Here is a 144,179-nt window from a genome sequence, read left to right as displayed (position 1 = left end):
AGATCTCACTAGCGACATCGCTGGGTACGGCGATCGCTACTTACCTGTCAGACGCGGAAATCCTGACGTCCTCCCGCCCGGCTCCACGCGTCGCTCATCGTCACAGCAGGAAGCGCCGCAGGAAGTGACCGACGAGGAATGGTCCTGGAGCTTCTCGCGCGCCCAGCGATAACCAGCGGGGGAGCCGGTCGGAGGTAAGTATCACATGCAGCGATATCGCTAGCAATATCGCTGCTACGTCACAAAATCGGTGACTTTACAGCAATATTGCTAGCGATATCGCAGTGTGTAACGGGGGCTTTACTGCTGGGGTTCCTCAAGGATCAGTCCTAGGCCCCCTCCTCTTCTCTTTGTACACTGCCCCCATTGGTCAAACAATCAGTAGATTTGGTTTCCAGTACCATCTCTATTCTGACAACACCCAATTATACGCTTCTTTTGATCCAATCTTATTTATTGGTGTTTAAACATGACAAACAAAAACTGACATAAAAAATATCAGTGCTACAACATTAGCACATAACATGACAGAAGAAGACATAAGCATTAACATACAGTAAATGTCTTGCATTAAAATTAAAACAGGAAAAAAAAACAAAAAAAAAACTCAGGCTCATCTCCCGGAATGATAGTGTAATAAGTCTCTTACAGCCATCGGATGTATTTCAAAGGTAGGACCCCAAGCCCCACACACTAAAACAGTAGAACCAGTTTTCAAACGTATGTTATACATCACATGACCTCCACACCTTTGAATACTGGCTTTGCAGCCAGGGATCCCATATACGCTGAGTCTTCTTTTTTGCAGAGGCTGTTTGTGTAAGGGCTATTTCATGCTCACAGTGAAAGTTAATTTTTTCAAGTATTTCTGTAATGGTCGGAACTGTAGCACATTTCCATTTAGCCGCCACTAGCAATCTAACTGCTATCAGTATGTGAGATAAGGCCCCCCTAATCATATGCGGAAACTCCTCTGTTCCAATATGTAAAATTACCAGGCAGCGTCAGGCCTACCCCAAGGACTTCTAGTATTAATCTGGCAATGTCCTTCCATAGATTATTCAGAGCTGGACAGTCCCACCACATGTGTTCTATTGTCCCCCGAAGCCCACATCTCCTCCAACATAATGGGGATTGGTCCGGGCCAACGAAGGTGAATTTTTTTCAATTGTTCAAGATGGTTAAGACATGATGAGACCCGTAACACCTCTCCCAGAGCATCTCTCCAAGCCCCCGGCTCTAGGGATATACCCAGTTAACGATCCCAGAGAGACATATAAAGAAGTTTTATATCCACATCAGGATCATTCAGAGCCTTGTATAGGATGGACACTCCTTTGGGGCCGGATTCTGGTATTAAGAAATATCCATTAGCTCTGCGATCTATTTTGAGGTTAAAAAAGGGTGATTCCGGTGAAGTTGACAAACGATGGCGTATCTGTAAGTATTGATAGAAATATCTGCGTATACCTGGGTGTTTGGATGCTAAATAATCAAAGGGCAGAATCCCCGAGCTCCCCATGAAGTTCTGAAGGTTCCTAATCCCCGCCGTTATCCAGACTTGTAAGTCTATATATGGAATATGTGCCTCAAGAGCTCTCAGAGACACAATACTTAGGGGGAATTTAATTAGGGACGGGGCTAATTTCCTCCAATATTGTAATGCAGCTACCATTGTTGGCAAACCTGGTGTATACTGGCTAATCTTAATAGCTTCAGCTTCCAAAACTAGGTGAGGAGAGTTCCTTTTAGCATAAAATATTTCAATTTGAAGCCATCTGTGGTCCCTGTCCATATGCCACCAGTCCCTGTGTCCAGTTAGAACAGATGCTCTGTGATATGCCAAGAGGTTCGGCATGCCCATCCCTCCAAGATCAATTATACGCTTCTCCTGACATCACACCAGCCTTTCTAGAAAACACCAGCGATTGTCTAAATGCTGTGTCTATCATCATGTCCTCACTATATCTGAAACTGAACCTGTCAAAGACTGAACACCTTGTGTTTCCTCCCGCTACTAATGTACCTATACCTGACATTGCCATTTTTGTGTGTGGTTCCACTATTACTCCCCAGCAACATGCCCGCTGTCTTGGGGTCATACTTGACTCCGAGCTTTCCTTTGCCCCCCACATACGATCACTGGCTCGCTCGTTATCTGCACCTCAAAAACATTTCTAGAATTCGACCTTTTCTTACTTTTGCCTCCGCAAAAACTCTTACTGTTTCTCTTATTCATTCTCGTCTCGACTATAGTAACTCTTTTCTAATCGGTCTCCCTCTTACCAAACTCTCCCCCCTCCAATCTGTCTTGAATGCTGCAGCCAGGATCATATTCCTCATCAATCGTTACACCAACGCCTCTACCTTGTGCCAGTCATTACACTGGCTACCTATCCACTCCAGAATCCATTACAAACTTATTACCCTCACCCACAAAGCTTTCCATGGCTCAGCACCACCCTACATCTCCTCCCTTGTTTCAGTATACCACCCTACCCGCGCCCTCCATTCTGCTGATGACCTGAGGTTAGCATCCTCAATAATCAGAACCTCCCACTCCCGTCTCCAAGACTATACACGTGCTGCGCCAATTCTTTGGAATGCACTTCCCAGGTCAATACGATTAGTCCCCAATCCCCACAATTTTAAGTGTGCCCTGAAAACGCATTTATTCAGACTGGCCTACCGCCTCAGCACATTAACCTAATCTATCCCTGTGTGACACAGTCAAAAGTTTTACCATAACCAGGTTCCCCGCATCATGTTCCCACATGCTTTATGCATCCATTAGCCCTCTGTGTCTGTACTGTTACACACTTAACATTATGGCTGGTCCATACAATCAGGGCAACTGTTACCACCCACCTTTCATGTCTCCCTTTTTCCTCATAGATTGTAAGCTTGCGAGCAGGGCCCTCATTCCTCTTGGTGTTTGTTATGATCTATGTGATTATTGTTATGCTGTAATGTCTATTGTCTGTACAAGTCCCCTCTGAAATGTAAAGTGCTGCGGAATATGTCGGCGCTATAGAAATAAAATGTATTATTATTATCTTGAATGCTGCACTATGCATAGGCAGCAACTGAGTAGACAATGACTGCACTGTGCATTCCCACAGCTCTCTCTTCCCATCTCACTTGTAATTTTGTGAGAGGAAAGACAAACACCTTCAGGGGGATCTGTTTAAAATGTCAAATAGTGTCCCCTGTGAAAAACAAACAAATGTAATAAGAAACTTTAACCCCATTCCCGCAAACCGCCCTACATGTACGGCGTGACTGTCGTGCTGGCTCACTCTGAGCATAGGTGCAATCAAAAGCGGGTAAAAGTGCTATGAGAGCTGACACCTTGCGTCAACACCCACGATCAGTGCTAGCGCTGATCGTGGGCGTTTAACCTCTCGGTTGCCACTGTCAATAGTGATAGCATCATCGATCGGCATTGCAGAGGGAGGGAACTCCTTCTCTGCTCTGATCAGCACAACACCATTGCGATCATGTTGTGCCAATGGTCTCCATGCTGGGCCTAAAGATGGCAGCGGGGGTCACCCAGGTATGGTGGCCTGTAAGCTCCCGCTCAGACAAGGAGATGACATGCCTCCTTCCTGTGTGCCAGAGACTAATCTAATACCCTGCAATGCAAAAGCATTACAGTGTATTAGATCAGCAATCAATCAGGGCAGTGAAAGTTGATGTGCCCTACTGGTACAAGGTAAAAAAAAAAAAAAAGAAAATAATTGGTCTTTTTAAGAGTGCATAAAAGCGCAGTTGACCCATGTTCCCTATAAAAACTTCAACTAAATCCATAAAAAAACCATGTCATCCGTCAATGAAAATATAGGGGGCTTCCACGTTATCAGTAGCACAAAGGCTCTAGAAAAGCGCTTTGCTTCCTTGTGTTCCCCACCCATCCACCAGAAAAAAAGAAAACCAGCGAATTCTGTGCTCCTAAATCCAAAGCCCCCCCTCCTTTCTGAGCCCCACAGTGTGCCTAAACTACATTTAGCATCCACATGGTTGTCATCTCTGTAGTGATGAGAACCCGCTTAAGTTGCGGGGTCCATGTCTTCAAAAGCACGTGCTAGGCACAATGTACTGGGCACTACAGTGGCAGATTTGCAATTTTTACTCAGCAACATTCACTGTTATTTGTTTATGGCAAACACCCATGGATTCAAAATTGTCTCTATATACCTGTATATACATTCCCAGGGAGATGTAATTTCCTAAATGGTATCACTTGCGGGGGGATTTTGCTCTTCTAGCACTTAGGAGCTCTTTATATAGAGTCCGCAAACTATTCTACAATAATTTGTTCTCCAAGCGTCAAATAGCGCTTCTTCCCTCCCGAGTCTCACCGTATGGCTACGCAATACTGTACATCCAAATATAGGATATTGTCACATTCAGCAGAAATTGTATGACAGATTTTGGTGCCATTTTTACCCATTTACCTGTGTGAAAATGTAAAATCTGGAGATAAAACAAAATTTTTGTGAAAAAAAATTACATTTTTTTTCTTCACCCAATGGTATAAAATTCTGTGACCCACCTATGGTGTCAATATGATCACTGCACCCCCAGATGAATTAATTGAGGGGTGCAGTTTGTAAAATAAGGTCACTTATGGGGGTGTTCTACTGTTCTGGCAACACTTATGCGAGGGCTCTGCCAATGTGACATGGCACTCGCAAACCACTCCAGCTAAATCTTCACTACAATATGGTGCTCCTTTTCCTCTGAAGCTTGCACTGTGCATCAAAAGTAGTTTTTGACTACATATGGAGTATCGGTGTACTCAGGAGAAATTGTGCAAACAAATTATGCCATTAATTTTATCCTATTATCTCTTTTGAAAATTAAAAACTTGGTGCCAAAGCAACATTTTAGTGAAAAAAATTGTAATTTTTCCACTGACTACGTCCTATGTTATACAATTCTGTGAGGGTTAAAAATGCTCACTACACTCCTACATAAATTATCCTTTAGTTTCCAAAATGAGGTCATTTGTGGGGTGGTTTCCATTGGTTAGGCACATAGAGGGCTCTGCAAATGCTACATGGTGTCCGCTATCTATTACATACAATTTTGAGCTCCAAAAGTCAAATGGCGCTCCTTTTTTTCCAAGCCTTGTGCGCCCAAGCAGTAGGGGGTATTGGGTATCGGCTTACTCAGGAAAAATTGCACAACAAATTGTATGGTCCATTTTCTCCTGTTGCCCTTGAAAATCTGCAAAATTTGGTGCTAAATAAACATTTTGTGGGAAACTAAATTAAAATGTTTATTTTTTCCTTCCACATTGCTTTAATTTGAGCACTTTGAGGGGTGGAGTTTTTAAAATGGTGTTGCAGTACTTTTGGGTATTTTTTGTCACATAAGCCCTTCAAAGTCACTTCAAATGTGATGTGGTCCCTAAATAAAAATGGTTTTGTGGAAAAAATTAGAAATTTCTTTATAAATTTTTAACCTTCTAACTCCTAACAAAAAAATATGTTAAAAACATGCTGATGTAAAGTAGACCTATGGGAAGTGTTATGTATAAATTATTTTGTACACCACGACAAACTGGTTCAAGAATATAAAAATTGAAAGTTTGAAAATTGTGACCTTTTCGAAAAAATTCTGATATTTGCACAAATAAAAGGAAAAAAAATCGACCTACATTTACCACTGACACAAAGTACAATGTGTTAGGAAAAAACAACCTCAGAATCACTGGGATTTGTCAAAGCTTTCCAGTGTTATTACGATATAAAATGACACTGGTTAGAATTGTAAAATGTGGCCTCGTCGGGAAAGGTGAAAACAGACTTCGGGGGGGAGGGGTTAAGATCTTGATTCATCAAGCAGTTTTCTGGCATAAAACTGCTGAAATGTATAAAAAAATTTGTGTAACTCATATTTGTGCAAAATTTGGGAAACTTTTGATGTCTTTACGCCAGTCCTGGCCAGGCCCGCCGACTATTTGAAAATTGGATGGAGTTTAGCCGAGAGCTTAGGCTAGCTGATAAATTTTAGCCTAGCCCTAGGGGGGGCAACCATATAGAACTTTTGATACCTTAGTTGTGTTTTTTAAATGTACGCGTGAATAAAGCTCATATTAGCAAAACAATTAAGAAACCAAACAATTAATTTTCCAGGTCAATACGAGTACGCATTGTAGAGGTTTGTACTCAGCTGCTCTTGAGGTAGGCACAGGAGGCGGTTTTCCCGAGACCCGTAGCGTTTCCATTTTTTCAAGATCTGTGGCTGTGTGAGGGCTTATTAGCACACTGAGCTGATGTTTTTATTTATACCATTTTGGGGTAGATACAATGTTTTGATTGCCTCTTATTGCCATGTTGCAGCAGATCTGATTTATTTTATAATTTGACAGATCGAACATTTCTGAATGCAGCGATACCACATATGTACATTTTTTTATTTTCAATGGGGCAACAGGGGTAATTTGAACTTGTTCTTTTTTCATATTTTTTAAAATCTTTTTTTTAAATTTTTACTTTAATTTATTTCATTTGATCACCTGTGCTTACATAGTACGTCTTTAGTTCTGCTATGTATCGCAAAAATCACAATCTCCGTTCACAGGAGTTGGACTGGGGTGTCTGGGGCCGACAGGAAGAATTGATCCTAGGGGCCCACCCTACAGCAACATGCAAGTACCTGTTAGCCATTCCTGTCATAGTGGAGCATCCACTGTAATACACAGGCGGCTCCTGCACATCTACTGTGTGTCACCATAAATGGGATGTACAATTACGGTAGTTTGCATTAAAGGGGTTCTTTGGTCAAAACAAGTTATCACCAATCCGTGGGCTCCAGAGGATAGATGATAACTTAGTGATCATTGGGGTACGACCTTTGGAAACCGCACGGATTGAAAGAATTGGGAAGTTTTATCCCTGACAGGGCACTTTTATGCCCATTTGAAAATGGAGCTGCAGGTGGTATGTCTGACTGTAGCTTAATTCATTCTCTTTAGGGCTTCCAGAATCAGTGGTTGAGTCGTACATGCCGCTCCATTCTAATGGGGATAAAAGTTCCACCTTCTGCCACTTGGTGAGGGTCTCAGCAGTCAGTCCCTCACCAATTAATAGGATCACTTATCCTGTGCAGAGGTGATTAATTGCTTTCACCGGAGAACCCCTGTAAGTGCATCTCTGCTGCTGTGTTCCAAGTATTTAATCTCTAATGGAAATAAAGAATCTTCTAATTAATATAAGATAAAACAAATTACCGCCATGCACAACACAATCCACTATACCAAGACCAATAATCCCACAGACAAGGGGAAATACCACCACACCATGAGTGGACTACATATTCCACCAAATATAGTACCTGAATAATACCACATACAAGGGACAAATACTGCAACACCATGACCAGACCACATATTACCACCACATAGTGACCAAATAATTCTACATACCCTTATAATACCCTTGTTCTGGCCCATATGCCCCTTGTACTGGCCCTTATCCCCTTGTACTGGACCAATGTCCATTGTTCTGACCCACATGTCCATTGTACAGTACTGGTCCCTTGTACTGGCCCATATGTACCTTGTACAATACTAGCCCCCAATTCCTTGTTCTGGCCCATATGTACCTTGTACAGTACTGAGCCCCATGTCCCTTGTCCGGGCCCATATGCCATTTGTACTGGCTCATATGTACCTTGACTTGGCCCATATTTCCCTTGTTCTGGCCCATATGTCCCTTGTACAGTACTGTCTCATATGCCTCTTGTACTCACCCATAGGCCTTTTGTACTGGCCCCCGTGTCATTTGTTCTGGCTCATATGTCCATTGTATTGGCCCATATATCCAAAGTTATGGCCCATATGCCCCTTGTACTGGCCCATATGTCCCTTATATAGTACTGGACCATATGCCCCTTGTACTAGCCCAGTGTCTCTTGTTTTGGCTCGTATGTCCCTTGTTCTGCCCCCCATGTCCCCTTTTCTGGCCCATATGTCCCATGTACAGTACTGACCCCCATTTCCCTTGTTCTGGCCCCCATGTCCCTTGTACAGTACTGCTCCCCATATGACTTATTCAGCCCCCATGTCCCTTATTTTGGCCCATATGTACTCTGTACAATACTGACCCCCAACTCCCTTGTCCTAGGCCAGATGCCTCTTATTCTGGTCCACATGCACCTTCTGGCCCATATACCCCTTGTACTGGCCCATATGTCCCTTGTATAGTACTGGCCCGTATGCCTCTTGTATTTGCCCATTTGCCTTTTGTGCCAGCCACTTGTTATAACCCATAGTCCCCTTGTTCTGGCCCATATGGCCCTTTTCCTGGCCCCCGCAGCATGCTGCATCCACAGAAGAAAAAAAGATTCCTCTTAGCTGCCTCCAGCATCCTCTTTTTGCAGCTTCTGTTTGAACACTTCCATTGAAGGAGAACTCACCACTTCTCATGGTAGCCTGTTCCACTCATTGATTACCCTCCCTGTCAAAGTTTTTTCTAATATCTATTCTGTATCTTCTCTCTTTCAGTTTCATTCCATTGCTTATGTTTCCATGTGAAAATGAGAATAAGGATGATCCATCTACACTGTGACATCCCTTCAGATATTTGTAGACAGCTATTACGTCTCCTCTTAGCCTTCTTTTTTGCAAGCTAAACATTTCCATATCCTTTTATCGTTTCTTGTAGGACATACTGTACTTTCCTGTTCCCTCACCATCCTGGTAGCTCTTCTCTGAACTTGGTCCAGTTTTTCAACTTTTTTTTTAAAATGTGGTGCTCAGAACTGGACACAGTATTCCAGATGAGGCCTGACCAAGGAGGAATAGAGGGGGATAATTACTTCACGTGATCTAGAATCTATGCTTCTCTTAATACATCCTAGAACTTTGTTTACCTTTCTTGCCACTGCATCACACTGTTGACTCTTGTGCATTCTGTGATCCATTAGTATACCGAAGTCTGTTTAACACATGCTGTTGCTTAGTTCTATTTCTCCCATTCTGTAGATGAAATTTTCGTTTTTCTTGCCCACATGTAGAACTTTGCAGTTCTTCTTGTTAAATACCATTCTATTAGTCGCTGCCCATTGTTCAAGCTCATCTAGATCCTTCTGAATCCTTTTTCTGTCTTCTCTAGTGTTAGCTATGCCTTCTAGCTTTGCATTGTCTGCAAATTTGATTAGTTCACCTTCAGTTCACTTATCTAGATCATTTATAAAAATTAAGATCAACACTGGGGCCAGGACAGAGCTTTGTGGTACATCCACAACACTCTTCCAGTTGGATGTGCAGCCATTTATAACCACTCTTTCAGTACGATCACTGAGCCAGTTATGAATCCACCTAATCTTAGCCTTGTCAATCCCATACTTGGTCATTTTTTCAATAAGGATAGTATGAGATACTTTATCAAATGCTTTACTGAAGTTGAGATATACTATATCTGCAGCATTTCCCTAATCCACCCAGTCAGTAATTCCATCATAGAAGGAAATTAGATTAGTCTGGCATGACTTGCTTGCTACAAACCCATACTGGCTCTGGTTAATTGCTGTTTTCTGATCCAAGTACTTGCATACATGTTGTTTAATAATTTGTTCAAAGACATTTCCAGGTATAGAAGTAAGGCTCTCTGGCCTGTAATTTCCTGGCTCCATCTTCTTTCCTTTTTTTGAAGATAAGGACATTTGCCCTCCTCCAATCTTCTGGGACTTCTGTTCTCCAGGATTTTTCAAAGATTCCGGCTAGTGGTTCAGTAATTTCCTCTAAGGCCGGGGTCACACTAACCGACGCAAAATATGGTCAGTATTTTACATGCGTAATACGGATGAATGGCCCCTAAACAGTGCTCCGTATGTCATCCCTAATCAAGGTGTGGTCGCGTATTTTGCGCATGTAAGCATCCGTATGTAATCCGTATGGCGAGATTTTCTCGCAGGCTTGCAAAATGGACATATAATGGAGCCCTATGACAGGGTTTCTAACAGAAACCAAAGAATACACATAGAATGCATATATATATATATATGTATTCTATGTGTATATATCTATTCTTTCGTTTCTTTATTAAACCTGTCAGTGTGAGTTTACTGTATAGCGCACTGAATTGCCGGCTTTGCTAAAAGACACCTGGTGCGTATTTCTCGCAAGTCACATGTGTGGTCCGTGTGTAATCCGTATTTTTTGCACACCCATAGACTTGCATTGGCGTACTACGGCCGTAGTACGCTGACAATCGCAGCATGCTGCGATTGGCACGGAGCGTAGAATACAGATGAGAAATATACGGCTGGTGCGAGGGACCCCATAGAGAATCATTGGTCCGAGTCTAATGCGTGCTTTTAGCGCCTCTCACTCGGCCGTATTCCTCGCCAGTGTGACCCCGGCCTTACTCTCTCAGTACCCTAGGATCTAATTCATCTGGACCAGGAGATTTAAATTCATTTAAATTAGCTAAGTGTTCTCCCATTGTCTCTCTGTTTATAGTGTTGATTATTTTATTCCTTCGATCGCACCGTGAAGATCAGTTGATGTTACAATTGCTTTCTTAGAGAACATAGATACAAAATAAGAATTTAAAAGTTCGGCCTTCTCAATATCATTTTTTACCACTTCAACCTCTTCATTCTGTAAAAATCCTATAGCATCTTTTGACTTTTCTTTTGTCATACACCCAAAAACCTTTTTTTATTGCGTTTGGTCTCCCTTGCAAGTCTCACTTAATTGCTGGCTTTAGCTCATCTAAGGCTAGTTTCACACTTGCTTTTTTTTGCAGCGCGTTTTTCCCGCAAAAAAACACATTGAAAAAACGCATACAAAAGCATACAACTGCTGCGTTTTTTTCAAGCATTTTTATGAGCATGCATGAAAAAAACGCAGCGTTTTTAAGCGTTTGTATGCGTTTTTAGTGCGTTTTTACCGCGTTTGCGTTTTTTTCCAACATTGGATGTCCCCTCACACTAACCCAAACCATGACTTTACTAACCCTAACCCTGACCCTAACCCTAACCCTGACCCTGACCCTAACCCTAACCCTGACCCTAACCCTTAACCAAACCATACTTAACCCTAACCCTAACCCTGACCCTAACCCTTAACCAAACCATACTTAACCCTAATCCTGACCCTAACCCTGACCCTAACCCTTAACAAAACCATACTTAACCCTAACCCTGACCCTAACCCTAACCCTAACCCTGACCCTAACCCTGACCCTAACCCTTAACCAAACCATACTTAACCCTAATCCTGACCCTAACCCTGACCCTAACCCTTAACAAAACCATACTTAACCCTGACCCTAACCCTAACCCTAACCCTGACCCTAACCCTAACCCTGACCCTAACCCTTAACCAAACCATACTTAACCCTAATCCTGACCCTAACCCTGACCCTAACCCTTAACCAAACCATACTTAACCCTAACCCTGACCCCAACCCTAACCCTGACCCTGACCCTAACCCTAACCCTAAACCCCCTTAACTAACCCTATCTCTAACCCAAACCCCTAAATTCCATGGTTAAAAAAAAAAAACGCATATGCAAAAAAACGCATACATGAGCATGCCAGTGCGCACATATGCGCATCGATAGGCTATAATGGCCATTTTTAGCGCAAAACGTGCGCATATGTGCGCATGCGCTTTTTTGCAGGGCCAAAAAATGCAACATGCTGCGTCTGGAAAATACCAACGCACACCCCAAAAAAACGCAGCGCATGAAAATCGCATACATGCGCTTACAAGCGCGCAGGTATGCGCACCCATGTTAAATATAGGGGAAAAAACGCATGCGCACATATGCGTTTTTTTCCAGCGATAAAAAACGCAAATGTGAAACCAGCCTAACCCTCTTATAATTCAGTCAGAATGACAGGCTGACATCAGCTGCCTTGTCTTCTTTAAAACTTTCTCTTGAGCTAATGAGAAGATCACTAAAATTATGGAATCAGGTCATTTTCTGTCAGGACTGAAATTCAGGGAAATTAATTTTTTTGTGATTAAGTTAATTTTCATGGCAAGCAAGGACTGCAATTTTTGGCAATGTGATCCCTCTTCGTGTCAATCTAGAGGTAGTGCCAATTGCCACTGTATAATCTGAAACAGTAAATTTTATGCTAACCAAAATTTGTTTCAGTCTCAAAACTTTTGGCCACGACTGTATATCAGAGCAATTTTACATGGGTTTCTATGTATAGTGATTTAATAGATGTGGAGAAACAATTCAGCATGTTCACCATTGGAGATATAGTACCACAAATCCCCTACCTGTACGTCAAACTAAGGGTAGTAGATGTCACCCATGTGATCATGCCATGAAGCCAAGGGTCATAGGCCGCTCTTGCTGCTACATCACGGGGTTTCTTTTCTGACGCCCTGACTTTAGGATACACATTTTCCCCAATAATATGATCCAAGAATGCAGCTGACCACACTGGTGAAAGGGACTGGAATATGGAGAGAGCCTGGAGCTATGAAAGCCAATATACTCCAACGTCTACTCTGCAATCTGGAAATCAGAATTGTTTGACTTGGCTAATTCAGTAGAAACCAAAGTCCACTGCTGATATCTTGCTTTTTACTTGACAAACAACTAATAGCTACTGCCAAAAGTAGGAGCGACTGTTGTGCTATTTATGCTATATTGTATTTTTGGCACTGTAGCGGTTTTTGAGTCCCTTTAAAAAAAAAAAAAAAAAACGTAAGGTAATATGCATTCGCAACCCTAACTGGAGCCCTAACATAAAAGCCATCAACATGACATGGAAATATTTGGCCAAAATAAATCAGGGGGATTGCTAACAAATTTTAGCCAGATTTGTTGAATGAGATTTTTTTCTTTAATAAATGAGTTACACTAGCCTTTTTTTTTATCTCAATCATGATGTAAGAATATTATTATGGTATTATTTTGTATTATGGAAAATTAATTTAAAGATAAGGAAACATGCTATGTAGATTTTGCTTAATGTTTAGGAACTAGCATTCACAATAATTGCAGCGTTCTCTCTGATTATACAGACACATAATAGACTGGGTTGTGTGATGGTCCATTGTGTTGGAATGGTCCTATATCTCCACCTGCTGGTCACAAATGGCATAGGTGACAGGAGATGCACGAATGCTTCTTTTTTTGTGTCTCCTTCCACGACTGCTGAGTGTTTGAACCAGTCACCATACATATCTGACAGCTTGCATCTCACAGAGAGACAGGAACTGAAAAGGACGTCTGTGATTAGCTGTGAAATATTAATGGCACTACAAGATGCGAGTAAAATAAATGAAAATACAGCTCTGGCAAAAAATATGAGACCACCACATCAAAACCCTGTCACGGGCAACCCATTCTCCACACCTGAACCCCATTAAAAACCTCTGGAATGTAAGGGTGTGAGCACACACTACGGATTCTGCTGCGGATCCTCAGCGGTTTTGGCCCTGTGGAACTGCAGCAGTGTACAGTAACATTACAACCTATGGAAAATGAAAACCGCAGTGCAGACGCAGAAAGAAATGACATGTCAATTCTTTCTGCGGATTCCGCTGCGGTTTGCCATCTGCTCCATTGTAGAGATGATAAACCGCAGGGTAAACCCCAGATTTGCCTGCGGATTTTAGTAAATCCACGCGGACAAATCTGCAGAGCATTCCGCAGCGTGTGCACACACCCTAATCAAGAGGATGATGGATAGTCACAAGTCATCAAACAAAGATGAACTGCTTGCATTTTTGTGCCAGAAGCAGTGTGAAAGACTGGTGGCAAGCATGCCAAGACGGATGAAAGCTGTGATTAAAAATCATGGTTATTCCACAAAATATTGATTTCTGAACTCTTCCTGAGTTAAAACATTAGTATTGTTGTTTCTAAATGATTATGGACTTGTTTTCTTTGCATTATTTGAGGTCTGAAAGCTCTTTTTTTTTTTTATTTTGACCATTTTTCTTTGTCAGAAAAAAAAATACAAAATGTATTGCTTGGAAATTCGGAGACGTTGTCAGAAGTTTGTAGACTAAAAGAACAATTTACATTTTACTCAAAAATATGCCTATAAAGAGAAAAATCAGACAAACTGAACAATTGAAAGTGGTCTCTTAATTTTTGCCAGAGCTGTAAATACTTTATTGTCTTCTACTTATTATTACTGGAGATGGATGGTTAGTGTCTTAGGAGATTCTGCAACGTTTACAAAGACCTTATTATGGGCAGGAAAAGAGGAATTTCAGGCTATTGGAAGGTGAAGACTTTACCTTCTCATACATAAATGGAGACAAAGCGGTAGGAGGTGGAATAGTGAGCAAATCCTTTGCAGGGCTGTGGGGTAAACGGGGGGACAGGGTTGCTTATAACACCAAGACCCCATATATATTAGAAGAACGTTGGCTAAACCTGACGATTTTGGTGGGACGTGCCGACAATCTAATGTGTGGGGGCCTCCCGACTCTCCCCGTCTAGTGATGTCAGGGGGGAGAGGGATCGCGCATTTGAAATCTTAACAGCCAATCTTTTTGTTTTTAGGGGAGAAAAGCTGTAGCAAGAGGAGTTGGCAGCGGCTTTATTCTTTCTCCTTAACGAAAACGTGAAAGCTCAGCCAAACCAAACACTCGTGGAGGAGATAGGAGACAAAGCTAAAGGAATGTTCCACTTTTAGAAAAGTGAGTCCCAAACATTACCTGTCATGTAAAAAAATCAAAATCAGATAGTATCCCCCTCCCCCCAGGTCCATCTCTCTGCTGCTGCTCCTGTCTCAGTGCTGTGCCTGCAGTGTCGACAGTTCACATCACCGCTGCAGGCAGTCACTAAGCTCAGCCTGTGATGGACCCAGGGAGGGTGAGCATTATCTAATTTTGTTAGTTTACATGACAAGAAACATTTGCAGTTCTCTTTTCTAGGATTGAAAAACCACTTTAATGCCAGATTGCCAATATACTGTAGATATATATAAGTTCACCATTTTTCCGTAACGTACCAAATTTTGTAAGTTTGTTATTAAACAGGATATCCCATGAATAATTTTCATATCAAATGTCCAGAAAGGGGTTAGTAGCCATTTTAAGACAATTGAGTCTACCATAAAAAATCCATCTTTTATTTTTGGCTTCTATGTTGCCAATCAGGGATATAATTAGTCTTCTTTCATCTCTAGCAGCTGACAACACCGTATCATCCCTTTATTCTTTAGCCATTAGGCCTGAGACAGATGGCCGTAGATTGTCTCAATCGAGAGAATCGAGTTGATTAAACTAATGAGATTCAGATGAAACCCTAATCAGAGTTTGATCCGAGTGTCAGCATAGATCCGATTCCCTCAGATGCCAGAATAGGAGCACACTGTCAGGAGGAGAGGGAGAACAAGATTTCTGGATAACTAGGAGTTGGGAGAGTAAGGGTACCGTTACACCTAGCGACTCACCAGCGATCCCGACCAGCGATATGACGCGGTCAGGATCGCTGGTGCATCGCTAGGTGGTCGCTAGTGAGCTGCCACACAGGCAGATCTCACTAGCGACATCGCTGGGGACGGGGATCGCTACTTACCTGTCACACCAGGCGATCCTGCGTCCTCCCGCCCGGCTCCACGCGTCGCTCATCGTCACATGTTGTGAGTTCATTTTCCCCTTCGTCACTGAGGTCTGGTGAACTCCCTATTCTGGTGAAGGAAGGTAATGGGCCTGATTATCAGGCACCTGAACCTGATGAGGATGACTGGCTGAGTGGAGTCACGGACTGGATATAAGGCTGCCGACGCCCTTCTGCCCTGCGGGTGATTTCTCTGTGGACTTCTAGGACACCAGTCTGATTCCTGCTCCTCTAAGCTAAGTTTTTCTGCTTTACCTGTTTGCATTATTGTTTTGTTTTTGTTTTCCTTGCTTTTCTGGATTCTGCCATTCCCTGCTGGGGTGAGCTGAATCTCCTTTTGCCTGTAGCTCTGTCTTCAGAATATTCCTGAGTACTGACATAGCTTTTTGAAGCCTAGCGTCTTCAGGGCCTTTTTCACTGTCAGTCTGTTGGCTCTTATTTTCATAGGGTTTTTCACGGATTGCAGACAGCAGCCTTCCTGTCCTTTTCTATCTAGCTAGATTGGGCCCCGTCTTTGCTCAGTCTATCTTTCTGCCTGTGTTAGTGTTTTCATCTTGCTTCACCGTCATTATATGTTGGGGGCTGCCTATTGCTTTGGGGTCTGCTCTGGGGCAATTTAGTTTTCACCTTTCTTTCTTTAGGCCTAGCTATTTCTCCGGCTGTGATCGAGGGGTCTAGGGCATCGTAGGTACCCCCCACGGCTACTGCTAGTTGTGTTGATAGGTTCAAGGGTCTGCAATTCGATAGCTGCCAACTTCTCTGGTTTTCTGGACTTAGCTAGCATTTCTGTTTTTGCCTCCTACGGTGACTCAATCATAACAGAATCACCCTCCATACCGCAGATCCTAGGGTACTCAATAGCAGGAAAGAATTGTGTTTAAAAAAAAAAAAAAGGTGTGCGTATATTCTTTCCTCTATATCTCTGAGGCCGTAGGTGGAATTTTTTTTTTTCTCTCAATGGAGATAACGCAATTGTCTGATCGTGTGGAGCAGCTCGCTGCGGAAGTGCGGGGAATTTCCGCCTACCTTGCTCGTTCGCATGCTGTTGAACCAAAGATCCCTACACCTGATGTATTTTTTTGGGATCGATCTAAATTTTTGAGTTTCAAAAATAATTGTAAATTATTTTTTGCCTTGAAGCCTAACTCGTCAGGGAGCTCCGCGCAGCAGGTTAAAATTGTCATCTCTTTGCTGCGTGGCGATCCCCAGGATTGGGCGTTTTCTTTGAAACCAGATGATCCTATTCTGACTAATGTGAACGCATTCTTTCAAGCTTTGGGGTTGTTGTATGATGAACCTAATGCTATTGATCAGGCTGAAAAGACCCTGTTGGCATTGAACCAGGGTCGAGATTCTGCAGAGTTGTACTGTCAAAAGTTCCGAAAGTGGGCGGTCCTTACTACCTGGAATGATAATGCCTTGGCTGCTCTCTTTCGGAAGGGTTTGTCAGAAGCCGTAAAAGATACTATGGTGGGATTTCCTGTTCCCTCTGGTCTGGACGATTCTATGTCATTAGCCATTCAGGTTGATCGGCGTTTACGTGAACGCAGGATTGCACGAGAGGTGTTGCCACCGGTTGAACAGACGTCTGAACCTATGCAATGTGATAGAGTTTTGCCTAAGGCGCAACGTCAGGAGTTCAGAAGGCGTAATAAGCTGTTTTTTTTCTGTGGAGATGCCTCGCATATTATTTCTGTTTGTCCTAAACGAGAGAAACGCTTTGCACACACGTTTTCTGTTGGTGGTGTTCAACCTAAGTTTCTTCTGGCAATTACTCTGATCTGCTCCCTGTCCACATTTTCCGCCAAGGCTTTTGTGGATTCGGGAGCAGCGCTAAACCTAATGGACTTGGATTTTGCTAAACGTTGTGGATTTCCGATGACACCTCTGCAGACGCCTATCCCTTTGAGGGGGATTGATGCTACTCCTTTGGCTAAAAATAAACCTCAGTTTTGGACCCAGGTGGTCATGCGGGTCGCCCCAGACCATCAAGAAAATTGCAGATTTTTGGTGTTGCATGGTCTGCATGATGCCGTTGCTCTGGGGTTTCCCTGGTTGCAAATTCATAATCCAGTTTTGGATTGGAAATCTGTGTCTGTGGTGAGTTGGGGTTGTCGGTGTACCTTTAGTGAGGCTCCGGTTTTTTCCACCTCTCCTCAGTCGCATGATGTTCCTGACTATTTGGCGGACTTTTATGATGTATTTAGTGAGAATGAGTCTACGTCCTTGCCTCCTCATAGGAGTTATGACTGTGCAATTGAACTAAGCCCGGGGTGTAAATTTCACAAGGGTCGGCTCTTCAATTTATCTGTACCCGAGCACGAGGCTATGCGGTCCTATATTAAGGAGGCGTTGGAGAAGGGTCATATTAGACCATCCTCTTCACCCTTAGGTGCCGTTTTTTTTTTTTGTGGCCAAAAAGGATGGTTCTTTAAGGCCTTGTATTGATTATCGTGCCCTCAATAAAATTACTATTAAATATCAGTATCCGTTACCCCTGATTTAGGATCTATTCTCTAGAGTTAGAGGTGCTTGCTGGTTTACCAAGCTTGACCTCAGGGGGGCGTATAATCTTATCCGCATTAAGCAGGGGGATGAATGGAAGACGGCGTTTAATACTCCGGAGGGACATTTTGAGTACCTGGTGATGCCTTTTGGGCTCACTAATGCCCCTTCTGTCTTCCAGTGCTTCATGAACGATATTTTCCGAGACTTTGTCGATAAATTTTTGATTATCTATCTGGATGATATTTTGATCTTCTCCAAGGATTGGGATTCTCATGTGGAACATATTCGGACTGTGTTCCGGATCTTGAGGGAGAATTCCCTGTATGTCAAAGGATCAAAATGCCTTTTTGGAGTACAGAGGATTTCATTTTTGGGATTTATTTTGTCTCCGTCAACTATTGAAATGGACCCGGCCAAGGTACAGGCCATTTATGATTGGGTTCAGCCCACTTCTTTGAACGCCCTCCAGAAGTTTTTGGGTTTTGCTAATTTTTATCGGAAATTTATAGCAAAATTTTCTAGTATTGCCAAGCCATTGACTGATCTGACTAAGAAGGGTGCTGATGTGTTGAATTGGTCTCCGGAGGCTGTTGCTTCCTTTCAGGAGCTGAAGCGAAGATTTACCTTCGCCCCGGTTTTGCAGCAACCTGATGACTCACTCCCGTTCCAGGTAGAGGTGGATGCTTCTGAGATTGGTGCAGGAGCTGTTTTGTCCCAAAAGGATCCTGTAACAGCTAAAATGAATCCCTGTGCTTTCTTTTCCCGAAAGTTCTCTCCATCTGAACGTAACTATGATGTGGGGAATCGGGAACTGTTGGCCATGAAATGGGCATTTGAGGAGTGGAGACATTGGTTGGAGGGAGCTAAACATCAAGTTGTGGTCCTCACTGACCACAAGAATTTGATTTATCTAGAGTCGGCTAAACGCTTGAACCCTAGACAAGCTAGGTGGGCCTTGTTTTTTACACGTTTTGATTTTGTGGTCTCTTTTCTTCCTGGAATTAAGAATGTCAAGGCAGACGCCCTCTCTAGGAGTTTCTTTGCTGATTCTCCTGTGGTGACCAAGCCTGCTACCATCTTAGGCGAAGGGGTAGTTCTTTCTGCCATCTCGCCCGATTTGAGACTTGCTCTGCAAGAGTTCCAGGAGGACAAACCTGAGCGTTGTCCCAGTGGAAAGTTGTATGTTCCTGACCAGTGGAAGAAGAGAGTGATGTCTGAAGTTCATTGCTCTGCATTGGCTGGTCATCCAGGTATTTTTGGTACTAGAGATCTGGTGAGTCGCTCTTTTTGGTGGCCCACCTTGTCTCATGATGTCAGGAATTTTGTGCAGTCCTGTGGGACTTGCTCCCGGTCTAAATCTTGTTCTCGTTCTAGTGGGTTGTTGATGCCTTTGCCTGTCCCCAGGAGGCCATGGACCCATATTTCAATGGATTTCATCTCTGATATGCCGGTCTCTCAAAGAATGACTGTTATTTGGGTGATTTGTGATAGGTTCTCTAAGATGGTTCATCTTGTACCACTCCCTAAGTTTTCATCTTCCTCTGAGTTGGTGCCCCTGTTTTTGCAACAGGTGGTTCGCTTACACGGGATTCCTGAGAACATTGTATCTGACAGAGGAGTTCAGTTTGTGTCTAGATTTTGGAGGACTTTCTGTTCCAAGCTGGGAATTCAGTTGTCCTTCTCCTCTGCTTTTCACCCTCAGACCAATGGGCAGACGGAGAGAACAAACCAGACCTTGGAGTCGTATTTGAGATGTTTTATTTCCGCTGATCAGGTTGATTGGTTTTCATTTTTGCCCTTGGCCGAATTTGCTTTAAATAATAGAGCTAGTTCTGCCACTTTGATGTCACCTTTTTTTTGTAACTTTGGGTTTCATCCTCGATTTTCTTCAGGGCAGGTGGAGCCTTCTGCCTGCCCAGGTGTTGACACTGTGGTGGAGAGAATGCACCAGATCTGGGACCAAGTAATGGATAAGTTATCTCTCTCCCAGGAAAAGGCCCAGCGGTTTTCCAATCGACATAGGACCATTGGTCCCCAGTTTAAGATTGGTGATATGGTGTGGTTATCATCAAAATATATTGCTATGAAGGTGGCTTCTCCTAAGTTTAAGCCGAAATTTATTGGACCTTACAAGATTTTGGAGATTATTAATCCGGTCTCTTTCCGTTTGGCTCTTCCTGTCACATTTAAAATCCATAATGTGTTCCATAAGTCCTTGTTGAAGAGGTTTGTTGAACCAGTTGTTCATGGGGTGGCACCTCCGGACCCTGTATTGGTTGAAGGCAACATGGAATATGAGGTAGAGAAAATACTGGATTCCCGTCTGGCTAGACGGAGACTCCAGTATTTGGTTAAGTGGAAGGGTTATGGTCAGGAGGATAATTCCTGGGTCTCTGCCTCTGATATTCATGCCAAAAGATTGGTGCGTGCTTTTCATCGGGCTCACCTTGATCGCCCTGGTGGCGTGGTTGAGGGTTCGGTGACCCCTCCTCAAGGGGGAGGTACTGTTGTGAGTTCATTTTCCCCTTCGTCACTGAGGTCTGGTGAACTCCCTATTCTGGTGAAGGAAGGTAATGAGCCTGATTATCAGGCACCTGAACCTGATGAGGATGACTGGCTGAGTGGAGTCACGGACTGGATATAAGGCTGCCGACGCCCTTCTGCCCTGTGGGTGATTTCTCTGTGGACTTCTAGGACACCAGTCTGATTCCTGCTCCTCTAAGCTAAGTTTTTCTGCTTTACCTGTTTGCATTAGTGTTTTGTTTTTGTTTTCCTTGCTTTTCTGGATTCTGCCATTCCCTGCTGGGGTGAGCTGAATCTCCTTTTGCCTGTAGCACTGTCTTCAGAATATTCCTGAGTACTGACATAGCTTTTTGAAGCCTAGCGTCTTCAGGGCCTTTTTCACTGTCAGTCTGTTGGCTCTTATTTTCATAGGGTTTTTCACGGATTGCAGACAGCAGCCTTCCTGTCCTTTTCTACCTAGCTAGATTGGGCCCCGTCTTTGCTCAGTCTATCTTTCTGCCTGTGTTAGTGTTTTCATCTTGCTTCACCGTCATTATATGTTGGGGGCTGCCTATTGCTTTGGGGTTTGCTCTGGGGCAGTTTAGTTTTCACCTTTCTTTCTTTAGGCCTAGCTATTTCTCCGGCTGTGATCGAGGGGTCTAGGGCATCGTAGGAACCCCCCACGGCTACTGCTAGTTGTGTTGATAGGTTCAGGGGTCTGCAATCCGATAGCTGCCAACTTCTCTGGTTTTCTGGACTTAGCTAGCATTTCTGTTTTTGCCTCCTACGGTGACTCAATCATAACAGTCACAGCAGGAAGCGCCGCAGGAAGTGACCGACGAGGAATGATCCAGGAGCTTCTCGCGCGACCAGCGATAACCAGCGGGGGAGCCTGTCGGAGGTAAGTATCACATGCAGCGATATCGCTAGCAATATCGCTGCAACGTCACAAAATCGGTGACTTTACAGCGATATTGCTAGCGATATCGCAGTGTGTAACGGGGGCTTAACGGAGTATGAGTTGCCCATCAGCACTCAGCTAATTAGGTGGACATGCATATGAACTGCTTTCTACCAGCATGTACATGGCAAACACTGTTATTTGTGAGAATATGTATTTAATAATTGTACGATCTCGTCAATGTTATACATGACACTTTCTTTTCTCAAAAACGTCATATTTATTGTAAAGAGCTTATTACATCTAATATGAGCATATTACAGTACATGTCCTCAACAAATACAATGTACAGAGGAACGACACATTGCCATCTTTATAGTTTTATAGGTAATTTGACATATTTTATACATTACAAACCAGTAAGCATGATTATTACAATACTCTGCAAATGTACAACATCCACTAGGGAAAATAACTACCGTATATGACTTGCGCAGTAGATAGAATTTGGTGTACGCCTGAGATGGAGCAAGCCTGAATCCCTATCATTACGTGGCTGACCTACTTTTCATTATGTAACAGATGACTTTCATATTAACTAGTTTGTAACATTTATCTTCAGCAAATGCATTCCAAGTACATTACCATCTAATGACAGCTAACATCAATGGCAAGTCATTCCTGCGCCACAGCTTACTCTCATTAAGATACCTTCGTTATTACAATTTAATCATATTGCAGAATTATGCATTTTCTCTGGGATTATTAACACACAGTGGGGATGATTTACTAATCCTGCCTAACTTTTAGGCTGAATTCCCACGATCTGGAACTAGCAACGCTTTGGACGCAGCATGTTCGCTGTGTCCAAAGCACTGCCACCTATTGAACGCAGGTGATTCCGCAGGTGATCACAGAACCGTGCGGATTTACCACGCTCAGTAGAATCTATTGGTGAAATTTTTCTTGCAGAGGCTAGCATCTCAGCAAGATAAATAGACGTGCAGCTGTGTGGAGAGACGCACCGCATGTCCGTCTCTGCGGGTGAGCCGCAGGCGTCTGTAGACGCACAGAGGGCATGGGATTTCTAGAAATCCCATCCACTATGCTGTAACATCTGGTACGCAGTGTCAAACTCCGGATCGTGTGCACATACCCTAAAGGGGGCTAAAGAGTCACCGATTTTGTGACGCAGCAGCGATATTGCTAACGATATCACTATGTGTGATACTAACCTCCGACCGGCTCCCCCGCTGTCTATCGCTGATCGCGTGAGATCGTGCAGCTCCATTTCTCATTGGGGCTTCCTGCTGGCGCCGACGAGCGACGCATGGACGCGGGCGGGAGGACGTCAGGATCGCCGCGTCTGAAAGGTAAGTAACGACCGCTGCTGCGTCGCTACATCGCTGTGAGATCTGCCTGTATGGCAGCTCACTAGCGACCGTTTAGCGATGCACCAGCGATCCTGACCGTGTCATATCGTGGTCGGGATCGCTGGTGCATCGCTAAATGTAAAGGGACCTTAAGACAGAGTAAATTTGTGGTGTGTATATACAACGTCTTTTTAAGGCGGATACGACATTGCTGTTGGCATGTTTTGTCTAATGTTACTTACTTTAACCTCTTCATGGTTTAGCTTAGGCCTCATTTAAATGTCTCTTTTTTAATTTTTGTGTACAAGAAAAAAAATTGATCATTTTTCATCACTGTGCACGATTCAGTTTTTCATCTGCTTTTGGTCTATGTGTGTGTTTTTACCATCTGTGGGGTTTCCAATTTTCTCATATACAAAAATTTTTTGTCAAGCGTCTCCTACACATTAAGCAGTAAAAACACACCACATTTACATGACACAGCTGACATCTGAGTGCCATCCTTTTTTTTCTTCTTTACCAAAATGAATGAATTTGATCCAAAAATCATAATCCCATTTTTTTTTTTTTTTGGTTCGTGGCCAGATGGTCCACAAAAGAACAGGCACGTGAATATGTCTAAAGAATTCACACATCCGAGTTCTGGAAAACCTCAGCTGCATGAATGGGACCTTACATGGACACACTGTCGACAGTCACATTTTGCTACATTTTGCTTGTTCACTGGTGATTGCTGGCCTGTTAAAGTTGTCCCATCGTCCATGTAAATGGGACTTAAAACACATACGAAATGTGGAGCAGGTCATGTAGAACTATATTTTGGTGCAAATGTAACTAGAATTATCACACTTAGTAAATCTCCTCTAGTTTTATTATAACTACAATGGCATACTATAGTTTAGGACGATAGTGAGGGAAGATAGTACCTGTATGGAAGAGCATAACACGAAAATATAAAACATGTGCAGAATATAAAAAGGCACAAATAGCACTTCTGTATTGTGACCTGCCACCTTTGCATTGTACTCACACGAACTGTAATGCTGTTGGGTATTTTAGTGCTAGTGAATCTCACAACTGATACATCATGGGGCGATTCATTAATAGCATTGCACATGCCATGAAGGGCTCGCTGGAGTACGACGCACCAAATTCATTAAGAGGCGCACATCACCTAATGAATTTGGTGCATCTTCTCAGTCAAGTACTAAAAAAGCATTTAGCACTTTTGCTGAATTTGACATGCGGGCATAGCCACAACCCATCCTGCCCTGGAGACAACCCGGCATCGGCCATTTTGGCACAACTGCTTCAAACTGGCATGAGACTGCTAGAGTTACTAAATTATAGCATAACTCCACATTATAGAAACATTTTGAGACGTTTCAAGCAGTTTAGCACCAGGTTTCTGACAAAAAATCCCAACACTTTGATATGTAGCCCTCTCTGTGTTTATCATTGTCTTCTGTCCTCCATAGAGACGTGAATGATGACCCAGCCACAATTCTTTTAGCCTTTTTTCAGCATTTTTTTACTTGACTTTTCCAGTGGTGTTTTTTTCCACATTCAGCAATGAAGGAACCACTAGCAGTTTCTAAAGCGGAGATGCTGGATATACACTCAGCGATGTCTGGGCATCTTTTAACCTTCCAACTGTAAAGTATAGAGCGTCTTCAGAGCAGAAAATATCAGAAGAATATCTTAACTTCTTTAAGTCTGCTTTCACATCGTGTGTTTGCACCATTTTGTTGGTCCCATTGAGGCTTATGTCCGAATCCCCCGCAAAACGGGATTCGTGTGTATGCGCTGATGGGGTCATAGACTATAATGGTGCAAACACAGCACACGTGTTCTCTACCGTGCATTCATTTCGGGCATGTACGACTGGAGGCAGACACTCTTGTAAGTGTTTTTAATTAGCTTAAGGTTTCAAAAAATGCCAAGCGTTTAGAAGTGACAAGTCAGTACACCAGACATTTCCTGCTATGAAGCAGATTCATAATTTAAAATAAAGTCAATGGCAGGGCTACAAAACTGTCACAGAGACGCTTGGACGTCTTTCAGAGTGTTTTGTCAATGTTTTTTGAGGCGATTTTACCTCATAAAATGGTAGTGTTTTACTCACTGGTTAATGGAATTCAAAAAATGTGAGAAAATAGCTCACAAAACATACTAAAAAAACGCTCAAAAACCATTTACAAAACAAAAGCAGAAAAAGACTTCAGGAAACGTTAACAAAGCGCTAACAAAAAGTAACATAGGCCAAAAAAAGCCTAGAAATTGCAACATTTCCAGAAGTGGATTCCAATTGGAAAACTTGTCGTTTTTGACTGCCTCAATGAAACTCTGTGTGTACATACCAATAGAGTACATGTGCAGCAAGTCCTGACATTGCTGTGCACAGCTTCATCCTTTCTGGCATTTTTTAGTGCTTTTTCACATTTATAACCCCAGAGGTTACCAGTTGCTTGCAGTTTTGGGATTAAAGGGGTTGTCCGGGCTTTTCACATAATCTCAGTACATATCTGGGCTGCAGAATTATTGCAATAAGTAATTTACTTTCTGTCACTGGTTTGCACGGTTTTCTAGATATTCTGAACAGAACGTCCAAGGGGGGGGTGTTATGGCATTGAAATGAGAGCTAGTCATAACCTCCTACTCTACTCCAAACATGCCCTCTATAGCAACAACCCCACCGTCCATAGCTACAGGCCCTCCCCATCCACATGAAGAAGCCCTCATCACACAGTAACAAATCCTCCCCCTCTAGCAGCCTCACTGCAGAGAGCAGACCACCCAGCTGCTCCTCCCCCAGACACAAGCTGAACAGTGATCTATGGAAAGTGAAACTAGTGAGGGAAAATCGTCCTGTATTCTGGGACAGGCTGCTCCCATCAGTATTTGTGTCATTAGAGACACAGTGCTCACACATACACTGCACCAAATCTGCTGCTGTGTGAAGACATCAGTGACACAGAGCTGTCTCATTCACACAGCAGAGGTTTTGTCACACAACAGAATACATCAGTGACTGCCATCCCCTGTGCAGATTAGAAGCTGCAGACCCCCATCACTGGCCATAACACAGTCTGTTCTCACTGCTGCCAGCAGCCTGGGACAGTGAGGGAAGGAATTACTGATAATGAGTTATGTATTGTAATCATGGAGTGGAACAGAATACAGGACGATTTTCCCTCCTCACTAGTTTCACTTTCCATAGATCACTGTTCAGCGTGTGTCTGGGGGAGGAGCAGCTGGGTGGTCTGCTCTCTGCAGTGAGGCTGCTAGAGGGGGAGGATTTGTTACTGTGTGATGAGGGCTGCTTCATGTGGACGGGGAGGGCCTGTAGCTATGGAGGGTGGGGTTGTTGCTATAGAGGGCATGTTTGTAGTAGAGTAGGAGGTTACGACCAGTTCTAATTTCAATGCCATAACACCCCCCTTGGACGTTCTGTTCAGAATATCTAGAAAACCGTGCAAACTAGTGACAGAAAGTAAATTACTTATTGTCATAATTCTGCAGCCCAGATATGTACTGAGATTATGTGAAAAGCCCGGACAACCCCTTTAAGGACGCAGTTATGCCATATGCAAGCCAGTGTGAATAGGAGTCATGAAGTTGCAGTTTGGTCGGCTGTGACAGGTTACATCACATCATGGCTATTTCTACCATGGAATTTATGAGCTGTATATATTCTTTTACAATAAGATATAAATTAATAGCACCATGTTCCCATACAAAGATATAGACAGTTCAACAGGGTGCTCATAATATCCAACACTGATATTCCATTTAGTGCAGTATACAATGTCATTCACAACAAAGCATATAGGTTTGTCATTTCCCATGCAAAATGGCTAGCAGTGTAAACATATCCATTAGTGTTTGAACATAGTGTAGTAGATTCTCACATTTTATAACATCAGACACTGTACCATATAATGCACGATACGACAGAAAAAGCTGCACAAAATTATACATCTTTATATAATTTGGGCTATTTTGTATGAGAGAGGGTTTTAAAAGTGCAAACAGACGAGGGCTATGAAAGTTTAAGCTACCTGGTCCAATTAGTTCCAACAATATAGCTGTAAGGACCAAGTGATAGGAGCTGTCGGCTATGTCTGACATCCAGCTGAAAACGCATCTGAAAGGGACCCTGTCAGCAGTGACTCAGAGAAAACATCTGCGGCTGGGGGCAAGATGACTACATGACACTCCCAACAGGCAGGGTCACCGCAGCTTCTCCCCACCCACCGACATCGACAAGCTCTCCCTTGGTGGGTGCATATGGAGAGTCCTGTAAGTCAGGCAGGGAGAGAGCCTCTGTGACTAGTCACACTAGTCGCATTATCACTATGGTGTTTAAGAGTAAAATATGCAAGGCTTCCATTGCAAGGCCAATGTCAGATTCATGCTGCTCGTGGTTCGGTCAGCACGGTGACAGAAGAGTAGTTTGACAGAAATTGTTTTTGTAAAAATGACATCATTTTTGTTGCGGTTTTACAAGCTAAATCCAGAAGATGGTCTAGCAGGAAGTATTAGACCATGTTCACACGACACAATGCCGGTGTCTTTTTTTGGTTACAGTTTTCCAAATCGTGGCAAAAGAACATAGCAATAGCACAATTGCATTGTGTGAACATGGCCTAAGTGTTTCTAATAATTGTAAAAAAAATAGGGATCCAACGCTGCTTCCATTCACACTGTGTGTGTTAAGGCCAGTTTCACACGTCCAGGTAATTCCGGTACCGGAGCGATCCGACTGGGAAATGAATGGAAGTAGCCGGCGCATGCTCAGTAACTAGCGGTGATGTCACCGCTCATCACTGAGTGTGCTCTGTTCCATTCATTCCCCAGTTGTTTACAGTCGGCAGCGGCTGTATTAGCAGTGTTCTGGGTGTAAACGTATTAACCCCCGAGATGGATTTACGCCGTGGGACATGACTGAGCGTCGGACAGGTAATGTATATAGTTGCTTTATTATTTTCACTTTTTTGCAGAAGAACGAGGGCTTCGCTAAGAAATTACCTGTGTAATAAAGATTATAAAAATGTGTGTGTTTTATTCTTTCATTAAAATACTTTATTCTTATTGTGTGTGTTTATTTAACCCTTTATTTACAGTAGGATTAGTAATGGATAGGTGTCTTATTGACACCTCTCCATTACTAATCCGGGCTTAATGTCACCTTAGAATAGAAAGGTGGCATTAACCCCTTATTACCCCACTTGCCACCGCTACAGGGCAAGTGGGAAGAACCGGGCAAAGCTGGGCAGCTGGAGGCTGCTGTTTTTAGGCTGGGGGCAGGCCAAGATCAATTCCGGTACCGGAGCTATCTGACTGGGAAATGAATGGAAGTAGCCGGCGCATGCTCATTAACTAGCGGTGATGTCACCGCTCATCACTGAGTCTGCGCTCTGCTCAATTCATTCCCCAGTTGTTTACAGTCGGCAGAGTGTGACCTGTGAGAGGCCTAAAACAGCAATGATGAAACTAATTACATTCAGCAGCTGATAAACCATCTCCATGGTGCTCACCAGGAAACAGTCCAATACTAATGTAGGGAGAAAATGGGGCACCCACCACTGTGCGTTAAAATTACCTTTATTTGCGGTTCCAAACAGCGACTGTGAAGACAATGTGGCTAACCGCAGTTTCGCGTCTAAGTCACACTTCTCCTAAGCCATGATGACTCAGAGAAAGCATGGCTTACATGCGAAACGGCTGTTAGTCACATTGTCTCCACAATCTATGGTGAGTGCTCCATTTTCTCATTACATTACTAATGGTATGTGCACACGTTGCGGAATGTTCCGTGCGGAATGTGCTATTTTTTCAGAATCCGCAGGTCAAAATCTGTGCGTTTTACCTGCTGATTTAGTGCGGATTTTGTGCAGATTTCCCCTTCGTTTTTACACCTGCGGATTCCTATAATGGAATGGGTGTAAAATGCTGCGGAATCCGTACAAAGAATTGACATGCTGCGGAAAATAAACCGCTGCGTTTCCACGTGAATTTTTCCGCAGCATGTGCACAGCGGTTTTTATTTCCCATAGATTTACACTGAATTGTAAATCACTAGAAAATCTGCAGCGGATCCACAGCAAATCCGCAAGGTGTGCACATACCCCAAGTGTTTCTATTCTTCACATTCCTATTGAATCCCTCCATAGTTTTGGCTAAGAAACTGAGGCAATTAAAGAAACAAAACTCTTTGTGTGAAACTTTTAAGCAGATCATATGTTCCCCATTTCCTATACAGGTCCTAGAACAAATGGGTAGGTGGTCATGCATAACTTTGGCCTTCTCCATTGAAAATTATACAAGTTATTGAAATAGCCAAGCACTAACCAGCTATGAGACGCTTACAACATATTCTGCGGATAAGAGAAAAATGTCTAAAGTGAAAAAAAAAAATCATTTCAATATGTGGCAGAGCTCAGAAAGCTAACCTTGCCCACAACACAGCTTTCTATATCATTGCCTATTGGCAGTGAGCTGCTTATCAGAGGGGGAGGCGGAGTTGGACCAGGATGTATGCAGGCAACTAGTCCGGCAGTAATAATCTCCTGGTATTGAAACAACAGCACACAGCCTAATAAATGACACATCACTGAAATCAGCATCTCAGCCTCAGATTACATAGAAAAATACTGTTGACAGATTCCTTTTGAGATCACAACTGTCCATCTTTTAGTACTAAATGCTATATATCCTGCAGTTATGGTGGAACTGTAAACTGCGTTGTCAGCACAGACAGCAGACATGGCAGAGCTGCAGATGTTTACTCAGTGTATGATTAGACATCTTGTCTTCAGAAAATTAGGCATTGCTACAAAAATAAGCATAAGACGTCATTCACACCTCAGTATTTTTTCATCAGTATTTCATATTTTATGCTAAAACCAGGAGTGTCTCCAAAACGCAGAAGCTAGTTATAGTTTTACTCTGTAAATCCACTCCTGGCTTTGGCTTATAAACACTGATGCAATATGCTGACGTGCGAATGAGGCCTAAGACATAGAGCCCTGTGCACATTAAATAAATACAGAAGTTAAACCGACCTCTCGCCATCAGCTTGGAGGAAGTCAGCAGGAAGTAGGATTTTTCGGCATTACAATTGTATTATACTGTACCATTCCTCAGTTTGACTCGTGAATAGCCGGCAAAAATGCAGGACAGTATTGGCGAAAGTAATAGAAATGATATAAGAAGGTAAGCTTATGTCTGGCCGCTGTGGACATTCCAGAGGATCCCAGCAACAATTTAGTCACTGCTTTAATGTATAAAAAATACATAAAACATGCCAACTGATGTAAAATTAAATCATACACAAAAATTATTGAAAGATGGCAATGCATTGTCGTGTGCCCCCTTATAAAAAAGTGAGGTCACACGGCAGCACCACAGGGTTGGCAACGCCAGCACTTCACTGACCGTCATGGGTTGTAGGTCACATTTAACCTGTTCTGAAGGAACATATGCAAAGTACAAGTGCAGGTTCTAAAAAAAAAAAAACATATGTATTAAAGTCTTCGTATGTCAGCAATATAAAGTAGTCCAATCGGACTGTATCACATTAGTGCAGCTATCTGTTCCACAGGTTGGCTTCTCCTTCTTCCAAAAGAAGACAGCATATGTATTTTCAGCATTCCCCCATTTACTGATGCTCCCTTTCTACTCTTTTTTGGCGGACTGCAAAGATAAAGAAAAAAAGAATTCAGTTTATTCAAATCTGCATATTTTTCTTACACTTATTCAAGTGTACAGAATATTGGAATTAATCATGTAAAGTAATTGGTAATTTGGAAAACTGTTTGCACTTATTTCAGTGAAAACATTAGAAGTGTCAGAACCGTCCAGGTTTAAAATTCCTGACATTTGACTACAAGCAATTCCAGTAAATGCCACCAGGTTGCGATAGCGTCAATTAAAGTGTATATTGAAGTCCGCTGCAGCTCGTCCATATGGCCGATGCAAAAATATGCGGTTTGGGAGGAAATGTAACAAAGCACACCACCAAAATAACATTTTTGCTTCAGCTATTTGTTATTCCAAAATCCTACCCTTTCTACCACGAAACTCAAGCACTTTATTTAACGGCAGAAATATAGATTTGGCAATTTGCAGAAATTACTTAACATACTCATTTACACGACCGCTGCAGTCAATCACTGGCCTCAGCGGTCACATAAATGATGTATAGCTGGTGATTGCTGCAGGACTGTTATGGACCACTCAAGGGAAAGGATTAAATACGTACATAATGCTTATATTATAATTTTAATCCATTTTTAAAACTCATAGACTCCCCCTTTTAAGTTTCCAGGTGGCAGATCTGTTGTGTGACAAAAATCCTAAATCTCTTTATTCTGAATGTACTCGCATACATCTTAAATAACTGTGGGCTGGGAATGTATCTCTCCCGATTCCCCCAAGAACGTGTTTCCTATGGGGGCAGAGGAATGAAGCTGTTGGTTACATTCGGCCGCATCTACCCGGAGAACACAAGGATCAGATGTTTGAACTTGGAACATAAACTCCTAAGGCAGATCTGTAGCTTCTCTAAACAATGTCCTTCTACATTTGTTTGTAAAAAAATAATTAAAGACCCTCCATTGTTATCATTATTATTAATGACCCGCTCTGTGCGGTTCAGCAGTTATTATTCTCAGCTCTGCCATTCCTATCATAAAAGAAACTAGAAATACATAGAAGGAATGATTCTGTTTCGCCACTAAAATTAGTATGAGAAGGGATCACAGAGGGGAACTTGCCCTTCTCTCACTGACATAATCTGGAAATAAATGTAGATGACTCACAGAGTTGGAAGGAACGCTTGCTACAAGAGGATGAGGATGCCACCAGGCTTTACTATCAAACTTTTGATTCAGAGTAGGAAATAAGGTACTGTAGTTTCCAACCTTTTAGCATTAGTGTTTGCAGTTCTAGATAATAAATTCTATTTTACGTTAATAATGCCAATCTCATGTCCTGTTTTTTTTCTACAACGCTAGGTTAAATTTGTGAATCTGAAGAATAATATGCAATTTGCCTCTTCAGAGAGGACTAAGACCTAGAGCCACCTATTGGAAGCAATCCTAAAAGTCAATATCGACTCTTTAATGAGCCTTGCAATATGACTTAGGGTAAACACCAAACCTGAATCTCAATGTTTCAGGGTTATTGCCCCTTGTCAGTGCAAAGTATGAGATCTGATTTGGCTAGATGATAGGTTCTGGACTGGGTTTATGGAGTAACATTTGTCCTTGTGGAGAGTGACATGTTACCCCCTAGACCCCAGTCCAGCTAAATCAGATCTCATACTTTGCACTGACAAGGGGTAAACACCCCGAATCACAGTGTCTGCAAACTGAGATTCTGATTTGGCTTATATCCTAAGTTATATTGTAAGACTTGTTGAAGAGTCGATATTGAATTTTAGGATCTCTGCTTCCGATATGGAGCAATAGAGTTCCAGTGCCTTTTCTTTCTGAAGAGGCAATTTGCATATTTAATTTCCCAAAGGAGCATCCATAGTGTATAAGTCTCTTCACTCTCACATGCCAAGCTTGAAATGTCACTCTCCACAAGAAGAAATTTTACCCCTTAGAAATGAATCTGAAGACTAACATTTGATAATCTCTCTAGCTTTAAAGGTGTTTTCTGATCGACATTTAGGTTACGTGCACACATTGCAGATTTGTTGCGTTTCTGCAACTGTTTTTCCGCGCAGAAATGCTCCAAAAACGCAAGTGATTACTTAAGCAATGTTAATCAATGGTATTCTTGTGCACATGCTGCGGAAATTTCTATCCTTATTTGCAGCGTTTTATTTTCTCCGGAACTGCAGCGTTTCTGCACCCATTGACTTCCATTGAGTCAGTCAAATCTGCAGCAAAACCGCAGGTGTAAAAAGGTTTGCGGAGTTGCTGCAGATTTACTGCCAAAAACGCTGCAGAAAAGGAAATGATGTCAGAAGGAGGAAGAGTGTGGGCGGAGAATATGTGTGAGCGGAGAATATGTGCGTGTCTGTCTGTGGGTGTGTTTGGGTGTCTGTGTGTGTGCTGGTGTCTTCGGGTGTGTGCGGCTACACTACCGCCAGTACTGTCAGTCACAGCGCTGCGGGATCATGCTGGCAGATGTCAGCGTGATTCCGCAGCTGACTGTGACCTGCAGTAAAAAAGCAGGCGTGGGCCGATGAGACTACTGCTGACATTGGGCTATGTCTGCTGTCACTGATAACAGTGACAGCAGGTGCCGCTGATGGGAGAGTAGTACCATCTGCCGGTGCCTGTGTTCACAGTTAAAAAAAAAAAGTAAAATTGCATACATATTCACATAAAAATAACCCATTATAGTCACCTCACACCAAATCAGTGACACCTTCGTCTCCTAGAAATAATGTAAAATAATAAACCAACATATACTCATCTGTCCGCCATAGTCCAGGTAATCCGAGTGTCCCATGGCGATCTCACGTGTACAACAGTCACATCGGGGATGTGACCGCTCTATCTGGCCTCTGGCGATACATTGACAGGAGGTAATCACTCCCGCAGTGTATCACAGCGCTGCCGTGAGAGTTCACCAGAGTTCATCAGCTCCGGTGCTCTCACGGCACCGCTGCCTGGGCAAGTTCTCACGCAGAGGTGCCATAAATGAGAGCACCGGAGCTGATGAACTCCTGTGAACTCTCGCGGCAGCGCAGTGATACACTGACAGGAGGTAATCACTCCCGCAGTGTAGCGCCGGATGCCAGGTAGAGTGGTCACATCTCTTGATGTGACTGTTCTACACGTGAGATCGTCGTAGGACACTCGGTAAATGGACTACAACGGACAGGGAGTATTATATGTTGGTTTATTATTTTATTTTTGTTGCAGAAGATGAGGTTGTCGGGGATTAGGCGTTCAATAAGTATAGTAAATTAAGATTCAATAAAGGAGTCTAGGTAATTATTTCAAATAAAGGACTTTATTCTGGCTGTGTTTATTTACCATACAACTATAGGATAGATAGGTGTCCTATAGACGCTTCTCCATTACTAAGCCGTGGGCTTGATGTCACTTGACAATACAAGGGTGACATCAACCCCACTTGCCACTGCTACAGGACAAGTGGGAAGAGTGAGGCTAAGTGCCAGAATTGGTGCATCTATAAGACGCACCATTTCTGGGGCAGCTGAGAGCTGATGTTTTTAGCCTGGGGTGCGCCAATATCTATGGCCCCTTTCCCAGGCTATTAATATCAGCCTGCAGCTGTCTGCCTAGCCTTTGCTGGTTTGATTTTATAGGAGGACCCCATGTCAATTTTTTCTGAGGTTCCCCTGTAAACTAGCCAATAAAGGCTAAGCAAACATCTGTGAGCTGATATTAATAGCCTGGGAACCTTTATGGCTATTGGCTCCTTCCCAGAATATTAACATCAGCCCTCATTCGTCAGCTTTTCCTCTGCTGGTTATGAAAATTATGCGGGAGCCCACGCAAATTTTTTTTAAATACTTTGAAAAATTAACAGCTATTACATTTCACACAGATTTCGTGTATGTGTGTGTGTCTTTACTTAACTCTTTATGTACCATTTTATTAATGAGGGTATCTGGCTGATACCTGTTCATTACTAAACCTTGGGCTTGGTATTACATACATATATATATATAACATATTCACTTATATTTGTTTTGTGTGTGTAAACATTATATTTGAACATGGAATGTAATGATATTATGGTCTTCAATGGAGAATGAAAAACAAGAGGTTGAACAAGGAAATTACATCACAATTCTTTTTTTTAATACTAATATATGTTTATTTAGCTTACAAAAACGCATACATATCCGCATGAAAATCCGTATCAAAACTACACGGAATTTCAACTGCGTTTTTTGCCAAGAGAGGCAGAAACCGCGCAGAAATTTCCACAAGCAAGTCCGCAACGTGCGCACATAGCGTTATAGAGTATCCATAGACTCTATGCCATACATGTGTGGTACAAGTACTTGCCACCTTTGGAACATGTACCTACTCCAAAATAGGGGGTCACCTGCCCAATTTAGTGAGGAGGATGCTAGATGCTGTATCCAGATGGAGAACCCATAAAGCGGTGGGTCTCTCCATTCTCTTCTATGAGAGTCCCAGACACAGCTGAGAACGCTTACCTGGCTAATTCCCATAGAAATGATACACCATAAATACCTAAGATCAGATTACTGCTTTAAACCTCTCTGGCACTGTTAAATTAACTTTCTCATGTGTTTTCTGGAAGCATTACATGACCACTACGATTATCCAGATGAATCCAGAATGATAAGGCAGGCAGAACATCTACAGAAGTGCAATGTTGACATTGGGAGCCGCTTTCCCTTATGTCGGTTCTGCCTGGTTGGAGAAGACTCCCTCATCTGTGATGTCTGACATCTGCTGATCACATTAGTATGGCAATTGATATCTCGTATCCCTTACGGCCACATTACTGCTCCATGCTGGTAATAACATCACATCAGAACTCACCTAAGTCATTATTCTTTGTCATGGCTGCAGCTACGCGGGTCCTTGGACCTTGCTGTGTAAACTGATATCCAAACTTAAGAATAGCCGAATTCTCCTCAAGCATCTGAGCGATTTCCATCTCCACGGCGGTCCCCAGCTGCTGTCTCTGCAGACGAGGAGCTAGATGTAAGATGGGTCTGAGCTGTAGCAGGCTCTCCACGACTAAATAAATGATTATTCCATTACCTGATTAGCAATCTTAATCTCGGTGAGGGTTCTGTTTTGCTTCAGAGCTTCTACAAGGGCCAAAATCCCAGCTCCCGTCATGAAGTTCGTTTCAACGTTGAGACTTCTCAATGTTTTATTAACTTTTAACATGTCTGCAAAAGCCTTTAAAATGACAGTCTGGTAAGGGATGGGTATGCCACAGACATTAACAAACACTTTAGTAGAGTGGCAAACTATTGGTGCAGCCACATAGGGGCCCGAGAGGTAAGGGGCCACTCCTACCTCTAAGGCAGGTGTAAGTGGGCTGCTAAAGGGCCCATATATTGTTCTTGTGTCTGTTCCGCCCCTGCCTCTTATTCTACGTGTAACGCATAGTCCCCGAGCAAAAGCAAAGTACTGAAAACTATTTCATAGTGGAAAGCTAAAGCAACGTTCTCAACCATTCTGCTTTAATAGTGCACAGCCTATAAGATACTGTATATATGCCTAAATGTTAGCGGCTTTGCACAACCCAACACCAATGTATCACCGATCTGCAGAAAGACTTGTGATCTAACAATGCAGCTCTCCCACAAGGAGTAGTGATGGTACAAGTAAGGGCAGTGGGGTGGCCTGCCATATTAGTTCAGCTAAATCTAAATTCCCCATGAGTATATGGTGTAAACCAACGCAAACACGTGGAGAAGATACCAATCCATCATGCTGATTGATCACAGGATCAGTGCTAACCACTGCCCATCTGGTGGGTACTTTGGCTGCCTCGCACTCTAAAGACAAACCAAAAGGGAATTTATATTGTGAGAGCCCGATGGGCATAGTGATAAAGAGGTCTGTAAAATGCTGTGTGGAATATGATGGCGATATATAAGCAAGTAAAATAAAAAAAAGGTACAGGACGGCCCAATAGGATCGCTGCTCTGTAAAACTCATCTACAATTGTTCATGTCTACCTATTAGTCCAGGACTCACAGCTGTCAGGTAGCTGTGATGGGTGGGCTCAATGTCACTGCCTTGGGGACAAAATGAGTATACGGCAACAATGTATATATGGTAACATCACAAATGTAGTGAAGTCATAAATGTTATCAGGTGGACTCATAGTGGGCAGTCTGCATATCTGCTAGATAGCTGCTGTGGCTGCACCACTGGCATGGACGCGAGCTGTGTCCCCTTTATAGTCCCTTTATGGCAGGTGACTATATGATCGATATGATGTGACATCAGTTGAGGGCGTTAACATGTGTGTTGGAGGTGGTCTGGGGTCATAGGCTAGTGGATCTCCTGTAGGGCACCGTGGTGTGTGATGACATCAGAATCAGACATTGCCTGATGTGTTCCTCCAGGAATAGCAGGTGATAACAGCCTAACAGCAGGTGATAACAGCTTAAGGCCAGGGTCACACTAGCGTATAACACGGCCAAGTGCTATGCGATAAAATATACTGAATAGCACTCAGCCCAGTGTTAGTTTGTGGGGCAGATCACATCGGCCATTATGTTCTCATACCGATTGCCGAGGGTCATTAGCATATCATATCCTTTGCTCTCGCATCGGATGCCATACACTAGTGTTTTTCCAGCCTAATAATCAGTGTGACCCACTGATGATGTCACTTGGTGGTTGTCAGAGACATGCACAGGTAGGTTCCCAGTAAAACCTAAGACTAGAATAAAGTCACAGTGAGGATTTCATCATAAGGGTGCATGAGCTTATAGTCGGCCATGTCCGTGACATTGCTACAATCACCATGGGAGTGACGGCACTGGAGTCTTAGGACTTCATGGCTATTGTCAGTAGCTGTGCTGTGTCCAGATGTACAGGGAGTTGGGATGGCTCACTTCTGGAACTCTTCCCTTTATATTCTGTAGTGGGTAATGAAACCTCGTGGGTTAACATCAGTGTCCTGGTGACACCTGGCAGGTTTGACAAGGACACTCTTATGGTTCAGCCTGTATGGATATTGAATAGTGCCCTGAAATACAGAGCTGCGCCCAGCTAATTCCTGCAGTCCCATAGAGAATGAATGGAGATGCGCATGCTCAACCTCTGCTCCATTCAGACAGGGCTTTCCACAGCCCTATTCTTAGGATTTGTGGGGACCCCAGCAGTTGGACCCCCAGCAGTCAAAAAGTTATCCCCTATCCTAAGCAAAACCGGACTCATTCGCAGGAAATCCGCATTTTTTTCGCGTTCTTTTGTGCGGATTTTTCGCGTTCTTTTCCGGAGCATCCTAATACAGTGAACATGGTGGCAAATCCGCAGATTTTCTGCAAAATTAATGAGCATGCTGTGTTTTTTATGTGGAAAAAAACACAGCATGGGCACAAAAATTGAGGAATGCATTCTAATAATGGGATGCTTAATGTGTGCGTTTTTTGAGTGTTTTTGCAGGGGAAAAACGCTAAAAAAATGCGAAAAATCCTGAACGTGTGCACACAGCCTTATACTACACACAATTACCAAAGCAATTACAGCCCCCCATCCCATTATATAGCCCCCTAAACTATCCTACATCTTATCATAGCCACATTGTACGAGATTCTGCTAAATGTTACGCTCCTTCATAATTACACATTTACATAATATTTGTAGCCACAATTCTATCAATCAATGGTTTATGCTTCATATATACTTACAATAGCTACGGGATCATTGCTTCGTGTTGCAGCAAGGCTGAAACATTTCACATGGGTATTCGATTCTAAAGACTTTGCAAATTCCTTCAGGGTCGGTATTGGGATATTCTACAATTCATTACAAAAAAATAACAATGGTGTCAGCCAGAAAACAAAAATCAGGCATTACCTGTTATAATGTGTGCATCTACATCTCGTCTCATGAGTTTTAGGTTTTATATGGGCCTCAGTGTCAAAGACAAAATAAATAAGTTACTAAAAAGCCTCGCTCACACTAGCGCATAACATGGCTGTGTGCTATCCGATGTTTTATTGGATAGCGTTTGGCCCAATGGGCCAGTGGAGATCTGCAATTTTTTTCTCATGCCGATTCGGCACGATGCGAGTGTATCTGATAATCGGATCACGTCCAACCATACAAGTCTATGGGTGTGTGTGAAGCATTGGACTGCACTCGGATGTCATCTGAGTGCAAGACGACATTCGAGGACCGAGACAATGGAGAAGATGGAGAAATTAAGGTCTCCATCTTCTCCACAGCTTTGCTGCGATTATCTCAGAGAAGCGGATCACAATAAGACAGGCCCTCTTAAAAAAAAAAGGAGATATTGTCATCTTCAAGAGGAATGTCTTGCTGCTGGTTACTGAACCTCCCATTCACTGGTGGCTCCGAAATGTCACCATGTTCTCATTATATGGCCCTCGGTCCTCTGTCTGTCCAGTCTAGTGGGAAGACAGGCTGCAAACAGCGCTACACAACTAAGCTCCCAAAGTGTGCAAGAACAAGGGCTGGAGTGCTTTACAACAGAACACGTCCCTCAATACAGTGCTGCGTAATTCTGCGTTATTAGCGTGGGATCCCTACTTTGCAGCCTCATTTATTAGAGTGGAGCAGTTACAAAGACAATCTCTCTCAAAGGAATTTGTGGTAGTGCTGTAGAAAAGTCACTAAACTCTCGCTGAAGATTTCAGGGCCAGCTTTCAGAAAATCCGCTTTCACAAGCAGGAATCTTACAGCACTTATGGCTCAGTTCACACTGACGCTGTAACTGCTAGAAAAGTGGACATTTAGGATGGATCCAAAAGGGTCTCTTTTGTAAGAGATCCTGACAAACACCATTAACCATAAATGATCCATTTTTTAACTTCTGTTCAACACACTGGACATTACTAATCAGCGTGTGACAGAGTGCCAAGGGCCCCCCAGTAACATGGACTCTGGGGGCCCACTGCTCACATCTATGCAAATGGCACATTACCCCTAATCTTCTATATAATCACAAAATGGCAGTTTGTAAAAGGAATGATGAGATGTTCACTTTGTCTGAGCAGAGTGTGTATTGTGTCAAATAGGAGATGGGGGGCTACCGGGGGATTCCCTGGTTCTCCTTTGGGCTTCGTAATAAGCAATAGACAAGAAGATCGCACGTATGAACAGAGCCTTAGGTGAGGCCTGCAGTAATCACAGAAAAGGAGATCATTCTCGTACATCAGACTTTATAAGGGTACAGGAATCCACAAAGCGCAGCACAATCAGCGGAAGAATACAGGAGAAATCAGACGAGCTGCAGTTCTAAGAATCTCTTCTGCTCAGCTTAAAGTGAGACATATTTTTTTAAAATCGTAACCTCTCTTCTAAATGTCTTTCTACCAACATAATTTCAGTATAGCAGCCGGCGATGGGAAAAGAATATTTTAATTGTTGCCCCTCGTTCGCCCTCACTGAAGCCGCAGTTCTCTCGGGCTGACGGCTGAGTAAACAGCTCCTCGCTGTATGCGGCCATTAATAAAGCTGTAGCCATTGTGCAGTGAGTCCTTAGAGACCAGACGTGTCTCTGCTGATCATCTCAGGTGGATGGCATCGCGCTGACAGCTTGCCAACCCTCTAAAAAAGAGGTGCAGAACCTTTCTAAACCCTTAATAACCAGGTCTAAAGGGGCCCTGATGACCACATTTTTCTTCTTTTCTCTGCATCTCCATAATTCAGCAGAAATTGTTTTTTTTTACTGATGTGGTTCTGTTTTATGCGGCAGACAATGTCATTTTTTCGGGGATGTTTTGGTGCACATATAAATTACTGGTGGTAATTAAAATAATTATGGAGGCAAATTCTCAGAGAGATCTATGGCTAGCCCATAGCCCTGAACAGCTCATTTACATATAAGAAAACCATGGATCTCTCTGGAATAAGACATCGGATACACGATATCAAGGAATCAGTTTATTCAGATTTCTATGACCTACATGCCCATATAGACGGCTTAGGAGGGCTGACCCTACTGATAGATTCGCTTTAAAGAGTTGGACTTTGACTATTAGGCCGGGGTCACACTAACCGACGCAAAATACGGTCCATAGTTTACAGGCGTAATACGGATGAATGACCCCTAAATAGTGCTCCGTAGGTCATCCGTAATCAAGGTGTGGTCGCGTATTTTGCGCATGTAAGCATCCGCATGTAATCCGTATGCTGAGATTTTCTCGCCGGCTTGCAAAATGGACATTCAATGGAGTCCTATGACAGGGTTTATAACACAAACGAAAGAATAGATATAGACACATAGAATACACACACATATATATATATATATATATATATATATATATATATATATATATATATACAGTGCCTACAAGTAGTATTCAACCCCCTGCAGATTTAGCAGGTTTACACATTCGGAATTAACTTGGCATTGTGACATTTGGACTATAGATCAGCCTGGAAGTGTGAAATGCACTGCAGCGAAAAAGAATGTTATTTCTTTGTTTAATTTTTTTTTTAAATTGTGAAAAGTTTATTCAGAAGGTCATTTATTATTCAACCCCTCAAACCACCAGAATTCTGTTTGGTTCCCCTAAAGTATTAAGAAGTATTTCAGGCACAAAGAACAATGAGCTTCACATGTTTGGATTAATTATCTCTTTTTCCAGCCTTTTCTGACTATTTAAGACCCTCCCCAAACTTGTGAACAGCACTCATACATGGTCAACATGGGAAAGACAAAGGAGCATTCCAAGGCCATCAGAGACAAGATCGTGGAGGGTCACAAGGCTGGCAAGGGGTACAAAACCCTTTAGAAGGAGTTGGGCCTACCTGTCTCCACTGTTGGGAGCATCATCCAGAAGTGGAAGGCTTATGGAACTACTGTTAGCCTTCCACGGCCTGGACAGCCTTTGAAAGTTTCCTCCCGTGCCGAGGCCAGGCTTGTCCGAAGAGTCAAGGCTAACCCAAGGACAACAAGGAAGGAGCTCCAGGAAGATCTCATGGCAGTGGGGACATTGGTTTCAGTCAATACCATAAGTAACGTACTCCACCGCAATGGTCTCCGTTCCAGACGAGCCCGTAAGGTACCTTTACTTTCAAAGCGTCATGTCAAGGCTCATCTACAGTTTGCTCATGATCACTTGGAGGACTCTGAGACAGACTGGTTCAAGGTTCTCTGGTCTGATGAGACCAAGATCGAGATCTTTGGTGCCAACCACACACGTGACGTTTGGAGACTGGATGGCACTGCATACGACCCCAAGAATACCATCCCTACAGTCAAGCATGGTGGTGGCAGCATCATGCTGTGGGGCTGTTTCTCAGCCAAGGGGCCTGGCCATCTGGTCATTTCATATCGGGTTGGGGAATGATTTGACAAAAGCCGGCAATTGAATTAGCGGCTATTCTGCTATGAAGAACTCTGTGACATATAAATAAATATATATATATTTGTGTGTCTCAATGACATGTGTGTATGTATATATATATATGTATTCTATGTGTATATATATATTCTTTCGTTTCTTTATTAAACCTGTCTGTGTGAGTTTACTGTATAGCGCACTGAATTGCCGGGTTTTCTAAAAGACACCGGGTGCGTATTTCTCGCAAGTCAAATGTGTGGTCCATGTGTAATGCGTATTTTTAGCGCACCCATAGACTTGCATTGGCGTATTACGGGCGTAGTACGCTGACAATCGCAGCATGCTGCGATTGGCACGGACCATGGTATACAGACGAGAAATATACGGCTAATGGGAGCTGCCCCATAGAGGATCATTGGTCCGTGTGTAATGCGTGCTTTTAGCGCCTCTCACTCGTCCGTATTCCTCGCCAGTGTGACCCCGGCCTTATAGTATCTATCTCCAGTAGATGGAACTACAGATTATATACCTTTTATTCCCTATGTGGTCAAAAGAAAATATGGTTTTGGCACCATAATAGCCGCTTGAAACAAGATTATTGCTCTGAGTGAAAGAAATGAAAGATATATTGCATATCGTATTGTAGATGTACATTTCTGTTAGCCATGAATGGTGCCATATCTAAAAGATTATTCATTTTTTTCTTACTTCTTCACATGGAGCATTATCTGGTTTGCAAGGCTACTTCCATCACATGGTGTTTTCCGAGAGGAGAAACAGCACTAACCAAAACATCACCATGAGACGGATGGTGTGGGTCTTCTGACTGTAACTAACATCAAGACCTGGTATAAGGCTCTTCGGGTGACCCCGTTAAAGGGAATCTATCAGCAGGTATTTGCTATTTAATCGTAGAGCAGCAGGATGTATGGGGCAGAGAGCCTGATTTATTAGGCTGTGTGCGGTGGTTTCAATGGGAATGTTATAATCTTATATTACATTTCTAAAATTCACACATTGATCTTAGCTTATGAAGACAAACCTTAATGTTGTTCAGGTTGACATCAACAAGGAAAGGATCATTAGCCTTTATCCTCTGTAAAGCATCTTCCACATTAGTCGAGTTTGGGGGATCTTCAAACGTAGGTTTTACCTTTTCAGCTTTCACCACATCTTCAATGGATAGTCATTAAGGGAAACAGATGGGCAGGTTAGCTTATGTCCCGACTGGAACCATTCACATCACCTGATATATGAGATTTAGCGGTTGGGCACTTGTAGGAAGCGATGAACGTTAAGACTAAAGCCACACAGTGTGGTTTTGCCACCGTTACAACCAATATGTAATTAACTGTATGTGGTTTTTGCATACATCTAATCATGCTATGGCACAGTCTTTGCCCAAACTTAATAAGCCAATTTGATCAACAAGGAAAATGTGTCCTGTCTGTAACATCAGTAATGGAAAAGACAGTGATTCTCCAGCTTCGTGTGTGATAATAGGAGGCTTGTACACGACATTACATATTCTTACTTCTAAGTTCGGGTCTGTCTGATCCATCTTCATTTCTCTGTGGTCTGCTGGAAAAATGCTGCACTCCTAAGACAGCTGAAAAATGGAGAGCAGAATACAGATATGAGATAAGACCACGGCCTTGTAATTGAACAAGCTAGCACAAGAAGAAGCCTGCATGCATAGGTGCATTATGTCTGATTAGCGTAACCCACATGTTGTTGTTTAGAATGAAGGAATTTCTTCTTCAACATGTTCCACCAGTAATACATAATAGATTTTTTGTTTTGCTTCATATTTGTCATAACTTGCTTCTTTAAGAAATCATTACTAAGAGATTGCTGAATAACAATTTCCTATATCTTAGGCTAGTTTCACACTAGCGTATTTTCCATGCAGCGCACGGCGCCGCTAAGCCCCGTCCCCTGCCGGCTCCCTGCCCGCCCCATCCGGTCATTGCCGCCTACTATCACACACGGCTGCATGCGATCTGCGCACCCTATCTTTAGCATAGGGTGCGCAGACCGTGCGCTAGTAGGATTTTAGCGTGCACTGCGCACTTTTGAAGGTGCGCCGGTGTGCGCCGAACGCACCATGTTGCATTTTGGCACGCTCGGCGCACCTTCAAAAGTGCGCGGCGCACGCTAAAATCCTACTAGCGCACGGCCAGCGCACGGTCTGCGCAGCCTATGCTAAAGATAGGGTGCGCAAATTGCATGCAGCCGTGTGCGATAGTAGGCGGCGATGACCAGATGGGGAGGGCAGGGAGCCGGCAGGGGACGGGGCTTAGCGGCGCCAAGCGCTGCATGGAAAATAAGCTAGTGTGAAACTAGCCTTAATTGTGCAGTGCAAGTTAAAGGGAATCTGTTAGGATCAGCCCTCCTAAGCTGCCTGCATGGGCATGTAGGTCATAGGAAGCTGAACAACAATGATACCTTGACATCTGTGATCCAATGTTTTATTCCAGAGAAATCTATGTTTGTCTTATATGTAAATGAGCTGTTCAGGACAAAGGGCCGGACACTGATCTGTACGAGATTCTGCCTCCAGAGCTTGTTTTAAATGAAAGGGGGAGTTACCAGTGTGAGACATGTAATGGCTGACAGTCTGCTCTCCTGATCTACACATCTCACATTAGTAACTCCCCCTTTCATGTAAAATATACTCTGGAGGCAGACTCTCAAGAAGATCAGTGTCTGCTCTATAGATCGTAAAGAAAATTTGTGACCTTCATGCCCATATAGACGACTTAGAAGGGTTGATCCTACTGACAGATTCCCTTTATCTATATGAGCATCTCTGTATGAACAGCTGGATATGTCCAAAATTACATTACTGACCAGAAAACATCAGATTGGATAATATTAGCTCTCAATTACACCTTCTTTGATTTGGACGCTGGTCACTAGACTACATTTGATCACTATTTCTCAATTCTTTAGTCACCAAGACATAATGACGTTGCACACGTTCTGCATGACACATGAGGCTTTTGCAGCTGACATCCTCAGCGCCTCTAACACGTTCTAAGCCCCCTGATGTCATGATGCATGAAGCTTAATGAATAGGCCTCACATGACTCCATGATTGCAAACACCAGAGGTGCCCAGGATGCCAGCTGCATAGGTGATCACTGTCCTGGTTTAGCTGCCATGTAGGACCAGACTGTATGCTGGACCCGGGCAGCATAAATCTCTTTGCTCAACTCTATTACATCGTTTTGCCTTATCCTGCCTCTATGCTACACTACGTTGCTATTTCTGTTGATCCCTTTCTCAGTCTCAGACCACACATGCCCAATCTTCTGTAACATTGCAGCTCCCAGGCTGATCTTCATAACAGACAGGACATGCACTATTGACAGCCTTTCTCCAGTCCTGATAATAGTTAGAGAGAAAAGTTTCATACTATAAAGCTATGTGCACACGCTGCGGTTTTTGCTGCGGATCCGCTGCGGATTTAGCCACTGCGGATCTGCAGCAGTTCTGCAGACAGAGTACAGTACAATGTAAGTCTATGGGATTTACATTCCGCTGTGCACCTGCTGCGGATTTTCAACTGCGGAAAAGCTGCGGTTTTGAATCCGCAGAAAGAATTGACATGTCAATTCTTTCTGCGGATTCCTCTGCGGTTTGCCACCTATTCCATTGTCCAGGTGTCAAACCGCAGGCCAATCCGCAGGTAAAATCGCAGGTCATTTTAGCTGCGGTTTTACCTGCAGATCCGCAGATACAAATCTGCGGGTGAATCCGCAGCGTGTGCACATAGCCTTATAGAGAGTATATCGGGTACAGACATTAGTTTATATGCAGTTATTTCTGCCACTTACTGGCAAGGTCACTCAGTTCTGTGTCTGTGGCACTTGCAAGAGCTTCTTCCAGTTCAGGCTCCAAGGTCACCTGCTCCTCTGGCTCCCGCTCCAGGGGCATATGCTTGGGAACAAATACCTTACCTGCAGGAAAACAAAAGAACATAGAAATCAGTTTTGCACTTCCTAGCAGCTACTGTGCATTCACTATATAGAACCATACAGTACTGCACTAACACATGCAACCGGTCTACATATATAAGGTGAATTAAGTTTTGAACGCGTCACCAATTCTCTAAGTAAATATATTTCTAAAGGTGCTATTGACATGAAATTCTCACCAGATGTCAGTAACAACCCATCCAATTGCTCTGGAGGAATGTTTAGTTTATTACTACTATTTACTAATATCCAGTTGGGAGTATGTGATCAGGACAGCTGAAGCAAATTGCATCGTCTTGCAATAAATTAAAACCATAGTATACAGAGTACATAGATAGAAAGACAATTGTAAGTTTTATAAATAAAAGGTACTCTGTGGAGTATGTGTACAGTGGTCTCCACTTGGAACCGTTGGTTGCATTTTTCATAATTGACATCCTAATATTCCCTTATGTATCACTGTATTTGTCTCATTCATGATACTTTCTTCATAATTACTAACATGTTGAACAGTCAATAAAGCTTCAATAAACATATACAGTGGGGAAAAAAAGTATTTAGTCAGTCAGCAATAGTGCAAGTTCCACCACTTAAAAAGATGAGAGGCGTCTGTAATTTACATCATAGGTAGACCTCAACTATGGGAGACAAACTGAGAAAAAAAAATCCAGAAAATCACATTGTCTGTTTTGTTTTCATTTTATTTGCATATTATGGTGGAAAATAAGTATTTGGTCAGAAACAAGCAATCAAGATTTCTGGCTCTCACAGACCTGTAACTTCTTCTTTAAGAGTCTCCTCTTTCCTCCACTCATTACCTGTAGTAATGGCACCTGTTTAAACTTGTTATCGGTATAAAAAGACACCTGTGCACACCCTCAAACAGTCTGACTCCAAACTCCACTATGGTGAAGACCAAAGAGCTGTCAAAGGACACCAGAAACAAAATTGTAGCCCTGCACCAGGCTGGGAAGACTGAATCTACAATAGCCAACCAGCTTGGAGTGAAGAAATCAACTGTGGGAGCAATAATTAGAAAATGGAAGACATACAAGACCACTGATAATCTCCCTCGATCTAGTGCTCCACGCAAAATCCCACCCCGTGGGGTCAGAATGATCACAAGAACGGTGAGCAAAAATCCCAGAACCACGCGGGGGGACCTAGTGAATGAACTGCAGAGAGCTGGGACCAATGTAACAAGGCCTACCATAAGTAACACACTACGCCACCATGGACTCAGATCCTGCAGTGCCAGACGTGTCCCACTGCTTAAGCCTGTACATGTCCGGGCCCGTCTGAAGTTTGCTAGAGAGCATTTGGATGATCCAGAGGAGTTTTGGGAGAATGTCCTATGGTCTGATGAAACCAAGCTGGAACTGTTTGGTAGAAACACAACTTGTCGTGTTTGGAGGAAAAAGAATACTGAGTTGCATCCATCAAACACCATACCGACTGTAAAGCATGGTGGTGGAAACATCATGCTTTGGGGCTGTTTCTCTGCAAAGGGGCCAGGACGACTGATCCGGGTACATGAAAGAATGAATGGGGCCATGTATCGTGAGATTTTGAGTGCAAACCTCCTTCCATCAGCAAGGGCATTGAAGATGAAACGTGGCTGGGTCTTTCAACATGACAATGATCCAAAGCACACCGCCAGGGCAACGAAGGAGTGGCTTCGTAAGAAGCATTTCAAGGTCCTGGAGTGGCCTAGCCAGTCTCCAGATCTCAACCCTATAGAAAACCTTTGGAGGGAGTTGAAAGTCCGTGTTGCCAAGCGAAAAGCCAAAAACATCACTGCTCTAGAGGAGATCTGCATGGAGGAATGGGCCAACATACCAACAACAGTGTGTGGCAACCTTGTGAAGACTTACAGAAAACGTTTGACCTCTGTCATTGCCAGCAAAGGATATATCACAAAGTATTGAGATGAAATTTTGTTCTGACCAAATACTTATTTTCCACCATAATATGCAAATAAAATGAAAACAAAACAGACAATGTGATTTTCTGGATTTTTTTTCTCAGTTTGTCTCCCATAGTTGAGGTCTACCTATGATGTAAATTACAGACGCCTCTCATCTTTTTAAGTGGTGGAACTTGCACTATTGCTGACTGACTAAATACTTTTTTTCCCCACTGTACAAGGGCAGGTATATCTGTAATACGGTACTCTGTAACAATACATTCCCATAAAAACTTTAGAGAGAATGAGGTGGGATTGTGGGTTTACTTAGGTCTTTTCCCTGGTCACACATGTTCACAGGGAATTTAAATGTTTTCTAACTACAGACCAAATACAGGGACCTTAGCTACAATTATAACCATACATTTAGTTTCCACCTGTTGTGCAGAAAAAGCTCAAATATTCAAATAGTCGGGCATAGTCTCAGTGCAATGTTCCACCCCCTGATTTTTGCATGCTTTGCCGCCTTCCTCACTGAACTGTTCCGCCCCCTGATTTCTGCATGCCTTGTTGCCTTCCTCAGTGCACTGTTCCGCCCCCTGATTTCTGCGTGCCTTGTTGCCTTCCTCAGTGCACTGTTCCGCCCCCTGATTTTTGCATGCCTTGTCGCCTTCCTCAGTGCACTCTTCCGCCCTCTGGTTTTTGTATGCCTTGCCGCCTTCCTCAGTGCACTCTTCCGCCCTCTGGTTTTTGTATGCCTTGCCGCCTTCCTCAGTGCACTGTTCCGCCCCCTGATTTCTGCATGCCTTGCCGCCTTCCTCAGTGCACTGTTCCGGCCCCTGATTTCTGCCTGCCTTGCCACCTTCCTCAGTGCACTGTTCCGCCCCCTGATTTCTGCATGTCTTGCCGCCTTCCTCAGTGCACTGTTCCGGCCCCTGATTTCTGCATGCCTTGAAGCCTTCCTCAGTGCACTGTTCCGGCCCCTGATTTCTGCATGCCTTGCCACCTTCCTCACTGCACTGTTCCGCCCCCTGATTTCTGCATGCCTTGTTGCCTTCCTCAGTGCACTGTTCCGCCCCCTGATTTCTGCATGCCTTGTTGCCTTCCTCAGTGCACTGTTCCGCCCCCTGATTTTTGCATGCCTTGTCGCCTTCCTCAGTGCACTCTTCCGCCCTCTGGTTTTTGTATGCCTTGCCGCCTTCCTCAGTGCACTCTTCCGCCCTCTGGTTTTTGTATGCCTTGCCGCCTTCCTCAGTGCACTGTTCCGCCCCCTGATTTCTGCATGCCTTGCCGCCTTCCTCAGTGCACTGTTCCGGCCCCTGATTTCTGCCTGCCTTGCCACCTTCCTCAGTGCACTGTTCCGCCCCCTGATTTCTGCATGTCTTGCCGCCTTCCTCAGTGCACTGTTCCGGCCCCTGATTTCTGCATGCCTTGAAGCCTTCCTCAGTGCACTGTTCCGGCCCCTGATTTCTGCATGGCTTGCCACCTTCCTCAGTGCACTGTTCCGCCCCCTGATTTCTGCATGCCTTGCCACCTTCCTCAGTGCACTGTTCCGCCCCCTGATTTCTGCATGCCTTGCCACCTTCCTCAGTGCACTGTTCCGCCCCCTGATTTCTGCATGCCTTGCCACCTTCCTCAGTGCACTGTTCCGGACCCTGATTTCTGCATGCCTTGCCTCCTTCCTCAGTGCACTGTTCCGGACCCTGATTTCTGCATGCCTTGCCTCCTTCCTCAGTGCACTGTTCCGCCCCCTGATTTCTGCATGCCTTGCCACCTTCCTCAGTGCACTGTTCTGGCCCCTGATTTCTGCATGCCTTGCCACTTTCCTCAGTGCACTGTTCCGCCCCCTGATTTCTGCATGCCTTGACTCCTTCCTCAGCACACTGTTCTGCCCCGATTTCTGCATGCCTTGAAGCCTTCCTCAGTGCACTGTTCCGCCCCCTGATTTCTGCATGCCTTGCCACCTTCCTCAGTGCACTGTTCCGGCCCCTGATTTCTGCATGCCTTGCTGCCTCCCTCAGTGCACTGTTCCCCTCCCCTGAGCAAGCGCACATCCATTGCCAGGCTTTACTTCAGATAACAATGTAGCCATCCCAGCACAAGGAAATGTGACTGCTACAGTTAATCACTGGTAATCAAGCACAACCAAGAAGTGGAGGCTAACGAAGACTTAGGGAGTATTGGAGCAAGAGCAGCAGGTGTTGGAATTTTTTTATGCTGTTCTAAGCTTATTTTTGTTCTAAACTCTAGAGGTAAACAACGTCTTTAAGGCAGGGGTTACACTTGCAACTGCAATGCGAGAAACTCACATCAATACCTGGCACTGCCACCGGCACTCGGGACCGGAGTGTGCGGCTGCTTGTATTTCTATGCTGCTGAGCACTCCGGTCCCGAGTGCTGGCGGCAGTGCCGGGTATTGAGGCGAGTTTCTCGCATTGCAGCTGGAAGTGTGACTGTGGCCTAAGATATAAAAATCTCATTAAATTACAAAATAACATACCCTCTGCATGAACTCCATGTTAAATACACAAGGTTACACCCTTGTCCGAGATGGTTTTTTGGCCAAATACATTTGTCCACTTTTCATCATACAGAAATTTGGCCTGTGCCCTGCTAAACACAGTCACGGGAGAATATTTCATCTGCCAACAGTCATGTGTGATCAGTCTCTGGTCAGTATGACTTTCCTCTGTGCCCTGTTATGTAATTCTAACAAATAAACTCTATGGTACTGAGAAATGCAGCCGCGATGTTTACAGACACTGGGGATTGGATTTCAATGTCAAGTAGGGAATTTGTTAAAACTCAAGAACTTAATAAATAAAATGGAACATTTTTGTCTTGGGCGATAACTGCACACACCCTTTGTGTTAGCAGGATAGAACAGAAAATACTATGACAAGAAAAAAGTTCCAGAATGTCTAGAGCCTAGGCGAGCTGTAGGGCTGGGGTCAGCTTATAGCACGTGCTACTCAAGATGAAACCGGCATTGTGTTCTGTCACTTGCGTATAACTCAGATATGTAACTTCGTAGCAACTCACAATCAGGTTACTCTTTTCTGTTCTAGTCTGACACAGACTTTATCGCTATAGTCTTCTAGCACGACCACGTACATGGAGCACTCAGTTGGCACTATCATGTACGTGCATCACTCACATGGCATTATTGTGCATGTGGATCATTCATCTGGCACTATCAAGTACATGCAGTACTAAACAGGCACTACTGTGTATGTGCAGCACTCAGCAGACACTTTTGCGTACTATTTAGCTGGCACTATCGAGAACGTGGAGCACTCAGCTGGCACTATCATGTACGTGGAGCACACAGCATGGTATTATCATGTACGTGGAGCACTCAGCTAGCACCATTGTTTACATGGAGCACTCAGCTGGCATTATCGTTTACGTGGAGCACTCAGTCTGGTATTATCGTGTACATGCAGCACTCGGCTATCACTATTGTGAACATGCAGCCCTCAGCAGGCACTATTATGTACTTGAACTATTTATCTGGCACTATCGTGTATGTGGAGCACTCAACTGGCACTATTGTATACATGGATCACTCAGCTTGGTACTATTGTGTACATGCAGCATTCAGCAGGCACTACTGTATCTGTGCAGCACTCAGAAGACACTATCACGTACTTGAACTATTCAGCTGGCACTATCGTGAACGTGGAGCACTCAACTGGCACTATTGTGTATGTGGAGCACTCAGCTAGCACTATCGTGAATGTGGAGCACTCAGCTGGCACTATATCGTGAACGTGGAGCACTCAGCTGGCACTATTGTGTATGTGGAGCACTCAACTGGCTGTCATGTTGGACGCTATTCACACCACAGCGTCCGGCAGGCAGAGGTAGTTCCACCTCCGTCCACTATAGCCTCAGTGGCGCCGGCTTGATTTTCTCAGGCTATCGGGGGTTAATCTAGCTGGAGATCAGGTTGGATGTTTGGTCACGCCCACGGTCTTTAAATAGTCGTGCTGGCCTATGGGCGTCGCCGATTATAGCTTGTGTTTCATACCAAGTGGTTCCGGTCTGGAGTGGAGGTGTTGGAGAGAGATTCGTATCTGGTGGCGTATGATCCGTTGTTACCTTTTCACCTTCCCATATTTGTGTTTTGTTGTGCCCTGTTCACATTACTGTATAGTTCTGTGTGTATGCGGCGCGATGCAGTTTAAGTTCTCCCTGTCTGTCATTATTGTGTGGGGCTTTGGTGGTTTGTCTCCTCACTGGGTGGAGGGTTAAGCTTAGGGTACCGTTACACCTAGCGACTCACCAGCGATATGACGTGGTCAGGATCGCTGGTGAATCGCTAGGTGGTCGCTAGTGAGCTGCCACTCAGGCAGATCTCACCAGCGACATCGCTAGGGACAGGGATCGCTACTTACCTGTCAGACACGGCGATCCTGCGTCCTCCCGCCCGGCTCCACGCGCCGCTCGTCGTCACAGCAGGAAGCGCCGCAGGAAGCTGACGACGAGGAATGGTCCAGCAGCTTCTCGCGCGATCAGCGATAACCAGCGGGGGAGCCGGTCGGAGGTAAGTAACATATGCAGCGATATCGCTAGCAATATCGCTGTAATGTCACAAAATCGGTGACTTTACAGCGATATTGCTAGCAATATCGCAGTGTGTAACGGGGGCTTTAGGGTTGAGCAGGAGATAAGGAAAGGTTGGAGGCTCAGGCATTTGCACCATCAGCAAAAACCCTGGGTTGAGGGTCAGACAGGGTTTCCCCTAGTTAAAGGGACACCACAGGGGCCCCGGGTTTTTCAGCCTTAGTTGACCTAAGCCCCGCGTGACACTGGCACTATCGTGAATGTGGAGCACTCAACTGGCGCTATTGTGTATGTGAAGCACTCAGCTGGCACTAATGTGTACGTGGAGCACTCAATTGGTGTTATCGTGAACGTGGAGCACTCAGCTTGGTATTATCATCTACGTGGAGCACTCAGTTGGCACTATCGATTACGTGGAGCACTCAGCTTGGTATTATCGTGTACGTGGAGTACTCAGTCTGGTACTATTGTGTACATGCAGCACTCAGTCTGGTACTATCGTGTACATGCAGCACTCAGCTATCACTATTGTGAACATGCAGCCCTCAGCAGGCACTATTATGTACTTGAACTATTTATCTGGCACTATCGTGTATGTGGAGCACTCAACTGGCACTATTGTACACATGGATCACTCAGCTTGGTAATATCGTGTACATTCAGCACTCAGCAGGCACTACTGTGTATGTGCAGCACTCAGAAGACACGTACTTGAACTATTCAGCTGGCACTATCGTGAACGTGGAGCACTCAACTGGCACTATTGTGTATGTGGAGCACTCAGCTGGCACTATCGTGAATGTGGAGCACTCAACTGGCACTATTGTGTATGTGGAGCACTCAGCTGGCACTAATGTGTACGTGGAGCACTCAATTGGCGTTATCGTAAACGTGGAGCACTCAGCTTGGCATTATCATCTATGTGGAGCACTCAGCTGGCACTATCGTTTACGTGGAGCACTCAGCTGGCACTATCGTTTACATGGAGCACTCAGCTTGGTATTATCGTGTACGTGGAGCACTCAGCTGGAACCATCATGTACATGCTATCACTATTGTGAACATGCAGCCCTCAGCAGGCACTATTATGTACTTTAATTATTTATCTGGCATTATCTTGTATTTGGAACACTCCGCTGGCACTATTGTATACATGGATCACTCAGCTTGGTATTATCGGATACATGCAGCACTCAGCAGGCACTATTGTGTATGTGCAGCACTCAGAAAACACTGTCACGTACTTGAACTATTCAGCTGGCACTATTGTGTACATGGAGCACTCAGCTGGCACTATTGTGTATGTGGAGCACTCAGCTGGCATTAACATTTATGTGAAGCACTCAACTGGCATAATCGTGAATGTGGAGCTGGAGCCCTCAGCTTGCGTTATCGTGAACGTGGATGACTCAGCTGACACTATCGTGAATGTGGAGCACTCAACTGGCGCTATTTTGTATGTGGAGCACTCAGCTGGCACTAATGTGTACGTGGAGCACTCAGTTGCCGTAAACGTGGAACACTCAGCTTGGTATTATCTACGTGGAGCACTCAGCTGGCACTATCGTTTGCGTGGAGCACTCAGCTGGCACTATCGTTTACGTGGAGCACTCAGCTTGGTATTATCGTGTACGTGGAGTACTCAGTCTGGTACTGTTGTGTACATGCAGCACTCAGCTGGAACCATCATGTACATGCAGCACTCAGCTATCACTATTGTGAATATGCAGCCCTTTGCAGGCACTATTATGTACTTTATTTATCTGGCACTATCTTGTATTTGGAAAACTCAGCTGGCACTATTGTATACATGGATCACTCAGCTTGGTATTATCGTGTACATGCAGCACTCAGCAGGCACTACTCTGTATGTGCAGCACTCAGAAGACACTATCACGTACTTGAACTATTCAGCTGGCACTATTGTGTACATGGAGCACTCAGCTGGCACTATTGTGTATGTGGAGCACTCAGCAGGCGCTATCGGGTACGTGGAGCATTCAGCTGGCACTATTGTGTATGTGGAGTACTCAGCTGGCATTAACATTTACGTGGAGCGCTCAACTAGCAGAATAGTGAACGTGGAGCTGGAGCACTCAGCTGGCGTTATCGTGAACGTGGAGCACTCAGCTGGCACTATCGTGAACGTGGAGCACTCAGCTGGCGTTAACGTGAACGTGGAGCACTCAGCTGGCGTTATCGTGAACGTGGAGCACTCAGCTGGCGTTATCGTGAACGTGGAGCACTCAGCTGGCGTTATCGTGAAAGTGGAGCACTTAGCTGGCGTTATCGTGAACGTGGAGCACTCAGCTGGCGTTATCGTGAACGTGGAGCACTCAGCTGGCGTTATCGTGAACGTGGAGCACTCAGCTGGCGTTATCGTGAACGTGGAGCACTCAGCTGGCGTTATCGTGAACGTGGAGCACTCAGCTGGCGTTATCGTGAACGTGGAGCACTCAGCTGGCGTTATCGTGAACGTGGAGCACTCAGCTGGCGTTATCGTGAACGTGGAGCACTCAGCTGGCGTTATCGTGAACGTGGAGCACTCAGCTGGCGTTATCGTGAACGTGGAGCACTCAGCTGGCGTTATCGTGAACGTGGAGCACTCAGCTGGCACTATCGTGAACGTGGAGCACTCAGCTGGCACTATCGTGAATGTGGAGCACTCAGCTGGCACTATCATGTACGTGGAGCACTCAACTGGCATTATTGTTTGCGTGGAGCACTCAGCTGGCGTTATTGTTTACGTAAAGCACTCAGCTGACGTTATTGTTTACATGAAGCATTCAATTGGCGTTATTGTTTACGTGAACAACTCAGCTGGCGTTATTGTTTACGTGAAGCACTCAGCTGGCATTGTTTACGTGAAGCACTCAGCTGGCGTTGTTTTATGTAGAGCACTCAGTTGACGTTATTGCTTACGTGAAGCACTCAGCTGGCGATATTGTTTACATGAAGCACTCAGCTGGCGATATTGTTTACTTGGAGCACTCAGCTGGCACTATCGTTTACGTGGAGCACTCAGCTTGGTATTATAGTGGACGTGGAGTACTCAGTCTGGTACTGTTGTGTACATGCAGCACTCAGCTGGAACCATCATGTACATGCAGCACTCAGCTATCACTATTGTGAATATGCAGCCCTTTGCAGGCACTATTATGTACTTTATTTATCTGGCACTATCTTGTATTTGGAAAACTCAGCTGGCACTATTGTATACATGGATCACTCAGCTTGGTATTATCGTGTACATGCAGCACTCAGCAGGCACTACTGTGTATGTGCAGCACTCAGAAGACACTATCACGTACTTGAACTATTCAGCTGGCACTATTGTGTACATGGAGCACTCAGCTGGCACTATTGTGTATGTGGAGCACTCAGCAGGCGCTATCGGGTACGTGGAGCATTCAGCTGGCACTATTGTGTATGTGGAGTACTCAGCTGGCATTAACATTTACGTGGAGCGCTCAGCTGGCACTATCGTGAACGTGGAGCACTCAGCTGGCACTATCGTGAACGTGGAGCACTCAGCTGGCACTATCGTGAACGTGGCGCACTCAGCTGGCACTATCGTGAATGTGGAGCACTCAGCTGGCACTATCGTGAATGTGGAGCACTCAGCTGGCACTATCGTGAACGTGGAGCACTCAGCTAGCACTATCGTGAACGTGGAGCACTCAGCTGGCACTATCATGTACGTGGAGCACTCAACTGGCATTATTGTTTGCGTGGAGCACTCAGCTGGCGTTATTGTTTACGTAAAGCACTCAGCTGATGTTATTGTTTACATGAAGCACTCAATTGGCGTTATTGTTTACGTGAACAACTCAGCTGGCGTTATTGTTTACGTGAAGCACTCAGCTGGCATTATTGTTTACGTGGAGCACTCAACTGGCATTGTTTACGTGAAGCACTCAGCTGGCGTTGTTTTATGTAGAGCACTCAGTTGACGTTATTGCTTACGTGAAGCACTCAGCTGGCGATATAGTTTACATGAAGCACTCAGCTGGCGATATTGTTTACTTGGAGCACTCAGCTGGCGTTATCGTTTACGTGAAGCACTCAGCTGGCGTTATTGCTTACGTGAAGCACTCAGATGGCGTTATTGTTTACCTGGAGCACTCAGATGGCGTTATTGTTTACCTGGAGCACTCAGATGGCGTTATTGTTTACGTGAGGCACTCAGCTGGTGTTATTGTTTACGTGGAACACTCAGCTGGCGTTATTGTTTACATGGAGCACTCAGCTGGCATTATCATTTATGTGAAGAACTTAGCTGGCGTTATCGTTTATGTGGAGCACTCAGCTGACGTTATCGTTTAAGTGGAGCACTCAGCTGACGTTATCATTTAAGTGGAGCACTCAGCTGGCGTGATAGTTTATGTGGAGCACTCAGCTGGCATTATGGTTTATGTGGGGCACTGTTTATGAAGTCACTGTGTTAGTTTGTGTATATACTGTGTTTGTATGAGTCACATATGTATAACCAAATCTGGTATTTAGCCTGATGGCCAGATGCGATTAACAGATCCGGACTACTTTTACACAGATATAAAGAAATCAGATGTTAGGTTTTAGCACGTGTAATGTATAAAGTAGAAATGACCTCACCCTGTGGCCGCTTGTCATGAATCATAGACCAGTAAAGAGTCAGCAATTAAACTAATTAAAGTAACATAGTAACATAGTTATTAAGGTTGAAGGGAGACTTTAAGTCCATCTAGGTCAACCCATATCCTATCCTAACTTGCCCTAACATGTTGATCCAGAGGAAGGCAAAAAATATCCCCATGTGGCAAACAGTAAGCTTCACATTGGGGAAAAAAATTCCTTCCCGACTCCACATACGGCAATCAGACTAGCTCCCTGGATCAACGCAATATTAAGGAAACTAGTGTATATACCCTGTAATATTATAGTTTTCAAGAAAGGCATCCAGTCCCTTCTTAAATTTTATTAGGGAATCACTCATTACAACATCATATGGCAGAAAGTTCCATAGTCTCACTGCTCTTACAGTAAAGAATCCGCGTCTGTGAGTATGCTTAAACCTTCTTTCCTCCAGACGTGAAGGATGCCCCCTTGTCCCCGTCACAGGTCTAAGTGTAAAAAGATCATTAGAAAGGTCTTTGTATTGTCCCCGCATATATTTATACATTGTAATAATTATTTAGTTAGGGAGTAATGTGTAATTACAATGAAAGGGCATAGGGAAAATGACCTCTACTTTCAGGCACTTCAGGAATGTGCCCATTGTTTTCATAAGGTCACAACTTACAGAACATTGTAGTTTATTCCCATTGCAGGTTATAGGGGTTTTATCACTATAGTAAGTGGGGACGTTGTTAGAATCGGTGATCAGAGTGAGTCAGTTGTCAGGATCTCTGCTGATAGTAATAATAAACTCTGCGCTGTTCCTCTTTTGTTCCCCCTGGAAATGTCTGAACAATTTGACATTGACTGGGTATTATCATGTCTGTAGTTAATACAGTAGGCCCTACACAGAATAAATATCCAGCCCTGGTAGGACATCACCAGAATACACACTGCTGATAAGGAAATATTACCACCCTGATGGCAATTTATCTCAGTAGGTCCAACCTCAAACCCTTACAGTAGGCGCCATTAATTCCATTGGAATAATTAAGAAAAAAAGGATTCCCGAGAACATCCCGACAGACCCATTCACAATAAAGAGGCGACCGGGTCAGCAAAAGTTTTATACATTAAAAAAAGGAAAGGGTCAGTATAAATATGGACACTTTGGTTTCCATTTGTGCAAATTGTAATGGATAAGTTTTTACTGCAAAACGGATCTGTTAATGGATGACATAACAGTTATTACTTGTTTTCCCATAGACTTCAATGCCCCGGACAAAAAAACGCAGACTACAGTTTTTGTTGTAATGACAAAACTGAATGGCACCTGCAAGCTAGTGTGAATAGGTGCATACCAGGAGGCGCTACCTCCATACACAGTATACAAAAAAAAGGTTGCACTCTATCATGCTAAAGCATGTCAATGTGGAATATGTGACATTTGAATAGTAATATGGCTTTGAGACTCTTAGCATAAAATTTGGCCTATTTATGTCTGCCCATTAACCATTGTCAAGGTGGTCTATTCAAATTTCACATATTCCACATTGATATGCTTTAGCATGATAGAGTGCAACCTTTTTATTGTATACAGTTTTTGTTCTGACTTAAACACAAAGAGCAACTGGAAAAGAAACAAGCGGAAGACATGTTCCCATGCATGAGCCCAAAACGGTTCTAAAAGCAGAAAGGACTACTGCCCATGTGAACAAAGCCTTATTACATGTGTAGGGATTCGACTCGCTCAGGTGCAGCGGGAGACAATCATGAGACAGGTTCTTCCAAAGTTCATGAGGTTTATTTACTTCATAAACCCACAAAGCAGCGAATCACCAAAAATAGCCTTTAGTTTAGGCAAAAAGAACACAAACGTCTGTGTCTTCAGACTCGGACCAGGAGTCTCAGCACACATGGGAGGCTTAGTCCTCCCCACCTACAAATTGCCTGGTTCAGGAGCAGGCTACATTATAAGGGTTCAACCCGTCTGTCCCACCGGTAGAGTGAATTACCCCGAAACAGCACTATACAAACTCATAATAAAATATATATTTTATTGAAACATATTAAAACAATGTACTGATGAAACCTCTGTTGTATGATACAAAAGGCTAAATACATCCTAGAGCATGGACTAATGTGAGGATAGAGTGACCCAGTAATGCTTAACAATGATCAACTAAATAGAGCAAGACGTTAAATTGCTAAGAGGTAAACCAAAATACAATACATATGATTGGAATACAAGACTAGAAGGGTACAACTTATTTGCAAGAAACAGACTTGATAAACGAGGAGGAGGTGTCGCAATGTATGTTAGAAACACGTATATCTGCACAGAGATTGAAGCTTCAGAGACTGGGAGTTCTGTGGAAACTGTTTGGGTAAGAATACAAGGACAGAACAATGGAAAGGACACCATTGTAGGCATTTAAGAATCATAGAATCATAGAATCGTAGAGTTGGAAGGGACCTCCTGGGCCATCTGGTCCAACCCCCTGCTCAAAGCAGGATTCGCTAAATCATCCCAGTTAGATGTCTGTCCAGCCTCTGTTTGAAGACTTCCATTGAAAGAGAACTCACCACGTCTCGTGGCAGCCTGTTCCACTCATTGATCACTCTAACTGTCAAAAAGTTTTTTCTAATATCTAATCTGTGTCTCCTCCCACTCAGCTTCATCCCATTGCTTCTAGTCTTTCCTTGTGCAAATGAGAATAAAGTTGATCCTTCTACAATGTGACAGCCCTTTAGATATTTGTAGACAGCTATTAAGTCTCCTCCCAGTCTTCTCTTTTGCAAACTAAACATTCCCAAATCCTGCAACCTTTCCTCATAAGACAGGGTTTACAGACCGGTCACCTTTCTGGTCGCTCTTTTCTGAACTTGCTCCAGTTTGTTGATGTCTTTTTTAAAATGTGGTGCCCAAAATTGGACACAATATTCCAGATGAGGTCTGACCAAAGAGGAGTAGAGGGAAATAATTACTTCACGTGATCTAGACTGTATGCTTCTGTTAATACATCCTAGAATTGCATTTGCCTTTTTTGCTGCTGCATCACACTGTTGACTCATATTCAGTCTGTGATCTATTAGTATACCCAAGTCTTTTTCACATGTGCTGTCACTTAGCCCTATTCCTCCCATTCTATATATGCTTTTTTCATTTTTATTGCCCAGATGTAGTACTTTGCATTTCTCCCTGTTAAAAACCATTCTGTTAGTTGCTGCCCACTTCTCCAGTTTATTTATATCTTTTTGAATCCTCTCTCTCTCTTCTCTAGTATTAGCTATCCCTCCTAGCTTTGTGTCATCAGCAAATTTAATCAGTTTACCCTCAATTCCTTCATCTAAATCGTTGATAAAGATGTTGAACAATACAGGGCCCAGGACAGAGCCCTGTGGTACCCCACTTGAGACATTCTTCCAACTGGATGTGCAGCCATTTACGACCACTCTTTGGGTCCGATCACTAAGCCAGTTATGAATCCACCTAACAGTTGCCTTGTCCATTCCATACTTAGTCATTTTTTCAATAAGGATTGTATGAGAGACTTTGTCAAATGCTTTGCTGAAGTCAAGATATACTATATCTACAGCATTTCCTTGATCCACCCAATCAGTAATACCTTCATAGAAGGAAATTAAATTAGTCTGACATGACTTATTAGTTACAAACCCATGCTGACTCTGTTTAATCACTTCATTCTTATCCAGGTATTGACATACATGTTGTTTAATAATTTGTTCAAAGATCTTTCCTGGTATAGAAGTCAGACTCACCGGCCTATAGTTGCCTGGGTCCACCTTCTTCCCCTTTTTGAAGATAGGAACAATATTTGCTCTTCTCCAGTCTTCTGGCTGTTCTCCAAGAATTTTCAAAGATTATGGAGAGGGGTTCAAAAATTTCTTCTGCTATCTCCTTCAGTACTCTGGGGTGTAATTCATCTGGACCTGGAGACTTGAATTCATTTAGGTTAGCTAAGTGTTTCCTCACTGTCTTTCTGTTTATAGATATCCTGGATTCTTCTATTCCCTTAATAGGACAGTGAATAACAGTTGATGTTACATTTCCTTTCTGAGAGAAAACAGATGCAAAATAGGAATTTAAAAGTTCAGCCTTCTCAACATCCTGTCTTACCATTTCATCATTTTCATCCTGTAAAATCCTATAGCATCTTTGACTTTTCTTTTACTTTTGACATATCCCCAAAATCCTTTATTATTGCTTTTGACATCTCTTGCAAGCCTCAATTCATTTTCAGCTTTAGCTAATCTGATTTGTGCCCTGCAGGTTCTGCAGACAGCATTATATTCTTCTTTAGATATGCCTCCCTCTTTCCATTTTATAAACATTTTTTTCTTCCTTTTTAGCATGTGCTTAAGTTCTGTGTTCATCCATCCTGGTTTCCTTAAATGCTTCCTATTCTTCCCTCTTTTCGGAATTGTTAACAACTGTGCTTTGAGAATTTCATTTTTCAAGATTTCCCATCCTTCCTGGACATTTTGTCTTTAAGGATATCCAGCCATTGGATCCCTCCAATTCTCTTTCTGAATCCCTTAAAATCTGCCTTTCTGAAATCTAACCTTGACGTCTGAGTCTTCACAGGTCTTCCGCCTCTAGTTATCCAAAATTCTAAAATAGCATGGTCGCTACCTCCTAGGGTGCCAGCCACTTTTACTCCTCAACCATTTCCTCCCTGTTTATAAGGATTAGATCCAAGGTAGCAGTTCCCCTTGTTTTCTCCTTTACCTTTTGGAAGATAAAGTTGTCAGCAAGAGAGGATAAGAATTTCCTTGACCTGTTAGTTTTGCCTGAGAGAGATTCCCAACAAATGTCTGGATAGTTGAAATCTCCCATGACAACTATGTCATATTTTTTGGAGAACTTGGCCATTTGATGCATAAAGAGTTCATCCATATCTTCAGCTTGCACAGGCGGCCTGTAGTAAATGCCTACAATGGTGTCCTTTCCATTGTTCTGTCCTTGTATTCTTACCCAAACAGTTTCCACAGAACTCCCAGTCTCTGAAGCTTCAATCTCTGTGTAGATATACGCATTTCTAACATACAATGCGACACCCCCTCCTCGTTTATCAAGTCTGTTTCTTGCAAATAAGTTGTATCCTTCTAGTCTTGTATTCCAATCATGTGTATTGTCCCACCAAGTTTCAGTGATTCCAATGACATCATATTTCTTTTCCTGTGTTAGTAGTTCCAATTCTCCTTGTTTGTTGCCCATGCTTTGTGCATTAGTATAGAAACATTTCAGTTTGTGATTGGTTTCTCTTTCTCCAATATTTTTATTAATTAGATTCTTTCGTCTTTGTTCTTCCTTTCCACTTCTAATAGCAGAGTTCTCAATAGCATTTGTCAGGTGTATGGCTTTTTCTGGTCTTTTGCTTCCCTTCCCATGTTGTTCTAGTTTAAAGCTCTCCTTACAAGTGTAGCAAGGCGACTTCCAAATACCTGCTTTCCAGTCTTCGTAAGGTGCACCCCATCTCTAGCAAGTAGTCCATCGTATAAGTAGTTCACTCCGTGATCCAGAAATCCATTTACTGTAGCATTTACTACAGGCTGCCTGTGCAAGCTGAAGATATGGATGAACTCTTTATGCATCAAATGGCCAAGTTCTCCAAAAAATATGACATAGTTGTCATGGGAGATTTCAACTATCCAGACATTTGTTGGGAATCTCTCTCAGGCAAAACTAACAGGTCAAGGAAATTCTTATCCTCTCTTGCTGACAACTTTATCTTCCAAAAGGTAGGGGAGAAAACAAGGGGAACTGCTACCTTGGATCTAATCCTTATAAACAGAGAGGAAATGGTTGAGGAGGTAAAAGTGGCTGGGACCCTAGGAGGTAGCGACCATGCTATTTTAGAATTTTGGATAACTAGAGGAGGAAGACCTGTGAAGACTCAGACATCAAGGTTAGATTTCAGAAAGGCAGATTTTAAGGGATTCAGAAAGAGAATTGGAGGGATCCAATGGCTGGATATCCTTAAAGACAAAAATGTTCAGGAAGGATGGGAAATTTTGAAAAATGAAATTCTCAAAGCACAATTCTTAACAATTCCGAAAAGAGGGAAGAATAGGAAGCATTTAAGGAAACCAGGATGGATGAACACAGAACTTAAGCACATGCTAAAAAGAAAAAAATGTTTATAAAATAGAAAGAGGGAGGCATATCTAAAGAAGAATATAATGCTGTCTGCAGAACCTGCAGGGCACAAATCAGATTATTAAAGCTGACAATGAATTGAGGCTTGCAAGAGATGTCAAAAGCAATAATAAAGGATTTTGGGGATATGTCAAAAGTAAAAGAAAAGTCAAAGATGCTATAGGATTTTTACAGGATGAAAATGATGAAATGGTAAGACAGGATGTTGAGAAGGCCGAACTTTTAAATTCCTATTTTGCATCTGTTTTCTCTCAGAAAGGAAATGTAACATCTACTGTTCTTCACTGTCCTATTAAGGGAATAGAAGAATCCAGGATATCTATAATCAGAAAGATAGTGAGGAAACACTTAGCTAACCTAAATGAATTCAAGTCTCCAGGTCCAGATGAATTACACCCCAGAGTACTGAAGGAGATAGCAGAAGAAATTTTTGAACCCCTCTCCATAATCTTTGAAAATTCTTGGAGAACAGGAGAAGTCCCAGAAGACTGGAGAAGAGCAAATGTTGTTCCTATCTTCAAAAAGGGGAAGAAGGTGGACCCAGGCAACTATAGGCCGGTGAGTCTGACTTCTATACCAGGAAAGATCTTTGAACAAATTATTAAACAACATGTATGTCAGTACCTGGATAAGAATGAAGTGATTAAACAGAGTCAGCATGGGTTTGTAACTAATAAGTCATGTCAGACTAACTTAATTTCCTTCTATGACGGAATCACTGATTGGGTGGATCAAGGAAATGCTGTAGATATAGTATATCTTGACTTCAGCAAAGCATTTGACAAAGTATCTCATACAATCCTTATTGAAAAAATGACTAAGTATGGAATGGACAAGGCAACTGTTAGGTGGATTCATAACTGGCTTAGTGGTCGGACCTAAAGAGTGGTCATAAATGGCTGCACATCCAGTTGGAAGAATGTCTCAAGTGGGGTACCACAGGGCTCTGTCCTGGGCCCTGTATTGTTCAACATCTTTATCAACGATTTAGATGAAGGAATTGAGGGTAAACTGATTAAATTTGCTGATGACACTAAGCTAGGAGGGATAGCTAATACTAGAGAAGAGAGAGGATTCAAAAAGATATAAATAAACCGGAGAAGTGGGCAGCAACTAACAGTATGGTTTTTAACAGGGAAAAATGCAAAGTAGTACATCTGGGCAATAAAAATGAAAAAAGCATATACAGAATGGGAGGAATATGGCTAAGCAACAGCACATGTGAAAAAGACTTGGGTATACTAATAGATCACAAACTGAATATGAGTCAACAGTGTGATGCAGCAGCAAAAAAGGCAAATGCAATTCTAGGATGTATTAACAGAAGCATACAGTCTAGATCACGTGAAGTCATTATTTCCTCTACTCCTCTTTGGTCAGACCTCATCTGGAATATTGTGTCCAGTTTTGGGCACCACATTTTAAAAAAAGACATCAACAAACTGGAGCAAGTTCAGAAAAGAGCAACCAGAATGGTGACCGGTCTGCAAACCCTGTCTTATGAGGAAAGGTTGCAGGATTTGGGAATGTTTAGTTTGAAAAAGAGAAGACTGAGAGGAGACTTAATAGCTGTCTACAAATATCTAAAGGGCTGTCACATTGTAGAAGGATCAACTTTATTCTCATTTGCACAAGGAAAGACTAGAAGCAATGGGATGAAACTGAATGGGAGGAGACACAGATTAGATATTAGAAAAAACATTTTGACAGTTAGAGTGATCAATGAGTGGAACAAGCTGCCACGAGAAGTGGTGAGTTCTCCTTCAATGGAAGAGGCTGGACAGACATCTGACTGGGATGATTTAGCGAATCCTGATTTGAGCAGGGGGTTGGACCAGATGGCCCAGGAGGTCACTTCCAACTCTACAATTCTATGATTCTATCTATGATTCTATGATTCTCTACGACTGAGTAATTCTTTTCGCATGAAGATAGCTTCCTACTCAGGTAGAGGACAGGATGCTTCTCCCCATGTATCTCCTGGGAGAGGACTGCACCTACCCCGACATCTGAGGCGTCTGTCTGAAGGATGAACTCTTTTTTTAAAGTCTGGGGCCACCAGAACGGGTTGCTTACATAGAGCCCCTTTCATTTCTTGGAAGGCTGACTCTGCCTCTTCGGACCATCTGACGATCAAGGACTTTGTCCCCTTTAGCAGATCAGTTAGAGGTGCAGCCATCATGGCGAAGTTTGGGATAAACCTTCTGTAGTATCCCACGATCCCCAGAAAGGATCTAACTTGCTTTTTGGAGAGAGGTCTCGGCCATGTTTGAATTGCCTCCACTTTATTGATTTGGGGTTTGATCTCGCCACGCCCCACTATATATCCGAGGTACTTGGCTTCTTCTTTACCCAAGGCACACTTCTTTGGGTTTATTGTAAACCCCGCTGTTGTGAGTTCATTTTCCCCTTCGTCACTGGGGTCTGGTGAACTCCCTATTCTGGTAAAGGAAGGTAATGAGCCTGATTATCAGGCACCTGAGTCTAATGAGGATGACTGGCTGAGTGGAGTCACGGACTGGATATAAGGCTGCCGACGCCCTTCTGCCCTGCGGGTGATTTCTCTGTGGACTTCTAGGACACCAGTCTGATTCCTGCTCCTCTAAAGCTAAGTTTCTGTTTTGCCTGTTAGCTTTTTGTTTTGTTTTTTGTTTTCCTTGCTTTTCAGTATTCTGCCATTCCCTGCTGGGGTGAGCCGAATCTCCTTTTGCCTGTAGCTCTGTATTCAGTATATTCCTGAGTACTGACATAGCTTTTTTGAAGCCTAGCGTCTTCAGGACCTTTTTCACTGTCAGTCTGTTGGCTCTTATTTTCATAGGGTTTTTCACGGATTGCAGACAGCAGCCTTCCTGTCCTTTTCTATTTAGTTAGCTTGGGCCCCTCTTTGCTCAGTCTATCTTTCTGTCTGTGTTAGTATTTTCATCTTGCTTCACCGTCATTATATGTTGGGGGCTGCCTATTGCTTTGGGGTCTGCTCTGGGGCAGTTTAGATTTCCCCTTTCTTTCTTTAGGCCTATTTAATTCTCTGGCTGTGATCGAGGGGTCTAGGGCATCGTAGGAACCCCCCACGGCTACTGTTAGTTGTGTTGATAGGTTCAGGGGTCTGCAATCCGATAGCTGCCAACTTCTCTGGTTTTCTGGACTTACAGTCATATGTTAAAGTTTGGGCACCCCTATTAATGTTAACCTTTTTTCTTTATAACAATTATGGTTTTTGCAACAGCTATTTCAGTTTCATATATCTAATAACTGATGGACTCAGTTATATTTCTGGATTCAAATCAGGTTTATTGTACTAACAGAAAATGTGCAATCTGCATTTAACCCCTTCATGACCCAGCCTATTTTGACCTTAATGACCTGGCCATTTTTTGCAATTCTGACCAGTGTCCCTTTATGAGGTAATAACTCTGGAACACTTCAACACATCTTAGCGATTCTGAGATTGTTTTTTCATGACATATTGGGCTTCATGTTAGTGGTAAACTTAGGTCGATAATTTTTGCTTTTATTTGTGAAAAAACAGAAATTTGGCGAAAATTTTGAAAATTTCGCAATTTTCAAATTTTGAATTTTTATTCTGTTAAACCAGAGAGTGATGTGACACAAAATAGTTACTAAATAACATTTCCCACATGTCTACTTTACATCAGCACAATTTTGGAAACAATTTTTTTTTTGTTAGGAAGTTATAAGGGTTAAAAGTTGACCAGCGATTTCTAATTTTTACAACAATATTTACAAAACCATTTTTTTTAGGGACCACCTCACATTTGAAGTCACTTTGAGGGGTCTATATGGCAGAAAATACCCAAAAGTGACACCATTCTAAAAACTGCACCCCTCAAGCTACTCAAAACTACATTCTAGGAGATTATTAACCCTTCAGGTGCTTCACAGGAACTAAAGCAACGTGGAAGGAAAAAATGGACATTTTATTTTTTGCACCACAAATTTTCTTTTATCATTAATTTTTTTCATTTTCACATGGGCTACAGGATAAAATGGATCCTAAAATTTGTTGGGCAATTTCTCCTGAGTACACTGATACCTCATATGTGGTCATAAACCACTGTTTGGGCGCACGGCAGGGCTCGGAAGGGAAGGAGCACATTTGACTTTTTGAATGGAAAATATGCTGGAATATTTAGCGCTTTTCATGTTGCGTTTGGAGAGTCGCTGTGCGCCTAAGCACTGGAGCTTCCCCACAAGTGACCCCATTTTGGAAACTAGACCCCCCAAGGAACTTATCTACATGCATAGTGATCACTTTGAACCCCCCAGGTGCTTCACAAATTGATCGGTAAAAAAAAAAAGTACTTTTTTTTCACAAAAATTTTCTTTTGGTCTCAGTTTTTTTATTTTCACATGGGCAACAGGATAAAATGGATCCTAAAATGTGTTGGGCAATTTCTCCTGAGTGCACAGATACCTTATATGTGGTCATAAACCACTCTTTGGGCGCACGGCAGGGTCCGTAAGTGAAGGAGCGCTATTTGACTTTTTGAATGGAAAATTCGCTCCAATCGTTATCGGACACCATGTCGCGTTTGGAGAGCCCCTGTGTACCTAAACATTGGAACTCCCCCACAAGTGACACCATTTTGGAAACTAGACCCCTTAAGGAACTTATCTAGATGTGTAGGGAGCACTTTGAACCCCCAAGTGCTTCACAAAAGTTTATAACGTAGAGCAGTGAAAATAAAAAATCATTTTTTTTCCTCAAAAAAGATTTTTTAGCACGCTATTTTTTATTTTCACAAGGGTAACAGGTGAAATTGGACCACAAAAGTTGTTGTCCAGTTTGTCCTGAGTACGCTGGTACCCCATATGTGGGGGGGAACCACTGTTTGGGCGCACGGCAGGGCTCAGAAGGGAAGGAGTGCCATTTGACTTTTTGAAATGAAAATTAGCTCCAATCGTTAGCGGACACCATGTCGTGTTTGGAGAGCCCCTGTGTGCCTAAACTTTGGAGCTCCCCCACAAATGACCCCAGTATGGAAACTAGACCCCCTAAGGAACTTATCTAGATGCATAGTGAGCACTTTGAACCCCCAGGTGCTTCACAGAAGTTTATAAGCAGAGCCGTGAAAATAAAAAATATATTTTTTTTTCTTAAAACAATATTTTTAGTCCGCAATTTTTTATTTTCACAGGGGTACCAGGATAAATTGGACCCCAAAAGTTGTTGTACAGTTAGTCCTGAGTACACTGGTACCCCATATGTGGGGGGGGACAACTGTTTCGGCACACGTCAGGGCTCGGAAGGGAAGTAGTGACATTTTGAAATGCTGACTTTGATGGCATGGTCTGCGGGCATCATGTTACATTTGCAGAGCCCTTGATGTACCTAAACTGTGGAAACCCCCCACAAGTGACCCCATTTTGGAAACTAGACCACATAAGGAAGTTGCCTAAATGTGTGGTGAGCACACTGAACCCCCAAGTGCTTCACAGAAGATTATAACGCAGAGCCATGAAAATAAAAAATAATTTTTTTTTCCTCAAAAAATGATTTTTTAGCTCTCAATTTTTTATTTTCACAAGGGTAACAGGAGAAATTGGACCCCGAAAGTTGTTGTACAGTTTGTCCTGAGTACGCTGATACCCCATATGTGGGGGGAAAACCACTGTATGGGTATATGTCAGGGCTCGGAAGGGAAGTAGTGACATTTTGAAATGCTGACTTTGATGGCATGGTCTGCGGGCGTCATGTTACATTTGCAGAGCCCTTGATGTACCTAAACTGTTGAAATCCCCCACAAGTGACCCCATTTTGGAAACTATACCCCATAAGGAAGTTGCCTAGATGTGTAGTGAGCACACCGAACTCCCAAGTGCTTCACAGAAGATTATAACGCAGAGCCATGAAAATAAAAAATAATTTTTTTTTCCTCAAAAAATGATTTTTTAGCTCTCAATTTTTTATTTTCACAAGGGTAACAGGAGAAATTGGACCCCAAAAGTTGTTGTCCAGTTTGTCCTGAGTACGCTGGTACCCCATATGTGGGGGGAACCATTGTTTGGGCACACGTCAGGGCTCGGAATGGAAGTAGTGACGTTTTGAAATGCAGACTTTGATGGAATAGTCTGCGGTCGTAATTACGTTTGCAGAGCCCCTGATGTGCCTAAACAGTGGAAACCCCCCACAAGTGACCCCATTTTGGAAACTAGACCTTCCAAGGAACGTATGTAAGATGTGTTGTGAGCACTTTGAACCCCCAAGTGCTTCACAGAAGTTTATAATGCAGAGACGTGAAAATGAAAAAATCATTTTTTTCCACAAAAATAATTTTTTAGCCCCCAATTTTTTATTTTCCCAAGGGTAACACGGGAAATTAGTCCCCAAAAGTTGTTGTGCAATTTTTCCTGAGTACGCTGATACCCCATATGTTGGGGTAAACCACTGTTTGAGCACATGTCAGGGCTTGGAAGGGAGGGTGCACCGTTTGACTTTTTGAACGCAAAATTGGCTGGAATCAATGGTTGCACCATGTCGCGTTTGGAGACCCCCTGATGTGCCTAAACAGTGGAAACCCCTCAATTCTAACTCCAACCCTAACCAAAAGTATGGGCACCTCAACATAAAAGTGACTTTAATATTTCGTAGATCCTCCTTTTTAGCAAAAATAACAGCCTCTAGTCGCTTCCTGTAGCTATTAATGAGTTCCTGGATCCTGGATGAAGGTATTTGTGACCATTCCTGTTTACAAAACAGTTCCAGTTCAGTTAAGTTTGATGGTGGCCGAGCATGGACAGCCCGCTTCAAATCATCCCACAGATGTTCAATGATATTCAGGTCTGGGGACTGGGATGGCCATTCCAGAACATTGTAATTGTTCCTCTGCATGAATGCCTGAGTAGATTTGGAGTGGTGTTTTAGATCATTGTCTTGCTGAAATATCCATCCCCTGCGTAACTTCAACTTCGTCACTGATTCTTGCACATTATTGTCAAGAATCTGCTGATACTGAGTTGAATCCATGCGATCCTCAACTTTAACAAGATTCCCGGTGCCAGCATTGGCCACACAGCCCCAAAGCATGATGGAACCTCCACCAAATTTTACTGTGGGTAGCAAGTGTTTTTCTTGGAATGCTGTGTTTTTTAGCCTCCATGCATAACGCCTTTTTGTATGACCAAACAACTCAATCTTTGTTTCATCAGTCCACAGGACCTTCTTCCAAAATGTAACTGGCTTGTCCAAATGTGCTTTTGCATACCTCAGGTGACTCTGTTTGTGGCGTGTTTGCAGAAACGGCTTCTTCTGCATCACTCTCCCATACAGCTTCTCCTTGTGCAAAGTGCGCTGTATTGTTGACCGATGCACAGTGACACCATCTGCAGCAAGATGATGCTGCAGGTCTTTGGAGGTGGTCTGTGGATTGTCCTTGACTGTTCTCACCATTCTTCTTCTCTGCATTTCTGATATTTTTCTTGGCCTGCCACTTCTGGGCTTAACAAGAACTGTACCTGTGTTCTTCCATTTCCTTACTATGTTCCTCACAGTGGAAACTGACAGGTTAAATCTCTGAGACAACTTTTTATATCCTTCCCCTGAAAAGCTATGTTGAATAATCTTTGTTTTCAGATCATTTGAGAGTTGTTTTGAGGAGCCCATGAAGCCACTCTTCATAGGAGAATCAAATTGGAGAACTACTTGCAAGTGGCCACCTTAAATACCTTTTCTCATGATTTGATACACCTGGCTATGAAATTCAAAGCTCAGTGAGGTTACAAAACCAATTTAGTGCTTCAGGAAGTCAGTAAAAAGTAGTTAGGAGTGTTCAAATCAAGAAAATTATAAGGGTGCCCATACTTTTGCACCGGTCAAATTTTGTTTAAATGCAGATTGCACATTTTCTGTTAGTACAATAAACCTCATTTGAATCCACAAATATAACTGAGTCCATCAGTTATTAGATATATGAAACTGAAATAGCTGTTGCAAAAACCAAAATTGTTATAAAGAAAAAAGGTTAACATTAATAGGGGTGCCCAAACTTTAACATATGACTGTAGCTAGCATTTCTGTTTTTGCCTCCTACGGTGACTCAATCATAACACCCCGCCTCCCTTAGAGCATCAAACACTGCTTGGACCTTTTCCAGGTGAGTCTCCCAGTCCAGGGTAAAGATAGAATCATAGAATCATAGAATCATAGAGTTGGAAGGGACCTCCTGGGCCATCTGGTCCAACCCCCTGCTCAAAGCAGGATTCGCTAAATCATCCCAGTCAGATGTCTGTCCAGCCTCTGTTTGAAGACTTCCATTGAAGGAGAACTCACCACTTCTCGTGGCAGCCTGTTCCACTCATTGATCACTCTAACTGTCAAAAAGTTTTTTCTAATATCTATTCTGTGTCTCCTCCCATTCAGTTTCATCCCATTGCTTCTAGTCTTTCCTTGTGCAAATGAGAATAAAGTTGATCCTTCTACAATGTGACAGCCCTTTAGATATTTGTAGACAGCTATTAAGTCTCCTCTCAGTCTTCTCTTTTGCAAACTAAACATTCCCAAATCCTGCAACCTTTCCTCATAAGACAGGGTTTGCAGACCGGTCACCATTCTGGTCGCTCTTTTCTGAACTTGCTCCAGTTTGTTGATGTCTTTTTTAAAATGTGGTGCCCAAAACTGGACACAACATTCCAGATGAGGTCTGACCAAAGAGGAGTAGAGGGAAATAATTACTTCACGTGATCTAGACTGTATGCTTCTGTTAATACATCCTAGAATTGCATTTGCCTTTTTTGCTGCTGCATCACACTGTTGACTCATATTCAGTCTGTGATCTATTAGTATACCCAAGTCTTTTTCACATGTGCTGTCACTTAGCCAGATTCCTCCCATTCTGTATATGCTTTTTTCATTTTTATTGCCCAGATGTACTACTTTGCATTTCTCCCTGTTAAAAACCATTCTGTTAGTTGCTGCCCACTTCTCCAGTTTATTTAAATCTTTTTGAATCCTCTCTCTCTTCTCTAGTATTAGCTATCCCTCCTAGCTTAGTGTCATCAGCAAATTTAATCAGTTTACCCTCAATTCCTTCATCTAAATCGTTGATAAAGATGTTGAACAATACAGGGCCCAGGACAGAGCCCTGTGGTACCCCACTTGAGACATTCTTCCAACTGGATGTGCAGCCATTTACGACCACTCTTTGGGTCCGATCACTAAGCCAGTTATGAATCCACCTAACAGTCGCCTTGTCCATTCCATACTTAGTCATTTTTTCAATAAGGATTGTATGAGAGACTTTGTCAAATGCTTTGCTGAAGTCAAGATATACTATATCTACAGCATTTCCTTGATCCACCCAATCAGTGATACCGTCATAGAAGGAAATTAAGTTAGTCTGACAAGACTTATTAGTTACAAACCCATGCTGACTCTGTTTAATCACTTCATTCTTATCCAGGTATTGACATACATGTTGTTTAATAATTTGTTCAAAGATATTTCCTGGTATAGAAGTCAGACTCACCGGCCTATAGTTGCCTGGGTCCACCTTCTTCCCCTTTTTGAAGATAGGAACAACATTTGCTCTTCTCCAGTCTTCTGGCACTTCTCCTGTTCTCCAAGAATTTTCAAAGATTATGGAGAGGGGTTCAAAAATTTCTTCTGCTATCTCCTTCAGTACTTTGGGGTGTAATTCATCTGGACCTGGAGACTTGAATTCATTTAGGTCAGCTAAGTGTTTCCTCACTATCTTTCTGTTTATAGATATCCTGGATTCTTCTATTCCCTTAATAGGACAGTGAAGAACAGTTGATGTTACATTTTCTTTCTGAGAGAAAACAGATGCAAAATAGGAATTTAAAAGTTCAGCTTTCTCAACATCCTGTCTTACCATTTCATCATTTTCATCCTGTAAAAATCCTATAGCATCTTTGACTTTTCTTTTACTTTTGACATATCCCCAAAATCCTTTATTATTGCTTTTGACATCTCTTGCAAGCCTCAATTCATTTTCAGCTTTAGCTAATCTGATTTGTGCCCTGCAGGTTCTGCAGACAGCATTATATTCTTCTTTAGATATGCCTCCCTCGCTCCATTTTATAAACATTTTTTTCTTCCTTTTTAGCATGTGCTTAAGTTCTGTGTTCATCCATCCTGGTTTCCTTAAATGCTTCCCATTTCCCATCCTTCCTGGACATTTTTGTCTTTAAGGATATCCGGCCATTGGATCCCTCCAATTCTCTTTCTGAATCCCTTAAAATCTGCCTTTCTGAAATCTAACCTTGACGTCTGAGTCTTCACAGGTCTTCCTCCTCTAGTTATCTAAAATTCTAAAATAGCATGGTCGCTACCTCCTAAGGTCCCAGCCACTTTTACCTCCTCAACCATTTCCTCCCTGTTTATAAGGATTAGATCCAAGGTAGCAGTTCCCCTTGTTTTCTCCCCTACCTTTTGGAAGATAAAGTTGTCAGCAAGAGAGGATAAGAATTTCCTTGACCTGTTAGTTTTGCCTGAGAGAGATTCCCAACAAATGTCTGGATAGTTGAAATCTCCCATGACAACTATGTCATATATTTTGGAGAACTTGGCCATTTGATGCATAAAGAGTTCATCCATATCTTCAGCTTGCACAGGCGGCCTGTAGTAAATGCCTACAATGGTGTCCTTTCCATTGTTCTGTCCTTGTATTCTTACCCAAACAGTTTCCACAGAACTCCCAGTCACTGAAGCTTCAATCTCTGTGCAGATATACGCGTTTCTAACATACAATGCGACACCCCCTCCTCGTTTATCAAGTCTGTTTCTTGCAAATAAGTTGTATCCTTCTAGTCTTGTATTCCATTCATGTGTATTGTCCCACCAAGTTTCAGTGATTCCAATGACATCATATTTCTTTTCCTGTGTTAGTAGTTCCAATTCTCCTTGTTTGTTGCCCATGACGATATCATCCAGATACGCGGCTGCGTATAGCTTATGAGGTGCAAGGAGTCTATCCATAGCCCTCTGGAAGGTTGCCGGAGCCCCCTGCAGGCCAAACGGCATCCGGACATACTGGAAGCACCCGTCTGGTGTAGAAAATGCCGTCTTCTCCCTGGCTTCCTGTGCCATGGGGATCTGCCAATATCCCTTTGTCAGATCCAAGGTGGTTATGTACCTGGTAGGCCAAGGCTCTCAATGAGCTCATCAACACGTGGCATGGGATAAGCGTCGAACTTGGAGACCTCATTCAGCTTCCGGTAATCGTTGCAGAACCTCCATTCACCATCAGGTTTTGGGACCAGGACAATCGGTCTCGACCAGTTGCTCTTGGATTCCTCAATGACCCCGAGCTTCAACATACGCTGCACCTCCTTGGAGATTACCTCTCGACGGGCCTCTGGAATTCGATATGGCTTCACGTTCACCCGCACATGTGGATCGGTCAGAACTTCTTGCTCCACAACCTTCGTGCACCCCGGTAACTCTGAAAACAGGTCCCTGTTTTTCTGGAGTAACTCCCGGCACTGCTGTTTCTGGGCCTTCGATAGCATCTCTGCTATGGTAACAGCTCCTACCTCCCCTTCTAGGTTGCCCAGCAAGCACGGAGTTACCACTGGCTCTCTATCTTGCCACGGCTTGATGAGGTTGACATGGTAAACCTGGTATGGCTTCCGTCTTCTGGGTTGGTGGATCTTGTAGTTTACGTCTCCCGGAACTCGGTCTCCCGGATTGAACTGCCTCACTTTTGCTGACCGGTTGTAGACCCTGGCCTGAGCCTCTTGTGCCTGGCGGAGATGTTCTTTAACAATGGGCATGACCTTCGCAACCCTCTGCTGCATCAGTGCCACATGCTCAATGACGCTTCTGTGGGGCGTGACTTCGGCTTCCCAGGTTTTCTTGGCTATATCTAGGAGACCTCGTGGATGTCGGCTGTACAGAAGCTCGAAGGGCGAGAACCCTGTGGAGACCTGGGGGACTTCATGGATAGAAAACAGCAGATACGGTAAGTGACAATCCCAGTCTCTACCATCTTTCTCTGACTTTTCTTAGCATGCTCTTCAGTGTCTTGTTAAACCTCTCAACAAGGCCATCTGACTGCGGATGGTACACTGAAATTCTCAACTAGGAGATTTGCAGGACTCTGCACAATTCCCTCATCAGCCTGCTCATAAAAGGTGTCCCCTGGTCGGTCAGGATCTCCTTCGGCAAACCCGTCAGGGAAAACACATGGACCAGCTCACGGGCTATACTCTTCGCGGAGGTATTTCTCAGGGGAACTGCTTCAGGATAGCGGGTGGCATAGTCCAGGATGACTAATATATACTGATGGCCCCGGGCAGGGACCGACCAAGTCCATGGCAATTCTCTCAAATGGCACCTCAATAATGGGCAGTGGCACAAGGGGGTTCTGAAAATGAGATGTGGGGGCAGTTAACTGACATGTCGGGCAGGACCTGCAATAGTTTGCTATTTCCCGGTGACACCCAGGCCAATAGAACCACTGTACAATCCGTTCCCGCGTTTTTTCCACCCCCAGGTGTCCCCCCCAAGATGTGTGAATGGGCCATGTCCAACACTTTCCATCTATAGGGACCTGGTACTATTAACTGCTCTACCACCTCCTCCCTTATTTTCGTGACCCTATATAACAACTCCCCACTCATCATAAAATAGGGAAACCTTGTGTCCGCTCCCGGGTCTTGTGCAACCCCATTAATGACGGTGACATTGTTAAAGACTTCTCTCAGTGTTGGGTCCCTATGTTGAGCAGTCCCAAAATTCTCTCCGGCCACCCCTAATTCCGGAATGTCAGATACAGGAGACCCTTCCTCCTCATCCCCAACAAGGACACATAAAGGAAACCCGTCTACCTCTGATGGGGGCAATACCTTATTAGGGTTCATTGGTTCCCTGCTCTTGCTAGCAATCTCAGAACCCTTACCCCACAGATCCTAAAACAGACAAAAATCCTGGCCTATAATTGTAGGATGCAACAAGTCCCGAACGACGCCAACTTCATGGGACTCGGTGCCATGCGCCATTTCAATGTTCACCCTGGCCATAGGGTAGTCTTTTGCATCGCCATGTATATACTGAACGCCGACCTTTTTACCCGGGAGTAGGCTGAGAGGAAAGGTTGCCCGTACATGAGTCACCAAGCTCCCGGAGTCTAGCAGCGCCATTACTGCTCGACCGTTCACCTTCACAGGACACGCTTGCGGCCCCTCATTAGGTGGAGTTCACACTGCAAACTGGACATGCATAGTATGAACTACGGCGTCCCATGCTGCAGTCCATTTGCTCGGTGGTCTGGGGACAATGGGCAGCTATATGTCCTGGCCCGTGGCACTTCCAGCAAATAATATCACCCGTGGGGACATTGAGCACCGCCTCCCCCGCCCCTTTTGACCTTGGACACCCCACCCCTTTTTGGGACTCCGCCCCCTGCTGGAACCCCCAATACGGAACGGGTTGCTTCCCCAAGGAGCCTTCCATCCCCTCGCATCTCTCGACCAGTCCGACCAGTTCATCGGCATTCTGGGGATCCCCCTGGGCAACCCAAGTCTGTAGGGGTCTCGGCAGGTAATGCACAAACCGATCCATTACCACTCGCTCTATCATCTGTGCAGGGGAAGATGACTCTGGCTGCAGCCATTTCTGGACCAGGTGCAATAGGTCGAACATTTGGGAGCGCGGCGGTTTGTCCCGGTGATAGGCCCAGCGGTGAACTCGCTGTGCCCTGATAGTCATTGTCACCCCCAAAAGTGCAAGAATTTCCACTTTTAGTTTGGGAGACTCCTTGGCGTCTTGTACAGTCAAGTCATAGTACGCCTTCTGGGGCTCCCCCGTCAGGTATGGGGCCAGTACCTCTGCCCACTGCTCTGGCTGAAGTTTTTCCCTCTCAGCCACCCTCTCAAACACCGTCAGAAAGGCCTCAACATCATCCTCAGGGGTCATTTTTTGTAATGCGCGTCTTACCGCGTTCCTGACTTGGGTGGCATCAGCCAAACCTGGGGTTGGGGCACTCGTCCTGCCCTACTGGATGGCGGTTGCCAGATGCTGCATCTGCTGCCGTTGCTCCTGCAGGCTCTGCTGGAACTGCTGCCGTTGCTCCTGCTGGATCTGTTGGATCTGCTGTAACAACAGCCTGTTGGTCTCCTGTTGCTGTGCCTGTGCCTGGACCAGGTGTTTCAGCAGGTCTTCCATTATTTCAGGTAGTGCTTTCTGCCTTGCTGAAAACTTTACCCAGGACATGCAGCAACTGTCTCAAGTCTCTGGTGGGATCGCTGCCTGCATTCTCCACCATTTGTAGGGATTCGACTCGCTCAGGTGCAGCGGGAGACAATCATGAGACAGGTTCTTCCAAAGTTCATGAGGTTTATTTACGTCAAAAACCCACAGAGCAGCGTATCACCTAAAATAGCCTTTAGCTTAGGCAAAAAGAACACAAACCTCCGTGGCTTCAGACTCGGACCGGGAGTCTCAGCACACATGGAAGGTTTAGTCCTCCCCACCTACAACTGCCAGGTTCAGGAGCAGGCTACATTATAAGGGTGTAGCCACCCAGCAGCTGACCTGTCACGTGACTGTGACCTCACCACAGATCCTTGCAAAACATTAGTAATATAGCAATAACTATTATGCCTTACATTACGGAGACAAGACCTCTCTGAGACACATATCTCCCATCGATTATACAACCCTTAGCCACGCCACACATGATAAATACAATGCAGTAATAGGAATGTATCATCTTGCTAATATCCCCGTTTCCCAAAAATACCCTGACTTTCCATGTCAGTCTTGTGACAGTTTTGCTAACAAATGTCAAACATCTGAAATTAGGCAACTTGTAAGAGAACAGATTTGTAGTGCGTGTCATGTATTTTACCAACACGATCAAAGTAAACAGGATGAAAAAGGAGAATCCGTTCCTGTGTTTGAAGAACGCTCCTGCGAGCTTTGTGGATATAATTTGTATCTGGAAGTAATCAAAGTGGAGATCCTGTTTTTGCAAATCTCCATTACGTTATTGCCAGCTATAGGATTGTAGCAGGATACAGCGCCAAGAGACACATATTTATTTAGCTGTGCAAGCTGAATCCCGCTAGATGGGACCACCAAAGGATTCAATCCCCGTGCACGAAGGCAGCTATAGCTATATCACCAAAATCTTAACGATATTTGTAAAGGGCTTATTAACCATATAAAGCCAGGAGACACAACTGACCAGGGTTCCTGTGGTCCATGTTAGTTCCCTCCTATCTCTGCAATCCTCCTCTTCTCAAACTATAAAAATACAATATAGTCTACTGAGAGTCTACTATCCTTCTGCAACATCTTAATATTATACACTAAAAGGTTACAAAATACCGAGGACCCCTACATATATACCGCCAATGCCTTGTTACATGGTTTACCTTACAAGTGATGTCATGCATTTTGTACAGGTATTGCTCAAGAAAGGACATTGTGTGTCCAACATCTGTCCTGCCATATATCCAATATGTCTTAGGCCAGCAGGAGCTTCACAAGTGCAGCTTGGTAGCCTATTGGTTGAAAAGGTACATGGATGGGGCGTGGCCTAGGCGCAGGTGATGTAAGTCGCACTGCGTGCGTGCGCCTGAGGTAACCCTCTACAGCTACTGACTATGCAACTACAGTATATTTCTAAATTTTCGCTCTCATTCATACTTACCAGTATTTACCAGATGTTTCCTGTCAAAATCGGATATACCTAGGACATTTTATCCTGAGGCGAAGACTGCGGCCTGCTAAAATGGCGTCGGTTGATGCCATGTCACTGTGAGAGATCCTGTCTGAGGTAAAAAAAACTCAAAGACTGCCTCTTTTTTCTTTATATTTTATTTTTCACCTTTCATCACATTGGTGTGAATTTATATTCATTTTCCCACAATTTTTTTGACTTTTGGAGCTTTTATCAATTTTCAGTGACATTTTCGTTATTTTGATATTGCGCCAATTTATTGGAAGATTTCCTCTTGGACCCTCTCTGGATGTACCCCTGTTCAACCAGGCGGTTTTAGCCCCCTTTTGACTGTGTTATACCCTGGCACAGCGGGGGTGAAGATCCTGTCAGAAATTTCTCTGGGCGCCATCTCCTGCCTTCCAGTGACGTCACCGCTAATCGGTGGGCATCATAAAACATATCAAAACACCTTCTGGGACCTTCTGTGTGTGTGCCCCTACCTAACCGGGGGGTTTTCGCCCTTTTAATTTTGTTTGGCCTGGGCAGATCGCTGGTGAAGACTTGGACTGAGACTGCTGCAGGCGCCATCTCCCTCCCTCTCAGTGACGTCACCGCAATAAGCGTTTTTTTTCCTGTGATCAAATTTGAACTAGACTGGTTTTAACCCTCATTTTGGGGCTGCCCCTTGTGGAGCGGGGGGTCGGGGATCTCTTTTGTGTGTATTTTCATTGGACACACTGCTGTGGAAGTTCCCCCCACAGACCGCTGGGCTCTGCTGCGCTGCGGTTCCTCCTCCTCTGCCAGTGACGTCACCGCTATTCGGGTGGCGTCACAAAATACATTGGAACCCCCCCGTGACCTTCTATAGGTCAGCCCGTCTAACCGGGGGGTTTGCGTCCCCTTTTAACTTTATTTTGCCTGGGCACATCGCAGGTGAAGATTTGGATTGGGACTGCTGCAGGTGCCGCATCCCTCCCTCCCAGTGATGTCACCGCTATATGCAGTTTTCTTCTGCGCTCAAAATTGAATAAAAATTTATCTATCCCCATCTATGGGGTTGCCCCTGATGGACCGGGGGGCTTTGGATCTTTTTTGAATTTGTTTTACCAGGACACATTGCCCGAGAAGTTCCTTTGTCAGCTCGCCCTATTCCTCTATACTCCGGCTGCTCCTCCTCCTGTGACATCATCGCTGAATCAGGGCCTTCTTCTGACTGGAGTGGAGATCCCCAGCTGCATTGTCCTGACGTGTCTGGCTGTGACAGGCACGGATCGCTGTATACTCCTGCTCCACAGGTTTCCTCACCTCTGCCTGTGACATCGCCGTTGATTGCAGCCTGTCTGGAAGCTGTGGGGGACTGCAGTCGCCGCCTATGGTAGCGGCCATTTTATTGGTGGGTCTAGTGTCGCAGCTGCTGGGGGCGGCCATTTTCTTGGTGGGTTTGAACTCAATATTTGATGTTGCTTTATTTACTGTTCTTGCATTCAAAAGTGTATACACATACTTCATCATACTGATTGGTATAGGGGATTGTTGCTCATTTAATATATAAATAACAAATATACTATATAATTAGTATTAATTATTTAAAACTAAATAATAAGTTTATAAAGTATAATTATAATATTTAATATATAAATTGGAGGGAGAGGGGAGAGAGGAAACAGAAGAAACAATAATATTGGAAATAATAAATAAAACATAATAAAATCCAAAAAAACAAAAAAATAAATAAAACAAATAAATAAAAAATTTTAGTAAAAATTGACATTGGGTAGCGGTGGTCCCTAGCCGGTCACCTGAAAATAACACAACCCTATACACTTCTGTGTCATTATCTCCCGGGTTAATTTATTTAATATAAAGTTACTATTCTACTCTTTCTCAGTTCTTGGTTATATCACTTGGCAAAATGAGTCATTTCAACTCAAAATTACTTAAGGCTAAAACTACAGGTGTCTCTAGAGGACAAAAGCAAAATAAAGAACCCAAGTCTCCTCGTGGTTCTTCCAGGGACACGGTTAATCTATTGAGTCCGCTTAAGTCCCGTTCTCCCATTGACAGAGACTGTTCGCAGCTTTCTACCGACAATGTGTCTCTCTCGTTGTCCACACATGGTGCTTGTTTGACAACGTTAAGTGGAGATCTTCCTTCCTCAAATTCTCATACTGAGACAATGGATCTTTCTTCCTCTTCAAAGAGGAAGGGTCCCTCGGGTGGGGGGAGTACGCGGTCTTCCAATGCCAATTCCTCGGGGGAGGATTGTATTTCTTCTTCCCCCAACCCTACTCCAAAAAAATCCAGGCCGAAACCTAAGGAGTTGTCTGGGGCCTTCCCTGGTGCTACAACCCTTGAGGCATATATGAACACATTAGTTGAAAAACTTAGTGCCAGGATGTGTATCGACATGGCTAACCAAACAAAGCTTTTTCAAGGCACTCTTGAACACTTTACTGCTCGGTTGGATAACCATGAGTCTAGATTGGGAGAATTGGAAAAATCACAAACGGTATCTCTAAAACACCATTCGGAGTCCAAGTCTGAGATACACCAGTTGCGACTTAAATTGGCAGATCTGGAGGACCGCTCCCGCCTCAACAATATTAAAATCAGGGGTATATCGGAAGATATTTCACCTGTCAAGCTTTCTGACTATGTTAAGGGAGTTTTTAGGAGGATGATTCCCAATCTTTCGGATACGGATCTTATCATTGATCGTATCCATCGTCTTCCTAAGCCTCCTTCCATCCCTAAAGACCTACCCAGGGATGTAATTATGAAAATTCATTTCTACCACATAAAAGAGAAAATTCAGAATTTGGTCAGAATTATGGGAGGCTTCCCGGAACCATATCACCATCTAAAGTTGTTTTCTGATCTATCTAAAGCAACTATAGAAGGTCGGAAACACTTTCGATCACTGACCTCCGTGTTGCGGGAGCGAGGCCTTCCTTATAAGTGGGGCTTTCCTCTACGCCTCTTTTTTAATTACAAAGGGAAGAATGCAACTTTTCTTTCACCTGAAGAGGGGTTCCAATTTCTGAAATCTCAGGGTGTCTTGTCCTCTGTTCCTACAGTTTCTTCTGCTGGTCCAGGACATGTCACCTGAGCCTATTGTGATGTGTGTCTATAGGTTATCTGATATTATATGATTTAATATTGTGCTTAGCTTGTATATTTGTCTATTTGATATATGTGTTAATGAGGGTTTCCTTAGCCTTGCGCTGCACGGACTTTTCCCCCGGCGCAAGTAGGAGAACCATTTTCAGTGGTTTCCCTCTTAGGGTTCTAACACTGTACAATTTTAAGTTTGTACTTATTCTTTGGTTATTTAGTTTTGTAGTGTTTTATTTTTTTGACACTTTCCAGCTGGTGATTGTTTTTTAACGCCAATTTTTCTCTTTTTTTATGGTACTTACATTAGTTACTTATAACGTTAAGGGGCTTAATAGTCCAAATAGGCGTTTTTCCTTTCAGCGAGAAATTAATAAATCTACAGCAGATTTCTTGTGCCTCCAGGAGACTAAATTTAAAATTAATAATCATCCCACGTTTTCCCTAAAAAATTACCCTCATGTTTTTGAGGCCTCGTGTCCCTCTAAAAAGGCAGGTGTCATGACCCTAGTCAGGGACTCCTTGTCGTTCGAACTGCTGGAGGAATTGGTTGATGTGAACGGTCATTTTCATGTCCTTGTCTGTTCTATAGACTCCCAAATTTATACCATTGTCAATATCTATGCTCCTACTAAAGGTCAAATTAGGTTTTTCAACAAATTACTAAAAAAAACTTGAACCGCTAAAGAGAGGCATTCTTTTACTCTTAGGTGATTTTAAATTGGTACCCGATAATACGCTTGATGCCTCTTCTTTCAGTAGACTTAATTTCCCTTCTTTAAATAATTGGCTTTTCACTAATGAATTTTTTGACGTTTTTCGTTGTCTCAATTCCACCTCAAAGGAATATACATTTTTTTCTGACTCTTATTTATCTGCCTCTCGTATTGACCTCATTTTGTCAGACGTATTTTCTCTCCCTAGATTTTCCTCAGTTTCAATTGGAAATAAATCTATTTCAGATCATGCTCCTGTTATTGCCAAGTTGGTTGAGGGGCACTCTGTTAATAATCAGCAGTTGTGAAAGTGTAATGCTTCTATTTCCTACTTACCATGAGGAAATATCTAAATCTCTCAATTTTTATTTTTCAGAAAAAATATTTGATCCTTCCAAACCGTTCCTCCAGTGAAATGCTCACAATGCGGTTATACGATGCACTCTTATTCGTATTTCCTCCTGTATAAAAAATTTTAACCGTCAAAAAATTAAAAATTTGCAGGCTTTGATTAAGGAGAAAGAGTTGGAATTGTACTTATCTAAGAATCCTCCCTCTAGCTCCACATCTCTAGCTGATTTATCCCATCTTCGAAATGAATTAAGGGCCAAAATTTTTTCGTTCTATGATTCAGCAGTAAAGCAATCAAAATTTCATCATTAAATGTCCCTTAATAAACCCACCCGTTTTATGGTTAATCGAATAAAGAAGCTTAGAGTACGCAACCGCATTGACAAAATTATTTCTCCTAAGGGATTATCCCTCACCCACCCACAAGACATTGCAAATGAATTTGCGAAATATTTCAATCAACTGTATAATTTAAGGTCTGATCCCTCTCTTCCCGCTCCAGATGCGGACTCTATTAATAATTTTTTATCTTCGGTTAACCTTCCAAATCTCAACTCTGTGGACGCAGATTTTTTATCTGCTCCTTTTACTGCTGAAGAGATTGGTGACACCATTAGTCAATTAAAGTCATATAAAGCCCCTGGTCCCGATGGTTATAGTAACAATTATTATAAGTCTTTCCGCGACATTCTTGTCCCCCATTTAACTAAACTTTTTAATGCCGCTGCGTCCGTTGGTTCCTTCCCTAGAGAAAATTTAGATGCTACAATCGTACTAATTCCCAAACCCAATACTAATCCTGATCAAATTCTTAATTATCGTCCCATTTCATTAATAAATACTGACCTCAAAATTTATTCTAAAGTTTTAGCTAATCGTCTTAATATTATACTGCCCAAACTAATTTCCACGCACCAAATTGGCTTTATCAAACATCGGCAATCCATTGAAGGGACCAGACGGCTGATAAATATTATAAAGTTAATCAATTCCCAAAAACTTCCTTCTGCTCTAATTTCATTAGATGCAGAAAAAGCGTTTGATCGCTTGAATTGGACCTTTCTCCGATGCTCCCTACTAAAATTTGGATTTAATTTAGACTTTATCACCAAAATTATGGCCTTATATTCTGATCCTCAAGCAAAAATGTACATTAATAATCACTTTTCCTCCCCATTTCCAATTTCTAATGGTACCCAGCAGGGTTGCCCCCTCTCTCCATTGCTTTTTGCCCTTGCAATAGAACCGCTAGCCCAATTAATCAGAGATCATTCCTCCATAGAGGGTGTTCGAACAGATCGTCAGGAGTTTAAGATCAGTCTATATGCTGATGATGTCCTCCTGTCTCTCACTAATCTCTGCTCCTCTATTTCACATTTACAGTCCCTTCTTCAAAAATTTTCCTCCCTTTCCTATTTTAAGATTAATGAGTCCAAATACAACATTTTCCAATTTAATCTCATCAATTCTCAAATCAGGAGTATAAAGGCTGTCTCTTCTTGGGGTTGGGAGAAGAGGGAAATTGTTTATTTAGGTCTGCGGTTTTTTAGAAACCTTGGATCTCTGATTTCCACTAACCTAGATACCCTAATTGCCTCCATTTCTAAAGGACTTAATTTCTAGGCAGACAAAGAATTATCCTGGTGGGGAAAATGTCTAGTAGCCAAATCAATATTCCTTCCCAAAATCCTTTATGTTTTCAGATCCCTTCCCCTGCTTGTTTCCACTTCTTATTTAACTAGTCTGCAGACACGCCTTAATTTATTTATTTGGGGAAATAAAAAGGCCCGTATTGCTTCGAATCAGTTATACAAACATAAGTTACGTGGAGGAATGGGACTGCCTAACATCTCAGCTTATTATTACTCTAATCTTATTAAGCAAAGTCTATGTTGGTGGTCAACTGGCCATATACCTTCATGGGCGGACTTGGAATTTTATTTTAATAAAAATTCCCCTCCTTGTTCTCTTATTTTGAATCTATTGACATCTAAGCATTTATCTCAGTCTAATCATCCAATTTTTATGGCTGCTATTGTGGCTTGGAGGAAGTTTTTAAAATTTAAGAGTGGTTTTTCTAGGATTCAACTCCTGTCGAGGCTTCCTCTCGCTTTTCTGGCCTCTGTTTATTCATTCGATTTGCATTCTTCTTGGGCTTACTGGGGTATTTCTAAATTAAATGACATCTTTGATGGTCATAAATTTGTATCTTTTTCTCATCTTAAGAATAGGTTTGGGGTTCCCTCCTCTGCTTTTCTACACTTTACTATGTTGAAAGAATTTTTGACTCCACTGGTGACTCGCTGCCCTCTGCTATCGGAGCCAGCGATCAATATTTTATGCAACTCAGGCCACAATATTTTTTGGCCCACTCGTTATATCTACCAGTGGTTCAACAACGATTCTGCATTTATAAAATCCCAATATATAAGAAAAAATGGGAATCGGTTTTGAATTTTTCTGTTACCCCAGATGTTTGGGAACTGACCATGTCTCTAACCTACTCTGCTACCATGTCTATCGCTCTCCATGAGTCCTACTTTAAAATCATATCGAGATGGTACTATTAGCCATCTCGTCTAGCTTTTATCATTCCTTCCACCTCCCCTCTCTGTTGGAGGGATTGCAGGCATCATGGTAGCCTTTCCCATTTATTTTGTTTTTGTCCACGTCTTCGGCATTTTTGGGACGACATCTCCTCTCTTATTTCTCATATTTTAAATCAATCAGATTTTTCACTGACTCCTCAGTTCGCCCTGCTCTCGTTGGATGCAAGTCATTTGAATCCTTCTGTTAGGAAATTGGTTATTCATTTACTTTTGGTTTCTAAAAATGAAATTGCGTTTTATTGGAAATCCACTTGAGTGCCCTCTTCACTCGATATTATTGCAAAGCTGACTTTACATAAGTCATATGAGCAAAAATTGGCATTGCTGAATGGCTGCCTTCCTTCCTTTATAAAGAAATGGTCTCACTGGCTGGAATTGTTTCCATGAGTTCTTATTATTATTATTTATAGTCTGGTTGTGTTTTTGTATTTTTTCTTTCATGTGTCATGAATGCCTCATGATATTGCATTTATGTATGCTCTGTTATAAAATGTTAATAAAATTGTTTGGAAAAGACAAGGTACATGGATGGCAAAATACTGTAGTTCAGTTTTGCTATGAAGGGCCGGTATCAGCACCAATCAAACCCTTTCCATTGATGATATCTGCCATACATGCACAATGGATATACACATAACACGTATGGAGCGAGGACAGGAATTTTGCTATATAGTCAGCCTTCTAGTCTAACGATCGGCTCTAGTTGGGTCCAATCATGGCATATTAACAGCTTATATGCTACTGTTAATTTTGACAGCGGCATTTAAAAAGTTCAATATTTGGGTAGAGGTTTCCATTTAAATGCCCCGCCTTGCCTACCACAATGCAGGGTGTCAATGCTATTGTCAATGCTACTAAGTACCTCCCAAATGGGCTTCTTACCAGATCATTATTTGCAATATTTCAGTATCTGCTCCTCATTTGAAAATAACTAATATAAGAAACCCACTGAGAAGAATAATCCTAATTACATGCAGATTTGAGGTTTATTGCTGCTGTTTAGCCTTTATTCCCTTTTTCCACAATAGTCTAATGGCTTTCACTTGTAATTCTGCACATCAGAGCAAGACTGAGTTCTTCCCATTGATGTATTACAAACATTTAGATATATACAGAGCGGTAAGGCTGAGCATAAGGATTCATTGTTTCTTCGTGGATCACCATTGGATTTTAGTAGATTAATTTAGCATTACAATTCTGTGTCTTTAAGCAAACTTATAGCTAAAAACCATAAACTAATCATGAGACCTCCTATCTTGAGGCTTTGCAGCTCACAAACTGAAAATGAGACAGGAAATGGCAAAACACCACAGAAGATTTTTCTGGGAATAACACAGAACATCTCTAAAAGCAATCTGTCTTCAGATTTTTCCCTACTAAACTAAAACCAGTGTATTGTCACAGAATGATTGACCATTGGTGAAAAAATATTTGAAATGGGATCACAAGTGCTCTAAGAGTGATCCTAAGCCATGTAAGTGCTCTGGCTGACATGAACAAACCCTGCCCAAACGCTGTGGACATCATCCTCAAAGACATCTACAGACTGGACAGTACAGTGCACGCGCCACCCCATCGTAACGCACAGCACCGGTGCGGGATTTCAGAGCCAGACAGAATGTTATGAAGGGTGCACTGGGTTTACACAAAGCATTGACAAATTAATTGGCATACATAATAAAAATAATATTTGGGAAAAAATAGTCCCTCTGCACAATATATATCTATTCAGCTATTTTTAAAAGGGTTGGCCTCCCATAATACCGGATAAGTGATAAGTTGCTGACTGCTGGTGGTCCAATTGCTAGGACCCTAACTACTCTTGAGTAGAGATGTAAAGTTTGGGGTTTGTACCGGACATTAGGTGCTGAACTCCAAACACAGACTTCTACCGGAAGTCCGTTTTACAGTTCAGGATTTTAAGGAGGAGAGAGAGACATTTTGCAGCACCAATCTTTAATTGGCATACATAATAAAAATAATATTTGGGAAAAAATAGTCCCTCTGCACAATATATATCTATTCAGCTATTTTTAAAAGGGTTGGCCTCCCATAATACCGGATAAGTGATAAGTTGCTGATTGCTGGTGGTCCAATTGCTAGGACCCTAACTACTCTTGAGTAGAGATGTAAAGTTTGGGGTTTGTACCGGACATTAGTGCTGAACTCCAAACACAGACTTCTACCGGAAGTCCGTTTTACAGTTCAGGATTTTAAGGAGGAGAGAGAGACATTTTGCAGCACCAATCTTTAAGTCCCCATTGATTTCTATGTGGTTCGGATTCAGGTTCAGGCTCAGGTACAGTCCTGATACCCAAACCGAAGTTTGGACTAAAGTTAGGGCGAACCCGAACATCGACGGGTCCGCTCATCCATACTAGTGAGAACAGGGCTCTGGAGTGATCCGTTTAAATGAAGTGATGGTCCAATATATGTAGTTTTGCTCCAATGTCTATGGGAGTGACAAAGATAACTAAGCGCTGTAATCGTCCATCTCTGTCGATTCCATGGACAGTGAAAGGAACGATGGTGAAAATGTGGAACCATTACTCCTTTCAAATGGAGGACTCACTATAAGTGATAAATTCTAATGGTGGGCAAACCCCTTTAAAAGAAATCTATCAGGACAATTTTTTCTGTTGAAATCAGTGGTATAGATCCTGAAAAGGTCCGAGCACAACAGTAAAAATGATGCCTGGGTTATAGTAATCCGATGTGCCAGCACTTTGTATACAAGCTTTAAAGCCACATGCAAAGTAGCTTGGAAGTTCACTGGAGGCAAAGTTGTAGTATAAGTGCAAAATAATCTATATGTGGGGAATGCTATTAGGGATCGTGTCTTTAGTGAAAAGCACCCGAGTAGACCACAGACCTATATAGAAATGTAGGATAGGTTCACGTGGGGCTGATACACTGCGGATTCTCCATACAGATTTCCTGCTGTAGGAAAATCCACCATCACAGTGAATGAGGTTATAGCAAATCTTTTTAACTTACTACATGAAAATTTGCATGCAGTGACCTGGACATTAACCTGCAATTAATTTTTGTTGTAAATTTTACCACCAGATTATACCCTTTGCAATTGACACATAGATTGAATGAATTTTGCCCTCAATTTGTCATGGATTTTTTTTCCCACATAATCTACATCTCATGCGGATGTACCCTTAAAGCATTTAAATTACCGTATTGTGTTCAGAAAGACTAAAAGTATTGCAAAGGGTTAAAGTAGTGCACTGTCTGCTTATGTAACCAACCAGAAAATGAATCTAACCCTATAGCAAAGTCAAAAAAACATAAGTGAATCTGGATGCGGACCAATCCCACTTTTTTATAATGTATCAGATAGGAAACATTTGGCGTTCCCTTGTATCATAATAAAAAACACATGTTCCTCTTACTGAGGAAAAGACAAACAAGCAGAATGACCATTGCACAGCACAGTACAAATAAATGTAGGATCTTTAATAACATGGACCGCCCTTGCTGAAAATATACCAACCCTGCTTTTGGGCCTCATTCAAATGTGTGTGATATTCCTCGTACGTAAAAACACGGATTGTTGCTCATCAGTGTTTTGGATCCAAGTTTTGCCAGTGCCAATTTTTACCATCAGTGTTTCATCAGTAATTTTTTTACAGGCAAAAAAAAACCCCTGCAAAGCTTCTATAATACATTGCAATGTAAATTACAGGCAGCACAAGGATTGCACAAAGATTTTATCCGTGTGCGGTCCGTGATTTTCACAGACCCATGGACTTGTATGGGTAATTTTGATCCATGACTCAAAACAAAAATTGACATGTCTCCCTGGCTTTTTTGCAGACACACAAAGAAAGCCTGACAAGTGATCAGCCCCATAGATTACAATGGGTACGTGTCCTATCTGTGAAAATCAGGGATAGAACATGTACATAATTCAGTAACACTGAGTGAGGAGTTACAAAAAATCAAATTACTTAAAATCTAGAAAGAAATCAAGAGCAAGTTACAGTAAGTTTATTAAAAGAACACATTCAAACAAAAATCAAAATTGGGTCCACCGTGTGGTGGCAGGTCTAACACATGAATATACGATGCTTACGGGTGCCCAACCATCCCAAGCCATGTAAGACAAGGTGAGAAGGGTTTTGGAGAGGATGGGGAGGCTTGCATAGAAGAAAGGGATGGAATATGGAGGGGGAGGACAACCTATAGACATCCTCTATACAGTCCCACAGAATCTATTTCTATTAAATGCACAAAAATACTTAGATTAAAAATCTTGTTTATGAACTTATGGATATTTAAGATTAAGAAAAATCCGTGGAGAAGCTGAGCTCAAGCAGCCCTGTGTTTAGGGCTAACTATAAGAAAAATCTATAACGTATATTTAGAGTGTAGCTGAACCTATAATCACAGCCTTCCTGGATGGGCCGTGTTTCCACCATCTGCGGTAGATTAGTGACGTGCCTGTCATTCCATTCACCACAATGGAGATGTCTATGGGATCAACAAACCCAGAGTAACGTACAGAAAGGAAACACTTCTACCGCTCACTCTATAAATGAATGATGGACAGTAACACATGCTATATGCACCTCACAAATAACCAGGAGCTTCATGGTTTTTTGGTAAATGTTCTTTAAAGAAAAAAATGTGAGTAAACATTTATAACATATATGCAATATAGTTAGTGGGTTGATGAGAATCCCGTTTATATGTTTTGGATGTGGATACATTGATTTGTGAATTCAAATTTAATAATGTCATTTCTGAAAGTCTAAGGGTAGGGCTACACTGCGACTTTGGCCGCGACACAAGTCATGCAGCCATAGTTTGTTACTGCGCGCGTCCCTTCTACATAACAGTGCAACACAAGGAAAAAGGATCGCATTGCAATCCTGACGGTACTGCGACAATCGGATTGTAAACCTCAGGATATTGTATTGCACTACGATGTAGCAGTGACACATAGAGAACTTTGGCTGTACAACTTGTGCCACATTCACAATGCAGCACGAAGTAAAAAAGCCCATATGTCTGGAACAGTATGGAGCAATGGGAATAAAATAAAAACTTTTTTGACCTGGTGACAGATCCTATTTAAACTGTAAGGGCAGAGACACACTGGCGTACTTTTCGTCTGAGAATCGCATCGTAAAACTCGCACTGGCTGTGGCACTCCTGACCTGAGCTTGACAGCTGCATAGTAATCCATCACGCTGTCATGCTCAGGTCAGGAGAGGTGCCGGCCAGTTCGTGCTATGCGATGCGATTATCGCATGAGAAATTCGGCAGTGTGACTCCAGCCGAAACATCGTGTTACTGTTTCCTCTAATCCCATCATCACATGTAAATGATCACAGGTGGTCAGAACTATTGGCACTGGTTCCATTACCTTTCTTTTCCCCAGTAAAGGGCACATAGTCTTCTCTGTCTTGGTGCTCCATGGCTTCTTTCTGCAGATAAGACAGAAGATGTTCTCTGTCAAATGTCCCAGACGCTTCCTTTGTTGTCTGATCCTTCTGTCGGAACCCAGCAGGTAATAGGGCATTCTGAAAATCAATAAAAGGTTTTAGACTGCTTTATGCTCATCAAAGCTAGTCACTATTTGTTAGTGTGCTTTGTGCATATTAGGCTTAGTCTAAGACGCATTAAGGAGATATTATGATTCCAGTAATTAGATGTTAGTCATTGATGACAAGTTCTATACTATTCTAATGCACTTCGTACAGCCATTTTTCTCATGGCTTTCAAGATCTCTTTTTTGCAGTCATTCAATAGCACTATCATCATTTACATCTAGTAGATAGTAATCTGCCCTTGTACGTTACCTCTGTTTCATATCCACAAGGAAAAATGTTCCTAATTCATTATATCCCTTATAATGTGGCTGCTGAATACTATTATGTGGGCACTATAAGGCATATTATTCGAGCAAAATAATTCCAGGACAACACCACTCTATTCTAGGTGGGTCTCTTGAGTAAAAAATTTGGGGGTGCTGAGAGACCAAGAACAGTGAGTTGCACCAGAAGAACCTCTGGGAATGTATGTGTCTCTGAATATTGATGATCCCCGATGTATAAATACGCATTCCATTGTGTTCTGATCAAAATGTATTCTAATGCAAGGTGTTCTGCATTAATCACCTTTAACACCAAGATGTTGGGCTATTGGGCTGTTTATGTAATAGAGCTTTTTCCTATAAAATACTATAACTGCCAAAAGCCATGCCACTTGTGGTAGATTGGCTTCCTCGGCTGCTCACAGAGGTAGACACAGGAAACTTTCTCGTTTGAGTCTTCTACTGGTTTATTAAAAAAAGATACAGCATAAACCAAGGTTCAGCAAAATAAACATGGTCTTTCTGGCATAACGGGAAAACAATACAATAACATATAGCACAGTCTATGTTGCTGTGGAGATCCGCCCGCTTAGGGAAGACAACAGGGGTCAGCTCTCTTTATACAGCTCTGGAGCTCTCGTCTCCATGCACACTGAACGCTGAATGATTCAGTAGACTGACTATTTACCTTCTAGACACGACCCTGTGGTGAAGATATGGTGAACATTTTTCCCACTACTCTTCAGCCCAAAAAAACATGGCCGATTAAACCCTCTCAGCGCTTAGTGTGCTGGAGAATTTTCCACAGGTTTATATTACTGAAGCTTACATCCTCAGTGATACATATCTCCCCTACAGTACTTTACCAGTGAACTTGTCACACACTATATAGTAATGTGACCTCCAACCTCAATTCTACTATATAGTAGTGTAACCTCCAAGCTCCATACATCTGTATAGTAGTGTAACCTCCAAGCTCAATGTCACTCTATAATAGTGTAGCCTCCAAGTTCAATGCCACTGTCTAGTTGTGAACCCTCCAAGCTCAATGTCACCGTATGGTAGTGTTGCCTCCAAGCTCAATTTCACTGTATAGTAATGTAACCTCCAAGCTCTATGTCACCGTATGGTAGTGTACCCTCCAAGCTCAATGTCACTGTATAGTAATGTAACCTCCAAGCTCAATGTCACTCTATGGTAGTGAAGCCTCCAAGCTCAATCCCATGGTATAGTAGTGTAACCTCCAAGCTGAATGCCACAGTATAGTATTGCAACCTCTAAGCTCAATGTCCCTCTATAGTAGTATAGCCTTCAAGCTCAATTCCACTGTATAGCAGTGTAACCTCCAAGCTCAATGCCATTGTATAGAAATGCAAACTCCTAGCTTAATCTCACTCTATAGTAGTGTAACCCCTAAGCTCAATGTCACTTTATATTAGAGTAGCCTCCAAGCTGAATGTCACTTTATAGTAGTGTAACCTCCAAGCTCAATGCCACTGTATAGTGGTATAGCCTCCAAGCTAAATGCCACTGTACAGTAGTGTAACCTCCAAGCTGAATGTCACTTTAGAGTGGGTTAAATTCCACTGTAAAGTAATGCAACCTCCAAGCCACTGTATGGTAGTGTAATCTTCAAGCTCAATGTTACTGTTTAGTAGTGTAACTGTAAAATTTGTGCCACAATATCAACTAAACTTTAGACCAAAATAAAGAAGTGCAGATAATAAAAGACTGTGCCAATGCTTACACTGGTTACCAAGTATCGAGAAAATTAACTTCAAGTCCCTGGCATGTCTGTGTCTGCACTTGTGCCATCCTTGAAGTGGGAGCGGTCTTTGCGTTTCTTAATTTTAATCTCACCTCTTGGCTTCCAATACATTCCCTGAATATATCTTCTGCTCATTTCTCTAGGAAAAGAATGCTCTGGTAATAAAAGGGTTATCCTTTTAGATATTTGGTAGGCAGCACTAAAGATTAACACGTGTTGATCTGGAATCAGACACACAGCTATATCACTTTCTATTTTTGGTCCCAATTTATTATGAGAAAACTGAGTTTACTCATTTACCTGACGGAATGGAAATGTCTACACATTTTCCTTCCCTAAAACCAACACATGTTTCATTTCAGGTGGAGTCATTTGTTCCCAGCTAAGGTGACTTTGCAGTCAATAAAGAGTTTTTCAGTGTTGTTCTTGGCTTCTGCGGCAAGAACAGCTGCCAGCATGCGGGAGAGTTGTAGACAGCATCCAAGAGAATGTAAAATGAAAGCTGTGCAATTAAGATCTCGCAAGTAACATGACTGGTATTAATTAAATCAAGGCAGCCCTGCATCATGAGTGTGTGATGAGACGGTCAGAATGACGCTGAAGTGACTTGTCTATGTTCAGTGCGTGCCATAGGCAAAATGCATATATTTACCTAAATTACAGGCACGTTTCCTATTATTCTGTTATACTGATCTCCTGCCATACTGATTATACAAAGTGACAAAAGACTCCAGTTGATCTGCTGTATATGGGAAATATGGGGTACATTGACAAGATAAAAATGCAATTAACTTTCCAATGGATTTTAAAATAGATCCACTTCAAAATCCATATTAGGCCTCCTTCACTTGTCTATATAAACGCAAATGTGAAAAAGCGATAAGGGCATCATTGGTGTTTTCCATCAGTGTGTCATTCGAGTGTCTGTTTTTACCATCAGTGTGTTATCAGTGTTTACTGGAAACACGGACATGTGAAGGAGGCCTTAAAAAGTGTCATGATCCAGTCCAGAGTTTGTTTTCTGCTGTCTTCTCTTTGGACTGGTCATGCGGAGGTTAATCCCCTCTGCCTCGTTCTGGAGCTGGTGGGGCTATTTCAGTCCTCTGCAGCCTGCGGGCCAGTGTCAGCTATAGTTCATGCTTCCTGGCTAGAACCTCTGACCCTATACTGGTGATCATTCTGCCTCTGACTTCCTGACTTGTGTATGACTTGGCCTGATCTCTGGACTCTGCCTCTTGTTTTCTGTCTCTGATACCTCGCTCTCTGACCGGTTTTGACCCTGGCTTGCACCCTGACAACGGCTTACGTCTTACGTTTCTGATACCACGTTCCTGGTAGGTCCTGACCTCTCGCTCGTCCCTGACTACGCACTTGCTTTCTCCCTTTGTACTTCTGCACCTCACAGTTGCTGACTTCGGCTAGTCTGACTACTCTTTCATCACCTGTGACATCTGTGCTGTTGCTCTGTCTTACTACGCTGCGTGTGTGCAGCCTCTTTCCCTCACCATCACCCTCTGGGGGAGGTTGCGCTGTATTACACTGCAGCAGCAAGTGACAAAAAGTATTCAAATATTATTTAAATCCATTTGGAAGCAGATCCACTTTAAAATCTATGTAAAAAAAGTCAGTGTGAACATACCCTATGGTAAACATCATTAAGTGCCCATACTCAGGCCTCTTTCATATGTTCTGATATTTCCAGTACTGGAAAAAACAGTACCGGTGCTATCCATGTCCGTTTGTAACATATCTGTGGCATCCGTGTGCCGCACCAGTGTGACACATTCCGGCGCCTGGGAAAAAGCAGATCAGATAGAGCTGTTCACAGGTACTGGGTGCTGAATGCAGCTCCCATCATTGTCGTCTGCTCTCCCTGCAATCAGCAAGACCAGGTGACGCTGATGAGACGTGTAATCAGTGCCGGCCATCTGTGTACTGCACATATGAATAATTGAATACAAAAAACAGTGTGGGGTCTCTCTTACTTTTCTTTACCAGCTGAGGGAAAGCCGACAGCTGAGGGAAGGTGGATTCTCGGCTAGTGTTGCACTTGAAGCCTCACTTGCATAAAAGTTCAAAGTTACTTTTCTCGGTTATGAAATATCCACTTGCAACTAAGAAAATGCATACAAGCTAATCTTCTAATCACCCTAAAACTCCTGACATGTTGTTTTTAAAAACAATACACTTGTGGTACATATTGCACCACTAAAGCCGTGGTAACGCTGTATAGAAGTGCAATTGATAGTGATGGTTTTATTATAATGACCTACCAATTCCATAGTGTCCTGGAAAATTACATTGCATTGGAACAGTTGAGAAAACAGCAATCATTTTTTGCCAATGACACAAGATGTTGAAGGGTTTGTGCTCATCACTAAAACAATAGTTATCTTTCGAAAATCTATCTGAATGCTTAGATCTCGGGTCTAGGCAATCTATACATTATTTTTTATAGGTCTACTTGGAAAACTGGCAGAATTATTCTCTATAGATATAAGTATTAGCAAACATTGATCATATAATCCAGAAAAGTGGAACTCACCTCACCATCCATAAAAAGGCTTTAAAAGTGTTACACCACAAAACGGCCGCATCCCACTAATCCCACAGTATGGAATTTTATTGGTGATTTAAAGTAAAGCATTTTTATGGACGGTGGCTGCTTCTTTTCCAGTTTATGTGGACTATTCGTACTTACATTTACAAGTAGAGCACCACCAGATCCCCTACCAGAGAGTGAGTCCTGCAATTTTTAAGTTCTTTATCTCTTGACAGTGCCAAACTTTCCTATTTTTCTCAGGTACCCCAGAGATGAGAGATACCACGCACCCATCAGATGCAGAAACACAATGTACACGGCATCTACTGGCTCAGTACTCATACCTCAGGGTCCAGCTCCTCCAGGACATTCTCCAACTGCTTTAATTCTTCCTCCGATAATTTATTCAGAATTTCATCCTCATTTATATTCTTATACTTGTCAAAGTCTTTCCTGAATGGCAGAGACATGACTGAATGATCCGGAGTGGTTCTCCTGTAATAATAGACAATCACAGACGATTTTAGCCTCTCGATTAACTTTGACACTAGTGACAATGAATGAGGGTGTAGGCTGAATGTGGTCATGACTGTCCTGTAAGCCTGTTCCGCACACTTGTAATCTACTGGAGTCTAAGGAGCAGAAAGGGCATCTGAAATGATGATTATTATTACTGCCAATCTCCTTGGCATCTGTTTCTGAACTGCAGCAATCAAACAGCGGACATTACTAGAGATGGAGAACATTAGAACTGACATATTGGAATAGTGACAGATCATGAAGTTCATCAACCTCTTGTCTTGGTAAAACAAGAGTGAAAGCAATAATACTGTGTGTGGGTCCAGTGGGGAGAGAACAAGCAATTGTCATTGTTTAATAAACCTAATACAAACAAGTGCAGCTATAGAGAGTGCAAAGGTTACACTGAGGACTAGTGTTGATGACAACCAATTCGCCATAGCAGGTCCATAGGCCACGTCAGTTTAGTAATCCGTGGCTGCTGGAACGGAGCCCTGAGATCCGCCTTTTACATAACAGCATCAGTGGCTCTTCATTTGGTTAACTAGCCTGGTGCAACGTCCCATGTGCATCACGCTATGACATCATGCCAGGCCTGGCTAATCAAAGGAGTCTAAGGCTACTTTCACATTTCCGGATTTTAAATCCGGCGGGCTGCGGCGAAAAGTTATCAAACCGGATCCGGTAGAAGCCGCAGCCCGCCGGATCATCTGTTTTTGCCGGATACGGTGCAGGAGAGGGAGAGGGAAAGAGAGTCTTCTGGCATGCGCTCTGCAAAAAAGCGGTCCGGCGCTGTCAAAAAACATTGCATGGAACGTTTTTTTGCAGACGCCGGACAGGCATTTTTTGCCGTTTCCGGCTAAAGCCGGACAAACCGCATGGCCATCAGGCGCAATGGGGCGATAATGTAAGTCTATGGGAAAAAAGCCGTATCCGGTGGCAGCAGGCGCCGGATCCGGTTTTTACATTTTTCGCCGCATCGCGCCTGATGCTTCAAAACGGAAATGTGAAAGTAGCCTTAGATGCTGGCAGGTAGGAAGAATTTTTCCTCACTGTCATCTAGAGACCACAGATTACTAACATGCTGATGGACTGGGTACTGTGAATTGATTAGCACCAATTCTATCTAGGAACCACATGAGAAGACCAGCCTCATTGCAGACCTTGTATTGGGACCTAGAAGCTTTAAGTTACACCTCTTAAAACACTGTGCCATCATTGTCATTGGCTTGTGGTCTACATGCAACTGAAATTGTGTACTATAGATTACTGACATTTATAGTAATGTAGATGAACTCACTGGAGTCCTTAAATAATGCAGCATATGTGACTACTCACTACGACTGTCTACAGGGCGCAGTCAGACATGCAGCTGTCACGCCTGCATGAGTCCTCTTCCTCCTCCTGGCAGAGACACTGGAACATTCACTTACCCGCACTGTCTGTTTCCCCCCAGGACCTGCGCATGGCACGCAGGTCTCCTGGGAGTGACCTTAGGGCGTACTTAAAGGAGTAGTTATGCGCTTTTGAAAACGTCCCCAGCCAATAGCTTGGAGACGCCTGATATTTAAGGCACCCTCCCCTATTGGGAGGTGCCTTAGCAACTTTAGTTATCAATGTGTATGCTGCTACATAGTTGTAAGGTCCCTGTATCTGTGCTCCCTGAACCTGATCCTGTCCGTCCTGTCTGCGTCTGATACTCTCCGTCATGTCTGCATCTGATCCTCTCCGTCATGTCTGCTTCTGACCTTATCCATCCTGTCTGCAACTTGTTCTTGAGTCCGTCCTGCCGCTACCCAATCCTGAGCCTTATCCACCTTGTCCACACCTATACTGTTATCCTCACCTGTCCAGTCTGAACGTGCACCTGTGATCCTGTATCCGAGACTGTCCTGTGTTTCTGTACCTATCCTGCTTGTGCCTGATCCAACATCTATCTACCAGCTGCATCCCTCCTGCTTCCCAGTTCCTGGCCAGTCCTGCTTCCTTTCCCTTTTGGGGTCAGCTGCTGTGGCTCCGGAGGTCTGTGCTGGAGTAGCACCTGGAGTCCACCTGTGTTCAAGTCTAACCACACCATCAGGGGCTCTAGTGAAGAACTAGGCGGTCACTTAGTTATGACCCTCCAGGATCTCCCTGGACCGCTGGCATAGTGGTTCCACAACTATGTGCGTAACATTGGGACGGGAAGGCTGCCGGCCAGTTTGTGCACTGCATTCAAATCTCAGTCTGATTTATACGCCCGTTTGACAGTTAGGGAGATTATGGAGAATTCCCAAACTTACAATAGAACAGACAAGTCCACTGCACTTTTAATAATGCAACTGGTAGAAATGTCTGGTCATTGATCGATTAAACTAGAATTGTAGCATTGATCTCTGATCAGCACCATTAGAAAAAGTGATGTGCACGTAACCGCTATTAGACTGCTTACATGAGTATGAGTTCTTTTCATGGAGCACAAGGCGACTTAGTTGTTATAAGGCAGTCGTTATCCTACAGGAGCATCTCACAAAATTAGAATATCATCAAAAAAAAAATATATATCTATATAATATAGAGTCATTACAAATAGTGATGTATTTTGTGTTTATTTCTGTTGATGATTATGGCTTACAGCCAACGAATACCTGAAAATCATTATCTCAGTAAACTAGAATACTTTATAACACCAGCTTGAAAAAATTATTTTAAAATCTGAAATGTTGGCCTACTGAAATGTATGTTCAGTAAATGCCCTCAATACTTGGTCGGGGCTCCTTTTGCATCAATTACTGCATCAATGCGGCGTGGCATGGAGGTGATCAGCCTGTGGCACTGCAGAGGTGTTATTGAAGTACAGGTTGCTTTGATAGCAGCCTTCAGCTCATCTGCATTGTTGGGTCTGGTGCCTCTCATCTTCCTCTTGACAATACCCCATAGATTCTCTATGGGGTTAAGGTCAGACGAGTTTGCTGGCCAATCAAGCACAATGATACTGTTGTTTTTAAACCAGATATTGGCACTTTTGGCAGTGTGGAGAATTAAATTTCCATCTCCAAAAGCTTGTTGGCAGAGGGAAGCATGAAGTGCTCTAAAATTTCCTGGTAGACGGCTGCGCTGACTTTGGTCTTGATAAAACACAGTGGACCTACACCAGCAGATGACATGGCTCCCAAAACCATCATTGATGATATTGATAATGTGATATTCTAATTTTGTGAGATGCACCTGTATGTACTGCATTAGCGATGATGCACTAAATGTAATTAGGCAATGTGGCTGGTAAACCCACACTTTGGCTATAATTTGGTCATTACAATAGTCTAATGGATTCTAGTTCTGGAAGGAGGTTGCAAAAGAATTGGATGAAAACGTAAGTGTTATTATTAGAGCAAGAGACAAAAAGTAATAAATTCCAGGACAAAAGCAAACATATTTAGTTCCATGCACTTAAAATAACTGGGGATTTACTAAAGGATACTCCAAGACCATTAAGTCTATTAGAAGCCTTGAAATAAATAATTCATAAACATTTACTGCTCTTTGACTTGAAATGATAAAGTAATATTGAAGGAGGTCGTTTTAACAAACTGGGAATCACATGTAAGTTTTTTGCATACATAAAGAATTGCACAATGAGGGGGCATTTTTTAATACTGGCGTAACGTTTGAGCCGTGTGCTAATGTGTCCCCATATGGCAATCGTCAAATTAAAATGTGAGGCAGGCTAAGAACAATTCCTGGTAAGTAAATGGGTCATATTATGTGCAAGACTGTGAAAAGGGGCCTAATATCGTCAATGAACGCTTCAATTCTCAGAAACTATCCCTGCTAAGTTGGTACTTTGAAAAGGTAACTCCCATCTTCAGGAAGCACTTCCAAATCGCTGTTACGAGACCCACCTCCATAAAAAAAAAAATGTGTCCAATATATAAAAATAAGGATTACAAGAAGGGGAAAAAAAAGCTACACCGTATTTTAGGGGTCTTTTGTGCACATAAAAATAAAGTAAAACCTATGGAAAACAGAAATGAATTTACTTTATTTTCCCACCACTATCGCCTGATATCAGAAAAAAAACTACTGGAAACAACACACTTCCATCATACAACAATGTCCCCATTGAGCTCAATGGCAGCATCCCACTGCTTTCACGTGTCAATTTCCATCGGCTTCCAATGAGTGTGTGTGTAGGGAAATAACTTTTGGAATGAACAAAAATCGCACAATTAAAAATGTTTGATGGCTAATGCATTGCAGGTTCCTGATCACTAAAATCTCTTTACACTTCATACTGATAGAGCCAATCTAACCAGTAAGGGTGTTCATATATATTGTGTGGTCAGGCTTAGTTCCCTACAGCTCTTCTGTAAAAGTTGGAGGAAAACTGATAGCACAATCAGCCAAGAGTCAACCATGAAGATTTTGTTCCCATCCGTACATAAGGATAAGGCCTCTTTCACACATCAGTTTTTTACAATCAGTCGCAATCCGTCAAAGTTTGAAAAAAACGGATCCTGCGCAGACTGTGAAAAACTGATGCGACGGATCCCTTTTTCTTGACGGATCCGTCGCAGCAGCTGTAGGGGTTAAATTAAAGCAATAGAAATTATTCCGGGCATGCTCAGTTTTAAAAAATGGAATCCGTTGCCGGATTCAGCCTTTTGACGGACAGCGACGGATCCTGCAACCATAGGCTTCCATTATAGCCAACGACGGATGGTGCGGGATCCGTCGCTGTCCAACTTTTCAACGTAGACAAAAAACGTTACTCTGTCCGTCGTCTCCGGCTGACGGACAAAGAATTTCTGACGGATCCGTTGAACGACGGATGAAATGTGCGGCCATCCGTCACAATCAGTCGCTAATACATGTCTATGAGAAAAAAACGGATCCAACAGCATCAGTCGCTGGATCCATTTTTTTTTTCAAAAAACGACGGATTGTGACCGATGGCATAAAACTGATGTGTGAAAGAGGCCACATTGCATCTTTGTTCATCTACATATTAATAAATGGTACATTATGATGCTCTGGATTCTTTGCTTAATTAAGGGAATCTGTCAGTGGGAGCAAACCTCTTACGCCATCCATATATGCATGTAGCTCATAGGAAGCTGGATAACATGATACTTTTATATTTGGGATTGAATGTTTTATTCCCTATTTTTTTTATGCGCAAAGCTGTGAAGATATATGGGCCGAACACTGCTGCATTGGACTCTGCCTCCAGATATTATAAATGAGGGGCAGTTACCAGTGTGAGAAATGTAACGAACATAGGACAGTAGAACTGAACTTTGTGTCATAATAAACACGTTGGTAGCTGCAGATCTCACAGCTCTGCTGTATTGCAACACTATTGCAACCCTGTCTGCCTGTGAGATGGAAGCTGAAGCTGAGAGGAATCTGCAGATGTGTCCGGTATAATCACACACAGCCTTACTTAAAATAAACTCTGGGGGCAGATGCTCATGTAGCTCTATGTCCGGCCCATATACCTTAACAGCTCATTTACATATAAGAAAAACTTGTGTATCTCTGGAATAAGAACATCGGATCACAGATATCAATTTATCATTATATTCAGCTTCCTATGACCTACATGCCCATATAGACTGCTTAAGATTGCTGATCCTACTGATAGATTCGCTTTAAAACATTTATTATTAATAATAATTATTATTATTATTATTAAATAACATAAGACAGAAAAAATACCAGATCTGTAAACTATAGTATATTAAGAATCAATGCTAATAATTAAAGTTCACAATGAGGCTCTCCAAACAGCACCCTGTTGTGCGAATATTGTATCCAAGGAGAATGTTCCCTTTGACAAGGCAGCTAAGATCCTCTCCTTTCATTGCCAATGGCACAATGCTTTGCCATGTTTCATACAGACATGCCCTTCAAAGACCAGAAGTGGCACAGTAGGAGCTTGTCTGAAAATCTACAGCCAGCCCAAGCAATTACATATAGGTGCCGCATTGCAAATATACAGTCTACAAACTTTCAATTAAATCACTATTAAAGGGGCCTAATTATTTGCCATCAATGACAAAGCAGTGGGGGTCCAACTCTGACAACCCATGCCAATTTACTGCATGAAGAGACTGTGTTCCCTACGCTGTGTACCAGACACTGCTCCGTCTCTTCACGGATGTGCCTGGGTCAACAGCTCCCGTCAGCTCAGTCCTATTGCAGTGATTGGGAATGAGGTATATTAGGAGTGGGGTATGCCGCTCACCTCACTGTGTAGCAGTAGCTCATCTCATGTATTCCACAGTAGTGGATGCTGTTACATGGTTCTTGTATATATGTCTTTGTATTGGAGGCACATCGTGCTTGCACCTGCGTTTGTATTATTACTATAGTTAGCACTTGCCAATTTGTAGACTTTTGCATGGTGCATTAGGAAAGAAGGCCTCAGCACTAACTACCCACCTATCCAAGACTGGTTTCAGGGCTGGAGTGGTGCTAATAACCCAAGATCCCTGCACCTAGTCTAACATGTACTCCCCGTCATCTTCATTATCGAGCTAAAACCTTTCATTCCTACTTCTTTAGCAATAATGGAACTTATGTGTATGATGTTTGCTATTGCATAGCGTTTGCATATATATATATAGGTATTGCAGCTGCAGCGTGCTTGCAGTTGCCCATTCTTTTAAAGGCTTGTTCACACGTAGCCCTGTAGATGCGTTTTTTCATGTGGGAAAAAAAACCACGGCAATAAAGAGCAAAATTAATTAGATTTATAAAATCTCATTCATAGAGTGCTGTTTATTTTGCTTGCATTTTTTGACCTTTGGTATCTTTTAAAAAAAACACAGCATGTCAATCATTTCAGTGTTTTTTCATCATGTCCCAAAAACCAGCATAAAAAGCGCATCAAAAAACGCCTAAAAAAATACAAGTATTTCTTGGCTGCTCACTTCCTCTTGATTACTAATACATCCGAAGGTGGGTGACAGTGACGCCAGCGCTGACTGATCACAGGGCTCACATGACATATAAACCACATGTGAGACCCCACTGGAATGGCGCCGGCACAGGAGATGAGCATACGCAAGTGTTTTTGTTTTCAAGGCAGCAGTCAGATCGATAAGAGGTTTTTCTAGTAATGGACAACACCATTCAGATTTTTTTTTTCTGCTATATTACACAGAGAAAACAAACTAAAAAGGTAGCAATAGTAGAAAGGTTACAGAGCAGGGTGATTTTGAACTGGCCGACTAGATTACACAAAAAAAAAATTCTAGTAGGGTTTCACTTTAATAACAAGTCGTCATTCTACTGTGAAAATATGCAGGTTTAGCTGTAAGAATCTATTAGCATTAATTACAAAATCAAACAAAAACTATAACGTAAAAAGAGGTACGTTTTCCTTGTACTTGTGTGTGATGTGAAAGGCTCGGCATTGTAATCTGGATACTTGACCGCTGGTTACCCCGATCTGGAAGACAACACATATGTGGGACATGGGACTGTTTGTTTGGGGTCTGTGTAATGTCAGTGTCTTCTTCAACAACCGCTTTGTACTTTCTGGCCCTGGCATAACAATCATGTTACTGTTGATCGAGATGAAAAAACCCTTGAGCATCACATGCTAGGATGTGAGTATCACACATCAAGGACTTCGGCATTTACGTAAGAGTCATCTAGATACAATTAGTGTGTTGTGAGTATAATCATGGTTATACTATTTACCATAAAAGGAACATGTCGGAAAATATTTTATGCTATATTATTCTAGTATATTGTGCATAATGCAAAACATTTATTTTGGCTGATAGAAACAATATTAGCTGTAGCACGGTGCCCAATAAAGGGATGGACCAAGATCAAAATGAGACGTCTATTTTTGTTTTAAGAAACAGTGGCACTCTTGTTGCCTCATAACCCGCAATAGGAAAACAAGCCATGGACAGCAGTGCCACTGCTTCTGGGGAAAAAAACAACACTTTTTTTTTAATCCCGGATAAAAGCAGTAAAGAAGCTGTGCACATGCTGAGGTTTTGCAGTTTGGGTAACATTAAATCCTAGAAGGGTTAAGTAGACAGATGTTCCTGAGCACAGCATTGAGCCTGCACCTTAGTCTTGTAGATTTGATCAATATATGCCTTGAACTGATTAAAAGGTTCCCACATAAACAAAGTAATTCTGGGGGTACCCTTGAAGGGTGGACTTTAACCCCTTCACCCCCAAGGGTGGTTTGCACGTTCATGACCGGGCCAATTTTTACAATTCTGACCACTGTACCTTTATGAGGTCATAACTCTGGAACGCTTCCATGGATCCCGGTGATTCTGACATTGTTTTCTCGTGACATATTGTACTTCATGTTAGTGGTAAAATTTCATTCAAATAACTTGCGTTTATTTGTGAGAAAAACGGAAATTTGGCGAAAATTTTGAAAATTTCGCAATTTTCCAACTTTGAATTTTTATGCCCTTAAATCACAGAGAAATATGTCACACAAAAAACTTGATAACTAACATTTCCCACATGTTTACTTTACATCAGCACAATTTTGGAACCAAAATTTTTTTTTGTTAGGAAGTTATAAGGGTTAAAAGTTGACCAGCGATTTCTCATTTTTACAACACCATTTTATTTTTAGGACCACATCACATTTGAAGCCACTTTGAGGGGTCTATATGATAGAAAATACCCAAAAGTGACACCATTCTAAAAACTGCACCCCTTAAAGTGCTCAAAACCACATTCAAGAAGTTTATTAACCCTTTAGGTTCGTCACAGGAATTTTTTGGGTTATTTAAAAAAAAATGAACATCTAACTTTTTTTCATAAAAAAAATACTTCAGGTTCAATTTTTTTTATTTTACCAAGGGTAACAGGAGAAATTGGACTGCAAAAGTTATTGGGTTGTTTCGGTGCATGGCAGAGCTCAGAATGGAAGGAGCGCCGTTTGACTTTTTCAATGCAAAATTGGCTGGAATTCAGATTGGACGCCATGTCACGTTTGGAGAGTCCCTGATGTACCTAAACAGTGGAAACCCCCTACAAGTGACCCCATTTTGGAAACTAGACCCCCCAAGGAACTTATCTAGATATGTGGTGAGAACTTTGAACCCACAAGGGCTTTACAGAAGTTTATAACGTACAGAGGTACAATTAAAAAATCATATTTTTTCCACAAAAATGATCTTTTCACCCCAATTTTTATTTTCCCAAGGGTAACAGGACCCTAAAAGTTATTGTGCAATTTGTCCTGAGTACGCTGATACCCCACATGTGGGGGTAAATCACTATTTGGGCGCATGGCAGAGCTCGGAAGGGAAGCGGCGCCATTTGACGTTTTTGGCTGGAATTGAGATCGGACACCATGTCGCGTTTGGAAAACCCCTGATGTACCAAAACAGTGGAAACCCCCCACAAATGACACCATTTTGGAAACTAGACCCCCTAAGGAACTTATCTAGATGTGTGGTGAGAACTTTGAACCCCCATGGGCTTCACAGAAGTTTATAACATAAAGCCATACAATTAAAAAATCATATTTTTTCCACAAAAATGATCTTTTCACCCTCAATTCTTATTTTTCCAAGGGTAACAGGACCGTAAAAGTTATTGTGCAATTTGTCCTGAGTACGCTGATACCCCACATGTGGGGGTAAACCACTATTTGGGCGCATGGCAGAGCTCGGAAGGGAAGCAGCGCCATTTGACGTTTTTGGCTGGAATTGAGATCGGACACCATGTCGCGTTTGGAAAACTCCTGATGTACCAAAACAGTGGAAACCCCCCACAAATGACACCATTTTGGAAACTAGACCCCCTAAGGAACTTATCTAGATGTGTGGTGAGCACTTTGACCCCCCCAGTGCTTCACAGAAGTTTATAATGCCCGGGTGTGAAAATAAAAAATTCGTATTTTTTCCACAAACATGATCTTTTAGTCACCATTTTTTTTATTTTCCCAAGGGTACCAGGAGAAATTGGACCCCAAAAGTTGTTGTCCAATTTGTCCTGAGTATGCTGATACCCCATATGTGGGAGAAAACTACTGTATGGGCACACGTCGGGGCTCGGAAGGGAAGTAGTGACGTTTTGGAATGCAGACTTTGATGGAATGGTCTGCAGGTGTCATGTTGCCTTTGGAGAGCCCCTAATGTACCTAAACAGTGGAAACCCCCCACAAATGACACCATTTTGTAAACTAGACCCCCCAAGGAACTTATCTAGATGTGTGGTGAGCACTTTGAACCCCCCAGTGCTTCACAGAAGTTTATAACGTCCGGGCGTGAAAATAAAAAATTCGTATTTTTTCCACAAACATGATCTTTTAGTCACCATTTTTTTATTTTCCCAAGGGTACCAGGAGAAATTGGACCCCAAAAGTTGTTGTCCAATTTGTCCTGAGTATGCTGATACCCCATATGTGGGAGAAAACTACTGTATGGGCACACGTCGGGGCTCGGAAGGGAAGTAGTGACGTTTTGGAATGCAGACTTTGATGGAATGGTCTGCGGGTGTCATGTTGCCTTTGGAGAGCCCCTAATGTACCTAAACAGTGGAAACCCCCCACAAATGACCCCATTTTGAAAACTAGACCCACTAAGGAACTTATCTAGATGTGAGGTGAGCACTTTGAACCCCCAAGGGCTTCACAGAAGTTTATAATGCCAGGGCATGAAAATAAAAAAATCGTATTTTTTCCAGAAACATGATCAATTAGTCCCCAATTTTTTCATTTTCCCAAGGGTAACAGGAGAAATTGGACCCCCAAAAGTTGTTGTCCAATTTGGCCTGAGTACGCTGACACCCCATATGTGGGAGAAAACTACTGTATGGACACACGTCGGGGCTCGGAAGGGAAGCAGTGACATTTTGGAATGCAGACTTTGATGGAATGGTCTGCGGGTGTCATGTGCGTTTGGAGAGCCCCTGATGTACCTAAACTATTTAAACTCCCCACAAGTGACCCCATTTTGGACACTAGACCCCCCACGGAACTTATCTAGATGTGTGGTGAGCACTTTGAACCCCCAAGTGCTTCACAGAAGTTTATAATACTCGGACGTGAAAATAAAAAAATCATTTTTTTCCACAAAAATGATATTTTTGCCCCCAATTTTTTATTTTCCTAAGGGTAACAGGAGAAATTGGACCCCAAAAATTGTTTTGCAATTTGTCCTGAGTAGGCTGATACCCTACATGTGGGGGTAAAACACTGTTTGGGCGCATGGCAGAGCTTGGAAGGGAAGGAGCACCATTTGACTTTTTCAACTCAGAATTGGCTGGAATTGAGATCAGACGCCATGTTGCATTTGGAGAGCCCCTGATGTGCCCAAACAGTGGAAACCCCCCAATTATAACTCCAACCCTAACCCCAACACACCCCTAATCCTAATCTGAGCCCTAACCCTAGCCCTAACCCTAGCCCTAACCCTAGCCCTAACCCTAACCCTAACCCTAGCCCTAACCCTAGCCCTAACCCTAATGGGAAAATGGAGATAAATACTTTTTTTTTAATTTTATTATTTTTCCCTAACTAAGGGGGTGATATCGGGGGGTTTGATTTACTATTTATGGCGGTTTTAATATTTGGCAGCTGTCGCACGCTAAAAGACGCTTTTTATTGTAAAAATAGTTTTTGCATCACCACATATTGAGAGCTATAATTTTTCCGTATTTTGACCCACCGAGTCATGTGAGGTCTTATTTTTTGCGGGACGAGTTGACGTTTTTATTGGTACCATTTTCGGGCACGTGACATTTTTTGATCGCTTTTTATTCCTATTTTTGGGACGCAGAATGAACAAAAACCAGCGTTTCATGAATTTCTTTTGGGGGGGTGCGTTTACACCGTTCCGCGTGCGGCAAAATTGATAAAGCGGTTTTATTCTTCGGGTCAGTACGGTTACAGCGATACCTCATTTAGGTCGTTTTTTTATGTTTTTGTCGGTTTTATGCAATGAAAACTATTTTATATAAAAAATAATTATTTTTGCATCGCTTTATTCTGCGAGCTATAACTTTTTTATTTTTTCGCTGATGATGCTGTGTGGCGGCTCGTTTTTTGCGGGACAAGATGACATTTTCAGCGGTACCATGGATATTTATATGCGTCTTTTTGATCGCACGTTATTACACTTTTTGTTTGGCGGTATGTTAATAAATCATTATTTTTTGCTTCGTTTTTTATTTTTATTTTTTAAGGGGTTCACTAAAGGGGTTAACTATGGGACAGTTTTATAGGGCGGGTCATTACGGACGCGGCGATACCTAATATGTGTACTTTTATTGTTTTTTTTTTATTATTTCCAAAAAATGGATTTATTGGGGGAATATTTTTTTTTTTTTCTAACTTATTTGGCGATTTTTTTTTTAATTATTTTAACAGTTTTTTTTATTTTTTTTTTACTTTATTAAATAGTCCCAGGTGGGACATCACTGTCCTGTGACAGATCGCTGATCTGTCACATCACAGATCACTGTGACAGATCAGCGATCTGACACAGGCACTGCAGAAGGCTTCCTCATGCCTGCGCTTTGCAGGCACTGAGGAAGCCAGCTTCCTCAGGCCTCAGGCCCCCGAAGGCCCCCGAAGGCCCTGACACCCGGCCGCGATCAGCGGCGCTCACCACGTGGGCGCCGCTGATCGCTCTAGACGTACTATCCCGTCCATGGGCATAGGGGCCCAGGTCCCATGGACGGGATAGTACGTCGGATGGCAGAAAGGGGTTAAACTCTTTTATACTTGTACGTTTTTGTTAGACACAAAGCAGTATGTTGGCTTAAAGGCTTTATGATTTCTGGCTGATTTGAATATCTGCTGATAAATGCAACTCATGAAACTGTAAATCAGTATGCAAGACCCCCATCTGTACACAGTATTGTTTCTGGGTTCTTGCCTTCATCAGTGCAGAGCAGGGCAGTGATTGTCTAAGGCCCCTTTCACACATCAGTTTTTGCCGTCAGTCACAATCCGTCGGCTCGACGGATCCATTGCAGTTTGTGAAAAACTTTATCGACCTCCCGGCTTGACTTCGGCATGTTCAGACTACTCTCTGGCTTCACCAGTCACCGCTGCTACTCGGTGTCTGGCTCCGCCTCTGGCCACTCCCCCGGTGGTCACCTGTCTCAGGTCATGCACTCCGGCAGGTTACCTCACCGCAGCGCTTCTCACACACTCTCTGTCCTTCCGTAACACATGCACAGACTCCTGCTGTAAGTCTGCAGCAGGGTTCTTGATAACCAGATGACCCTCCCACAGGCCACCCCGGAGCACAAGAATATCATTAACTCAAAACTGAAAATACAGAATAAACGACAACTATAAGACGGACTACATCAACCAAGATATCATTTTAATCAGTATAACGGCGCTGACCTGACACTGTGTGTAGGTTGCTGAGCACAATTCTGCTGACAGGTTCCCTTTAATGAGAAGATCCAGATGGAAAAAAATTGAGAAAAAAAAGGTCCATTACCCTAGTCATCTAAAAGGATATACCGGTTGTAAACTATTTAACCCCTTGAGATGGATTACAGCGTGGTAGAAAAAGGAAAAGTCCAGCTGATAAAAAAAGGCTATTTATTGAAAAAAAAAGTTAAGATCAGCATCCCGCAGACAATTAGCGGTAACGCAGCTACGCGTTTCGAACACTGCATGTGTTCTTTGTCAGCTCTGACAATTATTGGCTATTCTGCTATCTAGCTCTGTATGAAATGTAAATATTATATATACACTGCTCAAAAAAATAAAGGGAACACTAAGATACCACATCGTAGATATCACTGAATGAAATATTGCAACTGCAAATCTTTATTCATTATATAATGGCATGCGTTGAGAACAAGAAAACATAAAAGTGGAAAATCAAGTTACCGGCTGATGCAACTTCAGTGGAAATGCTACAAGACAAGGAAATAATGCTCAGTAGTGTATGTGGCCTCCACGTGCCTGTATGAGCTCCCTACAATGCCTGGGCATTCTCCTGGTGAGGCGGAGGATGGTCTCCTGGGGGGGGATCTCTTCTCAGACCTGGACTAAAGCATCTGCCAACTCCTGGACAGTCTGTGGTGCAACGTGACGATGGATGGAGCGAGACATGATGTCTCGGATGTGCTCAGATTCAGGTCTGGGGAAAGGGCGAGCCAGTCTATAGCTTCAATGCCATCATCTTGCAGGAACTGCTGACAAACTCCAGCCACATGAGTTCTGGCATTGTCCTGCATTAGGAGGAACCCAGGGCCAACCGCACCAGCATATGGTCTCACAAGAGGTCTGAGGATGTCATTTTGGTACCTAATGGCAGTCAGGCTACCTCTAGCGAGCACAAGGAGGGCTGTGTAGCCCTCCAAAGAAATGCCACTCCACACCATTACTGACCCACTGCCAAACTGGTCATGCTGAAGGATGTTGCAGGCAGCAGATCGCTCGCCACGGCATCACCAGACTCTGTCACATCTGTCACATGTGCTCAGTGTGAACCTGCTTTCATCTGTGAAGAGCACAGGGCACCAGTGGCGAATTTGCCAATCCTGGTGTTCTGTGGCAAGTGCCAAATATTCTGCATGGTGTTGGGCTATGAGCACAACCCCCATCTGTGGACATTGGGCACTCAGACCATCCTCATGAAGTCGGTTTCTAACCGTTTGTGCAGACACATGCACATTTGTGGCCTGCTGGAGGTCATTTTGCAGGGCTCTGGCAGTGCTCCTCCTGTTCCTCCTTGCACAAAGGCTGAGGTAGCAGTCCTGCTGCTGGGTTGTTGCCCTCCTACGGCCCCCTCCAAGTTTCCTGGTGTACTGGTCTGTCTCCTGGTAGCGCCTTCAGCCTCTGGATACTAGGCTGACAGACACAGCAAACCTTCTTCCCACAGCTTGCATTGATGTGCCATCCTGGATGACCTGCACTACCTGAGCCACTTGGGTGGGTTGTAGAGACCGTCTCATGCTACCACGAGTGTGAAAGCACAACCAACATTCAAAAGTGACCAAAACATCAGCCAGAAAGCATTGGTACTGAGATGTGGTCTGTGGTCCCCCCACCTGCAGAAGCACTACTTTATTGAGGGTGTCTTGATAATTGCCAATAATTTCAATCTGTTGTCTATTCAATTTGCACAACAGCATGTGAAATTGATTGTCAATCAGTGTTGCTTCCTAAGTGAACAGTTTGATTCCACAGAAGTTTGATTTACTTGGAGTTATATTCTGTTGTTTAAGTGTTCCCTTTATTTTTGTGAGAAAATCGTATCCTCGCATTGCACACGGATGACATACGGATTACTGTTCAGGGAACATTTCTGTGATTCTCGTCTGTGTAAAAGGGACCGCATTTTTATACGTTGTGTGTGACTCCGGCCTTACCCTTTGGTCTGTCCATTGTATTAATAAAAATCATAGCGGAAGTGACGGCGCATCTCCAGGAATAAGATACCCTAACAATTCCATACTTGGACGATTTTCTGGTAGTGGGCAGGTAGATAGAGCACTCCATTTGTCAGCTGGTAAGGGTCAAGGCCATCCTAGAAGATTGGGTTGGCTTCTAAACCTAAAAAAGTCAAGACTGGAGCCACTGAGAGTTCATTCTTTCTTAGGTCTTATTTTGCACTCAGTAAACCAGACATTTCTCCTACCGGAGATAGGCATGGTAATGGCCCTATTCTCAGCAGCAGTGGGAAAACCCAACATGACTCTCAGGGAGGCAATGTCACTACTAGGGACCATGACTTCATGTATTCCAGCAGTCTCAGTTACATTCCAGACAACTGCAGCAAGACATACTGATAGGCGAAAAAAAGGTCAGAGGCTCTTTGAAGGGAAAAATGAATCTTTCTCCAAAGATGATCATTTCACTGTTGGACTGTGTGGTCCAGGGCATCTGGTCAGGAAGCAACAGGGAATGTTCTTTGAACAAGAAAGAGCTATTGGCAAAATGTATCAAATAGAAAAATGTCTTTCATCCCTTCAATGGCATCATGTTTGTATTCTGTTGGATAATTGAACAGCAGTAGCCTACATCAACCATCAAGGGGGTACGAGATCCCGCTCTCTGAGAGTGGTAGCGACGGAGATTTTTCAGATTGCAGAGCAATACCTTTTGATACTAACAGCATTGCATATAAAGGGGAAGAAAAACAGCAGAGCAGATTTTCTAAGTCGGAACCAGCAAAGACAAGGAGAATGGGCACTAAACCAGAGGATATTCCAGCACAATGTAGATCTGTGGCGGTCAGCAAAGCATAGATCTGTTCGCGCACACACAAAACAGGAAAGCATGAAGATTCTGCTCTCCAAATCCAGAAGAAAAACCCCACGCAGTGAATGCCTTTCAGATTCCCTGGGACTTCGACCTGGCCTATGCTTTTTCTCTGTTAATGATGATTCCAGCAGTTTTGAGGAAGGTCAGGGAGGAACAGGTGTGCGATTTTTTTAATAGCCCTGTTGTGACCCAAGAGACCCTTTGTTACACACTTGTAAACAAATAATTTTATTATTTTGGTATATATGACCTATGAATAAAAAAAAAAACCTGTGAGTTGATAATGTGCTATATAGAAGGTACTAGTTGGGTTTACAATGGTGTAATCATAAAACTGTTCTCAACAAGTAACATGTTCCTTATCTTATAACAAGGGATGTATCAGATCCAATCCAGGGTCACACTATGTATCATATACAGGAAAGGGAGGCTCGCACGGAATAAATGACTATGAAACTGTCTTTATGGAGGTTACACTGTTTCTATCTGCAGCCTTGGATTATCAGGTTAATAACAATCTGTCTGATCCCTCCACTAATCCACCTGCGGGCAAACAAATATGGATGCACATATGACTGTTTGCTGTGAATGATCTGCTTAAACATCATGAGATATGTATGAATGAGTCTACTATGTCTATGCACGCTGAAGATAAAGAAAATAATGCAACTTAGGCCTGTTTCACACATCCGTTTGGCTCCATCAGTCAAAATCCGCCGTTTTGCAAAAAAAACGGATCCGCCATTTTTCTTGGTGGATCTGTTTTTTTCCCCATTGACTTGCATTATCGGCGCATCTTGACGGATGGGCATCCGTTGGATCTGATTTTGTACGGATCCGCCATGATTTTTGCGTCCGCTGAGCGGACAGGACGGACAATGAAACTTTTTTTGTGTTGGCCGGATCCGCTTTTGTGACTGCGCATGCCCGGTAAACTTGCCTTGGGCGGAAAATTAATCCTTAAATCCGTTCTGGCTGCGTCCCGCGAGATGCCCGCTCTCATCACCTTCGCGTCCCGCGAGATGCCCGCTCTCATCACCTTCGCGTCACCTGCGCGCCCCACGAGATGCCCGCTCTCATCACCTTTGCTTCACCTTCGCGTCACGCGAGATGCCCGCTCTCGGCACCTTCGCCTCCCGCGAGATGCCCGCTCTCTTCTCGCGGCTCCCGTTACATCGGCTGTACTTATTTTTTCAGGTATGCGGTTCCTTTAACTTTACTACATCGGCGGATCCCGTCACACCAACGGTCCGGTGGCTCCCGTTGGTGTTTCAACTACCACGGATCCGTTCTCCGCCTTTTTGGTGGCTCCCGACTGACACAAAAAAACGTAAGTGTGAAACAGGCCTTAAACAATGACTTGTGGACTTGGAGGTCGGAGCGGGATTTAGACTACAGGACATCTACTAATAATTCTGCATAACATCTACTTAATTTAGTCTGCAAACTAACCCTTCCAATCTTAGAGGGTGCTTTCAACTGATACATAGTAAACATATTATGTAAAACATTTTGCAAACTGCAATTAATGTCCATTTACGCATGCAAATAATCAATAAATGATAGTTCACAAAAACGCAAAATGATTGTTTTTTTGGCTGATAGGATAATTTATGCCGGAAAACAATCGTTCTGTTCCCAGTTTGTCTTGGCCCGTGGGAAAGGACCTTTAATGGAGCACTGATCAACTTTTATATAGGAAGTCAGTGCTCGCTTATGAGCAAGTAAATGCCCCTATAGGCATAGAACCGGCTAAATAGTGAATTGTGTTCGTAAAGCAGATGCGGATTCATATGATGCATAAGGTTCCACTTACTGATTTTGCAATAGCGACGAGAAGAGGAACTCAGTCTAATAGAAACCTTACTTCTTGTGTGATATCAGCTACCACAGCTCTTGGCTTGAGAAGAAACATGAAATAGACTAAATAAATATAAATAAAATAAAATAATTAAAGAAAAATCTGCACATGGAATATTTTTTGCTAGTCATTAAAGGTGTCATTATATAAAAAGCGGAATAGTCCAACGCTTTAATGACATCCCATTTTCCAGACCTGAACCCCATTGAAAACCTCTGGAATGTAATCAAGAGGATGATGGATAGTCACAAGCCATCAAACAAAAAAGAACTGCTTAAATTTTTGTGCCAGAAGCAGTGTGAAAGACTGGTGGAAGGCATGCCAAGACGCATGAAAGAAGTTTTTAAAAATCATGGTTATTCCACAAAATATTGATTTCTGAACTCTTCCTGAGTTAAAACATTAGTATTGTTGTTTCTAAATGATTACTAAGGCTAGTTTCACACTAGTGTTTATGAGCGCAGCGACGGCCTGCGCACGGCTGCCGCTAAGCCCCGCCCCCTGCCGCGCCTCTGCCGGTAGCTCCGCCCACCGGCGCATGACGCTGCATGCGCCCTGCGTCCCCTATCTTTATCACAGGGGGCGCAGGCCGTGCGCAGTATGCGGTTGGCGGCGCATGCGTCCTTTTGACGGTGCGCCGACCTGTGCCAAACGCAACCTGCTGCAGTTTGGTTGCGTCGGCGCACCGTCAAAAAGGCGCATGCGCCGCCAAACGCATACTGCGCACGGCCTGCGCCCCCTGTGATAAAGATAGGGGACGCAGGGCGCATGCAGCGTCATGCGCCGGTGGGCGGCGCTACCGGCGGGGGCGCGGCAGGGAGCGGGGCTTAGTGGCGGCCGTGCGCAGGCCGTCGCTGCGCTCATAAACGCTAGTGTGAAACTAGCCTAACTTGTTTTCTTTGCATTATTTGAGGTCTGAAAGCCCTGTTTTTTTTTTCATTTTGACCATTTTTCTTTGTCAGAAAAAAATACAAAATTTATTGTTTGGAAATTCGGAGACGTGTTGTCAGAAGTTTATAGACTAAAAGAACAATTTACATTGTACTCAAAAATATACCTATAAAGAGAAAAATCAGACAAACTGAACATTTGGAAGCGGTCTATTAATTTTTGCCAGGACTGTAGACTGGGTAAGCTTACATTGGTCCATCATGCTTACAGAGATAGCATGAGCGCACTGTTTAGTTCAGATCCTGAAATTAAAGTGACGCTCCAATTTGAAACTACACTTTTCCTTCCTTAAAGCACCACTCCAGCTGTTTTTTTTTTTATTTCAGAGCTGGAGCGGTGACATTAATCTAAGTTTCCTGCCCCTAGTATTATACTTACTAGCTGGTATCTTCAGCTCTGGTCCTGAGCCACCATCCTGTGACCCACAACGTCTGACTGACCAGAAGTCAGAGATAACAGCCACAAGCTCTCTGTGTAAGTCTATGAGATCCTCGTTCTGGCTCTCATACACTTACATTGAGTGGTGACCTCCGGCTCATCCAGTAAACACTGGAGAGATCTGGCAGGTCCCAACCTACAGAAGACCAACCGGGGCCGCACAGGGAGCAGATGAAGACGGCAGCTGGTGAGTATAAAACTAGGGCAGGGAACTTAGATTAATGGCGCCACTCCAGTGCTGAAATAAAAAAAAAGATGCCAGAGTGGTGCTTTAAGGAAGGAAAAGTGTAGTTTCAAAATGGATCTTCACTTTAATTTCAGGGAACTTAGATTAGTGGCACCATTTCAGGTGTAAAATAAAAAAATGACAGCGTGGTGCTTTAAAAATCTAGTGTAAGACAGCAGAAATATACCAAGCAATAAAGAAGGTGGAATGGGTGAACTTCTTAATGTATGTTAGCCTCAGATTGTAAAAGGGGGAGCCACGGTAGGCATAGGTCTGATCTCAACAGCATTGCTTGCGTTGAGAAACACGTGATGGTGTCTCCGCGGCTTCTGTTTTGCATGATCTCAACAGCAAGCCACAAAAGTTACAAAAGAAAAAGACCAAAAACATGTAAGTCATATTCAGCATCTAAATTTAATTAAAAAAATTAGAACACACTATAGAATTGGTAGCTGTGGGGAATAAGCCCAAATTTCCCATAGACAGTTATAATACACAAAATCAGCAGCCACACAGTCAGGTATGTGCTCCCATCTTCCCATCTAACATCAATCACATAACTGTTCCCAGCGGTGGGGTGGATGATTCCTTGACCCCATTCTGTGCACTTTTCCTAGCACCAGCCTAGTTAGAGATGCTACTCATGTGCTCGCTTCTTCTCCAACAGAACTGGGATCTTTTGAAGTCTATAAGGAAATTGGGATAATAACAATGATCTCATTGTCAAATACTCTTTCCATTTAAAAAATAGGGTATCATTATATTAAATAATACCGTAATTCATGTAAGTCTGTAGAAAATGGCGCGGCTTTAATGATCTTTTATGAAAATCTTCTCTGATAGCAGTTCTTGGCAATACAGTAAGTGTCACTCTCCATCTAAACCTACTAAAAGAACAGGAAAAAAAAGACACAATGGCCCCGATTCATCATTTGCGGTTTTGTGCGCTGGGCCTCTTTGACCCTTCCTGGCGCCTGCGCACTGCAGTATTTTCCTCTGCCCTCAGAGATAAGTACGCCTGTGCTGGAGCGTGATGCCGGGGAGCCATGTAGCAGGAAGGAGTGTGGCATCGCAAGAAGATAAGAGGTGCCGGACCAAGAGCAGCGACACCCACCGGACCTCTCCCCGAGTGAGTATAATAAAAGTTATTTTTCTTCTCTTGCAGGTCGGATCTGGGGCTTATCTACAGCATGACAGAATGCTGTAGAAAAGCCCTGAAAGGTGGTGGCCATAACTCGTATCGGCCAACCCTGGTGACAGGGTGTGACCCCCTTAATGGGCAGAGCATGAGGCACCAGCCAGCTGTAGCTACAGGCTCCGAACAACTACATATTACTAAATGTGTGACTGCAGACTTAGGGCTCATTCCCACTTGTGATAAAATTGGACAATGCAATTCGATTAAAAATCGGATTGCAATCGGACCAATGTTATTCTATCATTGTGTGTTCATCATTTTTTTTTGCAGCTCGGATCGGATCATGATCGGACTGGAAAAAAAAATTGCAGCATGCTGTGATTGTAGTTGGAAATGGGATCACATCCCGCAATAGAAGTCAATAAGTGCGAGAAAAAAATTACACAGCACTCGGAACATGCGAGTGCTGTCCGATTTTTACACACCGATTTCCTTTGAAAAGCCGTTTTTTTATCTGTTACTACAGTAATATCACAGCGTGACAAGTTACAATAGAATAGATACAGTTGTGCTCAAAAGTTTACATACATAAGCCATTTGTCCCGTAACGGGTCTAGCTCTGCTACATCTAGATGGCAGGCTGCATGATGCAAACAAACAGCCTGTCATCCAGCAGAGACACCGAGCAGCGTGTGCTCAGTGTCTCCCTGTGAACTCCTATTACCTGTCTGACGAAAATGTTCTTCTGCTCGCGGTGCCATCAGACAGGTCCTGGGAGTTCACAGCCAAAGAACTCACTTCACCTGACATCAGCATGAGCGAGGTGGGAAATTTTCCCATGGTGATTGCGGTGATGTCAGACAAATGAAGTGAGTTCATTGGCAGTGAACTCGTAGGACCTGTCTGATGGCACCGCGAGCAGGAGAACTTTCTAACGCCGCGGTGCCATTAGACAGGTTATAGGAGTTCACAGGGAGACACTGACCACATTCTTCTCAGTGTCTCTGCTGGATGACAGGCTGTATTGTCGCATCATGCAACCATGCAGCCTGCCATCTAGATGTGGCAGAGCTAGACCCATCGCGAGACAAATGGATTGTTATCTTCTCTGCAGAAAGGTGAGAAATATGATTGTTATTTTAACTCTTTTGCAGGAGACAATGGCGCCAGTGAAATGGGCGATGTTGTAAGTATGGTTTAATTAAGATTTATTAAAGGAGTCTGTGTCATTCTTTCAATTAAAGGACTTTATTCTGTGTGTCTGTCTTTTTATACTATGACTATGGGGTTAGTAATGAGGGCGTCTTACTGACACCTCTCCATTACTGACCTTGGGGCTTGATGTCCCTGACACTACAAAGGTGACATCAAATGCCCCAACTATCATCCCACTTGCCACCGCTGCAGGGCAAGTGGGAAGAGCGAGGCTAAGTGCCAGAATTAACACATCTTATAGATGCGCCTTTTCTGGGGTGGCTGAGAGCTAATGTTCTTAGCTTGGGGACGGCAGTATCCATGGTCCCTTCCTAGCCCATTAATATCAGGCCACAGCTGTCTGCATAGCCTTTGCTGGTTATTAATTATAGGGGGACCCTGCATCATTTTTTGTGGGTCCCCCATTTTAATAGCCAGTAAAGGCTAAGTTTGCAGCTGTGAGCTGAAATTAATAGCCTGGGAAGATCCATGGGTATTACCCCCTTCCCAGGCTATAAACATCTGCCCCCAGCAGTTGGCATTCCCTCTGCTGGTTAAAAAATTTTTGCGAAAGCACATGCCATTTTTTTCCATAAAAATAATCTTTTAATAAATAAATACATTGTACAGCAAGTTGCACAAACTCTGTACTAATTGTATATGTCACTGGCATATGTATATCTATCTACTATTCTATGTGTACATACTGTATGTAATCCATCTATTCTATGATGTCGGTTTCTTCTGTGATTTTACCATACATGGCAGATGAATTGCCGGCTTTTCTTCTATGTGTGTGTTTTTAAGACTATTTCCTTTGAAAACTATGTGTATATGATAGTGAATTGCTCTATGTAAAAGCTCATGTTAAAACTGCATTGCAATCAGATAGCAATCGCACTGCGTTCGGATGTAAATCGGTTGCTAGGTGTGAAAAATTGGATTGTACTCGCATGAAAACCGCATGACACTCGTCCGACTTTGCAGGAAAAAATTGGACTGATTTTAAAATTGCCAGTGTGTCTCCAGCCTCATGAATCCCCCTCAGTGCACGCACGTTTCTGAGCTGTGACCAGAAGGTATGTATGAGTTATACATAACCCCAGTGAGTGGGCGCAGCCTCACTCAATACAAATGAATGGAGCAAGGCCATGCCCACTAAATGGGCTCTGGCCGAAAGTATGTATAACTCACACATAACCTCTGGTCTCAAACCGGCGAGTCCCTGAAGCACACAGTACGTGTGCTGGGGGGATTCATAAGTCTGCAGTCACACAGAATGACTGCAGATTTATCGATTTGAACCAGATAACCCCTTTAAAGAGTCGTTCAATTACAGAAATTTACGGCATGCACCACTTAATGTGTAGCCCACTTTATGGGTGGTGAATAAGGCACCACAATATCTGTGTCTGCAAGACCCCAATATAAATATGTTACTAGTTTTGTCTTAAATGGGTGATCTCATGACAGACAATTATGCCATATCCACATCACAAAATATGCCATGCTCAATAAATGTCGGCCCCACGTCTGGGACCTGCACACATCTCTAGAACGACCCCTTTTTTCAACTTGGGCAGCATGGTGGCTCAGTGGTTAGTCCCTACAAGGATAACATCTCCAAGCAGCATGTACTGTATGTTCTCCCCATGTTTGCATGGGTTTCCTCCCATACTCCAAAGACATACTGATAGGAAATTTAGATTGTGAACCCCTGTAAAATTCTGCAGAATATGATGGCACTAAGTGAGCAAAGCAAAGTAAAACTTGTGGAAGTGACAGGTGGCCAAGCATCTAGCGCAGTGATGGAGAACCTTTAAGAGACCAAGTGCTCAAACTGCAATCGAAAAACCCACTTATTTTTCGCAAAGTGCTCTGAATACTGAGGTTTTAGATTAGAAAGACATACAGTACATTAGCGTGCTATAGAGTCAATATCAAAGAGCTTGTAAGCGCTGCACTCCAAGTCTAAGATACTAGCCACCAATTGCAGTGAAGGTCTGTTCTTGAGAATGGAGAGGATTTTTAATCAAAAGTAAAATTGTAAAGCTGTTTGTTTTTATAACCTCTTTGCAATTGTAACCCTTTATCATGATGAGAACAAACCCTTTAGGCTATGTTCACACGTAGCGGAACTCTCGCGAAAATTACCACGAGAATTCCGGATTCCATTCCGCGGGAAAATCGCATTTTAAATTCCCGCGATTTTCCCACGGAAAAACTAGCGATTTGCAAGCGTAATTAGCTTGCAGAATGCTAGCGTTTTCCAAGCGATCTGGAGCATCGCTTGGAGAACTGATTGACAGGTTGGTCACACTCGTCAAACAGTGTTTGACGAGTGTGACCAACTTTTTACTACTGTTGCTGCCTATGCAGCATCAGTAGTAAAAGATAGGATGTAAAAAATAATAATAATAAAAAAAAAAATATTGTTATTCTTACCTTCCAGCGTCCCGCCTCTCTCCACGCTCCCGCTCCCAGTAATCCTTTGCGAAAATGACCGCGATGGCGTCCGTTCTCGCGGGATCGCGACATCTCACGGTCATTCGCTCCGACGTCATCGCGAATGACCGCGAGACGTCGCGATCCCGCGAGAACGGACGCCATCGCGGTCATTCTCGCAAAGGATTACTGGGAGCGGGAGCATGGAGAGAGGCGGGAAGGCTGCGCGGGACGCCGGAAGGTAAGAATAACTATATTTTTTATTTTAAATTCTATTTTTTACAGGGATATGGTACCCAAAGCCCGGAGTACAGTCTCCTCTCCTCCGGACTGTGGGTACCATCCGCAAATGTTCTGCTTACTTTTCGCATGGTGTGCACAGCCACATGCGGAAAGTAAGCAGAATAATGCATTCCTATGGGTACGGGATCGCCACGATTCTGCTAAATTAATGAGCATGCTGCGTTTTTTACCGCAAAGCGATTCCGCCGCGGAAAAAATGCAGCATTAGCACAGCATTGCGGAATCCCATAGGAATGCATGGCATGCTTAGTTTTCGCTGCAAAATCACGCGTTTAAAACCAACGCGAAAACACGAAAAAACGCTACGTGTGAACTCAGCCTTAAAGCAGGGATAACAAACTCAAATACACAGAGGACCAAAGTTAAAAGCTTGCAGAAAAGTTGCAGGCCAACCTTGATATTTGTTAAAAAAAGTCTACAATTGAGGAAGTTTTTCCTTATCAAATAAAACGATTACCATATATACTCATGTATAAGCAGAGGTTTTTTTCAGTTTTTTTGTGCTGAAAATGTCATAGACATCCTACTCCGTGCCCTTGGAGCATCTCGGTGGTCCCGCCGTCTTCGCAGCATCTCTATGGTTCCCCAGCAGCACTTCCAGAGCGATCACATGGCGCTGCTCAGTAAGGTAATGAATATGCACGCGTCTCCACACCCATAGGCGTGGAGCGCATATTCATTACCTTAATGAGCATTGCCACGTGATCACGCCGGAAGACCTGCTGGAAACTGGAACCATGGAGACGCTGCGAAGACGCCGGGACCACTGAGATGCTTTGAGGGCAGGCTGGTGGGTGAGTAGGATAGATAAGGAGCCATGCACAGCAGGACTGAGACCGGGGGGCCATGCATAGCAGGACAAGAACCGGGGAGCCATGCATACCAGGACAGCGATGGGGAGCCATGCATACCAGGACAGGGACTTGGAAGTCCTGCATACCAGGATAGGGATGAGGGGACAATGCATAACCGGCTTATACTCAAGTCAATAAGCTTACCCAGTTTTGCGTGGCAAAATTATGTGCCTCGGTTTATACTCGGGTCGGCTTATACACGAGTGTATATGGTAACTTTTGGAATTATAGTAGAATAATATAATATGTTATGTAAAAGCTCCATACTATAAAATGGCCCCACATAGTGCTCTAAACTGTATAGAGGCCTCACATATTGCTCCATACTGTATAATGGCACCTACACGATGTTCCATACTGTTTAATGGCCCCACGTAGTGTTTCATACTGTATAATGTGCCCACATAGTGCTCCATACAGTATAATGGTCTCACATTAAAAAAAATATATACTGTATATACTCATGTATAAGGCGAGCCGAGTATAAGCTGAGGCACCTAATTTTGACACGAAAAACTGGGAAATCTTATTGGCTCGAGTATAAGCTAGGTTTGCATTGTCCCCTAATCCCTATCCTGGTATGCATGGTTCCTCATCCCCATCCTTGTCTGCATGGCTCGTTATCCCCATCCCTGTCCTGGTATGCATGGCTCCTCATCCCTGTCCTGGTATGCATGGCTCCTCATCCCTATCCTGGTATGCTGGCTTCTCATCCCTATCCTGGTATGCATGGCTACTTATCCACATCCTTGTATGCATGGCTCCTTATCCCCATTCTCGTCTGCATGGCTTCTCATCCCTGCCCTGGTATGTATGGCTCCTCATCCCCATAATTGCATGCATGGTTCCTTATTACTATCCTTGTATGCATGGCTCCTTATCTCCATCGATGTATGCATGGCTCCTCATCCCCATCCTCGTAGGCATGGCTCCTCATCCCCATCCTCACATGCATGGCTCCTCATCCCCATCCTTGCATGCATGGCTCCTCATCCCCATCCTCGCATGCATGGCTCCTCATCTCCATCCTCGCATGCATGGCTCCTCATCCCCATTCTCGTATGCATGGCTCCTCATCCCCATCCTCGTATGCATGGCTCCTCATCCCCATCCTCGTATGCATGGCTCCTCATCCCCATCCTCGTATGCATGGCTCCTCATCCCCATCCTCGTATGCATGGCTCCTCATCCCCATCCTCGCATGCATGGCTCCCCATCCTCGCATGCATGGCTCCTCATCCCCATCCTCGCATGCATGGCTCCTCATCCCCATCCTCGCATGCATGGCTCCTCATCCCCATCCTCGCATGCATGGCTCCTCATCCCCATCCTCGTATGCATGGCTCCTCATCCCCATCGTAGTATGCATGGCTCCTCATCCCCATCGTAGTATGCATGGCTCCTCATCCCCATCTTCGTATGCATGGCTCCTTATCCCCAGCCTTGTCTGCATGGTTCATCATCCCTATCCTTGTATGTATGGCCTCCATGAGAAAAGCATAAAAAAAAATCCTACTTACCTTCCCTGCGCGCCCTCGCAGCATCTTGTTCCTGTGCCAGCATCTGTGGCCGAGCGATCAAGTGTCCCCGCTCACTAAGGTAATGAATATTCACCTCTCTCCATGCCTCTGGGAGTGGAGAGGTGAATATTCATTACCTTAATGAGCTGGCACCTATGATAGCCCGGCAGCAGTATTCCCCCCTTGGCATTTTTTGTGTTTTACTGCCTCACAACCTGGAATTTCACTGTTTGCTTTTTAGACTTTGCATCAGTTCTTAAAAAGAACATACTTACAACTGTGAGCATTCGGTTTTCATTTTATTGTGAAGCAAACAAATAGAACAAAATAAATGAAAACTTCGGTGTGCATAAATACTCGCCCCACTGAAGTCAATAATTTTTGGAGCAATAACAGCTGCAAATGGCTTTAGTTCATAGTCTATGAACTTTCACATCTTGCCACTGGAGTTTTTGCCCATTCCTCAAGGCAAACCTGCTCCAGCTCCTTCAAATTAGATGGGTTTCCTCTGGTGAACAAGCATTCTTCAAGTCTGACCACAGATTTTCAATTGGATTAAGGTCTGGTCTTTTACTAGTCGACTCCAAAATATTTACACATTTTCCCTTAAACCACCTGACTGTTGCTTTAGCAGTATGCTTTGGGTCATTGTCTGGTTGGAATGTGAACCTCCATCCCAGTCTCAAGGGCAAAATCTGTTTGTATAAGAATTCCCTGTTTTTCACACTATCCATCTTCCCCTCGACTTGGACCATTTACCCTGTCCCTGCTGCTGAAAAACATCCACACAGCACGATACTTCCACCGCCATGTTTCATTGTGGCAATGATATTTTTGGCGTGATGAACTGTGTTGGTTTGGCGCCAGACATAACATTTACCTTCGTGTCCAAAAAGTTAAATTTTGGTTTCATCTGACCACAGCACCTTCTTCATACACTTGAGGAGTCTCCTAAGTCTTTTGGCAAACTCAAAACGAGCCTTACAATTTTTGTGTGTCAGTAAAGGTTTTTTCTTCCCACACTTCCATAAAGGCAACTTTTATGGAGTGACCGGCTTATTGTGGTCGTATGGACAGATACTCCAATCTCTGCTTGGGAACTCTGCAGCTCCTTCAAGGTTATCTTTGATCTCTGTGCTGCCTCTCTGATTAATGCCCTCCCTGCCCGGGCTGAGGGTTTTCGTGGGCAGCCCTCTCTTGGCAAGTTGGTTGTGGTACCATGTTCTTTCGATTTGATGATAATGGATTTGATAGTGCTTTGAGGGATCATTAGAGACTGGGTTATTTATTTATAACCCAAGCCTGACTTGTACTTCTCAACAACTTTGGCCCTGAAGTGTTTGGAGATATCCTTGGTCTCCATGATGTTGAGTTAATGATGCCTCTTGCTTAATGATGTTGCAGCCTCTGTGGTCTTTCAGAAAATGTATGCATATACTGATAGACTATGTGACACTTCGATTGCACACAGGTGAATTTCCTGTCTGCGCTGGAAATTTTTAGGGGCTTCATAATAAAAGGGGATGAATACATATGCACATGCCAATTTTTAGTTATTTGATCCCATAAATTTATTGTATGGCTATATTTTTCTCACTTCTCTTCACCAGCTTAGACTATTTAGTGCTGATGCATCACACACAAATCAGATTACAAAAATATTTAAACACAGGTTGTAATGGAACAAAAAAGTAAAACGCCAAGGGAGTGATTACTTTCGCAAGTCACTGTATGTTCTCCAACCTGCAGAACTATAGCTCTCAGGAAGCTCTGACAGGCAGCAGCACGTCACAACCACTGACCATAGCTTTTGCTGTAATGATTTACTCCATATCCACTGTCATAGTGAAGGTAGATGAAAGCGCACACCGTGCATATGGTACAAGCATCCATTACAGCCTTGACACACATGTGTTTCCTGTAGTTATTGATTTGCTGAGGATGTTCTGAAAATCCATGGCATATGGCGCCTGCATTATTGGGGGCTATGTGAGTGGCCATGATGAACCCTATACCTCTCGTGGGTTTTCAGCATCATTTGTTCTCTCAGAATATCTCATTTTTAGGTGTATGTGAGACAGGAACAACTGATGATTTAGATTGTAAAGCATCACTTGTTCCTGTCTCATATACACCGCAGGGCAGGAGAAATCGCTTAGAATACAGGATTATTTAACCAGCTCAAGCCCAGAGGAAAGGAGAGCCTTGGTGTGAGGCAAGTCATCCTGGTTTGGTTTTTCCATTTTAGATATAGGGGCACCTGAGATCCTAAGAATGAGACGTGTGGAGTCAGCACCAACTCTCCGGCCCAAACTAAAAGTGGAACGCCACTTAAACCACTTCACACACAAGAATGAACAAAGTTGCAAATGAGTTTCCGTGTTTTGTATTCTAGTTTTCACTTTTTTCTAAATAAACCCCTTCCCATGCAGAGTCTTAAGAAACACTTTGATTTCATCACAGATTTTAATAGAACATAGGTGGGAATGAATTTTATTTCTGTCTCAGCGGGGGGCTAATGCCTTGGTTATCATTCAACAATGCATTCACCACTGAGACAAAGAGGTTTTCTGAGATCCTAAATATTGTTGCCAAAGTGAAGGAAATGGTAGGAACTAACAAAAGAACCTATAATCTCGTTTTAAAGGAAATCTGTCACCTCCAAATCTGGTGACATCTGCAGGTACATAGTATCTACATCATGTCAGGCTGGTTTACTGGAAGCACAAGTATAGGGAGAAAATGGAGTTATGTTCACCTCGGGGTGGTGACAGCATTCAGTGTGTATGTGGCTGTCACTCAAAGCGCAGGGATTACAGCTTGATCACTGTGTAGTGAATGGTGAAGGATACAGTGGGTACGGAAAGTATTCAGACCCCTTTAAATTTTTCACTCTTTGTTTCATTGCAGCCATTTGGTAAATTCAAAAAAGTTTATTTTTTTCTCTCTAATGTACACTCTGCACCCCATCTTGACTGAAAAACAAACAAATGTAGAAATTTTTGCAAATTTACTAAAAAAGAAAAACTGAAATATCACATGCTAATATTAAAAATGGCAAGGTTTATAATATTAGACAGTGTAGGACCATCCCGATCAGGGTCACCTTGTCGTGGTGGGACGGCTTTTATGCTATTTTTGATTAAAAACAGTGTTACTAAGAACTTTGTGGTATTTAGATGCACTTTTGCTTTTTACTTATTCTGTTACAGCAGGGTTTTTGCTCATTTTGCCTCTCGTAGGTTTTGTGTGATTCACTATGTGCAGACAAACTGTGCACCTCATCAGGGCAGTGGTTAGTACTGCGCCTGGAAGCGCTGGGGTCCTGGGTTCAAATCCCACCAATGACACCTGTGAGGAATGTGTACGTTCTTCATGGGTTTCCTCCCACACTCTAAAAATATACTGATAGGGAATCCATATTGTGAGCCCCAATAGGGATAGTGATTATGATGTCTACAAAGTGCTGAATTACGGAAGTGAGGAAAATAAATGTATTTACAAAACTACCCAGTTTATTATTATTTAGAAGCATAGGTAAAATTGTGGATGAGGGCAATAAAATATTTGCATGTTGTTGAACAGCGGGGTCCTAGAGTCAGTGTCGCACCAACGTACGATCTCATCAGGTAACACTGGCATTCCTCTGCAGCCATCAGCTTTACGCTTACAGCTCATTCTATCAATATGATCAGGAATTGTAAGAATCAATCTTATTCAACATGTATTTTCTTTCCGTGTAACAAAAGATCAGTGTTATGGTCACACATCTTCAGTGACTACTCCACCTTTACTTCAGTCAGTGCCACATAATAGGGAAGGCGAGCCAGGAGGGAATCCCGAATACTGGGCTGTAAATAGCAGGTAGAGAGGAATCACTCTTATTCACAGAACAGACCAAGTAGAAATGACTGGGTCATGGTGCAGCAGCACACCCAGCCTGCGCAAGACAGCTGACTCTCAGCACCAGAGCGCTTGTGCATACAGTATATGCATATGTGTGTATATGTGTATGTTTATATGTGTGCATGTATATATATAGATGTGTGTATATTATATATATGTGTATGTTTATATGTGTGCATGTATATATATAGATGTGTGTATATTATATATATGTGTATGTTTATATGTGTGCATGTATATATATAGATGTGTGTATATTATATATATGTGTATGTTTATATGTGTGCATGTATATATATAGATGTGTGTATATTATATAAATATGTGTATGTTTATATGTGTACATACAGTATATGCGTATCTATGTGTGTATATGTATATATATAGATGTGTGTATATTATATATATGTGTACATACAGTATATGCGTATCTATGTGTGTATATGTATATATATAGGTGTGTGTGTGTGTATATTATATATGTGTATGTTTATATGTGTGTATATGTATATATATAGATGTGTGTATATTATATATATGTGTACATACAGTATATGCGTATCTATGTGTGTATATGTATATATATATATATATAGGTGTGTGTGTATATTATATATGTGTATGTTTATATGTGTGTGTATGTATATATATATAGATGTGTGTATATGTGTATGTTTATATGTGTGCATGTATATATATAGATGTGTGTATATTATATATATGTGTATGTTTATATGTGTGCATGTATATATATAGATGTGTGTATATTATATATATGTGTATGTTTATATGTGTGCATGTATATATAGATGTGTGTATATTATATATGTGTATGTTTATATGTGTGCATGTATATATATAGATGTGTGTATATTATATATATGTGTACATACAGTATATGCGTATCTATGTGTGTATATGTATATATATATATATATATATAGGTGTGTGTATACTATATATGTGTATGTTTATATGTGTGCATGTATATATATAGATGTGTGTATATTATATATATGTGTACATACAGTATATGCGTATCTATGTGTGTATATGTATATATATATATATAGGTGTGTGTGTATATTATATATGTGTATGTTTATATGTGTGTGTATGTATATATATATAGATGTGTGTATATGTGTATGTTTATATGTGTGCATGTATATATATAGATGTGTGTATATTATATATATGTGTATGTTTATATGTGTGCATGTATATATATAGATGTGTGTATATTATATATATGTGTATGTTTATATGTGTGCATGTATATATATAGATGTGTGTATATTATATATGTGTATGTTTATATGTGTGCATGTATATATATAGATGTGTGTATATTATATATATGTGTACATACAGTATATGCGTATCTATGTGTGTATATGTATATATATATATATATATATAGGTGTGTGTATACTATATATGTGTATGTTTATATGTGTGCATGTATATATATAGATGTGTGTATATTATATATATGTGTACATACAGTATATGCGTATCTATGTGTGTATATGTATATATATATATATATAGGTGTGTGTGTATATTATATATGTGTATGTTTATATGTGTGTGTATGTATATATATATAGATGTGTGTATATGTGTATGTTTATATGTGTGCATGTATATATATAGATGTGTGTATATTATATATATGTGTATGTTTATATGTGTGCATGTATATATATAGATGTGTGTATATTATATATATGTGTACATACAGTATATGCGTATCTATGTGTGTATATGTATATATATATAGGTGTGTGTATACTATATATGTGTATGTTTATATGTGTGTATATGTATATATATAGATGTGTGTATATATATATATATTCCTGCTTCCCCTGCAGTGGTTGGTGTATCAGAGGCTCCAGAGGTGTCTTGCTCCTCCAGTGCAGTGATGGAGAGCACAACACACCCAGTCTCCATCTCCCCCAGCTGGGCTGCTCTCCCTCAGTCACTGGGCGCACATCCCAGGCTGATGCTCTCTCTCAAGGCTCTTGCATTACTTCATAGTTAGTATGCTGCACCACGCCACTGCAGCTGTCATCCCCATTACACAGGTGCAGCTGACAAGCCCAGAACACCACACTATCCCCTATACAACCCCCTGTATAATAAAGCCTGGCCTTCACCTCCATGACATGCACTAGATCAGCGCGGTGTACACAAAGAAGCATCGCTGCTCTTACCCTGTAGGCTCCCGCTATCTCTCTCAGTCAGTGATGTCCAGCAAGGGTACCGCTTCTATCCTCCCACCAGTAGGTGGCGACATTCCAGCAGCGGATACAAAGAATTGACTACAGATTATGCAGCCGCCATCTTTACTCAGGTATGAAAGAGGCCACGACGAACAAGGAGTTTATTCTGCGAGAAACCTATTCCTTATCACCTGAGAGTACTAATACCGAGACAAGTAACATAGGGACTAACCTTAGTAAAAAACTGACTCAGTCACATAAAAAGGTAAATAGTCGCCTTGTTTCCAGCAGTAAAGATGGCTAACGATGTCCTAGGGAGGAGTGACGTCACATCACAGGTAACGAGCAGCTCGTCTCTCACAAGTCAGTTTTTCCAGCCCAAGAGCATCATGGGAATCGTAGTTTATAAGGCTGGATTATGTGACAATGTAGCTGTCAGGGCGGATTTATGAGACGATGTAATGACATATAGTTATTAAACGTACACATAGATACATGTGTCATTACTGTGTACAACTGCATCAGCTGTAACTACAAGTGTAACTACAATACACCACAGGCGGATTACCTCACTTGGATTTGTGTTCTCATTTTTTAGGACATAACATGGTACAATGCATGGTGTCACTGACACCTATGTGTCCCTCATCAAACAAGCTGTCATGTCATTTTGTACAGAACTGGAGGAAAAAACAAAAGCGCAAAAACTAAAAATTGCAAAATCCGAGGGTAACAGTTTCCTTGCTGTATCTCATCCTGTGGGATCTTTTGCAGCTGTTCCTCCATGTCACTTATGCATGTTTGCGGGGATTCTCTCAGTATCTGTTCTCGTTCACCTGATTCCAACTCCGCAACATTGAAACTGCAGCACCAAGGAGGAAAATCCGTGGAATTATGGAAATCGCAGGATGGACAGCTTAGACCTGTTTCATACCTCCGTCATCAGCGGTCAGTTGAAATCCGCCAAAGGTTGAAACCAGCTGATCCGTGACGGACGGATGTCAGCGGAGCACGTAGGATGAAGAATCCGTGGGAGAAGCGATGCGGCCACATTTAAAGCGACCGTGGCGGTCGCGAATTGCATGTAGATCGTGTGAGGTGGAGCGCGACCGTGAGAGGGATATCGCGGGAGGTGGATCGGGAGAGGGATATTGCGGGAGGGGAAGCGCGATCGGGAGAGGGATATCACGGGAGGTGGAGCGCGATAGGGAGAGGGATATCGCGGGAGGTGGAGCGGGATCGGGAGAGGGATATTGCGGGAGGAGGAGCGCAATCGGGAGAGGGATATCGCGGGAGGTGGAGCGCGATCGGGAGAGGGATATCGCGGGAGGTGGAGCGCGATCGGGAGAGGGATATTGCGGGAGGGGGAGCACGATTGGGAGAGGGATATCGCTGGAGGTGGGGCGCGATCAAGAGAGGGATATTGCGGGAGGGGGAGCGCGATCGGGAGGGGGATATCGCGGGAGGTGGATCGGAAGAGGGATATTGCGGGAGGAGGAGCGCGATTGGGAGAGGGATATTGTGGGAGGTGGAGCACGATCGGGAGAGGGATATCGCGGGAGGTGAATCGGGAGAGGGATATCGTGGGAGGTGGAGCGCGATCGGGAGAGGGATATTGCGGGAGGGGGAGCGCGATCGGGAGAGGGATATTGCGGGAGGGGGAGCACGATTGGGAGAGGGATATCGCAGGAGGTGGGGCGCGATCAGGAGAGGGATATTGCGGGAGGGGGAGCGCGATCGGGAGGGGGATATCGCGGGAGGTGGAGTGCGATCGGGAGAGGCATATCGCTGGAGGGACGGGAGAGAGAGAGAGAGATTTTATCGGCTCCTGGAGCGGCATTTATGGGTTAATGCTGAAATTAGCGGACCTTCAAAGCAAAAAAAGTTGCAGGGTCTGGTTCATCCGCCCGGGAGCCGCTAAAATCTTGGCGGATCCGTAAAAAACGGGTGGGACGGACGACCGTCAGTCAGTCAAGATCCGCCAGTAATGTAAGTCTATGGGGGAAAAAAATGGATCCGCCCCTTTTTTGGCGGACCCGTTTTTTAAAAAAATTTGGCAGATTTTGACTGATGGGAAAAAATGGATGTGTGAAACAGGCCTTATTGATATGCTAGTGATGAAAAAATGGATACCACATTTTTAATATATTCAGTATGAGCGCCACATGCAGAAATACACGCAATTACGGTTGGTTGTCTAAGGAATGTGATGCCATATTGAATTCACTTGGGCACACCAAACATTAAGATCCGCTGTTCTCAGCTCCCTTTGTAATTGCCAATCAATGATGTGCTCGATGGGTGACAAGTCCGGAAACACTGCAGACCATGGTAGCATGTGTAGGCCATGCAGGCTGGTCATAATAGCTCGAGCAACATGTGGTCTGGTGTTGTTGTAAGGGGTTTACCGGGATCGTGTAATACTGCACTTCCCTCCTTGATGTAGCTATTGCCTTGTATGATATATATGTAAGGGGGTGAGATATAATGTCTTTCATGCTCCCCTTCCCTCAGATTGTCTTCCAGTTCTTGATGTTTACAAATGTGTTTTATGATAATTGCCTGCAGTACTGCTACATGTTGTATAACTATGTATTACTGCTAGTGTTGAGCGATACCATCTGCTATCGTGAAATATTGGATCGGATTGGATCGGACCGATACCCAAAAAGTATCGGATATCGCCGATTCCGATACCGGAAACCAATGCAAGTCAATGGGACAGAAATATCGGAATTAAAATAAACCCTTTCTTTCCTTGTAGTTTAATTCTACATGAAGGAAAACAACTAAGAATAATGTAGACTGTATTGGGGGAGGTGGAGGAGACATTAAAGGCATAGAGGTTTAGCCCAATCAAATGGAATAGCAGGAATTAATTTTTTTTTTTAAAGACGTTCGGAGTTACAAAGATATTGACGATGTTAACCTTTTTTATATTTTGTCAGATACTGTATGTATGTTTCACTACTTCCATGCTCTTCACCTTCTTTTTTACTTCTCCCACACTTTCTCCTTCATGATCCTCAGCAGCAGCATCTTTTTCATCAACTTCTTCTTCACGTTATTCATCTTCTTCTTCACCTTCCTCCTATTATTTTTTTACATTCTTCATATTCTACTTCTTCATCTTCTTCCTATTCTTCTTCTTCATCATATTCTTATTTGTGACAGGCATTCCTGTAGTTGTTATCTATAAAAGTTTGAAGATTACACCTTCCGTTCTACCTGTCACAAAACATATCTGTTGTAGACTACAACTGATTTTAAACTTGCTCCAATTAGGCCTCTGGCTCCCCTCTGTTTCTAGCATTTACCCTGGGCTCCAACACCGCCAGTTGCTGCTCAGAAGTGCCGTCTGCACAGTCAACAATTGCTCCTGTGTTATTGGGGTTCAGTAACGTCAGCTGATCCCCTGCTGGGTGTCTGGCAATTTCTCCTGCTCTGTCCACATTCTAGTGTGAATGTCACATTCTGCCCCCTCCAGTGTCTCACTGTCATATTCTGCCCCCTCCTGTATCTTAATGTCACATTCTGCCCCTCCTGTGTCTCAGTGTCACATTCTGCCCTCTCCTGTGTCCTACTTTCACATTCTGCCCCTTCCTGTGTCTTACTGTCACATTCTGCCCCCGTGCCTCACATTCTGCCCCCTCCTGCGTTTCACTGTCACATTCTGCCCCTTCCTGTGTCTTTCTGTCACATTCTGCCCCCGTGCCTCACATTCTGCCCCCTCCTGCGTCTCACTGTCACATTCTGCCCCCCTCCTGTGTCTTACTGTCACATTATGCCCCCTCCTGTGTCTCACTGTCACATTCTGCCCCCTCCTGTGTCTTACTGTCACATTCTGGCCCATGTCCATTCTGCCCCAATGTCTCACATTCTGCCCCCTCCTGTGTCTCACTGTCACATTCTGCCCCCTCCTGTGTCTGTCACATTCTGGCCCATGTCCATTCTGCCCCAATGTCTCACATTCTGCCCCCTCCTGTGTCTCACTGTCACATTCTGCCCCCTCCTGTGTCTTACTGTCACATTCTGCCCCATGTCCATTCTGCCCCCATGTCTCACATTTTGCCCCCTCCTGTGTCATTACTGTCACATTCTGCCCCCTCCTGTGTCTCACTGTCACATTCTGCCCCCTCCTGTGTCTCACTGTCACATTCTGCCCCCATGTCTCGCATTCTGCTCTCATGTCTCACTTTCTGCCCCCTCGTGTGTCTCACTGTCACATTCTGCCCTATCCTGTCTTACTGGCACATTCTGGCCCCATGTCTGCATTCTGCCCCCATGTCTTGCATTCTGCCCCTATCATGTCTGCATTCTGTCCCCATGTCTTGCATTCTGCCCCATCATGTCTGCATTCTGCCCCATCATGTCTTGCAATCTGCCCCCATCATGTCTTGCAATCCGCCCCATCATGTCTTGCATTCTGCCCCATCATGTCTTGCAATCTGCCCCCATCATGTCTTGCATTCTGCCCCATCATGTCCAGCATTCTGCCCCCATCATGTCTGCATTCTGCCCCATCATGTCTTGCAATCTGCCCCATCATGTCTTGCAATCTGCCCCCATCATGTCTTGCATTCTGCCCCATCATGTCTTGCAATCTGCCCCCATCATGTCTTGCAATCTGCCCCCATCATGTCCAGCATTCTGCCCCATCATGTCTTGCAATCTGCCCCCATCATGTCCAGCATTCTGCCCCCATCATGTCCAGAAATCTGCCCCATCATGTCTTGCATTCTGCCCCCATGTCTTGCATTCTGCCCCCATCATGTCTTGCATTCTGCCCCCATCATGTCTGCATTCTGCCCCCATCATATCTGCATTCTGCCCCATCATGTCTTACATTCTGCCCCCATGTCTTGCATTCTGCCCCCATTTCTCCATATTGGCTCCTGTGTGTCTCCAGTTCTGCCCCCGAGTCTCCATTCTGCCAGGGAAACATATTGCCCCTTTCAATAATAAAATAAAATCTTTATTCTTACCTGGCCTCGCTCCTGCGTTGAAGTTGGAGCTGCAGCTGTGTGAGCTGAGCTGAAAGGACCTGTGGTGACGTCATCATCATGTGATCAGGGGGCGGGCTGATCAATGGTGAAGGACTGTGGTAAGGATGACGTCACCACAGGTCCTTCAGCTCTTCTGTAGCTTTGGATGTCGGCCGCTGTGGCGGCTCTGCTGATGTGTGCGCTGCAGGCCCGGCTGCAGCGCACACTTGGGGCCCGACCGACGACCACAGCGCACACTTGGGGCCCGATGACTGTAAGCACAGGAGCGGGGCCCCTGATCTGTGGGGCCCCCTTCTGTACTGCTGTTCATCGGGCCCCATACAGCAGTAAGGGCTGTCGTGCCCTGATGGCGGCCCTGGGCAGGCGCCCCCTGGCTTGGGTGGCGCCCCGGGTGATCGCACCCCCCCGTCCCCCCCTAAAAACGGCCCTGAAATCAACCATGTACTTCAGACTCCCAACTGCCTAAGAAACGCTGTCCCCTGCTTGAGGCATCATCTCTGCCTGCTCTGCATCACCCCACCCTCGCTCTACATATTGACTAGTAGAGCATTGTGTACCTCCCTCCTCTGGAGAGATGTCTTCCTCCTCCATTGACTCCTCCTCATCCTCCTCACAAAGTGTCCCCTGCCTAGGCCTTTGTGAGGAACCACGTTGCGCAGACTGTCCAGAAGCAGATGGCATTTGTGACTCCTCATCCTCCACCTCTTCCAAAACCTCCTCCCTTAGTGCTTGCAGTGTTTTTTGAAGCAGGCAGATAAGGGGGACAGTCATGCTGACTAGTGCATCATCTGCACTCACCATCCGCGTGGAATCATCGAAGGCACGCAAAACGTGGCAGATGTCCTTCATAGAGGCCCACTCAGTGGTGCTGAAGTGTGACCGGCGCACAGTGCGACTTGTTTGCGCCTGATGCAGCTGGTACTCCATTACTGCTGCCTGCTGCTCACACAACCGCTCCAACATATGTAACGTTGAATTCCACCTGGTGGGTAGGTCACATATGATGCGATGTTCCGGAAGGCAGAATCGGCGCTGCAGAGCTGCAATGCGCGATCTTGCCATGCTGGAACGCCGCAAGTTCATGCATTGCATTGATGCAGCAGTGCATCAAGATCCGGATAGTCCCTCAGAAAGCTCTGCACGACCAAGTTCAGCACATGTGCCAGACATGGGGATGTGAGTGAGGTTGCCTAGGCCCAGAGCTGCCACCAGATTTCGGCCACTGTCACACACTACCAAGCCTGGTTGGAGATTCGCTGGCACAAACCACACGTCGCTCTCCTGCTTGATGGCATTCCAGAGCTCCTTCGCTGTGTCACTTCGATTCCCCAAAGAAATTAATTTCAGTACGGCCTGTTGACGTTTGGCCACGGCTGTGCTCATATCAGGTAAGTGTTCACGGGTCCATGTGGAGGTAGAACGTGACGGCTCCTGCAGCGCTGATTCAGAGGAACTGGAGTATGAGGAGTCAATGTGTACAGACTGGATTCCTGCAATCCCTGGAGTTGGCAGAACACGTACAGTGCCACTCTCAAGATCTGTACCCGACTCCACAACATTGACCCAATGGGCAGTGAGGGAAAGGTATCGTCCCTGTCCATGGCTACTGGTCCACGCATCGGTGGTCAGGTGGACCTTGCTACTGACGGCGTTCAGTAGCGCATGTTTAATTTTTCCCTCCACATGCTTTTGCAGGGCAGGGATGGCTTGCCTGCTGAAATAAAAGCGTCTGGGCACGGTGTATTGTGGGACTGCCAATGCCATGAAGTTACGGAAGGTGTCAGTCTCCACCAGCCTGCATGAGAGCATTTCAAGGGCCAGTAGTTTTGCAATGCCAGCATTCAGAGCCTGTGCTCGGGGATGGTTTGCCGAGTACGGCCGCCTTTTCTCCTATGCCTTTGTTACTGATGGCTGTAGAGTGGCCTGAGAGTGTGAGGATGACAGGGAACGTGGTGCTGTGGGTGGAATGTCACTGGGTCTCTGGACAACAGTGCCAGAGGTTCTTCCATGGCGATCCTGTGAGGAAGCCGAACCAGCTGTGTGTGAGCTGGAGGAAGAGGCTACAACACGAGCTGAAGAGGTGGTAGGTGGCGCTGTAGGTTGGCCTACGTCTTCAATGTGTTTTTGTAACTCCACCACGTGCTTGGTCCGCAAATGTTTCCACATATTTGTGGCATTGAGATTGCTGACACTTTTCCCTCTTTTGACTTTATGATTACACAACTTGCATTTGACAAAGCAAATGTCATCTGCAACTGTGTCAAAAAAGGACCACGCACTGCAAGTCCTGGGAGCGCCCGTTTTGGGTTTTGGAAGAGGAATGCTCCTAACGGGTGCCGAAGTGGAGGCTACAGGCAACCAAGTCTGCCCCCTCCCTCTCCCTCCTGTTTTGGCCGTTCGGGGAATCTCTTCCTCAGAGCTGCTCCCACCACCTTCCTGTTCCTCACGCCATGATGGGTCAAGGACCTCATCATCTACACTCCCCTCTTCAAACACCTGCTTCTCCTGGGTAGTCTCGCCAGCACAGTACACACCAGAAAGTATCATGTTATGAATGAGTCACCGGAGGAGGAAAAAACAAAAATGCAAGCTAAGTCCAGAAAACCGGAGAGGTTGGTAGCTAGCGGATTGCAGACCCCTGATCCTATTCACAACAACAAACAGTAGCCGTAGAGCGTTCCTACAGTGGTCCTAGACGCCTCTTCACAGCCGGAGAACTAAATAAGCCTAAAGAAAGAAAGGTGAAATCTAAACTGCCCCAGAGCAGACCCCAAAGCAATAGACAGCCCCCAACATGTATTGTCGGTGAAAACAGATGAAAACACAAACACAGACAGAAAGACAGGCAGAGCAAACGATGGGGCCCAACTAACTAGATAGGAAAGGACAGAAAAGATGCTGGCTGCAATCCGCAAACACCCTACCAAAAATGTCCCAACACGTCTGATAGGAAAAACGGCCCTGAAGTCACTAGACTTCAAAATCCCTATATCAGCACTCCGATATATTCTGAAGACAGAGCAATAGAGATTTAACCGATCAGGGACAAAAATGGAAATTCAGCAGAGCCCCAGTCAGGGCTGGCAGAACACAAAACTAAGCAAATCAGACAAAATCTCATGGAACAATAACAGAGCAAAACTTAGCTTTAGAAGACAGGAACTGAACTGGAGGCCAGAGCTCATAGCAGAGAAATCACCAGCAACCCTACAGGGCGTCGGCTGCCTTATATCCACTCAGAGATTCCGGATGTCCAATCGCAATCCACCTGTTCAGGTGACAGGTTTCTCCCATCCAAATCAGTTTCACCACCTCCTTTGACCAGCAGAGGGAGTTCATCGGACATCAAAGGTGAACGAGAAAATGAGCTCACAACAGTACCTCCCCCTTGAGGAGGGGTCACCGAACCCTCATCCACGCCACCAGGCCGATCAGGATGGGACCGATGAAAAGCACAAACCAATCTTTCGGCATGAATATCACATACAGAGACCCAAGAATTATCCTCCTGGCCATAACCCTTCCACTTAACCAAATACTAGAGTTTCCGTCTAGCCAGACGAGAATCCAGTATCTTTTCAGCCTCATATTCCACATTACCTTCAACCAATACAGGGTCAGGAGGTGCCACCACAGGAACTACTGGCTCAACAAACCTCTTCAACAGAGACTTATGAAACACGTTATGGATCTTAAATGTAACAGGAAGAGCCAATCGAAAAGAGACCGGATTAAGAATCTCCAAAATCTTGTAAGGCCCAATAAATCTAGGTTTAAACTTTGGAGAAGCCACCTTCATAGAGATATTCTTTGATGACAACCAAACCATATCACCCACCTTAAACCGGGGACCAATGGTCCTATGCCGGTTGGAAAACCGCTGGGCCTTTTCCTGGGAGAGACAACTTATCCACCACTTGGTCCCAAATCTATTGCATTCTCTCCACCACAGTGAAAACACCTGGGCAGGCGGAAGACTCCACCTGTCCTGAAGAGAATCGAGGATGAAACCCAAAGTTACAAAAAAAAGGTGACATCAAAGTGGCAGAACTAGCTCTATTATTTAAAGCAAATTCAGCCAAGGGCAAAAATGAGACCCAATCATCCTGATCAGCAGAGATAAAACATCTCAAATAAGACTCCAAAGTCTGGTTTGTTCTCTCCGTCTGCCCATTGGTCTGAGGGTGAAACGCAGAGGAGAAGGACAACTGAATTCCCAGCTTGGAACAAAAAGTCCTCCAAAATCTAGAGACAAACTGAACTCCTCTGTCAGATACAATGTTCTTAGGAATCCCATGCAAGCGAACCACCTGTTGCAAAAACAAGGGCACCAACTCTGAGGAAGATGGCAACTTAGGGAGTGGTACAAGATGGACCATCTTAGAGAATCTATCACAAATCACCCAGATAACAGTCATTCTCTGAGAGACAGGCAGATTAGAAATAAAATCCATTGAAATATGGGTCCATGGCCTCCTGGGCACCGGCAAAGGCATTAACAACCCACTAGAGCGAGAACAAGGTTTAGACTGGGAGCAAGTCCCACAGGACTGCACAAAATTCCTGACATCACAAGATAAGGCGGGCCACCAAAAAGACCGACTCACCAGATCTCTAGTACCAAAAATACCTGGATGACCAGCCAATGCGGAGCAATGAACTTCAGACATTACTCTCTTCCTCCACTGGTCAGGAACATACAATTTTCCAATGGGACAACACTCAGGTTTGTCCTCCTGAAACTCTTCCAGAGCATGTCTCAAATCGAGCGAGATGGCAGAAAGAACTACCCCCTCACGTAAGATGGTAGCAGGCTTGGTCACAATAGGAGAATCAGCAAAGAAACTCCTAGAGAGGGCGTCTGTCTTGACATTCTTAGTGCCCGGAAGAAAAGAGACCACAAAATCAAAAGGTGTGAAAAGCAAGGCCCACCTAGCCTGCCTAGGATTCAAGCGTTTGGCCGACTCAAGGTAAATCAAATTCTTGTGGTCAGTGAGGACCACGACTTGATGTCTAGCTCCCTCCAACCAATGTCTCCACTCCTCAAATGCCCATTTCATGGCTAACAGTTCACGATTCCCCACATCATAGTTGCGTTCAGATGGGGAGAACTTTCGGGAAAAGAAAGCACAGGGATTCATTTTAGATGTTACCGGATCTTTTTGGGACAAAACAGCTCCTGCACCAATCTCAGAAGCGTCCACCTCTACCTGAAACGGGAGTGAGACATCAGGTTGCCGCAAAACCGGAGCAGAAGTGAACCTCCGCTTCAGCTCCTGAAAGGAAGAAACAGCCTCTGGAGACCAATTCAGATCATCAGTACCCTTCTTAGTCAAATCAGTCAATGGTTTGGCAATACCAGAAAAATTAGCTATAAATTTACGCTAAAAATTAGCAAAACCCAAAAACTTCTGGAGGGCCTTCAAAGAAGTGGGCTGAACCCAATCATAAATGGCCTGTACCTTGGCCGGGTCCATTTCAATAGTTGACGGGGACAAAATAAATCCCAAAAATGAAATCCTCTGTACACCAAAAAGGCATTTCGACCCCTTAACATACAGGGAATTCTCCCTCAAAATCCGTAACACAGTCCGAACATGTTCCACATGAGAGTCCCAATCCCTGGAAAAGATCAAAATATCATCCAGATAGATGATCAAAAATTTATCCACAAAGTCCCGGAAAATATCATTCATGAAGCACTGGAAGACAGAAGGGGCATTAGTGAGCCCAAAAGGCATCACCAGGTACTCAAAATGTCCCTCCGGAGTATTAAACGCCGTCTTCCATTCATCCCCATGCTTAATGCGAATAAGATTATACTCCCCCCTGAGGTCAAGCTTGGTAAACCAGCAAGCACCTTTAACTCTGGAGAATAGATCCGAAATCAGGAGTAACGGATACTGATATTTAACAGTAATTTTGTTGAGGGAACGATAGTCAATACAAGGCCTTAATGAACCATCTTTCTTGGCCACGAAAAAAACCCAGCACCCAAGGGTGAAGAGGATGGTCTAATATGACCCTTCTCCAACGACTCCTTAATATAAGATCGCATAGCCTCATGCTCGGGTACAGATAAATTGAAAAGTCGACCCTTGGGAAATTTACACCCAGGGCTCAGCTCAATTGCACAGTCATAACTCCTATGAGGAGGCAAAGACGCAGACTTATTCTCACTAAATACATCATAAAAATCAGCCAAATAGTCAGGAACATCATGCGACTGGGGAGGGGTGGAGAAAACAGGAGTGTCACTAAGAGCACACTGACAACCCCAACTCACCACAGACACAGATTTCCAATCCAAAACTGGATTATGGATATGCAACCAGGGAAACCCCAGAACAATGGTATCATGCAAATTATGCAACACCAAAAATCTGCAATTTTCTTGATTGTCTGGGGCGACCCGCATTACCACCTGGGTCCAAAACTAAGGTTTATTCTTCGCCAAAGGAGTAGCATCAATACCCCTCAAAGGGATAGGCGTCCGCAGAGGTGTCATAGGAAACCCACAATGTTTAGCAAAATCCAAGTCCATCAGGTTCAGAGCCGCTCCTGAATCCACAAAAGCCTTAGTGGAAAATGTGGACAGGGAGCAGATCAGAGTAATTGCCAGAAGAAACTTAGGTTGTACACCACCCACAGCAAATGTGTGTGCAAAACGTTTCTCTCGTTTAGGGCAGACAGAAATATTATGAGAGGCATCTCCACAGAAAAAACACAGCTTATTACGCCTTCTGAACTCCTGACGTTGCGCCCTAGACAAAACTCTATCACATTGCATAGGTTCAGACATTTGTTCAACAGGTGGCAACATTTCTCGTGTAATTTTACATTCACCTGAATGGCTAATGACATCGTCAAGACCAGAGGGAACAGGAAATCCCACCATAGTATCTTTTACGGTTTCTGACAAACCCTTCCGAAAGAGAGCTGCCAAGGCACCATCATTCCAGGTAGTAAGCACCGCCCACTTTTGGAATTTTTGACAGTACAACTCTGCAGAATCCTGACCCTGGCTCAATGCCAACAGGGCTTTTTCTGCTTGATCAATAGCATTAGGTTCATCATACAACAACTCCAAGGCTTGAAAAAATGCGTCCACATTAGTTAGAATAGGATCATCAGGTGTCAAAGAAAACGCCCAATCCCGGGGATCGCCGCGCAGCAAAGAGATGACAAATTTAACCTGCTGCGCAGAGCTTCCCGATGAGCTAGGCTTCAAGGCAAGAAATAATTTACAATTATTCTTAAAATTCAAAAATTTAGACCGATCCCCAAAAAAAACATCAGGAGTATGGATCTTTGGTTCAGCAGCATGTGAAAGAGCAAGATAGGCGGAAATTCCCCGCACTTCAGCAGCGAGCTGCTCCACATGATCAGACAATTGCTTAATTTCCATTAAGAAAAAATTCCTCCTACGGCCTCAGAGAAAAAGAGGAAAAAACATACATTAAAAAAAAAATTCTGACACTTTTTTTTTTTGCAATTCTTTCCTGCTATTGAGTACCCTAGAATCTGTGGTATGGCTGGTGATTCTGTTATGAATGAGTCACCGGAGGAGGAAAAAACAAAAATGCAAGCTAAGTCCAGAAAACCGGAGAGGTTGGTAGCTAGCGGATTGCAGACCCCTGATCCTATTCACAACAACTAACAGTAGCCGTGGAGCGTTCCTACGGTGGTCCTAGATGCCTCTTCACAGCCGGAGAACTAAATAAGCCTAAAGAAAGAAAGGGGAAATCTAAACTGCCCCAGAGCAGACTCCAAAGCAATAGACAGCCCCCAACATGTATTGTCGGTGAAAACAGATGAAAACACAAACACAGACAGAAAGACAGGCAGAGCAAACGATGGGGCCCAACTAACTAGATAGGAAAGGACAGAAAAGATGCTGGCTGCAATCCGCAAACACCCTACCAAAAATGTCCCAACACGTCTGATAGGAAAAACGGCCCTGAAGTCACTAGACTTCAAAATCCCTATATCAGCACTCCGATATATTCTGAAGACAGAGCAAAAGTGATTTAACCGATCAGGGACAAAAATAGAAATTCAGCAGAGCCCCAGCCGGGGCTGGCAGAACACAAAACTAAGCAAATCAGACAAAATCTCATGGAACAATAACAGAGCAAAACTTAGCTTTAGAAGACAGGAACTGAACTGGAGGCCAGAGCTTAGAGCAGAGAAATCACCAGCAACCCTACAGGGCATCGGCTGCCTTATATCCACTCAGAGATTCCGGATGTCCAATCGCAATCCACCTGTTCAGGTGACAGGTTTATCCCATCCAAATCAGTTTCACCACCTCCTTTCACCAGCAGAGGGAGTTCATCGGACATCAAAGGTGAATGAGAAAATGAGCTCACAACAGTGGCACCTGAGTCTCATCATCTGATGCGTACTGAGGTGTGCTGACCATAGGCACTGGCCCACCCGCCTCTTCAGATTCAGAGGGACAAAGCAGTTGCGCATAACTGCATACTCCCTCTTCTTCACATTCTAGAATGCTGCTTGGCTGGCCCCCTGTTTCCAAGCCAAGAGATTCAGAGAACAGAAGTAGAGATGGCTCCTGTCCAGGGCTCTCTGACTGCCTGGGCAATTTGGCAGATGGTGAAGAGACAGATGGTTGCTCTTGACCTGAGAGGAAGTGGAAGTAAGGAAGTAATTGAAGTTGATGCGTTAGCTGCAATCCATCCGACAACGGCTTCAATTTGTTTGTCCCGCAGCAGTGGGGTACGGCGAGGTCCTACAAAGCTGTGCATAAAGGACTGTTGCCTGGTAAAACTGGGGGATGCTGAGTCACTGGTGCCCGCAGCGGGCACAGAATCCCCACGTCCTCTCCCTGCTGAAACTCCACGCCCACGACCACGTGCCTTACTCCCTGCTGAAACTCCACGCCCACGACCACGTGCCTTACTCCCTGCCTTCTTCATATTGGTAGACTGATAAAGATAGGCAGAAAAGTACAAAGGGGGGCTTAGTGTGCTTATTCCTGAACAGTTGCTAACAGGTATAAGAAACACTAATTTTATAAAGTGTGTGGACTACATTTTAATATGAGCTAATGTGGCCTACACAACTGTCAAGTGGAGTGTTTGGTGAACTTTATTTACGTGTTTTTTTTTCAAAAAAACAAAAAGGATGTGACCAAAGATGTGAAAGCGATAGTATCACAAACTTTTTGGAGCTATTACAATGCAGGAAGGTAACCTACAATGCAATAGATGAGGCTCCAAAAAATAGGCTAATACTAATCTGGCTGCGGCTGCAGGGAACAAGCCAGAAAAAAGGCTCCTCTATCTACTCCTATATAGTGTTTGCAACCAACCAATGTAGATGGATACGGATGGAAGCACACTAATAGGAGAAAAAAATCAGGAAAAATGAGCTGCAATAAAACAAAAAAAGGACTATGTATGAGGCTGTGACGTACGCTGAGCGGACTACAACCAGAGGTGGCTGCAGAACACTCTACAACGTGAGCTGCACTCACACACAGAGACCTCACAGACAGCCGTGAACAGTGCAGAGAACTGGGCACTAGCACTGAAAGGCTGCGGAAAGGCTCCGCTGTCTACTCCTATAGTGTTTGCAACCAATGTAGATGGATACGGATGGATGCACACTAATAGGAGAATTACCGTATTTTTCGGACCATAAGACGCACTTTTTCCGCAAAAAATTTTGGGGGAAAGTGGGGGG

At 43.4% G+C, this 144,179-nt stretch overlaps 1 protein-coding gene across 2 annotated transcripts; it reads right to left on the bottom strand.

Moving 5' to 3' along the window:
• Positions 1 to 26,509: 26,509 nt before the first annotated feature.
• On the bottom strand, positions 26,510 to 129,525 carry LOC141084038 (tropomodulin-2-like). Of its 2 annotated transcripts, XM_073568426.1 has the most exons (10): positions 129,457 to 129,525; positions 96,002 to 96,152; positions 90,898 to 91,054; positions 45,682 to 45,804; positions 43,374 to 43,448; positions 42,882 to 43,012; positions 38,210 to 38,317; positions 35,592 to 35,735; positions 35,367 to 35,511; positions 26,510 to 30,549 (listed from the first exon to the last, which is right to left on the bottom strand). In XM_073568426.1, exons 2-10 carry the CDS (start codon positions 96,125 to 96,127, stop codon positions 30,515 to 30,517), a joined length of 1,044 nt encoding a protein of 347 aa, XP_073424527.1. In that variant the 5' UTR covers positions 96,128 to 96,152; positions 129,457 to 129,525; the 3' UTR covers positions 26,510 to 30,514. The 2 variants fall into 2 exon arrangements, with proteins under 2 accessions (XP_073424527.1, XP_073424526.1); XM_073568425.1 differs by lacking the exon at positions 129,457 to 129,525 and having other exon boundaries at positions 96,002 to 96,253.
• Between the last annotated feature and the right edge of the window lie 14,654 nt (positions 129,526 to 144,179).

Source organism: Dendrobates tinctorius, unplaced genomic scaffold, assembly GCF_039654945.1.
Source record: "Dendrobates tinctorius isolate UK_male_01 unplaced genomic scaffold, ASM3965494v1 ptg000022l, whole genome shotgun sequence".
NCBI lineage: Eukaryota > Metazoa > Chordata > Amphibia > Anura > Dendrobatidae > Dendrobates > Dendrobates tinctorius.
This window is presented reverse-complemented; position numbering and strand designations above follow the sequence as displayed.

What these genes read in the sequence shown, in the direction of transcription:
- LOC141084038 (XM_073568425.1), bottom strand. Translation starts at nt 96,244, where the DNA reads ATGACCACATTCAGCCTACACCCTCATTCATTGTCACTAGTGTCAAAG. An exon ending in TGGAGGAGCTGGACCCTGAG is followed by an intron (nt 91,055 to 96,001) that starts GTATGAGTACTG and finishes ATTGATTTTCAG; the next exon opens with AATGCCCTATTACCTGCTGG. An exon ending in GCAATGATCCCGTAGCTATT is followed by an intron (nt 35,736 to 38,209) that starts GTAAGTATATAT and finishes GTCATTTTAAAG; the next exon opens with GCTTTTGCAGACATGTTAAA.